This window comes from Hordeum vulgare, chromosome 4H (genome assembly GCF_904849725.1).
Source record: "Hordeum vulgare subsp. vulgare chromosome 4H, MorexV3_pseudomolecules_assembly, whole genome shotgun sequence".
NCBI classification, from domain to species: Eukaryota; Viridiplantae; Streptophyta; class Magnoliopsida; order Poales; family Poaceae; genus Hordeum; species Hordeum vulgare.
In genome coordinates, this window is record NC_058521.1 from 402926609 (window position 1) to 403070787 (window position 144179).

The following is a 144179-nucleotide window of genomic DNA, read 5'->3' on the forward strand; positions in this document are numbered from 1 at the left end:
TGCTAGCGGTGCAACACGCCGACACTAAGGCGGAGCTGGCTATCGTTGAGGATGAGCTGCTGGTGCAGGGCAGCAATGTTGCCTCATTCGCCCCATGGGACGAGTACGTCCTAGAGCGGAAGGCCAATGGCATCCCGGTTCTGGAGGACCGTTACCGGCTGGCTCTTGACGATCCCGACGGCAGCACCGGCAAGGCAACCCTCGGGGATGCCAACTCCATTGGTGAAGCCTACGTCGACTCCACGGCGGAGGGTGATTTGGCCGCGAAGGCCGGCGCGGAAGGTGCCCGAGCGGATGATGGAGCATCCACCTCGACTGCCAAGGGCAATGCCGTAGCCAAGGGTGGAGCTGCCACCGGCTAGACCTTTTCCTCTTTCCTACATTTATAGTTAATTTGCAGTTCCACCCACTGGGGGTGTGGTGTAATGAATGTTGTCCATGAGCCTTTGCCCTTTTGTGTAATATATGCATGCTTTGAATGTTTGATCGAAAAAGTTGTGCTTGCTGGCACATTTTTTATCTTTGTTTCCCTTGGCTTCTGGCTACCCAAAACTTTGCCCCCTCCGGCTTTCTCCCTTCTAGTCTAACAGCCGGGTGCCAGTCTGTAATTGGGACGGGGCTTCTTCCTTTGCGGTATCGGTCGTGGATTTCTGGAAGCTGCGAGAACACTTAGACTTAGGACGAGTCGGCACAGGCCGGCTAAAAAGGAACTGGAGACGGTTAGACTAGCCTGAGCTGGTTACTCCTTCGTAGTCGAACTTTGCGAGCAGTAAGCTTTCCGTCCCACGGACCCACTAGCCACACACCAGGGAGCCGGTGTGTAGCTAGGCGGGGTGGTAACAGTTTTGGCTCGACAGGCACCATGTGTTCAACTACGAATAAAGGAAAGGCTCGGGCTTGCCAGCGAGCCCCCGGGTCCGAGGTGTCGGACTAGGGAGCCTGCTCAGAGAGCGATATTTTGTGGGAAATCGACAATGTATGCCCCAAGTGTCTGCCTGGGGCACCCGCTGCATTCATTTATGCCCAAAATGGTAGGGGATACATACGTACACTTGCTTCTCTCTTTCTCTTAGCAAAAGAACGGGTGAAGGAGTGTCGCGTTCTAGGGACGCTTTGCCTCCTCACCGGAGGCGTCTCTCTTGCACTTCTGCGACTTTTGGGCGTCTATTAGATAGTACGCGTTGTTGTACAACACCTTGCTAACGATAAAGGGTCCCTCCCATGGGGAGGACAGCTTGTGTTGGCCGACTGTTCACTTGATTCTTCTAAGTACCACCCCCTCGCAGAAAGAGAGGGGCCTGATCCTTTTGCTATGGTAGTGCCTCAACTTCTGCTGGTAGATAGCCGTTTGGCTCAGGGCGAGCGTGTGTGCCTCTTCAAGTAGGTCAAAGCCGTCTTCTCTTGCCCCTCTTGCATCCGCCTCCGTATAAAAGGTAACGGGAGGCGACTTGAACTCGACATCCATGGGAATGACCGCCTCGGACCCATACATGAGGAAGAATGGTGCGAAGCCGGTCGACCGGTCGGCATGGTGCGGACGCTCCACAGTACAATTGAGAGCTCTTCGATCTAGCACCCGGCTGACCTGATGAGTGGTGCCACAAGTCTTGGCTTGATGTCGGCCAAGATCATGTCGTTTGCCCTCTCCTCATGGTTGTTTGACTGTGGGTGGGCAAACGATGTGAGGTCGAGTCCGATGCCCTCCTTTGCACAAAAGATCACCATTGCGCCTTTGGCAAAGTTGGCGTCGTTGTCGGTGATGATGTTGTGGGGAACACCGTAGCGGACGGTCACGTCCTTGATGAACCGGACAATTGTAGGGCCGTCTATCTTCTTGATGGGTTTGGCTTCGATCCACTTAGTGAACTTGTCGACGACCACTAGAAGATGTGTCATGCCGCCTTGGACTGTTTTGAATGGCCCTACCATGTCGAGGCCCCAGATGGTGAAAGGCCACGAGAGGGGGATGGTCTTAAGGGTTGTAGCCCGCAGGTGGCTTTATGTGCTGAAACGTTGGCATCCTTCACACTTGTCGACTAAGGCTGTTGCCTCCTCCAGGGCCGTGGGTTAGTAGAATCCGTGGCAGAACGCCTTGGCCACCAGGGCTCTAGAAGTGGCATGATGCCCACACTCACCCTGGTGGATGTCTTTGAGGATTTCCCGTCCCTTCTCTGATTCAACGCAGCATTGGACAACGCCAGTTGTGCTGCACCAAACCACCTCGTGGTTGATGATGGCGTAGGCAGGAGACCAGCGTTGGATCTGTCGGGCCTCAGCCTCGTGGGGCGGGAGCTCGTCGTGAAGGAGGAAAGTGAGGATGGGATGGGCCCATGTTGGAGCCGAGACGGGGGCCGGCTCCATATCGGGTTGGGGGTCAGGGGCATCCGTAGCCCACGGGTTTGTCGTTGGAGTCCCCGAGACCGAGCCGCCAGTCCCCGAGATTAAGGCGGCAGCCGACACGTCGTCAACTTCCATGACGGCTGCGGGCTCGGAGCTAGGCAGGCTGGACGTGGGGTTCGTCACAGCCGGCAATGTTGGTGGAGCCGGTGACGCAGGCAGAGCCGACAAAGCTGGTGGAGTCGGCAGAGTCTCCGGACCCGAGGTTGACGGGTCGGATCGATCCGTGGGTACGTAGGTCGAGTTGAATCCGGAGACGACTTGATTGATGGCTTGTGCAACCGCTCGAGAGAGATGCCGGTCAGGATGGCTTGTCGGGTGGAGCCGATTTTTGCGAGCGTATCCGCCATCTCGTTGTCCGCTCGGGGGACATGGTGGAACTCACAACCCTCGAAAGAGCCGTTGAGTTGCTGGATGAGGAAGCGGTAGCTGGCCACGTGATAACCCACAAGTATATGGGATCAATTGTAGCCTTTCTCGATAAGTAAGAGTGTCGAACCCAACGAGGAGCTAAAGCTAGGACAAATATTCCCTCAAGTTCTATCGACCACCGATACAACTCTACGCACACTTTACGTTCGCTTTACCTAGAACAAGTATGAAACTAGAAGTACTTTGTAGGAGTGATAGGATAGGCTTGCAAGAAAGTAAAGAACACGTAAATAAAACTAGGGGCTGGTTAGATAAAGAAACAACTACGAGTGTCTAACGAGTGTGGAAAAGTGGTGGTAGGAGTTGTGGAATTGTCCCTAAGCAATTGACTATGTTACTAGATCGATAGCAAGTATCATGTGGGAGAGGCCTCTGCTAGCATGTCATCCCTTACTTGGAATTCTATGCACTTATGATTGGAACTATTACCAAGCGTCCGCAACTACTAACGTTCATTAAGGTAAAACCCAACCATAGCAATAAGATATATTGGTCCCCCTTCAATCCCATATGCATCAATTTCTATGCTAGGTTTGAAGCTTGTATCACTCTAGCCTACCAATACATAGTCCTATCAACATACAACTAACCCTATGGTGTGATCCACGCGTGCGATCATATGATGGGCACCAAAGGACAACAACATAACCACAAGGAAATTAAACGAATCATAGAAATTCATCAATCACCGATAGGACAACGATAATCTACTCAGACATCATAGGATAGCAACACATCATTGGATAATAATATGTAGCATAAATCACCATGTTCAAGTAGAGGGTACAGCGGGTTGCGGGAGAGTGAACCTCTGAATATAGATGGGGGAAGATGATGGAGATGTTGGTGAAGATGACGGAGGTGTTGGTGTAGATCGCCGTCACACGATGACGTCCCGGGCGGCGTTCCGGCGCCGCCGGGGGAGAGGGGGAGAGAGCCCCCCTCCTTCTTCTTATTCCTTGACCTCCTCCCTAGATGGGAGAAGGGTTTCCCCTCTGGTCAATGGTCTCCATGGCGGCGGAGGGGCGAGAGCCCCTCTGAGATTGGATCTCTTTCTGCGTGTCCTTCCGTTTCTACGGTCCCAGATTCTGCGTTTCACCGTTTCTTAAATTTTAACACCGATTTTCTCTCGGATATTATCTTTCTTGCGGTGAAAGAAGGGATCCAACCGCCTTAAGGAGTGGCCACAAGCCTGCCTGGCGCAGGCCGACCCCCTGGCCGCGGCAACAAGGCTTGTGGGCACTTCGTGCATTGCCTCGCGTTGATTCTTCTTCCCAAAAATCATAAATATTCCAAAAAAAATCCCCGTAAGTTTTATTACGTTCGGATTTCGTTTCGTATGGATATTCTATGAAACAAAAAACATGCAACAAACAGGAACAGACACTGGGCACTTGATCAATATGTTAGTCCCAAAAATAGTATAAAAAGTTGCCAAAAGTATATGAAAGTTCTAGAATATTGGCATGAATAATCAAAAATGATAGATACGACGGAGACATATCAGCATCCCCAAGCTTAATTCCTGCTCGTCCTCGAGTAGGTAAATGATAAAAAAGATAATTTTTGATGTGGAATGCTACCTAGAATATAATCTAATCATGGCATGAATACTGAAACACGAGTGATTCGAAGCAATAGTCTATCATTTGACATAAAGACGATAATATTTGAAGCATACTAACAAAGAAATCATGTCTTCTCAAAATATCATGGCCAAAGAAAGTTATCCCTACAAAATCATATAGTCTGGCTATGCTCCATCTTCCCCACACAACGTATATAAATCATGCACAACCCCGGTTTTAGCCAAGCAATTGTTTCATACTTTAGTGTTCTCAAACTTTTTCAACTTTCACGCAATACATGAGCGTGAGCCATGGACATAGCACTATAGGTGGAATAGAATATGGTGGTTGTGGAGAAGACAAAAAGGAGGATATAGTCTCATATCAACTAGGTGTATCATAGGGCTCTGGAGATACCCATCAATAGATATCAATGTGAGTAAGTAGGGATTGCCATGCAACGGATGCACTAGAGCTTATAAGTGTATGAAATCTCACAAAAGAAACTAGTGGGTGTGCACCCAACTTGCTTGCTCAGGAAGACCTAGGGAAATTTTGAGGAAGCCCATCATTAGAATATACAAGCCAAGTTATATAATGAAAATTTCCCACTAGTATATGAAAGTGACAACATAGGAGACTCTCTGTCATGAAGATCATAGTGCTATTTGAAGCACAAGTTTGGAAAGAGGATAGTAGCAATTGCCCCTTCTCTCTTTTCTCTCATTTTTTTGTGGGCTCTTTGGCCTCTTTTTTTGGTGGCCAACGTTTGGACTTCGTTTAGTATGAATCTTCTGCGAAACAAAAAACATGCAACAAACAGGAAATGACACTTGGCACTGGATCAATATGTTAGTCCCAAAAATAGTATAAAAAGTTGCCAAAAGTATATGAAAGTTGTAGAATATTGGCATGAAACAATAAAAAAATATAGATATGACGGAGACGTATCAGACCTGCTGCAGCACGAGATCGGAGTCACCGAAGCAAAGGATTCGTCGGATACCTATTTCTCTGGCAAGCGGGAGTCCGTGGGAAAGACCCTCATACTCCAACACGTTGTTTGAGGCGGCGAAGTGGATCTGGAGAGCGTACTTGAGCTGGTCCCCTTTCAGGGACGAGTGGACGATGTCGGCTCCCAAGCCGGTCTGCATCTTGGAGCCATCGAAGTGCATCCGCGAGTGCATGGAGTCGGGGGCGGCAACAAGAACTGGGTCTTGGCCCAGTCGAGAAGGAAGTCGGCCACCACCTGGGACTTGATGGCAGTGCGCTACTCGTATTGGATGTCGTGGTCGGCCATGGCGATGGCCCATTTGGCGATTCGGCCAGTGGCGTCTTGGTTGCTTATGATCTCTGAAAGTGGAGTCGTGCTTACCACCGTGATGGTGTGCTCGTGGAAGTATTGTTCAGCTTCTTGGCGGTGAAGTACATTCCATAGCACTTGTTCGGTTAGTAGGAGTAGTTCTGCTTGGAGGCAGAAAGGATTTCGCTTAGATAGTAGAAAGGGCGCTGAACCGGCATCGCCATAGCTTGCTCCGGTCGCTCCACCACCAGGACAACACTGACCACACACATGGTTGCTGCGATGTACGCAAGCATGGGCTCCTTCTCAGCTGGAGCAGCCAAGACGGGCGCGTTGGAGAGAGCACGCTTGAGGTCGCGGAAGGCCTTGTCGTCTGGTTTTTACACTCGAACTTGGTGGTCTTCTTCATGAGTTGGTAGAGGGGCAGCGCCTTCTCACCCAACCAGCTGATGAACCGGATGAGGGAGGCCAGGCAACCGGCAAACTTTTGGATGTCGTTGAGTCGAGCCGGCTTGTCCATGCGCTCAATGGCACGCGCTAACATGAAGAAAGCGAAGAGCTGGCCAACTGGAACCCCAAAGACGCACTTCTTCGGATTGAGAAAGATCATGTACTCGCGCAGGTTGGAGAAGGTCTACCGCAGATCGTCAAGAAGAATGACATGCTTCTTGGTTTTGACGATGATGTCGTTGACGTAGATGTGTACGTTCCTGCCAATCTGTGGCAGGAGGCATTTTTGCATGCAACACTGGAAGGTCGTGCCTGCATTCTTCAGGCCAAAGGTCATGGTTGTGTAGCAATAGGCTCCAAAGGGGGTGATGAAGGAGGTCTTGAGCTGGTCGGTCGGATCCAGCTTGATTTGATGGTAGCCGGAGTAGGCATTGAAGAAAGACAGCAAATCGCAGCCGGCCATGGAGTCGATCACGTGATCTATCTGTGGCCGGGAAAAAAGGTCCTTTGGACATGCCTTGTTCACGCTTGTGTAGTCATTACACATGCGCCATGTCTTGTTTTTCCTCAGCACCAGGACTGGGTTGTCTAGCCAGTCGGGGTGGTAAACTTCCATGATGAAGCCGGTTGCGAGCAGTCGGGCGATCTCTTCTCCGACGGTGCGCCGCTTCCCCTCAGCGAAGAGGCGCACGGGTTATTTAACATGCTTTAATCCGGCCGCACATGAAGCTTGTACTCGGCGTATTTCCTCGGAATACCCGACATGTCCTTAGGGGACCATCCAAAGATATCCCAATTCTCACGGAGGAAGTCGACGAGCTCGCCTTCCTATTTGGAGCTAAGGTTGGTGTTGATGGTGACGCACTGCTGGGGATTGGCATGGTCGAGTGGCACCTACTTGGTATCCTTGGACGACTCGAATGTGGCCTAACTGGCCGATTGGAACGGGGTAGTCGGCACGGCCGGCTTCTCGATGGCCTAAGCCACGAGTCGGTCGAGCTGCCTTTTCTCCTTTGTGATCGCCAGCGCTTCGGCCACCCAGCTGTCGTCACACGCGCACTCGATGGACTTCTTGTATTCGCCAACAATGGTGATAATGCCCTTGGACCCAGGCATCTTCATCTTGAGGTAGGCGTGATGGGGATCGCCATGAACTTGGCAAGCGCCAGCCTGCCCAACAACGCATGGTAGGGGCTGTCGAGGTCCACCAGCTCGAACCAGATTGGCTCGCGGCGGAAGTGAGCCTTGTCGCCGAAGAGGACGTCCAGCTGGATCTTGCTGATGGGAGAGCAGGACTGGCCAAACATTATACCGTGGAAGACAGTCTGGGTCGGCTGTAGGTCCTTCTCCTTGAGCCCCATCTTGAGCAGTGTATTGCGGTAGAGGATGTTGATGCTGCTACCACTATCGACCAGCACACGCGAGACCCATCGACTAGCACCCGCGAGAACCGGACGGTGGGGTCGAGGACGAGCACGTAGCTGCCGAGGATCGGCATCACCACCGGATGGTCCGCCCGGCTCCAAGTGAATGGCTTTTCGAACTAGTGCATGTATTGGGGAACCGAGGGGACTGTGGCGTTCACCTCGTGTCGGCGTTGGCATTGGCTGTGCTTGTCGTCTCCCTCAATGATGAAGACGACATAGGCCCCGTCCTGGTCGGGAACTGGTCGCGGAGGGAGCCTTCATTGGGGGGAGGCGAAGCCGGAGCCGGAACCGGCACGGGAGCCAGAAGTCGATGTCTCGGAGGTGGGGTAGCCGACAGGCTCTCGACCTGGGCCAGGTGATGACCAACAAGTGTAGGTGATCTATCATAGTCCTTTCAATAAGTAAGAGTGTCGAACCGAACGAGGATCACAAGGAAATGACAAGCGGTTTTGAGTAAGGTATTCTCTGCAAGAACTGAAATTATCGGTATCAGATAGTTTTGTGATAAGGTAATTCATAACGCCAAGCAAGTAACAAATGTAATTATCGTGCAGCAAGGTGGCCCAATCCTTTTTGTGGCAAAGGACAAGCCTGGACAAACTCTTATATAAAGAAAAGCGCTCCCGAGGACACCTGGGAATTTATGTCAAGCTAGTTTTCATCATGCTCGTATGTTCGCGTTCGCTACTTTGATAATTTGATATGTGGGTGGACCGGTGCTTGGGTTCTGCCCTTACTTGGACAAACCTCCCACTTATGATTAACCTCTCTCGCAAGCATCCACAACTATGAAAGAAGATTTAAGATAAATCAAACCATAGCATGAAACATATGGATCCAAATCAGCCCCTTACGAAGCAACACATAAACTAGGGTTTAAGCTTCTGTTACTCTAGGAACCCATCATCTACTTATTACTTCCTAATGCCTTCCTCTAGGCCCAAATAATGGTGATGTGTCATGTAGTCGGCGTTCACATGACACCATTAGAGGAGAGACAACATATATCTTATCAAAATATCGAACGAATACCAAATTCACATGATTACTTATAACAAGACTTATACCATATCCTCAGGAACAAAAGTAGATACTCACAAAGCATATTCATGTTCATAATCAGAGCAGTATTAATAATTATTAAGGATGTGAACATATAATCTTCCACCAAATAAACCAACTAGCATCAACTACAAGGAGTAATCAACACTACTAGCAACCCACACGTACCAATCTGAGGTTTTGAGACAAAGATCAGATACAAGAGATGAACTAGGGTTTGGAGAGTGGACGGTGCTGATGAAGATGTTGATGGACCTTGACCCCCTCTCGATGAGAGGATCATTGGTGACGACGATGGCTTCGATTTCCCCCTATGAGAGGGAAGTTTCCCTGGCGGAATAGGTCCATCGGAGCTCTAGATTGGTTATGTCGAAGTTCCGCCTCGATACGGTGGCTCCTCATCCCCAAAGGCCTGATATAATTTTTTCCAGGTCAAAACCCTTCATATAGTAGAAGATGGGCACCGGAGGCCTGCCAGGGGCACACAAGCCTGCAGGGCGCGACCAGCGGGGTAGGCCGCGCCCCCTGGCATGTGACCTCCTAGTGGGTCCCCTCCGGTATTTCTTTCGCCCATTATTTTTTCTATATTCCAAAAGAATTCTCCGTAACTTTTCATGACTTTTGGAGTTGTGCAGAATAGGTCTCTAAGATTTGCTCCTCTTCGAGTCCAGAATACCAGCTGTCAGCATTCTCCCTCTTCATGTAAATCTTGTAAAATAAGAGAGAAATGGCAATTGTATTGTACCATAATGTGTATTAACAACCCATAATGCAATAAATATTGATATAAAAGCATGATGCAAAATGGACGTATCAACTCCCCCAAGCTTAGACCTTGCTTGTCCTCAAGCGAAAGCCGAGATCAATAAATATGCCCACATGTTAAGAGATAGAGGTGTCGATAAAATAAAATAAAATACGGACATGAAGGCATCATGAATATCTTATGCTAGAGTAACATTTCATTCACGACATAAAATATGAATCAAGAACTCTATTGAGAACTAACAAACTATGATTTCAGTCATAGAAGCAACTCCAATTTATCGCGACATAGGAAAGAGTCAATATAAGAGCTTGTATGGCAAATCCACATACTCATTCATCTTATGGTCTTTCATAATTGCTAACACTCACGCGGTACCTATGACGTCAAAGCTTCAATCGTACACAGAGAATGATAGGGGCTTATAGTTTTGCCTCCCAACTATTTACCTCAAGGGTAATGTCAACAATAATAACTCATGATCACCCACATATGAGTGGATATATCTGTCAAGATCATTCCCCAACACATGAGCTTGCCAAAAGATAAATGCGAAATAAAGGAAATGGTGAAGATCACCACGACTCTTACATAAAGGTAAGTACTAGGAAAGTAAAGGTAACAGATAGGCCCTTTGCAGAGGGAAGCAGAGGTTGTCATGCGCTTTTATAGTTGGATGTGTAATCCCTTAATGCAAAAGAAAGTCACTTTATATTGCCCCTTGTGATAAAGACCTTTATTATGCAGTCCGTCACTTTTATTTCTTCTATATCACAAGTTCGTATGAAGATAATTTTCCTCGCACTAATAAACCACACATATTTAAAGAGCAATTTTTATTGCTTGCAGCGCTGACAACTTACTTGAAGGATCTTACTCAATCCTTAGGTAGGTATGGTGGACTCTCAAGGCAAAACTGGGTTAAAGTTTTTTGGATGCACAAGTAATATCTCTACTTGGTGCAGGATTTTGTGGCTAATATGAGGTGGAAGCAAGCGACACATGTTGAAGGATCTACAACAATATAACTTCTATTCGCAAATAAGAAAACATAACTCGTTATGTTGTCTTCCTTATCCAACATCAACCTTTTAGCATATGATATTTTAATGAGTGCACACAATCACAAAAGATGTCTAAGATGATATATTTATATGTGCACCTCTCTTTCTTTATTACTACCTCATAATTGCAACAATGACCAATAGCTTTGTTTGTCAACTCACAACAAATTTCAGTTGACATACTTTTTATATGTGAAGTCATCAGTCCTCATAAGATCATTAGGCATGTTCTTTTGCTTTTATTCTATACTTATTTCTATTTATTTTTCTTAAGATCATATGTCAAACAAGCAAAGTCCTTGACTCAAAACTACTCTTTATTATATAACTCTCGGACTTGCTTACATAGGGGAACAAAAAGAAAAATCAAAACTAGGTCACACTAAAAATTTATTCTACTAGATCAAGATATAACTAAAAGGATCGAACGAAGAAAAACAAGAAAGTAAAAAGTTGTGATGGTGATACGATATGGGGGAACCTCCCCCAAAGATTGGCACAAGCCAAGGGGAGTGCCCATACCCATGTGTTCAGTTGTCTTTCTTCGGGGGTGGTAATGTTGGAGTTATTGGTGAGGTTGAAAGCTTATCAAGTTTCCTCTTAAGCATGAAATTTTGTTCCCTCAGATCGTCTACTTCCTGCTCGAGCCTCTATATCTTTTGACATAACTCACCCTTGCTCTCCTGTAGAAAACGAGAAGGGATAAATAGCACCTTGGGTTTTCTCCTTGTATTTGGGAGGCTAGACTTCTTGAACTCCACATGCATATCTTCGGGTTGAGTCAAGGGAATCTCCTCTTCATTCGAGCTTTCTTTCGCATACTTGCATGTCTCCCGTTCCTCCTCCGAGCACAATACATAGGGATTTACGTCCCCTTAGAGCTTGGGATTGGCAAGATAGTGTGATACATAGCTCTCCCCATCAGAATCTTGGGACGACATCTTACTCTAAATCTGCTGCAGGAACAACTCAAAAAACGAAAAAGGAGATATTGTCGAGATACGAGGGTCAAAACCTTCGGGAGATTATATAATGAATATTTGCCGCCCCGAAGGAGTATTCCACAAGAAAACGAAGTCCGAAGGGTGCACGGGATGGCCACAAGCCTGCACGGCACGACCAGGGGGTAGGTCGCGCCCCCTAGTTTGTCGCCTCCTCGTGCACGCTTCAGTATACTTCAAATTTTCCTAAATTTATTAAATATTCGAAAACTGGTAAAATTACCATTGAAAACATTTTGGAGTCGGTTTACTTACTATAGCACATACCTATTCCTTTTCGGGGTCCGAGACGTTCTCATAGGTTTCCCTAATGTACTCTTCCGGAGTTATGGTATTGATAATATTAGTTTCAACATTTGTGGGAGTACCTGAGATATAATGTTTGATTCTTTGCCCATTTACCAGCTTCGGATTTGTGCCTTCGGCATTATTGATCTTGATGGCACCGGAACGATATACTTCCTCAATAATGTAAGGACCTTCGCATTTAGAGAGAAGTTTTCCTGCGAAAAAACTTAAACGGGAGTTGTATAGGAAGACTTGATCACCTATATTGAATTCACGCTTTTGTATCCTTCTATCAAGCCATCTCTTAACATTATCTTTAAACAACTTAGCATTCTCATAGGCATGTGTTCTCCATTCATGAACTGAGCTAATTTCAAATAACCTCTTTTCACCCGCAAGTTTGAAATCATAGTTAAGTTCTTTAATTTCCCAATAAGCTTTATGTTCTAGCTCTAGAGGTAAGTGACATGCTTTACCATAGACCATTTTATAAGGATACATACACATAGGGTTTTTGTAAGCGGTTCTATAAGCCCATAATGCATCATCAAGTTTCTTAGACCAATTCTTTCTAGATCTATTAAAGGTATTTTGCAAGATCAACTCAATTTCTCTATTGCTCAATTCTACTTGCCCACTAGACTGAGGATGATAAGGAGATGCAACTCTATGATTAACATCATACCTCGAAAACAATTTACGGAAAGCACAATGAATAAAGTGTGAACCACCATCAGTCATTAAATATCTAGGGAATCCAAATCTAGGGAAAATAACTTCTTTCAGCATTTTAATAGAACTGTTATGATCAACACTACTAGTTGGAATAGCATCGACCAACTTAGTAACATAATCAACAACAACTAGAATATGAGTATACCCGTTGGACTTTGGAAAAGCTCCCATATAACCAAAACCCCAAACATCAAATGGTTCAATAACTAGAGAGTAATTCATAGGCATTTCCAGATCTACTAATATTACCAATTATTTGACATTCATCACAAAACAAGACAAACTTACGAGCATCCTTGAAGAGAGTAGGCCAATAAAAACCACATTGTAATACCTTGTGTGTAGTTCTATCTCCAGCGTGATGTCCTCCGTAGGCCTTGGAGTGAAACTTGTATATGATATGTCCCTATTGATGCTTAGGTATACAACGTCTAATAATACCATCTACTCCTTCTTTATAAAGGTGTGGATCGTCCCAAAAGTAATGTCTTAAATCATAGAAGAACCTTTTCTTTTGTTGGTGTGTGTAACTAGGCGGTATAAATTTAGCAACGATGTAATTAGCATAATCAGCATACCAAGGAGCATTGCATGAAGCATTTATGACAACTAATTGTTCATCGGGAAAGCTATCATCAATAGGTAGTGGGTCATCAAGAACATTCTCTAACCTAGACAAGTTATCTGCTATGGTGTTATTAGCACCCTTTCTATCAATAATATGCAAATCAAATTCTTGTAGCAGAAGAACCCATCGAATAAGTCAAGGTTTAGCATCTTTATTTTCCATAAGGTACTTAATAGGAGTGTGATCAGTGTGAACAGTTACTTTGCAATCAACAATATAAGGTCTAAACTTATCACAAGCAAACACAACTGCTAAAAACTCCTTTTCAATCGTAGCATAGTTTCTTTGAGTACTGTCTAGAGTTTTACTCGCATAATGGATAACATTTAATTTCTCATCAACTATTTGTCCTAGAAGAGCACCAACAACATAATCACTAGCATCACACATAATTTCAAAGGGTAGGTTCCAATCAGGTGGTTGAACAACAGGTGAAGTGATCAAGGCTCTCTTAAGAATTTCAAATGCTTCTACACAATCATCATCAAAAACAAATGGCATCCTTTTGCAAAATATTAGTGAGTCTTAGAAATTTTAGAGAAGTCTTTAATAAATCTCCTATAGAAACCATCATGACCAAGGAAGCTTCTTATACCTTTGTTATCTGTTGGACACGATATTTTTCAGTAGCGTTAACTTTAGCTTTATCAACTTAAATACATCTTTCGGAGATTTTGTGTCCCAAGACAAGGCCTTCATTAACCATAAAGTGGCACTTCTCCCAATTCAAGACAAGATTAGTTTTCTTCACATCTCTGCAAAACTCGATCAAGGTTGCTCAAGCAATCATCAAAAGAAGTTCGGTAAACGGAAAAATCATCCATGAAAACCTCAACAATCTTTTCACAGAAGTCAGATAATATAGCCATCATACATATTTGAAAGGTAGCAGGTGCATTGCATAAACCGAGGCATACGTCTATAAGGAAAGGTACCAAAAGGGAAAGTAAAAGTAGTCTTCTCTTGATGCTCTTTTGATACAGGTATTTGCGTGAAGCCAGAATAACCATCTAGAAAACAAAAAATGTGTATGTTGGATAGTCTTTCTAGCATTTGATCAATGAAAGGCAACGGGTAATGATCTTTCCTAGTAGCCTTATTTAATTTCGTGAAATCAATTACCATTCTTTATCCTGTAACAATTCTTTGCGGGATCGATTCATCTTTATCATTAGGAACAACGGTAATACATCCCTTCTTAGGGACACAATGAACGGGACTAACCCATCTACTATCAGCAATAGGATAAATTATACCTGCCTCCAGAAGTTTTAGTATTTAATTTCTTACCACTTCCTTCATTTTAGAATTTAATCGTTGTTGGTGATCAACAACTGGTTTAGCATCCGGCTCCATATTGATTTTTTGCTGACATAGAGTGGGACTAATGCCCTTAAGATCATCAAGAGTATATCCAATAGCGGCACGAGGCTTCCTCGGAGTTTTCAATAATCTCTTTTCTTCATGCTCTGAAAGGTTAGCACTAATAATAACATGATATATCTCTTTTTCATCAAGATAAGCATACTTCAGTGTACTAGGTAATTATTTAAGCTCAAACACGGGATCACCCTTGGGTGGAGGAGGATCCCCGTGTATTTCAATGGGCACGTTGTGTTTCAAAATAGGCTCTTGATCAAAGAAAATCTTATCTATTTCATTCCTTTCATTCATATGCATATTATTTTCGCGGTCTAGCAAATATTGTTCTAATGGATTGGTAGGAGGCACAGCGATAGAAGCGAGACCAACCATTTCATATTTACTAGGAAATTCTTTATCACGGGGTTGTCTATGAAATTTAGAGAAATTTAACTCATGAGACACATCCCCAAAACTTAGAGTAACCGTTTCTTTCTCACAATCAATCTTAGCATCAATAGTATTCAAGAAGGGTCTGCCGAATATAATGGGACAAAAATCATCTTGTGAGGAACCAAGAACAAGAAAATTAGTAGGATACTTTATTTTCTCACACAAGACTTCAACATCTCTAATAATCCCAATTGGTGAAATAGTATCTCTATTAGCAAGCTTGATGGTGACATCAATTTCCTCTAATTCGGCTGGTGCAATATCATTTATAATTTCTTGGTATAAGGTAAAGGGAATTGCACTCACACTACCACCCACATCACATAAGCCATGATAACAATGATCTACTATTTTAACAGAAACAACAGGCACGCCAACAATAGGTCTATGTGTACCCTTAGTATCAGGTCTAGCAATTCTAGCGGCTTCATCATAGAAGTGAATGACAGGACCATCAATAATATCAACCAAGAGATCTTTGACCATAGCAATATTAGGTTCAACTTTAATTTGTTCAGGAGGTATAGGTGTTCTAGTACAACTCTTACAAACCATAGTTGAAGCTTTAGCATGTTCCTTTACCCTAACAGGAAAGGGTTGCGTCTGAATATAAGCAGTAGGAATAACAAGATCAACATTATAAATAATAGTTTCTTTTTCAACTTTAATAGGTTCTAAGACTTTAACTTAAATGGGAGGATGGTATTTAAACCACTTCTCCTCGGGGAGATTAACATGAGTAGCAAAAGATTCACAAAATGAAGCTACTACCTTAGATTTAAGTCCATATTTAGTGCTAAAATCACGAAAAGCGTCGGTGTATATAAAGGATTTAACACAATCCAACTTAAGGCTTATAGATGACTCATTACCTTCATCGAGTTCCCAATCTTCAGAGTTGCGTTTAATTCTTTCCAATAAGTCCGATTGGAATTCAATATCTTTCTCCATAGAGGAACCAACACAAGAAGTGTCGAGCATGGATTGAACATTACGAGAGAGCCGAGCATAAAAAATCTGAATAATAATTTCTCTGGGGAGCTCATGATTGGGGCATGAATATAACATTTCCTTAAGCCTCCCCCAAGCTTGACAAATTCTTTCTCCTTCACGAGGCTAAAAATTATAGATATAATTCCGATCACGATGAAATATATGCATAGGATAAAACTTGTGATGAAATTCCAATTTCAATCGGTTGTAGTTCCATGATCCAATATCATCACATAGCCTATACCATGTCAATGCCTTTTTCCTTCAAAGATAACAGAAAGACCTTCTTCTTAAAATCATCCTCGGGCAAACCTGCAAGCTTAAATAATCCACAAAATTCATCCACACAGATTAGGAGCAAATCAGGATGTAGTGTTCCATCTCCTGCATAAGGATTACCTAGCAGTTTTCCTATCTTACCCGAAGGAATTTTATAATAAATATTTTCAGTAGGTGCAGCAGGTTGAGGAGCCTCTCTTTGTGATTCCGGTCAGGGTGAAGATACCCCGAACAAGCCCCTCAAAGGATTATTTTCCATAGTGACGAGTGACAATAAATTTCAGCACAGTATATAAATTTTTCCTTACCAAGTTCCACTTACCAAAGGCGCTTCACTCCCCGACAACGGTGCAAGAAAAGAGTCTTGATGATCCACAAGTGCAGGGGATATATCTAGTCCTTCCGATAGGTAAGAGTGTCGAACCCAACAAGGAGCTGAAGGAAATGACAAGCGGTTTTCAATAAGGTATTCTCTGCAAGCACTAAAATTATCGGTAACAGATAGTTTTGTGACAAGGTAGTTCATAACGGGTAGCAAGTAACAAATGTAACAATGGTGTAGAAAGGTGGCCCAATCTTTTTTGTAGCAAAGGACAAGCCTGGACAAACTCTTATATAAACAAAAGCGCTCCCGAGGACACATGGGAATTTATGTCAAGCTAGTTTTCATCAAGCTCATATGATTCGTGTTCGCTACTTTGATAATTTCATATGTGGGTGGAACGGTGCTTAGGTGCTGCCCTTACTTGGACAAACCTCCCACTTATGATTAACCTCTCTTGAAGCATCCGCAACAATGAAAGAAGAATTAAGATAAATCAACCCCTTACGAAGCAACGCATAAACTAGGGTTTAAGCTTCTGTCACTCTAGGAACCCATCATCTACTTATTACTTCCTAATGCCTTCCTCTAGGCACAAATAATGGTGATGTGTCATGTAGTCGACGTTCACATGACACCATTAGAGGAGAGACAAAATATATCTTATCAAAATATCGAACGAATACCAAATTCACATGATTTCTTATAACAAGACGTATACCATATCCTCAGGAACAAACATAACTACTCACAAAGCATATTCATGTTCATAATTAGAGCAATATTAATAATTATTAGGGATCTGAACATATAATCTTCCACCAAATAAACCAACTAGCATCAACTACAAGGAGTAATAAACACTACTAGCAACCCACACATACCAATCTGAGGTTTTGAGACAAAGATCGGATACAAGAGATGAACTAGGGTTTGGAGAGGAGATGGAGCTGATGAAGATGTTGATGGAGCTTGACCCCCTCTCGATGAGAGGATCATTGGTGACGACCATGGCTTCGATTTCCCCCTATGAGAGGGAAGTTTCCTCGGCGGAATAGCTCCATCGGAGCTCTAGATTGGTTATGTCGAAGTTCCGCCTCGATACGGTGGCTCCTCATCCCCAAAGGCCTGATATGATTTTTTTTCCAGGTCAAAACCCTTCATATAGTAGAAGATGGGCACCGGAGGCCTCCCAGGGGCACACAAGCCTACAGGGCGCGGCCAGGGGGGTAGGCCGCGCCCCCTGGCATGTGACCTCCTGGTGCGTCCCCTCCGGTATTTCTTTCACCCATTATTTTTTCTATATTCCAAAACAATTATCCGTAACTTTTCAGGACTTTTGGAGTTGTGCAGAATAGGTCTCTAAGATTTGCGTCTCTTCCAGTCCAGAATTCTAGCTGTCAGCATTCTCCCTCTTCATGTAAATCTTGCAAAATAAGAGAGAAAAGGCATAAGTATTGTACCATAATGTGTATTAACAGCCCATAATGCAATAAATATTCATATAAAAGCATGATGAAAAACGAATGTATCACCAGGCGTTGTGAGAAGCTGCACTGCCGGTGTGTGTGGATAGCCGGCTTTGGCCCGGTGTGCATTTTGCTGGTCTCGTCGAGCATCTATGCGAAAGTGAGCTTGGGCTACCAAGCAGCCTCGCTCGCTCGCCGGCGCTGGCTGTTGGCCTAAGCAGCCGGCTGCTCGTCCTCGACAGTCGCAACTTTCTTGCTCCTATGCCGTGGGTCCAGCTGATTGGACTTCCGCTTGTTGTTCTGTTGGCCACGGCCGTCGCTAGCTGGCCGCATCGTGGCGGGAGGCTGGACAGGCTTATCAGTTGTGTTGACCTTGATCTGCATCGTGGAGTCGGCCGTGGCGTACTTGTCTGCCTTGGCCATGAGCGCCGCCAGTGTGGTGGGCTCGGAGCACATGAGCTTGTCCTTGAGGAAGGTGCCGTCTAGGCAGCCCTCGATGAAGTATTGGATAGCATGCACCTCATCCACTCCCTCGTAGGAGTTGCGCACCTCAGTCCATCACGTGATGTAGTCGTGGAGGGGCTCATCGGGCTTCTGGACACACATGGCCAGCTTGCTGGGGCGGCCAGGGTGCTTGTAGGTGCTGGTAAAGTTGCGAACGAAGGCCTCCTCGAAGTCAACCCTGGTGTTGATCCTGCCGGCCAGCAGGCTATTAAGCCACGTCCGGGCCGGGCCGATCAGCATGAGCGACACAAGCGGACGACTACCCGCTTGTTTCCCCTCGCGATGCCGACTAAGATGGTGTTGTCGATCAGCCAGACCTCCGGCTTGGCGGAGCCACTGTACTTGGGACTGTCGCGGGGAAGTGTGAAGCCGGATGGAAATGGCTCCTCGCGGATCCGGGGGCCGAAGCATGCCAGACCGATTGGACCCTCCTCCTCCAGGAGGGTCGACTTCACCAGCTGGTCGAGGCGAGTGCGTGCGTCGTTCTCACTGCGAAGGACGCGTGATCCGTGTCGGGCCTTGAGTTCGGTCTGAATGGGAGGCACAGGCATGCGTCCTCACTCCTGCCGTGCAGGCAGAGGTATGATGAGGAGTGAGTGTCTGCACTCGTCGGCCGGCTCGTGGAGCTGGCTAGAGACCGCTGGTTGCTCGTTTCGGCACTGGCAGCACCAGCCGTCACTCCCCTCGGCCCTCCGGCTAGAACCGTGCGGGGAGGAAGAGAGCTGGACCCGCTGGCGGCCGTTGGGTGCCCGGTGGCCCTCGTCATCGAAACGAGGGGATTCGAAGAGGTGACCCTGTTGCTCATTGGCGGCAGCGAGGAGGTCATTGATGTATGCTAGAACTAAGTCGGTATTTCCCCAAATAGGAAGGGATGATGTAGTATAGCGACGGTAGGTATTTCCCTCAGTGATGAGTCCAAGGTTATCGAACCAGTAGGAGAACCTTCTCACACCACGTAAACAACACCTGCACACAAATAACAGATACTCACAACCCGATGTGTTAAAGGGGTTGTCAATCCCTTTCGGGTACGACGCCTCAAGATAGGAAAATAACGTGAGTAAAAAGTGGTTGATAGGATAAATAGATCATGGAACAAATAAATTGCAGCAAGGTATTTTTGTATGTTTGGTTTAATAGATCTGAAAATAAAAGTAAAGGAAAATATGATGAAAAGAGACCCGGGGGCCGTAGGTTTCACTAGTGGCTTCTCTTGAGAAAAAAAGCAAACGGAGGGAAAACAATTAATGTTGGGCAATTGATAGAACTTCAAATAATTATGATGATATCGAGGCAATGATCATTATATAGACATCACGTCCAAGATTAGTAGACCGACTCTTGCCTGCATCTACTAAAATTACTCCACGCATCGACCTCTATCCAGCATGCATCTAGTGTATTAAGTTCATGGAAAAACGGAGTAATAAAATAAGAACGATGACATGATGTAGACAAGATCTATTTATGTAGAAATAGACCCATCTTGTTATCCTTAATAGCAATGATGCTTATGTGTCATTTCCCTTTCGGTCACTGGGATCAAGCACTATAAGATCGAACCCATCACAAAGCACCTCTTCCCATTGCAAGATAAATACATCAAGTTGGCCAAACAAAACCCAAATATCGGAGAATAAATACGAGGCTATAATGAATCACGCATATAAGAGATCAAAGAAGACTCAAATAACTTTCATGGATAAAAACATAGATCTATTCATAAACTCAAAGTACATCGGATCCCAACAAACACACCGCAAAAAGACTTACATCATATGGATCTCCAAGAAACCATTGCATTCATAATCAAGAGAGAGAGAGGAAGCCATCTAGTTACTAACTACGAACCCGTAGGTCTACAAAGAACTACTCACGCATCATCGGAGAGGCACCAATGGACATGATGAACCCCTTTGTGGTGGTGTCTAGATTGGATCTGGTGTTTCTGGACTCTGCGGCTGCTAGAATTGATTTTCGTCCCCCTCCTTAGGGTTTCTAGAATACTAGGGTATTTATTGAGCGAAGAGGCGGTGCGGGAGGCCAACGAGAAGGGCACAACCCAACAGGGTGTGTCTGGGCCCCCAGGCGTGCCCTGGGGGGTTGTGCTCCCATCGGAGCTCCCCTCAGGTGTGTTCCTCGCCCACTGGATGTATTCTGGCCCAAAAAAATCCACAAAAAGTTTCGCTGCATTTGGACTCCGTTTGGTATTGATTTCATGCGATCTAAAAAACATGCAGAAAACAACAACTGGCACTTGGCACTATGTCAATAGGTTAGTACCAAAAAATGATATAAAATGATTGTAAAACATCCAAGAATGATAATATAATAGCATGGAACAATAAAAAATTATAGATACGTTGGAGACGTATCAGCATCCCCAAGCTTAATCCTGCTCGTCCTCGAGTAGGTAAATGATAAAAACAGAATTTTTGATGTGGAATGCTGCCTAACATGTTCATCACATTTATTTTCTTTATAGCATGGAAATTTGGACTTTTATATGGTTCAAATCATTTGTCTAGTTTTGACATGAAGACTTTAATACTCAAGCATACCAACAGGCAACCATGTCTTCAAAATATCAACACTAAAGCAAGTTATCCCTAGCCCATTGTGCTCAATCATTGATCCATTCATGAAACACACTCGAATATTAGCTACACCCAATGCCCAACTACGATCATAGTGCCCCTTAGTTTGTGATTTATGAGAGAAGATGGAGACTCAAATTCAAAATAAAAATTGCATAAGTAAAAGAAAGGCCCTTCATAGAGGGAAGTTGGGATTTGTAGAGGTGAAAGAGCTCAAAGCGAAAATTGAGAGATAAAAACATTTTGGGAGGCATACTTTTCCTACCAACGAAAACGACTTAGAGCTCCCAACACTTTACATGGTAGATACATCATAGGCGGTTCCCAAATAAAGAATAAAGTTTATTCCTTTTTCCACCATTACTTTAACTTTCCATGGCTTATACGTATCCATGGGTGCCCTCCATACCAACACTTTCCAAGTAATTTATTATTTGACAACAAAACGTAAATTCATTTTTTGTCATTTCGGGACTGGGCATCCCTAATACCTTTGCCGTACTATCGTGCAATGACAAGTGAATAAACAATCATCGTGAGAATAAAACATCTAGCATGGAAAATATTGGCCACCCCTCACTGCCTCGGGAGTGGTAGAGCACACAAAAGAAAAATTTATTTTAAAAATTAGAGATGGCACATGCAAATTTGCTTAGAACGGCATGGAAGTAATGCATATAGGTAGGTAAAGTGGACTCATATGGCAAAACTGGTTTGAAGGGTTTTGGATGCACAAGTAGTGATCATAGTTAGTGCAAAATGAAGGCTAGCAAAAAGATTGAGAAGCGACCAACCAAGAAACAAAAAATCTCGCGCCCAAGCATTAAGCATAAGTAACACCGAATAATGCACCACAAGTAGGATATAAATTTCATTGCATAACTATTGACTTTCGTTCTTTCATAGGGAATCACAAACCTTAACATCAATATTCTTACTAAAGCACAATTACTCATCCACATGACTCACATATCATATCGTCATATCTTAAAACCATTACTAAGGATCAAGTTTATTTTGTCCAGTGATCTTCATGAAAGTTTTTATTATATCCTCCTTGGATATCTATCACTTTGGGACTATTTTCATATGTTGCTTTCGATAAGCTCAAACAAATTTAAGTGAAGAACATGAGCATAATTTTTATTTCTCTCAAAATAATCTAAGTGAAGCAAGAGAGAGTTTCTTAAAAAAATTACTAACTCCCAAATAAATCTAAGTGAAGCATAGGAGCAAACATAGCATAAGTTTTGGCTCTCTCAAAAAGGTGTGTCCAGCAAGGATTGAAGACTTAATGCATAAAACAAAACAAGAAAAGACTCATATCATACAAGAAGCTCCAAGCAAAACACATAATATGTGATGAATAAAAACATTGTTTCAAGTGAAATACCGATGGTTGTTAGAAGAAAGAGGGGATTCCACTCGGGGGCATCCCCAAGCTTACTTGCTTGCTACTACTTGAATATTATTTTTGGGTGCCTCGGGTATCCCCAAGCTTAGCCTTTTGCTAATCCTTATTTCCTTCATCCATCGTAAGAGCACCCGAAACTTGAAACCTTCGTGAGATCCGTTAGTATAAGAAAGCAAACCACAACTATAAGTATTGTTGCAAACCTATTCATATTTTATTTTTGCATTATATCTGTTGTATTCCAACTTTTATATGCCAAAAACTTATCAAAGAAAATCATAGAATCATCAAAACAAGCACACAACGCAAAGAAAACATAATCTGTCAAAAACAGAACAGTCTGTAGCAATCGCACTAATTCGAATACTTCTGTAACTCCAAAATTCTGAAAAAGTAGGACGACGTGAATAATTTGTTTATTAATCTTATGAAAAAGAATCAACTCAAAATCACACTTCTTTTAAAAATGAAAAGAAAATCGTGAGCGCAAAAGTTTCTGTTTTTCAGCAAGATCAAATCAATTTTCACCCAAATCATCCCAAAGGCTTTGCTTGGAACAAACACTAATTTAAACCACAAAAACACATATAATCAGAGGCACATTTTTGTATTTTTATTTGAAAAACTAAATAAAAATATTGGGTTATATCCCAACAAGTGCTTTTCTTTAAAACCTTTTAGCTAGGCATTGATAATTTCAATGATGCTCTCACGAAAGACAAGAATTGAAGCACAAAGAGAGCATCATATGGCATGTAAAAATCACATTTAAGTCTAACATACTTCCTATGCATAGGAATTTTATAATCAAACAACTTATCAAGGCAAACAAAAACTAGCATATGCAAGGGAGGATAATAAAGATTGACAATCTCAACATAACGAGAGGTAAATTAGTAATATGAAAATTTCTAGGACCATATTTTCCTCTCTCGTAATAATTGCATCTAAGATCATACTCAAATTCACCAATATAGATATCATATAAAATTTTCTCTTCATGATCTACATGCATGCAAAGTTGACACTCTTCCAAAATAGTGGGATTATCATCAAATAAAGTCATGACCTCTCCAAACCCACTTCTATCAAAAATTTCATAAGAATGAACACTCTCCAAATAGTGGGATCAATAATGCCTAAAGTTTACACTCTTCGAAACCCACTTTCAATATCATATTCATCAAGAGTATTAAATAAATTATCAAGATTATAAGAAGCATTATCACCCCAATCATGATCATTGCAATAAGTAGCGGTCATGGAAAACTCATCAAATATAGCATCCCCAAGCTTGTGGGTTTGCATATCATTTGCACAATTGATATTAATAGAACTTATAACAATTTCATTGCAATCATGCTTTTCATTCAAGTAAACATCGTGAATCTAAAGAATCTTTTCATCACAATTTTTAGATTCACGAATCTCAAGCAAAACTTCATAGAGATAATAAAGTACACTCAACTCACTAGCAATTGGTTCATCATAATTGGATCTCTTGAAAAGATTAGCAAGTGGATGAGGTTCCATATCAATAGATTTTTAGCAAGCAAATATGCAAACAAATAGAAGGCAGATGGCAACAAAAGCAAAGATAGAAAACAAGAAAAAGGCAAACGGGAAAGAGGGCGAATAAAACAACATTTTTTTGTGAAGTGGGGGAGAGGAAAACGAGAGGCCAAAGGAAAATAATGTAAATTCTGAGGAGATGAGATTTGTGATTAGGAACCTGGTTGATGTTGAAGATCCTCCCCGACAATGGCGCCAGAAATTGGCACATTGGCGGGAGATTATCTTGACTTTATATTCCCCGGCAACGGCGCCAGAAATTCCTTTTGATGTCTCCTAGAACTACGTAACAATTTCCCCAAAGAGGAAGGGATGATGCAGTATAGCGACGATAGGTATTTTCCTCAGTGATGAGACCAAGGTCATCGATCCAGTAGGAGAACCTCCTCACACCACGTAAACAGCACCTGCACACAAATAACAAATACTCGCAACCCTACGTGTTAAAGGGGTTGTCAATCCCTTTCGGGTACGACACCTCAAGATAGGCAAATAACGTGAGTAAAAAGTGGTAGATAGGATAAATACATCGCGGTACAAATATATTGCAGCAAGATATTTTTTTATTTTTGATTTAGTAGATCTGAAAATAAAAGCAAAGGAAAATAGATTGCAAAGGCAAATATGATGAAAACAGACCCAGGGGGCATAGGTTTCACTAGTGGCTTCTCTCGAGAAAAATAGCAAACGGTGGGAAAACATTTACTATTGGGCAATCGATAGAACTTCAAACAATCATGACGATATCCAGGTAATGATCATTATATAGGCATCACGTCCAAGATTAGTAGACCGGCTCCTGCCTGCATGTAGTACTATTACTCCACACATCAACCGCTATCCGGCATGCATATAGTGTATTAAGTTCATGGAAAAACAGAGTAATACAATAAGAACGATGACATGATGTAGACATGAAAGTGTGTTATATCGACTAGAGGGGGGGGTGAATAAGAGATTTTTAGAATTTCATCACTGAGGAAATTCCTTTTGAGGAAATTCCTCACTGATGACTAACTTGCAGCGGAAACAGCAAAGGATCAGGAGTGCAAAGTATCACTACATCAGTTTTTCAAGGGGAAAAGTATGAAAAGCAGTTTGCACAATATGCAGGCACAAAGAAAACAGGTGAGGATTAACTCGCGTGAAGAATTTGGGGTTGAGGAATTTCAGAGAAAGTCTTCAGCAAATTCTTCAAACAGTGACAATGAAAATCTTCAACATACAATATGAGGAATTGAAAGAGTTGAAGAAATAGAACCCGTTTCACAGTGAAGACTGTGGTTGATGACCCAGTTCCAACTGATGTGACAGTTGTACATCTGGTTTGGAGCGGCTTGGTATTGAAACCAAAAGACACACAGTCCCTACCGTATTATCCTTGAGCTAAGAACACCCAGTCCTCACCCAACACTTGTGGTAAGTCTTCTAGGCAGACTTCCAAACCCTCATAAACTTGGTCACCTCGCGATCCACAATTGACTGCTGGATTGCTCTAGACCATGACGCCTAACCGACTGGAGGATGCACAGTACTCAAAGGTAAAAGGCTTCAGTCCCACACAGGAACAACTTCTTCAGTGATGCTCAATCACTTGGTTTTTGGTTTGTGGTTTGGTGTTTGGGATTTTTCCTCACTAATGAATTACTCACGAAGACTGTGAGGAATTTGGGTTGCTCTTATGACAAGTGTCAGTTTCTAACGGAGCAGCCAACCAGCAAATGGTTGTGGGGGGAGACTATCTATAGCCTGGGAGCATCCCGACATGATTTGACATTAATGCCCTTAAATAATACGACCGTTGGTGTAGATAAGATAAGTGATGTGGCGCGACTTGCGGTAACGGTCGGGACCCTCAACTGTGAGAGTCCTCATGCCTTTCATATTCCTCACATGAGGCTTTTGGTAGGATTAGGCTTGAGTTGAGCATTGATGACCCACAAGTGTAGCGGATCTATCGTAGTCCTTTTGATAAGTAAGAGTGTCGAACCCAATGAAGGAACTGACAAGTGGTTTCCAGCAAGGTATTCTCTGCACGCACTGAAATTATTGGTAACAAATAGTTGTGTGATAAGATAATTCATAGCGAGTAGCAAGTAACAATAGTAACAAAGGTGCAGCAAGATGGCCCAATCCCTTTTGTAGCAAGGGACAAGCCTGGACAAACCCTTATATGAGGTAAAGTGCTCCCGAGGACACATGGGAATTTTTGTCAACCTAGTTTTCATCATGTTCATATGATTCGCGTTCGCTACTTTGATATTTTGATATGTGGGTGGACCGGTGCTTCGGTGCAGTCCTTACTTGGACAAACATCCCACTTATGATCAACCCCTCTCGCAAGAATCCGCAACTACGAAAGAAGAATTAAGACTAAGTCTAACCATAACATTAAACTAGTGGGTCCAAATCAGCCCCTTACGAAGCAACGCATAAACTAGGGTTTAAGCTTCTGTCACTCTAGCAATCCATCATCTACTTATTACTTCCCAATGCCTTCCTCTAGGCCCAAATAATGGTGAAGTGTTATGTAGTCGACGTTGACATAACACCACTAGAGGAAAGACAACATACAACGCATCAAAATATCGAACGAATACCAAATTCACATGACTACTTATAGCAAGACTTATCCCATGTCCTCAGGAACAAAAGTGACTACTCACAAGGCATAATTATGTTCATGACCAGAGAGATATTGAATAGCATTAAGGATCTGAACATATGATCTTCCACCGAGTAATCCAACTAGCATCAAGTACAAAGAGTAATTAACACTACTAGCAACCTTACAAGTTCCAATCAGAGTCGCGAGACGGAGATTGGTTACAAGAGATGAACTAGGGTTTGGAGATGAGACGGTGCTGATGAAGATGTTAATGGAGATGAGTCCCCTCCGATGAGAGGAGTGTTGGTGATGACGATGGCGATGATTTCCCCCTCCGGGAGGGAAGTTTCCCCGGCAGGATGGCCCTGCCGGAGCTCTAGATTGGTTCTGCTCAAGTTCCGCCTCGTGGCGGCGGCGTCTCTTCCCGAACGCCTCCTTATGATTTTTTCTGGGACGAAACCCTCCTTATAGCAGAAGATGGGAGCCGGAGGGGAAACAGGGGGCCCACAAGCCACCCAGGCGCGGCCAGGGGTGTAGGTCGCGCCTGGCAGGCTTGTGGCCTCCTGGTGGCTTCCCTCCGGTACTTCTTCCGCCCAATATTTTTTATAAAATCCAAAATAATTCCTCGTTGATTTTCACGGCTTTTGGAGTTGCGCAGAATAGGTATCTCAAACTTGCTCCTTTTTCAGACCAGAATTCCAGGTGCTGGCATTCTCCCTCTTCATGTAAACCTTATAAAATAAGAGAGAAAAGGCATAAGTATTGTACTGTAAAGTGTAATGATAGCCCATAAAGCGATCAATATCAACATAAAAGCATGATGCAAAATGGACGTATCAACTCCCCCAAGCTTAGACTTCGCTTGTCCTCAAGCGGAAGCCGAGATCAAAAAATATGCCCACATGTTTAGAGATAGAGGTGTCGATAAAACAACATACATACATGCATGCATCATGATCATATTTAGAACAACAATATCGTCATATAATCTCTTATGCTAAAGTGATAATTCCTTCACAAATTAAAGTATGGATCAAGAACCTTATTGAGAATTAACAACCAATAGCCTTTAGTCATTGAAGCAATTGCAATTTATCGTAACATCGGAAAGAGTCAAATAAGAGCTCGTAAAGCAAATCCACATACTCAATCATCCTTTCGTCTTCTACAATTGCTAAAACTCACGTGGTACTCATGAGATCAAAGTTTCAGTTGGACACAAAGAAAGATAGGGGGCTTATAGTTTCGCCTCCTAACTATTTACCTCAAGGGTAATGTCAACAATAATGATTCATGAATACTTACTTCCAAGTTGACATATGAATATAGATCTTTCCCTAGCACATGACGTTAGCCAAGATAATGGCGAAATAAGGAATTGGTGTTGATCACCACGACTCTTTTAAGGATAAAAAGTAAAGGTACAAGATAGGCCCTTCGCAGAGGGAAGAAGAGGTTGTCATGTGCTTTTGAGTTTTGGATGTGTGACCTCTTAGTGTGAAGGAACGTCACTTTATATTGCCTCCTGTGATAAAGAACTTTATTATGCAGTATGTCGCTTTGATGTCTTCCTTATCACTGGTTTGTACAAAGCTTATTTTCCACACACTAATAGATCATACATATTTAGGAAGAAATTTTAATTCCTTGCACCAATGACACTTACTTGAGGGATCTTATTCAATCCATAGGTAGGTTTGGTGGACTCTCATGGAAAAACTGGGTTGAAGGTTTATGGATGCACAAGTAGTATCTCTACTTAGTGCGGAAGTTCTGGCTGACATGAGGTGGAAGCAAGCGCCATATGCTAAGGGATCTCTAGTCATATAACATTGTTCGGAACCAAGCAAACATAATTCATTATGTCTCTTCCTTGTCCAACATCTACTTCTAAGCATGTAATAGGTTAATGAGTGTTCACAATCATAGACGGTGTCAAAGATGATATATTTATATGTGAACCTCTCTTTCTTTATTACTTCCTATTATTGCAACAATGGCCAAGGTCTACGTTTATCCACCCACAACAAGTTTCAATCAACATTTTTTTATATGTGAATCCATCGCTTCCCATAAGATCATTACAAGATCTTTCATGCTTTTTTTCTTTTATTATTCTTTTCTTTAGATCATGGCATGAAGCAAGGCCCTTAACTAAAACACTCTTTATTTTATGACTCACGAACTCGAATACATTGGAGGTAACACAAAGCAAAACTCAAGCCTAGATCACTAAGAACTTTATTCTACTAGAGAAAGATACAACCAAAAAGGATCGAACTAAGAAAAAGGTTAAGGAAAAAGATGTGATGGTGATACGATACCGGGGCAACTCCCCCAAGCTTGGCACAATCCAAGAGGAGTGCCCATGCCCGTGCTTAATTTTCTTCCTTCGAAGGTGATGGTGGTGGAGTTGTCATGTCTTTTGATTCCAAGAGGGCCATCAATCTTCGATTTATACTTTGGAGCTGCGTGATATGTTTCTCCAGCAAAACAACTTCACGGGTGAGATAAGTATTATGAACACGAGTTATTTCACATAACCTCAAGAGTTCGATCAAGGATGGAGGTAAAAGGTGGAGGTAGGGTTGAAGAAAATCCTCTTCCTCGGCTTCTTCCTTGTTGAGCACAGATTGCCCTTCATCCGACGCCGGATTCTCCTCCTTAGTTTTGCCCTTAGTTTCTTCTAGAAGCCCTTCCTTGGCCTCCATTCTTTTTAGATCATCATTTACTTCTTCATAAACTTGAGGGAAATCGTTCTCCCCGACAGATTCCTGAGACGACATCCTTGCCCTAAATCTACGGCAGAAACAAGCTCGAAAAGAAAATAGAGGATATTTGCGTGATACGAGGGTCAGACATTTCGGGAGAATATATAATGAATTTTTCCCGACCAAAAGGAGTATTCCACAAGAAAAAGGAGTCTGGGGGCCACACGAGGTGCTCACAAGCGCTACTGAAATTTAGAAATTTGTCGTCTGCCATGGCGGACGGCAAAGGCTTTGCCGTCGGTCAGCAGACGGCAAACTAGACGGTAAAAAAATCCGGTGAAGAGGTTCTTTGCCGTCTGCTTTTGTAAAGCGGACGGCAAAGAATCTTTGCCATGAGGGGGCAGACGACAAATTAACTGGGACGGCATATACTGCAACGGCCCCGTTAAGTGTTAACGGTAGGCGTCCTCTCTTTGCCGTCTGCCGTCCCCCCCCCCTTTGCCATGTGGGGGCAGACGACAAAGAGGGTAGAGAGGGGGGCTGATTCACCCCTTTGCCGTCTGCCCACCACCCTTTGCCATGTGGGGGCAGACAGCAAAGAGGGGAGAGAGAGGGGGAAAATTCCCCCCTTTGCCGTCTGCCCACCCCCCTTTGCCATGTGGGGGCAGACGACAAAGAGGGGAGAGAGAGGGGGCAGATTCCCCCCTTTGCCGTCTGCCTAAACCCCTTTGCCATGTGGGGGCAGACGACAAAGAGGGGAACCTGCCCCATTTTAATTTATTTTTTATTATATCCAGCATTTTTAACAATAATCAGGATATATATATATATATATATATATATATATATATTTGACATAAATAAATTTCTTTCCGTACTCATAACCATATTAAAATAACTCTCATCCATAGTGCATACATATTATGCAAGTTGCATCCGTACCCAACCATATATTACACCAGTTTCATCCACATGCATACAAAGTTTCATATATATCCATATACTACAATAGTTTCAATACAAGCCATGGTACAAGAAATCATCTTCAAGCATTCCATCAATATAATCCAAGCTTCCCGTGAAGTGAAGGTAATCTGCAAAATGACAAGTAAGAAAGTTAGAAGAATAATACTAGATGAAGAAGTGTATATATAGGCTATTTCGGAGACAAATTAGCTAAGTATAGACCATTTAGGAGCTAACTAAGCTAATTATGTCATTTAGGTGGAACCCTAGCTAACTATAGGTCGTTTCGGAGCTGACTTTGGTAAAATAGGTCATTCCGGAGCAAACTATGCTTATTAAGCCATTTTGGATCTAGCTAGGCTAATTATAGGCCATTTAATACCTAAGTTAGGGGGAATAGGTCATCTTGCAGCTACGTAAGCCTTATTATGTCATTTGGGAGAGAACTTAGCTAACCGCAGGTCATTTCTTATTAAATAGGTCATTTTGGAGCTAACTAAGCTAATTATATCATTTTGTAGGATAATTAGCCAATTTAGCCTTTCTTGGATGAGTCTAAGCTACATAGAAGAAGAGAAAGAGAAGAAGAAGTAAAAGAAGGAGGAGGAGGAGAAGGAGAAGGAAGAGGAGAAGAAGAAGAAAAGAAGAAGGAGAAGGAGAAGGAGGAAGAAGGAGGAAGAGGAAGGAGAAGGAGGAGCTCCTTCTCCTTCTTCTCCTCCTTCTTCTCCTTCTCTTTATCATCCTCCTTCTCCTTCTTCTTCTTCTCTTCTTCTTCTTCTTCTTCTTCCTTTCATTTTTCCTCTTTCTTCTCCTCTTGTCCCCTTCTTCGGGCTAAATTGGCTAAGAATGCCTTTTTGGAGCTAATTATGTCATTTCGATGATAATTAGCTTTGTATAGGTCATGTTTTATCAAATAGACCATTTAGGAGCTAACTAAGCTAATTATGTCATCTAGGTAGAACCCTAGCTAACAATAGGTCGTTTAGGAGCTAACTTGGGTAAAATAGGTCATTCCAGAGCAAACTATGCTTATTAAGCCATTTTGGATCTATCTAGGCTAATTATAGGCTATTTAATACCTAAGTTAGGAGGAATAGGTCATCTTGCAGCTACGTAAGCCTTATTGTGTCATTTAGGAGAGAACTTAGATAATGGTAGGTCATTTTTTATTAAATAGGTCATTTTGGAGCTAACTAAGCTAATTATGTCATTTCGTAGGATAATTAGGCAATTTAGCCTTTCTTGGATGAGTCTAAGCTACGCAGAAGAAGAGAAAGAGAAGAAGTAAAAGAAGGAGGAGGATGAGGAGGAGGAGGAGAAGGAGAAGGAAGAGGAGAAGAAGAAGAAAAGAAGAAGGAGAAGGAGAAGGAGGAGCTCCTTCTCCTTCTTCTCCTCCTTCTTCTCCTTCTCCTTATCCTCCTCCTTCTCCTTCTTCTTCTTCTCTTCTTATTCTTCTTCCTTCTTTCATTTTTCCTCTTCCTTCTCCTCTTGTCCCCTTCTTCGGGCTAAATTGGCTAAGAATGCCTTTTTGGAGCTAATTATGTCATTTCGAGGATAATTAGCTAAGTATACGTCATGTTTTATTAAATAGACCATTTAGGAGCTAACAAAGCTAATTATGTCATCTAGGTGGAACCCTAGATAACTATACGTTGTTTCGGAGCTAACTTGGGTAAAATAGGTCATTCCGGAGCAAACTATGCTTATTAAGCCATTTTGGATCTAGCTAGGCTAATTATAGGCCATTTAATACCTAAGTTAGGGGGAATAGGTCATCTTCCAGCTACGTAAGCCTTACTATGTCATTTAGGAGAGAACTTAGCTAACTCTAGGTCATTTTTTATTAAATAGGTCATTTTGGAGCTAACTAAGTTATTATGTCATTTCGTAGGATAATTAGCCAATTTAGCCTTTCTTGGATGAGTCTAAGCTACGTAGAAGAAGAGAAAGAGAAGAAGAAATAAAAGAAGGAGGAGGAGGAGGAGGAGAAGGAGAAGGAATAGGAGAAGAAGAAGAAAAGAAGAAGGAGAAGGAGAAGGAGGAAGAAGGACGAAGAAGATGGAGAAGGAGGAGCCCCTTCTCCTTCTTCTCCTTCTCCTTATCCTCCTCCTTCTCCTTCTTCTTCTCTTCTTCTTCTTCTTCTTCTTCTTCTTCTTCCTTCCTTTATTTTTTCCTCTTTCTTCTCCTCTTGTCCCCTTCTTCGGGCTAAATTGGCTAAGAATGCCTTTTTGAGCTAATTATGTCATTTCGAGGATAATTAGCTAAGTATAGGTCATGTTTTATTAAATTGACCATTTAGGAGCTAACTAAGCTAATTATGTCATCTAGGTGGAACCCTAGCTAACTATAGGTCGTTTCGGAGCTAACTTGGGTAAAAGAGGTCATTCCGGAGCAAACTATGCTTATTAAGCCATTTTGGATCTAGGCTAGGCTAATTATAGGCCATGTAATACCTAAGTTAGGGGGAATAGGTCATCTTGCAGCTATGTAAGCCTTATTAAGTCATTTAGGAGAAAACTTAGCTAATTGTAGGTCATTTTTTATTAAATAGGTCATTTTGGAGCTAACTAAGCTAATTATGTCATTTCGTAGGATAATTAGCCAATTTAGCCTTTCTTGGATGAGTCTAAGCTACGTAGAAGAAGAGAAAGAGAAGAAGAAGTAAAAGAACGAGGAGGAGGAGAAGGAGAAGGAAGAGGAGAAGAAGAACAAAAGAAGAAGGAGAAGGATAAGGAGCTCCTCCTTCTCCTTCTCCTTCTTCTCCTTCTCCTTCTCCTCCTCCTTCTCCTTCTTCTTCTTCTCCTCTTCTTCTTCTTCCTTCCTTTCATTTTTCCTCTTTATTCTCCTCTTGTCCCCTTCTTCAGGCTAAATTGGCTAAGAATGCCTTTTTGGAGTTAATTATGTCATTTCAAGGATAATTAGCTAAGTATAGGTCATGTTTTTTTAAATAGACCATTTAGGAGCTAACTGAGCTAATTATGTCATCTAGGTGGAACCCTAGCTAACGATACGTCGTTTCAGAGCTAACTTGGGTAAAATAGGTCATTCCGGAGCAAACTATGCTTATTAAGCCATTTTGGATCTAGCTAGGCTAATTATAGGCCATTTAATAACTAAGTTAGGGGGAATAGGTCATCTTGCAGCTACGTAAGCCTTACTATGTCATTTAGGAGAGAACTTAGCTAACTGTAGGTCATTTTTTATTAGATATGTCATTTTGGAGCTAACTAAGCTAATTATGTCATTTCGTAGGATAATTAGACAATTTAGCCTTCCTCGGATGAGTCTAAGCTACATAGAACAAGAGAAAGAGAAGAAGAAGTAAAAGAAGGAGGAGGAGGAGGAGGAGGAGAAGGAGAAGGAAGAGGAGAAGAGGAAGAAAAGAAGAAGGAGAAGCAGAAGGAGGAAGAAGGAGGAAGAAGAAGGAGAAGGAGGAGCTCCTTCTCCTTTTCCTTCTTCTCCTTCTTCTTATCCTCCTCCCTCTCCTTCTTCTTCTTCTCCTCTTCTTCTTCTTCATTCCTTTCATTTTTCCTCTTTCTTCTCCTCTTGTCCCCATCTTCGGGCTAAATTGGCTTAGAATGCGTTTTTGGAGCTAATTATGTCATTTCGAGGATAATTAGCTAAGTATAGGTCATGTTTTATTAAATAGACCATTTAGGAGCTAACTAAGCTAATTATGTCATCTAGGTGGAACCCTAGCTAACTATAGGTCGTTTCGGAGCTAACTTTGGTAAAATAGGTCATTCCGGAGCAAACTATGCTTATTAAGACATTTTGGATCTAGCTAGGCTAATTATAGGCCATTTAATACCTAAGTTACGGGAATAGGTCATCTTGGAGCTACGTAAGCCTTATTATGTCATTTAGGAGAGAACTTAGCTAACTGTAGGTCATTTTTTTATTAAATAGGTCATTTTGGAGCTAACTAAGCTAATTATGTCATTTTGTAGGATAGTTAGCCAATTTAGCCTTTCTTGGATGAGTCTAAGCTATGTAGAAGAAGATAAAGAGAAGAAGAAGTAAAAGAAGGAGGATGAGGAGGAGGATGAGGAGAAGGAGAAGGAGAAGGAAGAGTAGAAGAAGAAGAAGAAAAGAAGAAGGAGAAGGAGAAGGAGGAAGAAGGAGGAAGAAGAAGGAGAAGGAGGAGCTCCTTCTCCTTCTTCTCCTCCTTCTCCTTCTTATCCTCCTCCCTCTCCATCTTCTTCTTCTCCTCTTCATCTTCTTCCTTCCTTTCATTTTTCCTCTTTCTTCTCCTCTTGTCCTCTTCTTCGGGCTAAATTGGCTTAGAATGCCTTTTTGGAGCTAATTATGTCATTTCGAGGACAATTAGCTAAGCATAGGTCATGTTTTATTAAATAGACCATTTAGGAGCTACTTAGCTAATTATGTCATCTAGGTGGAACCCTAGCTAACTATACATCGTTTCGGAGCTAATTTGGGTAAAATAGGTCATTCCGGAGCAAACTATGCTTATTAAGCCATTTTTGATCTAGCTAGGCTAATTATAGGCCATTTAATACGTAAGTTAGGGGGAATAGGTCATCTTGCAGCTACGTAAGCCTTATTATGCCATTTAGGAGAGAACTTAGCTAATTGCAGGTCATTTTTTATTAAATAGGTCATTTTGGAGCTAACTAAACTAATTATGTCATTTCATAGGATAATTAGCCAATTTAGCCTTTCTTGGATGAGTCTAAGCTACGTAGAAGAAGAGAAAGAGAAGAAGAAGTAAAAGAAGGAGGAGGAGGAGGAGGAGGAGGAGAAGGAGAAGGAAGAGGAGAAGAAAAAGAAAAGAAGAAGGAGAAGGAGAAGGAGGAAGAAGGAGGAAGCAGAAGGAGAAGGAGGAGCTCCTTCTCCTTCTTCCCCTTCTTCTTCTCCTTCTTCTTATCCTCCTCCCTCTGCTTCTTCTTCTTCTCCTCTTCTTCTTCTTCCCTCCTTTCATTTTTCCTCTTTCTTCTCCTTATCCCCTTCTTCGGGCTAAATTGGCTTAGAATGCCTTTTTGGAGCTAATTATGTCATTTCAAGGATAATTAGCTAAGTATAGGTCATGTTTTATTAAATAGACCATTTAGGAGCTAACTAAGCTAATTATGTCACCTAGGTGGAACCCTAGCTAACTATACGTTGTTTCGGAGCTAACTTGGGTAGAATAGGTCATTCCGGAGCAAACTATGCTTATTAAGCTATTTTGGATCTAGCTAGGCTTATTATAGGCCATTTAATACCTAAGTTAGGGGGAATAGGTCATCTTGCAGCTACGTAAGCCTTATTATGTCATTTAGGAGAGAACTTAACTAACTATAGGTCATTTTGGAGCTAACTAAGCTAATTATGTCATTTCGTAGGATAATTAGCCAATTTAGCCTTTCTTGGAGCTACCTAAGCTAATTATGTCATTCAGATGGAAGTCTAGCTATTTTTCATTAAAACACTAGAAATAACTAACCATTATCGTCATCACAGCGGTGAAGCATGGTGGCTCTGGCTTGTTTCACCTGGAGAAGGCTGCCCTGGAGAAGGCTCGACTGTAGAAGGGTCGTGCGATGCATTTCGGGAGATATTCTGCACCAAACATCGTTTGCAATGTGTAGTTAGCATGAGGACACCCTTAAGATCACTACACTGAAATGAAACTCACCGTCCGCGCCACGTTAATGACTGGCATCGGCGGAGGGACTTGGCCGTTCTTCTCGCACATAGACTGTACATTTGGTTTCGACAAGTCAAACTTTTTATTTATTAATGAAACGGACATTCAAATGCAAGATTTGAAATAACATGAAGAAGAAACTTACCACGAAGAGCTCGTATATGGCCCTGTTAGACGCATCATTCCGTGCCCTCTCCTCCTCCACCAATGCAGTCGTCCTCTCCTCCAGCTCCCTAATTTCCTTATCCTTCTCCGCCATAGCCGTCTGCATTGCCTCTCTCTCTTTCTGAATAACAGCCTGCAACACAACTCATTGTTAACAATGTAATCATATTGGTTCCAATGCACAACATAATGCGGAAAGATAGTTGAGTCCATTAAACTAACCTCGATGGCGAGCTCGACTGGCCGTGGACGACGTGTTATCTCCGGACAAGAGCTCGTTTGGCGTGCCTTTATCTGCCGGAGAGTGCTAGGACAACGCATAAGGCCGTCTCCGATGGCGATCGAGCCATGGGGCCTTCCGTTGCCAGCTATCATCACAAGCTCTGGATCAATAGGCCCCTCGCTCGGGTTAAAGTCCTCCCCTTTCCTCGCCTTTCCCGTGATCTCTGTACTTCACGAGCTTGTGGTGGGAGGAGATGTTGGTGAAGTTTTCTGGATGCTCGAGGTCATACTCAGAGAATGCCTTGACCTTCTTGTACGAGGCAGTATGGGCCATCTCATACAAGTCGTACATCTGTGGCGCCTCCGTCTTATTGTGACGCGCCTAAAAGAGAGAGAGAGGAAAATTGTATTAGTAAAGGGCTCAAGATAGCATTAAGAATGAATTGCATGAGGCATGAAGCAAACCACATACCCAGTTCTCGCCAAATTGGATTAAGCTGACGCTCCCTTGATGGTGTGGCACGCCAACCATTTTGCCACGCCTCTCCTTGGCGTTGTTGTGGCTGGCCTCCCACGTTTCAGAGCACCACTGATCCACCAAGGCCTCCCAACAATCCATCTTATCCACACACCATCTCGGGGGCACCTAAGTTAATAAAGAGAAATTTGAGCCCGTAAGAACCAAATCAAGGAAATTAACTACAAAGCCTTAATAATATGTAATTACCTTCATGTAATGCTCCTTCTCCATATTAGCATCACGGCACTTCGCCTTGTCAAGCCTAATACGCCGCGTGGCATAGTAGTCTCGAACAGCCTCCACCCGAGCCTCGTGCCGAAAGTTTTGATGTAGGGGGCGACATTCGATTTCTGAAAGGACGTGCATGTCGCCTAGAGGGGGCGTGAGTAGGCTCTTTAAAATAATTAAGGTTTAGGCTTCAACAAATGCGGAATAAAACTAACGTTTAATATGTCAAGCACAAAACCTCAAACAACTAGGATCACCTATGTGCACCTACAACTTATGCTAAGCAAGATAGACAACTAAGTGATAGCAAGATATATGACAATGAACAATATGTCTATCACAAAGTAAAGTGCATAAGTAAAGGGTTTGGGTAAGAGATAACCGAGGCACGGGGAGACGATGATGTATCCCGAAGTTCACACCCTTGCGGATGCTAATCTGCATTGGAGCGGTGTGGAGGCACAATGCTCCCCAAGATGCCACTAAGGCCACCGTAATCTCCTCACACCCTCGCACAATGCAAGATGTCGTGATTCCACTAAGGGACCCTTGAGGGCATTCACCGAACCCATACAAATGGCAAACCTTGGGGGCGGTCACCGAACCCGTACACGTGGCAACCCTTGGGGGCGGTTACCAGTACCCGTACAAATTTCTTGGGGGAATCTCCACAACCTAATTGGAGACCCCAACGCTTGCCTGGAGCTTCACACCACAATGATTGAGCTCCGAGACACCACCAAGCTTCTAGGACGCCAAAGCATCCACGAAGAACAATATCTAGGGTACTAAGTACCAAAGGTAATAAGCTTCTCAAACTACACTTCCATGTATCACCGTGGAGAACTCAAACCTATGCAACCAATGCAATGGCAAGAACACACGAAGTGGTCAAGTCCCTCACACTCAAATCCCTCCACAACAACTAAAGCTATGGAGAAATATGAGAGGAAGAACAGGGAGCTCACAAAGAACTCCAAGATCTAGATCCAAGGGGTTCCCCTCACATAGAGGAGAAAGTGATTTGTGGAGATGTGGATCTAGATCTCCTCTCTCTTTTCCCTTAAGAACAAGCAAGAATCATTGGAGGGATTGAGAGTAAGCAAGCTCTAAGAATGTCAACAATGGAGGTAGAACAAGAGCTTAACGGATAGATCAGACCAAGGGGGAAGAAGACCCCCTTTATATAGTGGGGGAAGGAATCAGACTGTTACCCCCACTTACAGCCCGAGCCCAGCGGTACTACCGCTGACCCTTCGGCGGTACTACCGCTGGCTGCAGCGGTACTACCGCTGAGCCCATGGTAGCGCAAAGAAACTACCGGGCCAACCACCGCCAAGAAAGTCTTCACAAAATGTCCGATGCAGTACAACCGCCAAGATGACGGTACTAAAGTCCTGGAGCGGTACTACCGCTGACCAGGGGCGGTACTACCGCTGGGCCAGCGGTACTACCGCTCGCCACTGAAATAGCCATAACTTTCGCATACGAGCTCCGAATCGAGCAAACCCAAGCTTGTTGGATTCAGGACGACAAGAGCTTGTTGGAAATCTTAAGACCATGCATATATGAAAATTCCAATGATATAGAGATGTGAGTCCTCTATGAATGAAGAACCGGCAAAAACTCCAAACATCAAAAACATCATAGTAGATGCATACGGACTCCGTTTTCGATGAACTCGAGCTTGTCATGAAGATGACCATAAGCTCTAAAACTCACAAGGAGAAACACCAAACAAGAACCAAGAAGTATGATGCAAGGATGCAAATGGTTTGAGATCTCAACAAACGATACGATCAAGCAACTCACTTGAGAGCCCCCTTGATAGTACAACATTCTATCCTAAACAGAAAACCTATCAAGGGCAAACCTATACCTTGCACCTCGTCCTCTTGAGCTAGATGATGATGACCTTGGCTTCCTCAAGATGGACCACCTTTCTTGATTGCGCTGGCTTGATGAACACTAGTTGATTGCTCCCCCATACTCACTATGGGTGAGCCACTCTTCAGCATATCTTCACAAGTCCATTGCCACCACAATGGATGGCAAGCTTCAAGCATGATATCTTCGTGGTGATCCACTTGAACTTGCACACCGCAATCTTGATGATGATCACAACTTGACGTCATACTTCATGGGTTGTATGAGATCTTCCCTTTGACGCAAGCCCATGGAAAGACACCTAACCCCCACATAGAACTCTCAGGAAGACTATGGGTTAGTACACAAACACGTAATGGACAATGCTTACCATACCATGGGATCACTTGATCCCTCTCGGTACATCTTGTACGCTTTGTGTGTTGATCATTTTGATTTACTCTTTGTATGACGATCTCGATCAACCTTGTGTATCTATGACCATTCTTTGGATAATATCTTGAATACCACCTTGGTCATCATATAAACTCCTTGAACCCAACAGATGGACTTCAAGAAGTGCCTATGGAAAAATCCTATAAATGTAACTTAAGGCAACCATTAGTCCATAGGAATTGCCATCAATTACCAAAATCACATATGGAGATATATGCTCTAACAGTTTCGATAACCTTTGCCGCGTCCTCCTCGTATCCGTCCTCACACCTGTAGTAGGTCTGCAAATGAGACAACACCGATTAGTACAATAAATAGCTATGGTTGATTTATAATTGTGTGAAGGAGAAATTACCCAGAACTTTCGGATCACCATGTCCGCCCTCGTGTCGCACAAAACACCGTCGATCGCCACCTCCGGCGGGGCCGGGGCACCCAAGTAGTGCTCCCAGGTCATTCCTACCTCTCGCTCCCGACCGGGCAACGTAACAAACCCTGGGAAGTTTTTATGGCAAAGAACACCAAGGACGCTGTTGGGCTTGCGGACACCCTTGGCAACAATCCAACCCCTACAGTATGACAAACTAAAGCCAAAACAATAGATATTTGAGAAAACGCGAAGGCAAAAGGTTAAATAAGAGTAAATTAACTTACTTGTCCCCATTTGGCCTAATCGACCACCTCTGCTCGGGGGTCGCTGGCACGAGCGGGAGCCCCGAACTACCACGCTGGTAGACGGTAGCCCCCTCACCCAGCTCCTCGTCGCTACCAGCATGGCCACTTGGCTCAGCCCAGGTATCCCACTGGGTCTCTTGGGACGTACCCTCATCCCTGCTTTGCTCCAGAGTCGCCTGGAATGAAGCCTCTGGGACACGAGTCTCGTGGGTCGAAGGCCCTTCGATCTAAGGCTCGTCGACCCCAGGCTCATCAACCGGAGACCGTGTAGCCTCCACCTCAGACGAATCCACCCTATAAGTCCTGTGCTTAGGTGAATCAGCTTGGGGTGGTGGCGGAGACCGTGTAGCCGCCACCTCAGAAGGTGTGGCAGCCACCGCCCTACCTCTCCCGCGGCCACGTGTACCTTTAGTACAACATAAATACCAACATGAGTAATAAAATGTATATAAATACCAATATGCATACAACATGAGTACAACATAAATACCAACATGAATACAACATGTACCTTTAGTGCCTCTCGGCTTCGCAGGGGGTCGACCTCCTCTCACGGGGGGCGCTCCTTGCATAGTAGAGAGCAACACTCTCCGAAGAGGCGAGGCAAGAATGGAAGTACCCATCCCATCACCCGCCGACGAAGAAGGAGCCGCGGAGTGCTTTCGACCCTTTCCCACAATCTTTCAACACATGTCATGACAAAGAGTAAATGAAATTAGTACAATATAAGTACCAACAGGACTAATAAAATGTATATAATTTAAGTGTATCATCGTCATAAATACCAACATGACTAATAAATATTGAATACCTAACATGAACTCAAAATTTATATATAGTATAATAGTTGAATACCTGACATTAACTAATAACAATCGTGCTCGTCTATATATGCTTTGGGGTCAATAAATGCATCATGATCATCACTATCATCAATAAATGCATCATCATCATCACTATCACGAAGAACATGTGGAAGGCCACCATTATGTAATCGTTCAAGAAGTGACAGGTCATCCGCAGCAGTAACCTCTTCTTCTTTCAGCTCTTCCTGTTCGGGCTCAGGGGTTAAGACAGATTCACTGTCGCTGTCTAGTTCAATGTTTTGGGGTGAAGTAGAGCGGTTCTCGAAACGTTTCTTGGACATACGTGTTTCTTGGAATAATTCTCCTTCATATGTGTCTGGGTTAATGTGAGGTTCGTAATCCTCTTCATTGAGGGTAGGTGGTCTAAAATGTGGTGGCACTTCATAAACGACATCCCAACCTTTGAGATTTGGATCAGTTTGGCAGGCCCACGGTCGATAGAAAAGTTGTGTCGCCTATTGAGCCGTAATATAGACATCGGGAACATCTAAGTGGGTGTTTTGGTTGATTTCGACTAGTCCTATATGTTCATGAGTCCTTCTAGTCTCCCTCGGCTCAAACCAATAACATTCGAAGACTACGACGGTCGGTGGGTTTTCACCATAGAATAGAAGTTCATAAATTGCTTCAACTCTTCCATAATACTCGGTGTCTCCGTCGCCGATAGCAGAGACAAAACAATTTGTAGACTTTAGGTCGAGCATAGATAGCTCTTTGCCAAAGGTACGAAAGTGATACCCGTCGATGTTGTATTTGTCAAATGAACGGACCTTATAGTCAAAACCATTAGCGACTTGTCTCAACTCGGCGTCCATAGACTCTGCATCAGCCTACCAGTTTAATACGAAACAATGGATGCATTAGCCGCAAATTAGACCAAGAAATCAAATGGGCCCTTAATGGTAATTAATTACCCTTTGTTTGAACCAAGAAATGAAACCGGCACAGTCGCCTCCATGCTTTGCGAGAAGCTCATACTCTTCGACGGAATCCTTTTCGATGACCGCTCCATCCGAGAATTCGGCGACATATCGACTATATCAAATATCCGAGAATAAGAGTAGTTCAAATCAATTAGAAGTTGCGCAACAATAAATTACCGAGAAATTACTCGATGTACGGCCACACTTCTGTTAGGTTGGTGAAGATATACAATGAAATGGTCCGCCATTCTTCGACATCCAACGATTTCCCTTTCGAAGCACCGGATGGGGCGAGCTTACCTTTGAATAGGCTGAGGTTGGATCGAACTTTTTTTCGATCGCCATCATTGTACCGAGGCTTCGGGTTATGCAAATGATGATTTTTGGCTTCGTAGTGTGCTGTCACGAAGTTTGCCGCCTCCTCAGTAATGAATGCCTCGGCCATCGATGCTTCAATTCTACGTTTATTTTTACACTTAGCTCGAAGCGTCTTCTACATCCTCTCAGTTGAGTAGCACCATCGATTTTGAACGGGCCCCCCCATTCTTGCCTCGGTCGGGAGATGCAAAATCAAATGTTGCATTGGATTAAAGAAGCCCGGTGGAAAGATCTTTTCTAATTTGCAGATCAACTCCGGCGCAAACTCTTCCATTTTATCTAGCACGCCAGGCGATAGTTCTTTCGCACAAAGAGAACGGAAGAAATAGCTCAGCTCTGCCAGTACTAGCCATTCATCCTCAGGGATAAAGCCACGCAACATCACCGACATTACCCGCTTAATCCATATGAGCCAATCATGACTGTTGAGCCCAAATATTTTCAATTTCTCAAGACTCGCTCCCCTCTTTAGATTCGTAGCATACCCATCAGGGAACATGAACCGCATTTTCACCCACAATAGCATTTCCTCATAGCTGGCCTTTCAAGATTGAACCATGCCTTTGGCTTCGCTATGCTTTGCTTTCCTTTCCGTTGTCGCAAGTTTTGCAACGGTCTATCACATAGAACCTCCAGGTCGATTCTAGCCTTAGGATTATCTTTTGACTTCCCCTCTATGCCGAACAATGTACCTAAAATGACCTCCGCAATATTCTTTTCAGTGTGCATCACGTCAATGTGGTGTGGGCAAAGGAGGTCTTTGAAGTAAGGCAGATCCCATAAGCATGACTTGTGAGTCCAGGCGTGTTCCGTATTATACCCTTTGAAGTATCCTGGACGCAAAGGATCAGGCTCGAGAGCGTTTAACTGATCAAGGGTCTGCTGGCCTATCAACGCAGCTCTGTAGTGTTTTTGACAACTCTACCTTTGATGAAATTCTTCTTGTCTTTTCTGAACTTATGGTCACGATCCAGGAATTGTCTATGCATGTCGAAGCAAGAATACTTGCGACCAGCCTTCAGCCAACGTAACTAAAGAACTGCCTTGCATGTGGTGCATGGGAACCTTCCATGCACACACCAGCCAGCGAATAGCGCAAACGCCGGATAATCATGCGTCGAGTACATGTACCACACATGCATTTTGAAATTTGTTCTGGTAGCCGTGTCGTAGGTCTTGATCCCATTATCCCAGGCTTCTTGCAACTCATCCTTAAGCGGCTGCATGTACACATTCATATTCTTCCCCGGATAGTTCGGCCCTGGAATTATCAATGTCAGGAAAATGTTCTTTCTTTTCATAATCTCTCCGGGTGGCAAATTTAGTGGAATGACAAATACAGGCCAACAACTGTATTGTGTTGCCGTCATACCATACACATTGAACCCATCCGTGCTGATGGCAACTCTAGGTTGCCTTGGATCTTCCGATTTATCCTTATGTAATGCATCGAAGTGCCTCCATGCAAAACCATCTGAAGTGTGTCCCAGCATCTTGTTCCCATCCGCATCTTGTTCAGTTCTTTTGCCCAATTTGTGCCATGTCATCTTCCTGGCCGTCTTTTCGACCATGAAAAGACGTTGAAGTCTTGGTACGATTGGCATATACCGAAGAACACTAATGGGGATTTTGGTCTGATTCTTCTCACCCATGCCGTTGTCTACCACAATATACCTGGAAGAATTGCAAATGGGGCAATAGTTCAAGGACGCATACTCAAGCCTAAATAAGGCACATCCATTCTCACAGGTATGTATCTTCTCATAGGGCGTCTTAAGTACACGGAGGATTTTCTCTGACTGGTACAGGTTTGCAGGCAGTACATGGCCTTTGGGTAGAAAGCGTCGAAATATCGTCATCATCGCGTCGTAGCATTCTCTGCCTAGGTTGAATTGAGCCTTCAGAGCCATTACTTGCGCGATGGCATCCAGCTGACAAAGCTCAGTCTGCTCGTGGAGAGGATGTTTTGAAGACTCCAACATTTCATAGAAGGCCTTTGCAAATTCCTCCATCTCATCGTCTGAATCCCGAGCGTCATCAAAGTCTTGCACCATGTCTTCAATCCCGGTACCATGCTCATCGATGCGACGAAGAATCACCTCAGCTCTGGCACGTTGGTCAGACTCACCATGAAAAGTCTACACCGTATAATTAGGGGTAAAACCCCACTTCTGCAGGTGTTTACCCATTTCAAACTCTGTCTGCTTTTTCCAGTTGTCGCAGTTGGGACAGGGGCACCATGTTTTTTGCTGGCCATTTGCAAATGCGGCTCTCACAACCCCCCTGGTTTTTGTTAACCATTCATGGGTCATGTCATTCTAACTAGGGTGACCAGTGTACATCCAAGCACGATCACTCATGTTGCCTAGCTACCTATGGGGGCACAAGAAATAAATATATAATTCATCATCTATATTCATACGCTAATCAAGTTTATCAGTTTTATTACGTCCATGCAACCTACATGCTAATAGGTAAAGATAGGTCCTAATCCCTCCCGAGTATGTGTAGATTGGGTTCGTTTTCCCATGCTCTGCTCCAGATGCGACACAGAATTTCGGCAGCACCTCCCCGTTGTTCTCCTGATACACGTCTCGACAATAAGCAGAGAGGATGTGTACCCGGAGAACAACAGGGGAGGCACTAACGAAATTTCGCATCGGATCTGGAGCACAACATACAGGAAAACAAACCCAATCTACACATACTCGGGCTGTCCATGGATAAAGTTGGACAATTCGAAAGGATGGAGGTTATAAATATGCAAAGAAATGCATATTTATAGATGTCGCCCTTTCGAACGGGAGACGCATACTGGCCACGCGTACTTATGATTGAAGAAACCTATAGCTAGCAAGTTTCATCGGCACGAAGACCGGGACAGAGCAAATTAAGGGGTAGGAGGAGAAGTCATTTGTGCTCACCAACAAACGCAAGGGCGGAGCTTGTCCAACGCACGTGGAGGTCGTCGAACAACTGCACATTGAAATTCACACGATCAACACAAATACGATGTTTTTATAATTAACATAATCGGAAAATATGTGACCTAACTCATAATTTACAAAATTATGACCTCGTGGGCCTCCGGAAGGCTGAAAAGCACCTTCTCGTTCAAAAGAAGGCAGAAGAGGTGTCAGGGGTCGGGGCTTAGTGGCGTCGGGAGTCAGTGCCGTCGAGGGTCGGTGGTGTCGGGGGTCGGGGGGTTAGTGGCGTCGGTTGTGGGGGTCAGTGGCGTCGGGGGACCAGGTGAGTGACGTCGGGTGTCAGTGGCGTTGGGGGTTGGGGGTTGGTGGCGTCGAGCGTCGAGGGTCGGGAGTTGTGGGCCGAGGGTCTGGGTCGGGGGTCAGTGGCGTCGGGGGTCGAGCGTTAGTGGCGTCGGGGGTCAGTGGCGTCGGGGGTCAGTGGCGTCGGGGGTCGATGGTCGGCGGTCAGGGGCGTTGGGCGTCAGGGGTCAGGGGTCGAGGGTCAGTTTCGGTGTGCCGGGGTTCCCTTTTCCTCTTCTTTCTTCTTCCCCTCTCTCCTCTTTTTCTTCTTCTTCTTCTTTTCTTCTTCTTCTTCTTCTTCTTCTTCTTCTTCTTCTTCTTCTTTCTCCTCCTACTCCCCCTCCTCTTTTTCTCCTCCTATTCTTTTTCTTTTTCTTCTTCTTCTTCTTCTTCTTCTTCTTCTTCTTCTTCTTCTTCTTCTTCTTCTTCTTCTTCTTCTTCTTTCTCCTCCTCTTCCTCCTCCTCCTCCTCCTTTTCTTCTTCTTCTTCTTCTTCTTCTTCTTCTTCTTCTTCTTCTTCTTCTTTTTTCTCCTCCTCCCCCACCTCTTCTTCTTCTTCTTCTTATCCTTCTCCTTCTTCTTTTCGTTCTTCTTCTAATTATTTTCTTATTTTCCTTTTTTCTTTTTCATTTTTTTCCTTCTGCTTTTCCTCTTTTTTTCTTCTAACCTAACTAACTAACCTAATTAGCCTAATAAGCTAACCAAATAAACTAACTGAATGACCCTATACATAATAAAAAACTAACCTAATAAACTAACTAAAGTAATTAACTTTTTTAGAAGAAGCAGAACTCATCGCAGTGGACGACGGCAGGGGGCGGCGGCGGGCGGTGCACGACGGCAGGGGGGGCAGGGGGCGCGCGACAGGGGGCGCGTGGCAGGGGGCTCGACGCGGGGAGGGGCTCGCCGCGGGAGTGGGTTGCCGCGGGGGGGGGGGGGGGGGGGGTTGTCGTGGGGAGGGGCTCTCGCGGGGAGGGGCTCGCCGCGGGGAGGGGCTCTCCCGGGGAGGGGGTCGCCGTGGAGAGAGACGTACAGTGAGCGAGTGGCCGGGGGGGAGAGAGACATTAAGGACAAGGGGGTTAACGGCCATTATAGGGCGGCCCCTTTGCCGTCCGCCCCACGACGGCAAAGGGCCCCACGGCAGGCGGCAAAGGCCCGCGGACTGCAAAGGACCCCGGATTTCGGACATGGCAGGCATGGGACCCACCCGTCCTCTTTGCCGTCTGCCCTGGGTCTCTTTGCCGTCCGCTGGCACACGGCAACGAGCCGACACATGGCAAATAGTATTTTTGCCATGTGTCAGGCCTTTGTTGTCTGCCTTGTGTCAACTGATGGCAAAGAGTTTCTTTGCCGTCAGCCATCCGACGACAAAGAACTGGCTGACGGCAAAGAACTGGATTCCAGTAGTGAAGCCACCCAGGCGCGGCTAGGGGGTAGGCCGCGCCTCGCAGGCTTGTCGCCACCTCGTGCGCTTTTTGGACTACTTTAAATTTTTCTATTTTTCTAAAAATTCCAAAACGGAGAAAAATTGCTAGTGGAAAAGTATTGGAGTCGGTTTATTTACCGAATCACATACCTCTTTGTTTTTGGAGTCTGAAACAGGCTGATAAATATCCCTTATGTACTCCTCCGGAGTTATGGTATTAATAATATTGCTTTCAACATTTATGGGAGTACTTGAGATATAATGCTTGATTCTTTGCCCATTTACAACTCTCGGAAAATTACCTTCCGTGTTGTTGATCTTTATGGCACCAGAACGATATACTTCCTCAACAATGTAAGGACCTTCCCATTTAGAGAGAAGCTTTCCTGCAAAAAATCTTAAACGAGAATTGTATAGAATACATAATCACCTACATTGAACTCATGTTTTTGTATCCTTTTATCATGCCACCTCTTAACTATTTCTTTAAACAACTTGGCATTTTCATATGCCTGAGTTCTGCATTCATCAAGTGAGCTAATATCAAATAACCTCTTCTCACCAGCAAGTTTTAAATCAAAGTTGAGCTCTTTGATTGCCCAATAAGCCTTATGCTCTAGCTCTAGAGTCAAATGACATGCTTTACTGTAAACCATTTTGTACGGAGACATGCCCATGGAATTCTTATAGGCAGTTCTATAAGCCCAAAGTGCATTATCATGCTTCTTAGACCAATTCTTTCTAGACCTATTAACAGTCTTTTGCAGAATTAGTTTAATTTCTCTATTACTTAGCTCTAATTGACCACTGGACTATAGATGGTAGGAAGATGCAATTCTATGGTTGACGTCATACTTAGCAAGCGTTTTACGGAAAGCACCATGAAGAAAATGTGAACCACCATCAGTCATTAAATATCTAGGGACTCCAAATCTAGGGAAAATAACTTATTTAAGCATCCTAATAGAGGTGTTATGATCAACACTACTTGTTGAGATAGCTTCTACCCACTTAGTAACGTAATCAACAACAACTAGGATATGAGTATACCCGTTGGACTTTGGAAAAGGTCCCATATAATCAAAACCCCAAACATCAAATGGTTCAATAACAAGTGTATAATTCATAGGCATTTCCTGACGTTTAGTGATATTACCTATTCTTTGACATTCATCACAAGACAAGACAAACTTACGAGCATCCTTGAAGAGAGTAGGCCAATAAAAACCAGATTGCAATACCTTGTGTGCAGTTCTATCTCCAGCATGGTGTCCTCTGTAATCCTCGGAGTGACACTTCTGTAGGATCTGTCACTGTTCATGCTCAGGTACCAAATGTCTAATAACACCATCTACTCCTTCTTTATAAAGGTGAGGATCATCCCAAAAGTAATGTCTCAAATCAAAGAAGAAATTCTTCTTTTGCTGGTATGCGAAACTTGGTGGTATATATTTGGCAACAATATAATTTGCATAATCAGCATACCAAGGTGTACTATGTGAAGCATTGATGACATTCAATTGTTCATCCGAAAAGCTATCATCAATAGGTTGTGGGTCATCAAGAACATTCTCCAACCTAGACAAGTTATCTGCTACGAGGTTCTTAGCACCCTTTGTTGGGGCATAGTTTATGCCTAAGTAATTTTGGTGATTGATGACAGTACCGCAAAGGACTAACCGTGTGTATTAAGATTTCAGATAACACACGTCAACGGCACAAGACGACTCGCCCCCTCTTTCGTGGAACAGAAGCACGGTGTTCTCTACGATTCTCTTTATTTGAGTCATAGGAAAGTCGTACTATTAAGAGGGGAACCGTAGTGGAAAGGTTTGGGTGGAATCAATCTTGCACGCGCACACTTCTCATATTTTCCCCCTTGCCGACAACTTTGGAGTGGCTCCCGCCTTAGTGTTTCCTTCTTCTTTGCAAATGGTCCCCCAGCGGTAGTACCGCTGGGCCTAGCGGTAGTACCGCTGGAGTGCTAGCGGTAGTACCGCTGCAGCCAGCGGTAGTACCGCTAGCTGGCGGTAGTACCGCCCCTGGTCAGCGGTAGTACCGCTCCAGGAGCTTAGTACCGCCTGCCTAGCGGTTGTACGTGGATGGACCTTTTTGCGAAGACTTTCTTGGCGGTGGTAGTGCTTATGCACTACCAGGGGCCCAGCGGTAGTACCGCTGGAGTGCCAGCGGTAGTACCGCTGCAGCCAGCGGCAGTACAGCTGGAGTGCTAGCGGTAGTACCGCTGCATCCAGCGGTAGTACCACTAGGCACGGGCTGTGAGTGGGAAAACGGTTGGATTTTCCCCCCACTATATAAAGGGTTCTTCTAGCTGTGGAACCCTATCTCTCGCCCTCCCAAGCTCCATTGTTGCTCCCTAAGCTCAAAAGTGCGTGATCTCTCTCCCTAGACAATCAAACTTGTTGATTCTTTAGGGATTGGTTGAGAAGGCCTAGATCCACACTTCCACCAAGAGAAAAGTTGATTCCCCCACCAATCCCTTGCGGATCTTGTTACTCTTGGGTGTTTGAGCATCCTAGACAGTTGAGGTCACCTCGAAGCCACATTCCATTGTGGTGAAGCTTCGTGGTCTTGTTGGGAGCCTCCAAGCTTTGTGTGGAGTTTGCCCCAACCTTGTTTGTAAAGGTTCGGTCGCCGCCTTCAAGGGCACCTATAGTGGAATCACGGTACCTTGCATCGTGCGAGGGCGTGAGGAGAATATGGTGGCCTTAGTGGCTTATTGGGGAGCATTGTGCCTCCACACCGCTCCAACGGAGACGTACTTCCTGTCAAAGGGAAGGAACTTCGGTAACACATCCTCGTCTTCATTGGTTCCACTTGTGGTTATCTCTAACCTTTACTTTGTGTATGCTTATGTTGTTGTCTTTCCCTTACTTGTCTTAGTAGCTATCGTTGCCCCATTGTTGTCTTATTTGTGAACCTGTATGGTGTTTACCCTAACTTGCTAAGATTAATTAAAAAGTGGTTGTTGCCTATTCACCCCCCCTCTAGTCAACCATATCGATCCTTTCAATTGGTATCAGAGCCACGCCTCTTTATTAAGGGTTTCACCACCCGAAGAGTATGGAAGGCGAAGAGGGAATTAACCATGGGCAACCCGAGGCCATGGACTTGACTTCGGTCACAAGGGACGACTTGAATACGGCTATGGCCGCCCTCAAGACGTCCTTGACGAACGAAGTCAAGACCATGCTTAAAGAGTTAATTTATGGATTTAAAAGGCCACCTGAACCGGCTTTAGTGGTTAAACCCACCAACACCGATTCGGAGGCCAATTCTTCTAAGGAAGCGGCTAAAGGTATGCGACCTTCCTCATCTCACGAAAAGGATGGGACTGGAACATATGCCTCAGTTCCACCCCCCATGGTCTATGGAGGATCCGTTCCCGCACTGCGTCTTAATCCTGTTGGTCCTCCTCCTAAGCTTGTGAAAGGTGTCTTTGCTAACTGGGTATTTTCTATTAAGTCTCATTTGAATCACAGCTCAACAAACTTGTGGAGAATCATCGAGCAAGGACATTATCCCCATGATCCAAGCAACCTCACTCCAAGAGAAGATGCAGACAATCAATACAATCACTCCGCCTTGTTTATTCTCCAGTCTGCAGTGCCACCTGAAGATGTTCCTCACTTGCGTCCCTTCATTTTGGCCAAAGATTGTTGGGAGCATATTATGGTGTTGTACAAGGGAAGCTCAAGCATTCAACGATCCAACTATGAGGTGATCCATGATAAGGCCGATGAGTTTGTGATGAAGGAAGAAGAGGACCCTCGTGATCTCTATCGGAGGGTGACTGCTATTGCTGTGGCACTCAAGGATCATGGGAGCAAGGATATGGATGATACATGGGTCAAGCGCAAGCTTCTCAAAGCCATCATGCCTTTCAACAAAGCCATGTCATCTGTCATTCATCAGCGGCCAGACTTCCACTCCTTGTCTTCCAGTGAGGTGTTGGATGAATTCATTGCAATGTCAATCATGAACGAAATAGCCGACAACGCACTTGCTCGTGTTCGCTCAAAGACAACTTCGCCCAACCTTACACTAAAAGAAAAAGCAATGTTTGAAGAAGAAGAAGAGGATGAGGAAGAGGAGAGCTGCCCTGAAGAGCCAAAGTATGCCTATCATGAGCAAATGGCTCTTGCGCCAAGGCAATTCTAGGGCAACAAGAGGAACTCAAGACCCACCTTCACCAAGAACAACTCGAGTGGTTTCAAACCCAAGAAACGAGTGAGGACATGTTATAACTATGGTAACGTGAGCCATTTTGTGGCCGAATGTCCCTATGAGAAAAGGGAAGACAACGGGGGCAAGCTCATTCGCAAAGACAAAACCAAATCATTTCCAATCAAGAACAACTTTGTGAAGAAACTCCACCCAAAAGGGATGGTGGCCCTTGAAGAGTACCCTTCCGATGATGATGATGATGGAGTGGCAACGGCAACTGTTGCTATTGCCACTACCTCTCCCTAGAAGGTGTCTTTCTTCAACGCCCCCAATGAGAACCACATCATCAAGTGCCTCATGGCAAAAGGTATCAATCACATAACTCCCATCATTAAGACCAACATCGCTACTGTTCCTTCATTGTTAAATTGTGTTGATGATAGTGATGTTGGGGAACTTAATGACCATGATCTTGACAAGTTTCTGTGCACTATTAAGGGAGAATCCAAGAAGCACTTTGTTGCTCTCTTGGAACAACTGGGTGAGGCCACTGACCTCATTGAGTCTCATGAGGAGACCATCTCTGAGCTTCAGGGACACAGTCGTGACTATGCCGATGAAATTGCTGAATTATCTATTGCTTTAGAAAAGGAGCACACTCTTCGTTTGGCTCTTGAGGAGTCATATAACGATGACTGCGCTAAATTGCGAAAGAAACTTGATCATGATGTCATTCTTACTCGTATGCTTAAGTCTGAAAAGTATGCTCTTGGGGTTGGCCATGACAGACTCAAAGTGGAGTTTGACACACTTGACAAGGCCCACAAGGTCTTGAAAGGTGTTCATTTCTCTCTGAAAGAGTCTCATGATCAACTCCAAGCAAAGCTTACCAAGGAGATCTCTACTTGTCCTCCCTTTGTGTTAATTGATAATGCTTGTGCAACTAATCCCTGTTGTGAGCATGTACATCTTCTGGAGGAAAATGCCAAGTTAAAGGAGAAACTTGAGAAGGGCCTTGTGGCATGCATACAAGGTGAGAAGAGCCTGAACGATCTCTTGAGCACTCAAAAAGGTGTTGTAGGGAAAGAGGGACTTGGACTTACCTCCAAGTCAAAAGGTAAAAGGAGAAACAGGAACAAACGATCTCGTACCCTCATGCACATCTTTGTCAAAGAGGGTGAGGGGACTGAGAAGGTGAACAGGAACAAGATGTACTATGGAAACCACAAGAAGGGCAACACCATTCCTACTAACACAGCCGACAAACTCAATTCTTCTTATGTCTTATGTCGTGCTAGTGATGGGCATGTTTATGCCAGATTTGTTGGTTCCTACGATGAGTACATTGAATGGGCCATCTGGGTTCCTAAGACCCTTGTCTCTAACATGAAAGGACCCATTAAAAAATGGGTACCTAAAGCCAAGCCTTGATCTATTGCAGGAGTTTGCTTCCGGTGGGGTGTCATGGTTGCTTGATAGTGGAGCAACAAATCTTATGACCGGAAGCAAGGAGTTAGTGGTGGATGTGCATCCTTCTCCATCTATGCCCACCCATGTCCAATTCGTCGATGCATCCTTGTCAAAGGTGTTGGGATTTGGTAAGGTGGTCGTCTCTCAAGATTTATCTATTGAGAAGGTCATGCTTGTTGAGTCACTTGCCTACAATTTACTTTCGGTTCGTCAACTTGCAATTATGGGTTTTTCCACATTGTTTAATCTTGATACTGTGGTCCTCTGTGGAGCAAGACTCTTAAAGTAGCCTATGTTGGATATGTCGAAAATGGTCTTTATGTGGTGAACTTTTCAAAGCGACCCACTAAGACCGTGACGTGTTTAATGGCTAAAGTTGATGTGGGCTGGCTTTGGCATCGCCGTTTAGCTCATGTCAATATGAGATCTTTGCAAAGTCTTCTAACAGGGGACCATATTCATGGACTAACAAATGTGAGTTTTGCTAAAGATCGTCTTTGCAGTGCCTGCATTGAAGGAAAGATTCATGAAACTACTCATCGTCCAACGACTCTCATCTACACTAAGAGGCCATTGGAGCTCCTCCATATGGATCTGTTTGGCCCTCCATCATTTGATAGTCTTGGAAGCAGAAAGTACTTCTTGGTGATTGTTGACGACTACTCAAGATACACCTGGGTATATTTCTTCAAAAGGAAGAGTGAAACTCAACAAACTGTCATCAACTTTGCTAATGAAGCTCAACGTCAACATGAAGCAAAGATCTTGATGATTAGAAGTGACAATGGCACCGAGTTCAAGAACCACACCTTGGATGAGTTTCTAGGTGATGAGGGAATAAAACATCAATATTCAGCACCATATACCCCTCAACAAAACGGTGTGGCGGAAAGGAAGAACCGGACCTTGATAGACGCTGCAAGAACAATGATGGCGGAATTCAAATCTCCATATAACTTTTGGGCAGAGGCCATCAACACAGCATGTCATGCGTCCAATCGGCTCTATATCCGCAAAGGCTTGAACAAGACTCCTTATGAGATTCTAACTGGAAACAAATCCAATCTCAAGTACTTCCGGGTATTCGGTTGTAAGTGTTTCATTCTCAAGAAAGGTGCACATTTAGCTAAATTTGATTCTAGAGCTCATGAGGGCATCTTTGTTGGTTATGCTACAAACTCTCATGCTTACCGTGTCCTCAACAAGTCCACTGGACTCATTGAGGAGACGTGTAATGTGGAGTTTGATGAAAATAATGGCTCCCAAGTGGAGCAAAGTGGTCTTTGTGATGTAGGTGATGAAATTCCTCCCCAAGCCTTAAGAAGAATGGTGATTGGTCAAATACTCCCCATTGAGGAACCCCTTGTGGCCGAAGGAGAAGGACAATGCTCTACTCAAGTGGATCCATCACCTCCACAAGCCCCACATGCTTTCGATGAACAAAGAGAAGACTCTCAACAAAATGAACAAGCTCAAGGTCAAGATAAATTGCCCAACAATGATGATGTGTCTCACGATATTCAAGCACTCACCCAAGACTCCGAACCTTCTCATGATCAAGATCAAGTGCAACCACGAGATCCAGACCAAGTAGAAGAACAAGATCAAGTTCAAGAGCAACCACAAATACAAGATCAAACTAGTGAACCTGCCCAAGTCGAAAGTCAAGATGATCAGGATACTGTCTCACAATTCCCTTCTGCAGCACCAACAGCCGGTGCCAAGGGAGGCTCAAGACGCAAGGGCAAGCAAAGTAAAAAAGTCGATGCTCCCCCGCTATCCAATGAAGAACTCTTGGAGCGTCGAGCAGCCAAGATTGCGAACAAGCTGAGAGTCAACTCACATCTTATGAAGAATGTACTTGGCAGTTTAAAAAGGGGAGTATCCACCCGTCAACAGATTTGGAATTATTGTGAGCATCACGCGTTTGTTTCGTATTGTGAACCTCAACAGGTACAGGAAGCGCTCGATGATGAGGATTGGCTTATGGCCATGCATGAAGAACTTAACAACTTCCAGTGCAACCAAGTGTGGGATTTAGTGCCAAGGCCAACGGAGGAACATAATGTCATCGGGACCAAATGGATTTAAGAACAAGCAAGATGCCAATGGGATTGTGATTCAAAACAAGGCAAGATTGGTGGCTCAAGGCTACTCCCAAGTCAAGGGTATCGACTACGGTGAAACCTTTGCCCCTGTTGCTCGTCTAGAATCTATTCGCATGTTGCTTGCATTTGCTTCTCATCATAACTTGAAATTACAACAAATGGATGTGAAAAGTGCCTTTCTTAATGGTCCTTTAAATGAGTTGGTCTATGTCAAACAACCCCCGGGATCCGAACATCCCAAGCTCCCCAATCATGTGTACAAACTTAATAAGGCACTCTATGGCCTTAAACAAGCCCCACGTGCGTGGTATGAGTATCTTACTGAGTTGTTACAAGATCGTGGGTTTGAAATTGGGAAGATAGATCCCACTCTTTTTACTAAGAGGGTTAAAGGGGATTTGTTCATATGCCAACTATATGTGGATGATATTATCTTTGGCTCTCCTAACATTTCCTTCAATGAAGAATTTGCTGCACTAATGACTGAGAAATTTGAGATGTCCATGATGGAAGAGTTGAAGTTCTTCCTCGGGTTCGAGATTAAACAAGCCCTAGAAGGGACCTTCATCAAACAAGCCAAGTACACTCAAGACATGCTCAAACGGTTCGAGCTTGAAGATGTCAAACCGGTCAAGTTCCCCATGCCAACAAGATGCAAGCTTGACAGCGATCCCAATGGTGAAGCAGTGGATCAAAAGATATATCGCTCCATGATTGGATCCCTCCTTTACCTTTGTGCATCTAGACCGGATATTATGTTGAGTGTAGGGATATGTGCGCGGTTTCAATCCGCACCAAAAGAAAGTCATTATATGGCTGTTAAGCGAATCTTTCGATATTTGGCTCATACCCCAAACTTTGGCCTTTGGTATCCCAAAGGAGCAAACTTCAATCTAGTTGGCTATTCTGACTCAGATTGGGCAGGAGATTGTGTGGAGAGGAAGTCAACTTCTGGAGGATGCCAATTCCTTGGTCGCTCACTAGTAAGTTGGTCTTCAAAGAAGCAGAATTTCGTCTCTCTATCATCCACCGAAGCTGACTATGTGGCAGCTGCAAGTTGTTGTGCACAATTGCTATGGATGAGGCTAACGTTAAAGGATTACGGTGTCACTTGTGACAAAGTGCCTCTTCTATCTGACAATCAAAGTGCTATCAAGATTTCCCCTATTAAGGCATGAGCTAAATATCATTGATTCAAGTAATGTGGATTGAAGCTAGGCACGTTACACCTCACTATGCATTCTATCTTGTTCTAGATGTAGGCATGGACATAGGGGGAGTGTTGTTCTCTCAATGAACTTTTCCTCCCCCCATTATGCATAAATCGATCTAGTCTTTCACTTTAGCCATTGTCAAATGGAACTTGTGCTTCAAAGACGAGCATTGGTCATGAACCCAAGGATAATTCTTCGCGGTGTCATACCTTTGTCTCAAACATAGGTGGCCTCGGCCACCGCCCCCCACCTTTCTCTCATATAGAAGAAAGGATATAAAATGACAAGTCAGTATATCTTGCTAGTGCTATCTACTTTTTCACTAACTTGTCATTTGCCCACGTTCTTCTCTTATCCTAGGCCCCGTGGTGACATTTGCAGCGGTACTACCGCCAGGGGTAGCGGTACTACCGCCAGGACCCCAGCGGTACTACCGCTAGGGATAGCGGTACTACCGCCAGGACCCCAATCTACCACGACCTAACTAGGACATTTTTAGGGCTATCTCAGGGGGAGCGGTACTACCACCAGGACCCAGCAGTACTACCGCCAGCGGTACTACCGCCAGGTAGCGGTACTACCGCCAGGACCACAGAGGTACTACCGCTGGCCCGTACCCCTTGGGCTATATAAAGGAGGGGGAGCCCGTTTTTTCTGCCTCTTTCTTCTTCCTCGCGGCTCCTCCCTCCCCAACCTTGAACTCCCCCTATTTCGATCTCTATTCGTGGAGCCCCTTCTCTCCATTGAGTTGGAGGGTTTTCTCCACTTCTCCTTCCTCGTCCAAGTGCCATGGACCCTGGTAAAACTCCTCTCCTTCTTCTCTTGGTTGTTGTTCTTGTTCTAGGGTTAGGAGCATTGGTGGTTTGGATCCATGTCTTTGATATTGTGCCTTGTTCTTGGATGGCATGAAGGAGATGTTCAAGGGGAGTGTAGGTCCTATGAATTTGTGCTTTTATTTTGCCATGCCCTAGGATTTACATGTTTTAGATCAAGCACTTGGACTATGTTTGGATTAGATCTAAAACTTGCACTCTCTTGACTAGGCATGTGGTTATTTAGATGGTACCTGTGATCCTCATGTGATTAGGGCTGTGGTGGAGTTCTTAGTGTTCATACACAACCCTTGGCCCTCGTAAAATCCTTGTAGCCATCTCTATGGGTTCTATTCATATTTCACATCTCAAAATCAAACCCCAACGGTACTACCGCCAGGGATAGCAGTACTACCGCCAGGACCCCAGCGGTACTACCTCCAGGGGTAGCGGTACTACTGCTCTGACCCCAGCGGTACTACCGCCAGGGGTAGCGGTACTACCGCTCTGACCCCAGCGGTACTACCGCCAGGGGTAGCGGTACTACCGCCAGGAGGATTTTCTGTGTATTCTTTTCATTTGCTTGGCAATGTGTGTTTACTTTTCTGCCTTCTCTGGTTCACTGCCTTGACTCCTTTTGTCGCTCTTTTTCGGTGTGTGTTTTGTGTCACAGGTGGTGCTCGCCGCTCGAACCCCCCACAGGACACGCAGTCAAAAAGCATTATCGGAACCCAGAGGCTCCAGAGGGCTCCACCACTTCAGGTCTGCAACCCAAAAAGTAGGCCTTCAAGAAGACCGCTCACAAGGACAAGGGGCTCAACGTTCGCACCATGCCCCCTAAGGATTTTCTGTGGTTCCGCAACCAAAACCACTATCTCCAAGAGCGGGCTATGATCAAGAATGTCGAGCATGTTTGGACAAGGGATCACTGCAGGATCTACCGTAATATCATCAACCATTTCAAGAAGAACTTTGTCCCCGTTCAGTGGATTGACCTCGCTCACCTTCAGCGGAACATGGACTACTTTGGTGATGCTCTCTCTCTGATTGACAAACTGGGCATCAAGGATATCATCTCTTTCAAGACAAACTTTGACCCCAATGTTGTTGCCAAGTTCTATGTCACGGTTCACTTCTCTCCTGATGACGAGCGCTCCATGGTGTGAATGACTGGGTCTCAAAAGATGACCGGTTCTTGGCGTGAATTCATGGCATTCCTCAAGGTTGATTTCCAGGGAGCTGACACTCCACTTGGGTCGCGTCCTCATGCTGCAGCTCTCACTGATAGGGCCTCCGCCAAGGACAGATTGCAGCAACTCTATGTGAAGAAAGGTGTGCTCCCCAGGCATCTGGACATCATGTTGGGGAACGACGCATGGGAAACAAAAAATTTCCTACACGCACGAAGACCTATCATGGTGATGTCCATCTATGAGAGGGGATGTGTGATCTACGTACCCTTGTAGACCGTACAGCAGAAGCGTTAGTGAACGCGGTTGATGTAGTGGAACGTCCTCACGTCCCTCGATCCGCCCCGCGAACCGTCCCGCGATCAGTCCCACGATCTAGTGCCGAACGGACGGCACCTCCGCGTTCAGCACACGTACGGCTCGACGATGATCTCGGCCTTCTTGATCCAGCAAGAGAGACAGAGAGATAGAAGAGTTCTCCGGCAGCGTGACGGCGCTCCGGAGGTTGGTGATGATCTCGTCTCGGCAGGGCTCCGCCCGAGCTCCGCAGAAACGCGAGCTAGAGGTAAAACCGTGGAGATATGTGGCCGGGCTGCCGTGGCAAAGTTGTCTCAAATCAGCCCTAAGACCTCCGTATATATAGGGGGAAGAGGGGGAGCCTTGCCTTGGGGTCCAAGGACCCCCAAGGGGTTCGGCCGAGCCAAGGGGGGCAACCCTCCCCTTCCAAACCGAGTCCAACTAGGTTTGGAAGGAGGAGTCCTTCCCCCTTTTCCCACCTCCTCTTTTTTTTCTTTTCTCTTTGATTTTCTTCCTATGGCGCATAGGGCCTTCTTAGGCTGTCCCACCAGCCCACTAAGGGCTGGTGCGCCACCTCCAAGGCCTATGGGCTTCCCCGGGGTGGGTTCCCCCCCCGGTGAACTCCCGGAACCCATTCGTCATTCCCGGTAACTCCGAAAACCTTCCGGTAATCAAATGAGGTCATCCTATATATCGATCTTCGTTTCCGGACCATTCCGAAAACCCTCGTGACATCTGTGATATCATCCGAGACTCTGAACAACATTCGGTAACCAACCATATAACTCAAATACGCATAAAACAACGTCTAACCTTAAGTGTGCAGACCCTGCGGGTTCGAGAACTATGTAGACATGACCCGAGAGACTCCTAGGTCAATATCCAATAGCGGGACCTGGATGCCCATATTGGATCCTACATATTCTACGAAGATCTTATCATTTGAACCTCAGTGCCAATGATTCATATAATCTCGTATGTCATTCCCTTTGTCCTTCGGTATGTTACTTGCCCGATATTCGATCATCATTATCCGCATACCTATTTCAATCTCGTTTACCGGCAAGTCTCTTTACTCGTTCCGTAATACAAGATCCCGCAACTTACACTAAGTCACATTGCTTGCAAGGCTTGTGTGTGATGTTGTCTTACCGAGTGGGCCCCGAGATACCTCCCCGTCACACGGAGTGACTAATCCCAGTCTCGATCCATACTAACTCAACGAACACCTTCGGAGATACCTGTAGAGAATCTTTATAGTCACCCAGTTACGTTGCGACGTTTGATACACGCAAAGCATTCCTCCGGTGTTAGTGAGTTATATGATCTCATCGTCATAGGAACAAATACTTGACACGCACAAAACAGTAGCAACAAAATGACACGATCAACATGCTACGTCTACTAGTTGTGGGTCTAGTCCATCACATGATTCTCCTAATGATGTGATCCCGTTATCAAGTAACAACACTTGCCTATGTCCAGGATACCTTGACCATCTTTGATCAATGAGCTAGTCAACTAGAGGCTTACGAGGGATACTGTTTTGTCTATGTATCCACACAAGTATTGTGTTTCCAATCAATACAATTATAGCATGGTAATAAACGATTATCATGAACTAAAAAATATAATAATAACTAATTTATTATTGCCTCTAGGGCATATTTCCAACACATCATGCATCGGATCTTCCGCAACACCCTCTTTCCTCGCATTGGCAACTTCGACGAGGTACATGGCTCTCTGGCTGAGATGTTACTGCTGTGTGAGGAGGCTATGACTAAGGAGTCTGCCCCACTCCAGTTGGGTCATTGGTCCAGAGACTACAAGTCTAGCTTCATACTCCATCTGGTAGGGTTGAGGTTTTGGGGATGAGACGGGTAAGAGAGGGAGGGAGATACACACAATACAAACAATATTTTTGAGAATAGGTTTTATTTGTGCCCGTCGGAAAACACACACCAATGACGGCTCACAAATCATCGTATCTAACGTGGGTATATAACAGGGGTTTGGACTTCTAATGGTCATATAAATATTCGAACGCTTCAGGGTCTTTGAATTCTTCGGGTCTTGAGAGTCTTCAATTGGTGCAGTTTCAACTGCATGATGAAATCCTCTTTACTTTGAAGTGGGAGTCGGTTGATCCTTCATGTGGTCAAACGGGTAAGGTGATTTCATAACTATTTGAGGTGAGAGATAACATTTGATGAAATCAGAAGAGATGAGAAGTAAAAGGTGTTCTTGAAAAATAGAAATTTTAAGAGATCCTTTCCTAAGAAATTTCCAGTTTCTAGGGTCACGTCCTACAGTCAACATGTGCTCTGATACCATTTCTGTAGCGACCCGACTCAAGACGAGTCAAGCCTGTGTGTATCTGTGCCATCCCTGGATCAATATGCTGGCACACACATCAACGTATATATCAAAGTGCAATCACATGTAAATAGCGTAAAACTGATATATACCTTAAATATCTCAGTGGAAGCAGTCAAGGGAGTGGAGTCCCAATAAACACCAATGGCAAGTTGAGTGTAGACCGTAACCCTGAATGGTACTCTTACTCGTCGAAGAAAAATATCTGCAACATGAGACGTTGCAGCCGTGTAGGTCAGCATATTGAATATGCCGGCAAGTCACATAAGACAGGGGTGAAAAGTAATCATCTATACTATATGCATATATGGCAGGTGGGGCTATAAGTTTTTAGCAAAAGCAAGTTTTCTCCTACATCAAGAGAGGGCTAAAAGAAAAATGTTACTACATTGTTGGTTGTTAACGAGATAGTTCCGCCAACCAGTTCTCGTACCCGAGTTGTCAATAATTACCCTCATCAAATATATTTAATGGTGTTGAGAAATCCAGATAACTTCAGTTCCTTTGGCTCAAGTTGTCCATGACCGTGGACACGGCTAATCGATTAGGTTTGAGTACTCTGCAGAGTTTTGCACACGTTCCCCACAAGATTTGATCGCCTCCGAGTATGTCCTCGCACTTCAGGGTGTTTGAAGACCGGATGATCAAAACATGGTCTTTCAACGGGTCCCTCTGAATCCCTGTCGGTGCCCATCCATTCCTACCGTTCTTCTACATCTGCTAGCACCGCCTGTCCAGAGTTGCCGCGTTGTCCAACCAAGCCAGATCCCATAATGACTTGTGGCTGTGCAGGTAAGCCTTGGGTCTTGAAAATATCCGTCCGTCTCTTTGAGCTTCGGTGAAGCTTTCCGCAGGATGTCATGGCCTCTCCAGCATCCCGGGTCATCCACTGGGTTCTCCAGGGAGCCGATCAACCGTCCTTCACCCAGGGTTGCATTGCGTCCGAGGTCTTGAAAATCTTGTCTTAACCGGTCTTGATTATTTAATCAACCTTGCATCACTCGTGTTATGCACTCAACCGAAATCCCGTCTACTCAAGCATAGCAATATGAAATTTGTCGTCCCGGGGCCAAGTATCGGGGTTGTTGTGTGCCTACCACATGATACTACAATCTATACTAAAATTTCCAAGTACCTAAGCAGCATGCAATTGGGCATAGGATGGTAGAACTACGATGCATAAAACATAGGTGATAGTATGATCAAAGTGACTTGCGTGGTGATGTTGACGAAGAAGAATTTTCGTTCTCGGGAAATACATGATAGAACTATTCGTCACTCTCCGATGAAATCTATATAATCAAACATAGTATTCACATAAGCACTCACACTAGCAATAATTCTAGCAATCAATTAACAAACAACAATAAAAGTTGATGCAACCAAAATCAATAAGAGAGAGCGGATAAAAATCCAAAGGAAACTTCAAAGAAACTAGGAAGCCTTCTACTACATCAAACACTATATAGTTTTTGTTCTAACTGAAAATAAAACACTAAAGTAGAAAAATAACAGACAACAAAATATAAAATAACTAAGATAACAGAAGTAAAATTTACAAAACAATATTTTTTTAAGTATTTTCAAAATAGGAAATCAAACTAGCAATGCAATCAACTCGCAAGTTAGTATAGAACTAGAATTGATTCCATGCAAACAAATAAGAATAAATAAGATAAAATCTTGTTGTTGTTGAAACATTACTGGTAAGTATCAAAAAACAAAATATAACTTGTCACAATTACAAAAAAAAACAAATTAAGAACAATTAATACAAAAGAAATAGCAAGAAAACAAAAAAGGCTAAAACAGAATCTGTTTTGCTTAAAACCCTATGTAAAAATATTTAAAAAAATTGAAACTTAAACTACTGAATGATATGATCAATAGGAAGCAGCAGCAAAAAAAATCAAATTAAAAGCTATTTTTAAACTCCCGGAATAAGCAAAACAAGCTTTAATTCAAATCTGATCTAACTCAATTTTTATAAATCCAAACATAGAAAACTTATATATCTACAGAAACTGCATAAAAAAGTTTATCCAACGCAAAAAGAATCACCTAATTCAGAGTTATAGACTAATAGATATGAATTCTCTAAGATTGCAATTTTCTGAAAAAACTGCAATACGGGATTTCGTGAATCTCACCATGGGTGACATAGAGGAAGAACTCCGGTGAGGTAGCTGCTCCGACGAGGTGGGGAGGTCGCCGGCGGGGTGGGGAATCGGCGGAGGAGGGGTGGGGCACGCAGCGGTGTGGTGCAGCGAGGGTAGGGGCCATGGGGAGGTCGGCAGGGAGCTCCTGGACTCGACCGGGGCAGGGTTACTCCGGCGAGGTGCCCGGCGGCTAGAGGCAATGAGGGTGGCGTCTCTTTGGGAAAATGGAACGAGGACGCCGGGTGGGTTCTTATAGTGGGCTCGGGAGGAGCTGTGATGGAAGGGAGAGGGAGATCGGGAAGGGAGGATTTCCCTGTCCATGGCTAAGGAAGGTCATGTGCACGTGAGGAAGGAGACAGAGGAATAAGAAGATCCTGTTGGCCAGTTTTTGGAAAGGTATTAATGGGCCACCGTTTATTTCCATTTAAACACGATTTCTTTCCTTTTTCAAAACTAGGAAACTAAAACGATAAAAGGGAAATCAAATCAATTCGGAATATCGAGTTTCTATATACTAAAATTATCAGAAAAATAAAATCTAAATGATGGGCATTTTTCCACGGCCAAAATAAAAACTTAAAAAAAATGTTGTTCCAAAAAATCCCTAAAAGCATTATTTCTTTTTTGCAATTATTTTCTCAAATTAAATTTTGGTTTTTTATTGGCTCAAAATATTTCAATGAATGGCCCTGGTTTTTGGAGGATCATTTTCCTCCGCTCTTTCTTGCGTGCAAGAATTTTGTCGGGGCATTTTCTCGGGGAAGAAAAATATAGAAGCAAGGGCAAATATTTTGAAAGGATTCAAATGAAAACTCCGTTCAAATTATTTATAGTTGAAGAAGTCATGTCATCTTCTCTCTTTTCTTTTAAAAGATTGAATTTGAATTCATCGGAGATGGGGAAAGTCATTTTATTCCCTCTCATTCAAAAGTTTTGAAAAGTTTTCAAATTTCACTCAAGCTTTCAATCACTCAAGCGAACAAACAATCAATCTAATAATTATATTAACATTCCAAAATTTGTAATTTTGGATGTTACAAACTACCACACTTAAAATGAATCTCGTCCTCGAGATTCGAAGAGGCTAGAAAGAAAAGGTTATGGTTTGGGGGGTCTTCTAACAAAGCTAGTCTCCTGCAAAGTGGGGTGCTACCACACTTAAAATGAGTGTTACTCGTCCCTTAAGATGTTAACTATCCTCTGGGGTTTTGGCATCTGACTCCTTACAGTCTTCATATCTTCCTCTATATTCATAATGTTTCCATTAAAACGAGGGTCCTTCTGTTGATATAAGCTTCTTCCTTTACTGGGCCTTCTTAACTGACAGTCTCACGGTCAATTCTAAATAACCTATCGATGGTTCTCATGGTGGTCTACCATTTGTGGTTATCCTGCAGAGAGAGGGGTCTTGGTTTCATTCTCACCGTAAAATTTCCTACGCGTGACAACAGGTGCCATGTACATGGGCTTTTCTTATACCACTCTAAGGCTTAAACAAAAGCTTCAAAGAACGTCATCTCTCTCTATGGGTAAGTCTCTTAGATTTACCATTCCGAATAGCAAGATAAATGATAAGAGTAAGTCGTCATGGTGATCAATCCATTCCGCACCCAAATCATTTCTCTGTATAAGGTTTAGCGAATCTTGCATTCTAACACTTGGGCATCCTCACAAGTGTTGCAGAATTTCTCTTGTCTACGAACGAAGTTCGGATAATCCATTGGTTCTGCAAGCTGAACAAAACATCTATCGTATCTTCACAACTCTCGCGTTTTCGTTTGCTCCTAAGAAACGTTTGCTGATAAAAGTTTCCTTCTCCAAAAATATAATACTTGATCCTTATTAGTCCCGGGGTCTGTGGGTTTCAGGCATACTTGGGGTAGATGTGACACTGAGCTGGGTACTGGGTGGTTCCTTCACAAAGGAAACAAGTCACCTGACTACTTGGGCACTCCTCAGCTTGGTGATTTTCTTCACAATGAGTGCATCCATCCTTGTGTTCTTCCTGGGTGTGTCCTATTTATCCATAGATCTTGCATGCACAAGTCTTCTCCTTTGGATTATCATAGCACTTCTGAATAAGACGGGATCTCAACAAAGTCTTCTTGAATTCGTCCCATGTTTTTGCTCCACTAAATCCTTGTATGGCATGGTGCATTTTCCACCAGATTGCAGCACTTTGGGTAAAGTACTGAAGAGCGTGTTCCACTTCATACTTCCTTGAGATCAAGTTGCTCCCGAAGTGGTTCTCCATGTTCTGAATCCATATTTCAGCTTCTAGTTGGGTCATTGGTCCAGAGACTACAAGTCTAGCTTCATACTCCATCTGGTAGGGTTGAGGTTTTGGGGATGAGACGGGTAAGAGAGGGAGGGAGATACACACAATACAAACAATATTTTTGAGAATAGGTTTTATTTGTGCCCGTCGGAAAACACACACCAATGACGGCTCACAAATCATCGTATCTAACATGGGTATATAACAGGGGTTTGGACTTCTAATGGTCATATAAATATTCGAACGCTTCAGGGTCTTTGAATTCTTCGGGTCTTGAGAGTCTTCAATTGGTGCAGTTTCAACTGCATGATGAAATCCTCTTTACTTTGAAGTGGGAGTCGGTTGATCCTTCATGTGGTCAAACGGGTAAGGGGATTTCATAACTATTTGAGGTGAGAGAGAACATTTTATGAAATCAGAAGAGATGAGAAGTAAAAGGTGTTCTTGAAAAATAGAAATTTCAAGAGATCCTTTCGTAAGAAATTTCCAGTTTCTAGGGTCACGTCCTACAGTCAACATGTGCTCTGATACATTTTCTGTAGCGACCCGACTCAAGACGAGTCAAGCCTCTGTGTATCTGTGCCATCCCTGGATCAGTATGCTGGCACACACAGTACATCAATGTATATATCAAAGTGCCATCACATGTAGATAGCGTAAAACTGATATATACCTTAAATATCTCAGCGAAAGCAATCAAGGGAGTGGAGTCCCAATAAACACCAATGGCAAGTTGAGTGTAGACCGTAACCCTGAATCGTATTCTTACTCGTCGAAGAAAAATATCTGCAACATGAGACGTTGCAGCCGTGTAGGTCAGCATATTGAATATGCCGGCAAGTCACATAAGAGAAGGGTGAAAAGTAATCATCTATACTATATGCATATATGGCAGGTGGGGCTATAAGTTTTTAGCGAGAAGCAAGTTTTCTCCTACACGAAGAGAGGGCTAAAATAAAAATGTTACTACATTGTTGGTTGTTAACGAGATGGTTCCGCCAACCAGTTCTCGTACCCGAGTTGTCAATAATTACCCTCATCAAATATATTTAATGGTGTTGAGAAATCCAGATAACTTTAGTTCCTTTGGCTCAAGTTGTCCATGACCGTGGACACGGCTAATCGATTAGGTTTGAGTACTCTGCATAGTTTTGCACACGTTCCCCACAAGATTTGATCGCCTCCGAGTATGTCCTCGCACTTCAGGGTGTTTGAAGACCGGATGATCAAAACATGGTCTTTCAACGGGTCCCTCTGAATCCCTGTCGGTGCCCATCCATTCCAACCGTTCTTCTACATCTCCTAGCACCGCCTGTTCAGAGTCGCCGCGTTGTCCAACCAAGCCAGAGCCCATAATGACTTGTGGCTGTGCAGGTAAGCCTTGGGTCTTGAAAATATCCATCCGTCTCTTTGAGCCTCGGTGAAGCTTTCCGCACGATGTCATGGCCTCTCCAGCATCCCGGGTCATCCACTGGGTTCTCCAGGGAGCCGATCAACCGTCCTTCACCCAGAGTTGCATTGCGTCCGAGGTCTTGAAAATCTTGTCTTAACCGGTCTTGATTATTTAATCAACCTCGCATCACTCGTGTTATGCACTCAACCGAAATCCCAACTACTCAAGCATAGCAATATGAAATTTGTCGTCCCGGGGCCAAGTATCGGGGTTGTTGTGTGCCTACCACATGATACTACAATCTATACTAAAATTTCCAAGTACCTAAGCAGCATGCAATTGGGCATAGGATGGTAGAACTACGATGCATAAAACATAGGTGATAGTATGATCAAAGTGACTTGCCTGGTGATGTTGACGAAGAAGAATTTTCGTTCTCGGGAAATACGTGATAGAACTATTCGTCACTCTCCGATGAAATCTATATAATCAAACATAGTATTCACATAAGCACTCACACTAGCAATAATTCTAGCAGTCAATTAACAAACAACAATAAAAGTTCATGCAATCAAAAATCAGTAGGAGAGAGCGGATAAAAATCCAAAGGAAACTTCAAAGAAACTAGGAAGCCTTCTACTACATCAAACACTATATAGTTTTTGTTCTAACTGAAAATAAAACACTAAAGTAGAAAAAATAACAGAAAACAAAATATAAAATAACTAAGATAATAGAAGTAAAATTTACAAAACAATATTTTTTTAAGTATTTTCAAAATTGGAAATCAAACTAGCAATGCAAACAATTCGCAGGTTAGTATAGAACTAGAATTGATTCCATGCAAACAAATAAGAATAAATATAATAAAATTTTGTTGTTGTTGAAAATTTACTAGTAAATATCAAAAAACAAAATATAACTTGTCACAATTACAAAAAAACAAATTAAGAACAATTAATACAAAAGAAATAGCAAGAAAACAAAAAAGGCTAAAACAAAATCTGTTTTGCTTAAAACCCTATGTAAAAATATTTAAAAAATTGAAACTTAAACTACTGAATGATATGATCAATAGGAAGAATCAGCAAAAAGAATCAAATTAAAAGCTATTTTTAAACTCCCGGAATAAGCAAAACAAGCTTTAATTCAAATCTGATCTAACTTAATTTTTATAAATCCAAACATAGAAAACTTATAGATCTACAGAATCTTCATAAAACATTTTATCCAACGCAAAAAGAATCACCTAATTCGGAGTTATAGACTAATAGATATGAATTTTCTAAGATTGCAATTTTCTGAAAAAACTGCAATACGGGATTTCGTGAATCTCACCATGGGTGACAGAGAGGAAGAACTCCAGTGAGGTAGCTGCTCCGGAGAGGTGGGGAGGTCGCCGGCGGGGTGGAGAATCGGCGGAGGAGGGGTGGGGCGCGCAGGGGTGTGGTGCAGCGAGGGTAGGGGCCATGGGGAGGTCGGCAGGGAGCTCCTGGACTCGACCGGGGCAGGGTTACTCCGGCGAGGTGGCCGGCGGCTAGAGGCGATGAGGGTGGCGTCTCTTTGGGAAAATGGAACGAGGACGCCGGATGGGTTCTTATAGGGGGCTCGGGAGGAGCTGGGATGGAAGGGAGAGGGAGATCGGGAAGGGAGGATTTCCCTGTCCATGGCTAAGGAAGGTCCTGTGCACGTGAGGAAGGAGATAGAGGAAGAAGAAAATCCTGTTGGGCCAGTTTTTGGGAAGGTATTAATGGGCCACTGTTTATTTCCATTTAAACACGATTTCTTTCCTTCTTCAAAACTAGGAAACTAAAATGATAAAAGGGAAATCAAATCAATCGGAATATAGAGTTTCGATATACTAAAATTATCAGAAAAAATAAAATCTAAATGATGGGCATTTTTCCACGGCCAAAATAAAAACTTAAAAAAAATGGTTTTCCAAAAAATCCCTAAAAGCATTATTTCTTTTTGAAATTATTTTCTCAAATTAAATTTTGGTTTTTTATTGGCTCAAAATATTTCAATGAATGGCCCTGGTTTTTGGAGGATCATTTTCCTCCGCTCTTTCTTGCGTGCAAGAATTTTGTCGGGGCATTTTCTCGGGGAAGAAAAATATAAAAGCTAGGGCAAATATTTTGAAAGGATTCAAATGCAAACTCCGTTCAAATTATTTATAGTTGAAGAAGTCATGTCATCTTCTCTCTTTTCTTTGAAAAGATTGAATTTGAGTTCATCGGAGATGGGGAAAGTCATTTTATTCCCTCTCATTCAAAAGTTTTGAAATGTTTTCAAATTTCACTCAAGCTTTCAATCACTCAAGCGAACAAACAATCAATCTAATAATTATATTAACATTCCAAAATTTATAATTTTGGGATGTTACAAAGGCATAGAAGACGACCTTCGTCTATTCTCTTTATTCTGCTGGGGTCGGGTTTTGAGTCTTACTCAAATTCACACCTCACAACGCAACCAAGAACTCCTTCTTTGCTGATCTATTTTGAACTCCTTCAAAAACTTGTCAAGGCATGCATCTTGTTGAAACTTCTATTAAGTGCTTTCGATCTATCTTCATAGATCTTTGATGCTCAACGTTCAAGTAGCGCAATCCAGGTATTCCTTTGAAAACTCCTTTCAACCAACCTTGTATGCTTTACAGAAATTCTACATTACTTCTGATCCACAATATGCCAACCACATATACTTATTAGAAATTCTATAGTGCTCCCACTCATTTTTTTGGAAATACAAGTTTCTCATAAACCTTGTACAAACCCAAAATCTTTGATCATCTCATCAAAGTGTATATTCGAACTCCGAGATGCTTGCACCAGTCCATTGAAGGATTGCTGGATCTTGCATACTTGCTAGTATCTTTAGGATCGACAAAACCTCCTGGTTGTATCACATACAATGTTTGCTCAAGGAAACTGTCGAGGAAACAATGTTTTGACATCCTATGTGCAATATTTCATAAATAATGCAGCAACTACTAACATAATTCTAACAGACTTTTAGCATCGCTACGAGTAAGAAAGTCTCATCATAGTCAACTGTTTGATCTTGTCGGAAACATCTTTGCTACAAGTCGAGCTTTTCTTAATAGTGACTTATCACCATTATCGTGTGTCTTCCTTGTAAAGATCCATCTTTACTCAATAGTCCTATGACCATCAAGTAGTTCTTCCAAAGTCTACACTTTGTTTTCATACATGGATCCTCTCTCGGATTTCATGGCCTCCAGCCATTTGTCGGAATCCGGGCCCACCATTGCTTTCTCCATAACTCGTAGGTTCATTGTTGCTCAACAACATGACCTCCAAGACAGGGTTACCGTACCACTCTGCAGTAGTACGCGACCTTGTCAACCTACGAGATTTGTAGTAACTTGATTCGATGCTCGATGATTACCATCATCAACTTTCACTTCAATTGGTGTAGGCGCCACAGGAACAACTTCCTGCGCCCTACTACACACTGGTTGAAGTGATGGTTCAATAACCTTATCAAGTTCTGCCACCCTCCCACTCAATTCTTTCGAGAGAAACCTTTCCTCGAGAAAGGATCCATTTCTAGAAACAAACACTTTGCTTTCGGATCTGAGATAGGAGATGTACCAAACTGTTTTGCATATCCTATGAAGATGCATTTATCCGCTTTGGGTTCGAGTTTATCAGACTGAAACTTTCAAGAAACGACTGGTTAGATTTCTCTAAACCTCAGTCTATACTGTGTCATCTCAACGGAAATACGCGGTTCCCTATTTAAAGTGAATGCGGTTGTCTCTAATGCATAACCCATAAACGATAGTGGTAATTCGATAAGAGACATCATAGCATGCACCATACCAAATAGTGCGTGGCTATGACGTTCAGACACATCATCACACTATGATGTTCCAGGTGGCATGAACTGCGAAACAATTCCCACATTGTCTGAACTGCGTACCAAAACTCATAACTCAGATATTCATTTCTATGATCATATCGTAGACAGTTTATCCTCTTGTTACGACGAACTTCACTCCGAAACAGAATTGAACTTTTCAATATTTCAGACTTGTGATTCATTAAGTAAATACTCTTGTATCCACTCAAATCCTCATTGAAGTAAGAACATAATGATATCCACTGCGTGCCTCAGCACCCATTGGACTGCACACATAAAAATGTATCACTTCCAACAAGTTACTATCTTGTTTCATCTCAATGAACACAAGGCCTTGCTCATGTGGTATGATTTGCATGTCACTAGTGATTCAAAATCAGGTGAGTATAAAGATCCATCATCATGGAGCCTCTTCATGCAATTTATACCAACATGACTCAAGCGGTAGTGCCACAAGTAAGTGCTACTATCATCATTACCTTGTATCTTTTGGCACCAATATCATGAACATGTGTAACACTACAATCGAGATTCAATAAACCATTGAAGGTGACTATTCAAGCAAATAGAGTAACCATTATTCTCTTTAAATGAATAATCGTATTGCAACAAACACGATCCAATCATGTTCATGCTCAACGCAAACACCAAATAACAATTATTTGGGTTTCACCACCAACCCCGATGATAGAGGGAGCGTGCGACGTTTGATCACATCAACCTTGGAAACACTTCCAACACGTATCATCACCTCGCCTTTAACTAGTCTCCGTTTATGCCGTAGCTTTCATTTCGTGTTACTAATCACTTAGCAACCGAACCGGTATCCAATACCCTCGTGCTACTAGGAGTACTAGTAAAGTACACATCAACATTATGTATATCAAATATACTTCTTTCGACTTTTACCAGTCTTCTTATCTACCAAGTATCTAGAGTTGGTCCGCCTCAGTGACTCTTCCCCTCATTACAGAAGCACTTAGTCTTGGGTTTGGGTTTAATCTTGGGTCCCTTCATTAGTGCAGCAACTGTTTTGCCGTTTCACGAAGTATCCCTTCTAGCCCTTGCCTTTCTTGAAACTCAGTGGTTTTACTAACCATCAACTATTGATGCTCCTTCTTGATTTCTAATTTCGTAGTGTCAAACATCGCGAATCGCTCAAGGATCATTGTATCTATCTTTGATATGTTATAGTTCATCACGAAGCTCTCACAGCTTGGTGGCAGTGACTTTGGAGAACCATCACTATCTCATCTGGAAGATTAACTCCTACTTGATTCAAGCGATTGTCGTACTCACACAACCTAAGCACACGCTCAACGATTGAGTTTTTCTCCTTTACTTTGTGGACAAAGAATCTTGTCGGAGGTCTCGTACCTCTTAACAAGGGCACAAGCATGAAATCACAATTTCATCTCTTTAGAACATCACTTATGTTCCATGACGTGTCAAAACGTCTTCGGCGCCTTGCTTCTAAGACATTAAGTATTTTGCACTGAACTATCGTGTAGTCATCAGAAACGTGTATGTCGGATGTTCACAGCATCCACAGACGATGCTCGAGGTGCAGCACACCGAGTGGTGCAATAAGGACATAAGCCTTCTGCGCAGCAACGAGGACAATCCTCTGCAAAGTTTGCTACTATCAACTTTCAACTAAATTTTCTCTAGGAACATATAAAAACAGTAGAGCTATAGCGCAAGCTACATCGTAATTCGCAAAGACCATTAGACTATGTTCATGACAATTAGTTCAATTAATCATATTACTTAAGAACTCCCACTCAAAAAGTACATCTCTCTAGTCATTTGAGTGGTACATGATCCAAATCCACTATCTCAAGTCCGATCATCACGTGAGTCGAGAATAGTTTCAGTGGTAAGCATCTCTATGCTAATCATATCAACTATACGATTCATGCTCGACCTTTCGGTCTCATATGTTCCGAGGCCATGTCTGCACATGCTAGGCTCGTCAAGCTTAACCCGAGTGTTCCGCGTGTGCAACTGTTTTGCACCCGTTGTATGTGAACGTTGAGTCTATCACACCCGATCATCACGTGGTGTCTCGAAACGAAGAACTGTTGCAACGGTGCACAGTCGGGGAGAACACAATTTCGTCTTGAAATTTTAGTGAGAGATCACCTCATAATGCTACCGTCGTTCTAAGCAAGATAAGGTGCATAAAGGATTAACATCACATGCAATTCATAAGTGACATGATATGGCCCTCATCATGTGCTTCTTGATGTCCATCACCAAAGCACCAGCACGATCTTCTTGTCACCGGCATCACACCATGATCTCCATCAACGTGTCGCCATCGGGGTTGTCGTGCTACTCATGCTATTACTACTAAAGCTACGTCCTAGCAATATAGTAAACGCATCTACAAGCACAAACGTTAGTTTAAAGACAACCCTATGGCTCCTGCCGGTTGTCGTACCATCGACGTGCAAGTCGATATTAACTATTACAACATGATCATATCATACATCCAATATATCACATCACATCGTTGGCCATATCACATCACAAGCATACCCTGCAAAAACAAGTTAGACGTCCTCTAATTTTGTTGTTGCATGTTTTACGTGGTGACCATGGGTATCTAGTAGGATCGCATCTTACTTACGCAAACACCACAACGGAGATATATGAATTGCTATTTAACCTCATCCAAGGACCTCCTCGGTCAAATCCGATTCAACTAAAGTTGGAGAAACCGACACTTGCCGATCATCTTTGAGCAACGGAGTTACTCGTAGCGATGAAACCAGTCTCTCGTAAGCGTACGAGTAATGTCGGTCCGAGCCGCTTCGATCCAACAATACCGCAGAATCAAGAAAAGACTAAGGAGGGCAGCAAAACGCACATCACCGCCCACAAAAACTTTTGTGTTCTACTCGAGATTACATCTACGCATGAACCTAGCTCATGATGCCACTGTTGGGGAATGTCACATGGGAAACAAAAATTTTCCTACGCGCACGAGACCTATCATGGTGATGTCCATCTATGAGAGGGGATGTGTGATCTACGTACCCTTGTAGACCGTACAGCAGAAGCGTTAGTGAACGCGGTTGATGTAGTGGAACGTCCTCACGTCCCTCGATCCGCCCCGCGAACCGTCCCGCGATCAGTCCCACGATCTAGTGCCGAACGGACGGCACCTCCGCGTTCAGCACACATACAGGTCGACGATGATCTCGGCCTTCTTGATCCAGCAAGAGAGACGGAGAAGTAGAAGAGTTCTCCGGCAGCGTGACGGTGCTCCGGAGGTTGGTGATGATCCCGTCTCGGCAGGGCTCCGCCCGAGCTCCGCAGAAACGCGATCAAGAGGTAAAACCGTGGAGATATGTGGCCGGGCTGCCGTGGCAAAGTTGTCTCAAATCAGCCCTAAAACCTCCGTATATATAGGGGGAAGAGGGGGAGCCTTGCCTTCGGGTCCAAGGACCCCCAAGGGGTTCGGCCGAGCCAAGGGGGGCAACCCTCCCCTTCCAAACCGAGTCCAACTAGGTTTGGAAGGAGGAGTCCTTCCCCCTTTTCCCACCTCCTCTTTTTTTTCTCTTTGATTTTCTTCCTATGGTGCATAGGGCCTTCTTGGGCTGTCGCACCTGCCCACTAAGGGCTGGTGCGCCACCCTCAAGGCCTATGGGCTTCCCCGGGGTGGGTTGCTCCCCCCGGTGAACACCCGGAACCCATTCGTCATTCCCGGTACATTCCCGGTAACTCTGAAAACCTTCCGGTAATCAAATGAGGTCATCCTATATATCAATCTTCGTTTCCGTACCATTCCGGAAACCCTCGTGACGTCCGTGATCTCATCCGGGACTCCGAACAACATTCGGTAACCAACCATATAACTCAAATACGCATAAAACAACGTCTAACCTTAAGTGTGCAGACCCTGCGGGTTCGAGAACTATGTAGACATGACCCGAGAGACTCCTCGGTCAATATCCAATAGCGGGACCTGGATGCCCATATTGGATCCTACATATTCTACGAAGATCTTATCGTTTGAACCTCAGTGCCAATGATTCATATAATCCCGTATGTCATTCCCTTTGTCCTTCGGTATGTTACTTGCCCGATATTCGATCATCAGTATCCGCATACCTATTTCAATCTCGTTTACCGGCAAGTCTCTTTACTCGTTCCGTAATATAAGATCCCGCAACTTACACTAAGTCACATTGCTTGCAAGGCTTGTGTGTGATGTTGTCTTACCGAGTGGGCCCCGAGATACCTCCCCGTCACACGGAGTGACTAATCCCAGTCTCGATCCATACTAACTCAACGAACACCTTCGGAGATACCTGTAGAGCATCTTTATAGTCACCCAGTTACGTTGCGATGTTTGATACACACAAAGCATTCCTCCGGTGTCAGTGAGTGATATGATCTCATGGTCATAGGAACAAATACTTGACACGCAGAAAACAGTAGGAACAAAATGACACGATCAACATGCTACGTCTACTAGTTGTGGGTCTGGTCCATCACATGATTCTCCTAATGATGTGATCCCGTTATCAAGTAACAACACTTGCCTATGGCCAGGATACCTTGACCATCTTTGATCAACGAGCTAGTCAACTAGAGGCTTACGAGGGACACTGTTTTGTCTATGTATCCACACAAGTATTGTGTTTCCAATCAATACAATTATAGCATGGATATTAAACGATTATCATGAACTAAAAAATATAATAATAACTAATTTATTATTGCCTCTAGGGCATATTTCCAACACATCATGCATCGGATCTTCCGCAACACCCTCTTTCCTCGCATTGGCAACTTCGACGAGGTACATGGCTCTCTGGCTGAGATGCTACTGCTGTGTGAGGAGGCTATGACTAAGGAGTCTGCCCCACTTGATATTTCTGATGTGATGTTCACTGAGCTCTGGAACTGCATCATGATGCACAAGGTTCCCATCTACGGGCCCTACTTGTTTGCTTATATCCGTCAGAAGTGGGAAGACACCTATCCGCAGGAGGAGTTATACATTCAGGCTGACTACATTGTGCACGATCCTGTCAAGCTTCGCGTCAAGGACAAATGGGCCAACCCATCAACTTCATCTCAGCACATGGACACTGACACAGAGAGTGCTGCTGACAGAGGAACCGCCTCTCAGTCCCGCTCTTCTGCCATGCCGTCTTGGGCCATGAAACTGCAGGATAAGATGAAGACTCTCTTCTGTATGCAGGCTAAGGGCCAGTATCAGACGCATGTGGCTCAGAAGGAGAACCGTCAGAGGCACAAGCATGTCCTGAGGACACTTGATGTGGACATCTCCAGCGGATCCGAGGATGACATCACTCTAGAGGCTGCTTGGATGCGGGCTCAAGGTTACCAGTGGTCTGGCGCTGAGGAGGACGAGGACAATGAAGAGGAGCAGGACGATCCGGAGGCTACGGACGAGTCTGGCGATGCTGAGGATGAGGAGTAACCACCTGTGGCGTTAGGTGTGCCCCTTTTTGGTGTCTTGTGCCAAAGGGGGAGAGACTCTAGGAGCTGGATTTGCTTTGAGAGTTGAACTTTTCTTAGCTTTGCTTATCTTTCGTGTTTTGCTTCGAACTTGGTTTGCTTCTATTTTGCTATCTTTCGTGAGACATGAACTTGTGTGAGATTTATTTCCATCATATGATGTGAGTCATATGCTCCTTATTTTCATATATCTCTATCTTTTTGTTCTCATATTATGCTTTGTGCAAATCCGGTATTGTCGTCAATCCACCAAAAAGGGGGAGATTGTTGGGTCATAGTTTATGCCTAAGTAATTTTGGTGATTGATGACAGTACCGCAAAGGACTAACCATGTGTATTAAGATTTCAGATAACACACGTCAACGGCACAAGATGACTCGCCCCCTCTTTCGTGGAACAGAAGCACGGTGTTCTCTACGATTCTCTTTATTTGAGTCATAGGAAAGCCGTACTGTTAAGAGGGGAACCGTAGTGGAAAGGTTTGGGTGGAATCAATCTTGCACGCGCACACTTCTCATATTTTCGCCCTTGCCGGCAACTTTGGAGTGGCTCCCGCCTTAGTGTTTCCTTCTTCTTTGCAAATGGTCCCCCAGCGCTAGTACCGCTGGGCCTAGCGGTAGTACCGCTGGCCCTAGCGATAGTACCGCTAGCCCTAGCGGTACTACCGCTAGAGTGCTAGCGGTAGTACCGCTGCAGCCAGCGGTAGTATCGCTAGCTGGCGGTAGTACCGCCCCTGGTCAGCAGTAGTACCGCTCGAGGAGTTTAGTACCGCCTGCCTAGCGGTTGTACATGGACGGACCTTTTTGTGAAGACTTTCTTGGCGGTGGTAGTGCTTATGCACTACCAGGGGCCCAGCGGTAGTACCGCTGCAGCCAGCGGTAGTACCGCTGCATCCAGCGGTAGTACCGCTAGGCACGGGCTGTGAGTGGGAAAACGGTTGGATTTCCCCCCCTACTATATAAAGGGTTCTTCTAGATGTGGAACCCTATCTCTCACCCTCCCAAGCTCCATTGTTGCTCCCTAAGCTCAAAAGTGCCCGATCTCTCTCCCTAGCCAATCAAACTTGTTGATTCTTTAGGGATTGGTTGAGAAGGCCTAGATCCACACTTCCACCAAGAGAAAAGTTGATTCCCCCACCAATCCCTTGCGGATCTTGTTACTCTTGGGTGTTTGAGCATCCTAGACGGTTGAGGTCACCTCGAAGCCACATTCCATTGTGGTGAAGCTTCGTGGTCTTGTTGGGAGCCTCCAAGCTTTGTGTGGAGTTTGCCCCAACCTTGTTTGTAAAGGTTCGGTCGCCACCTTCAAGGGCACCTATAGTGGAATCACGATACCTTGCATCGTGCGAGGGCGTGAGGAGAATACGGTGGCCTTAGTGTCTTATTGGGGAGCATTGTGCCTCCACACCGCTCCAACAGAGACGTACTTCCTGTCAAAGGGAAGGAACTTCGGTAACACATCTTCGTCTTCATTGGTTCCACTTGTGGTTATCTCTAACCTTTACTTTGTGTATGCTTATGTTGTTGTCTTTCCCTTACTTGTCTTAGTAGCTATCGTTGCTAGCTTCATTACGGTTCACCCCATTGTTGTCTTATTTGTGAACCCGTATGGTGTTTACCCTAACTTGCTAAGATTAATTAAAAAGTGGTCGTTGCCTATTCACCCCCCCCCTCTAGTCAACCATATCAATCCTTTCACCCTTCCTATCAACAACATGCAAATCAAATTCTTGTAGCAAGAGAACCCATCTGATAAGTCTAGGTTTAGCATCTTTCTTTTCCACGAGACACTTAATAGATGCATGATCAGTGTGAATAGTAACCTTGCAATCAACAATGTAAGATCTGAACTTTTCACATGCAAACACGACTGCTAAAAATTCCTTTTCAGTAGTAGCATAGTTTCTTTGGGAATTGTCTAGAGTTTTACTAGCATAATGAATAACATTCAATTTCATATCAACTCTTTGTCCTAGAACAGCACCAACAGCATAATCAGTAGCATCACACATAATTTCAAAAGGTAGGTTTTAATCAGGTGGTTGAACAATAGATGCAGTTATCAAGGCCTTCTTAAGTATTTCAAATGCTTCTTCACAATCATCATAAAAAACAAATGGAATATCCTTTTGCAAGAGATTGGTAAGAGGCCTAGAAATCTTAGAGAAGTCTTTAATGAAGCTTCTATAGAAACCAGCATGACCAAGGAAACTTCTTATACCTTTGATGTCTATAGGGCATGGCATTTTTTCGATCACATCAACTTTAGCCTTATCGACTTCAATACCTCTTTCCGAAATTTTATGTCCTAAGACGATGCCTTCATTAACCATAAAGTGGCACTTCTCCCAATTCAAGACAAGGTTGGTATCTTTACATCTCTGCAAAACTCGATCAAGGTTCCTGAGGCAATCATCAAAAGAAGACCCGTAAACGGAGAAGTCATCCATGAAAACCTCAACAATCTATTCACAAAAGTCAGAGAATATAGCCAGCATAAATCTTTGAAAGGTAGCAGGTGCATTACATAAGCCAAAAGGCATATGTCTCTAAGCAAATCTACTGAAAGGGCAGGTAAAAGTGGTTTTCTCCTGATCAGATTGTGCAACAGGTATTTGGGAGAAACCAGAATAACCATCTAGAAAGCAGAAGTGTGTGTGCTTAGACAATCTTTCTAGCATTTGGTCAATAAAAGGCAAAGGGTAATGATCTTTCCTAGTGGCTTTATTCAATTTCCTATTATCAATTACCATCCTATAGCCAGTAATAATTCTTTGTGGGATCAATTCATCTATATCATTAGGGACAACGGTAATACCTCCCTTCTTAGGGACGCAATGCACCGGACTTACCCAATCACTATGAGCAACATGATAGATAATACCTACTTCTAGGATCTTTAGTATTTATTTCTTACTACCACTTTCATCTTAGGATTTAATCTCCGTTGATGATCGGCAACTGGTTTGGAATCAGGATCGGTTTTAATTTTATGTTGGCATAGAGTGGGACTAATGCCCTTAAGATCATCAAGAGTATATCCAATAGCAGCACGGTGCTTCCTCATAGTTTTCAATAATTTCTTTTCTTCATGCTCTGAAAAGCTAACAGGATATATCTCTTTTTCATCAAGATAAGCATACTTAAGAGTATCAGGTAACTGTTTAAGCTCAAACACAGGATCACCCTTTGGTGGGGGTGGATCTCCAAGCAGTTTAACACGCAAATTATTCTTAAGGATAGGATGTTGTTCAAAGATAACTCTGCCAATCTCATTCCTTTCATCCATATGAATATCATTTTCATGATCAAGCAAGTATTGCTCTAAAGGATCAGTAGGAGGCATAGCAATGGAAGCTAAGGCAATAATTTCATCCTTACTAGACAATTCTTCTTCATGAGGTTGTCTACCAAACTTGGAGAAATTGAATTCATATGACACACCTTCAAAGCCAACAGTGACAGTTTCTTCTCACAATCAATATGAGCATTGACAGTATTGAGGAAAGGTATGCCAAATATGATGGGACAAAAGATATTTTGTGTTGTAGCAAGAACGACAGACTTCAACATCTCTAACAATTCCCAAAGGGCAGATAGTGTCTCTATTGGCAAGCTGAATAGTAACATCAATAGGTTCCATCTCAATAGGTGCAATCTCGTCTTTAATTTCATCATATAAAGATTGAGGTATTGCACTAACACTTGCACCCACATCACATAAACCATGATAACAATGATCTCCTATCTTAACAGAAACAACAGGCATGCCAACAATAGGCCTATGTTTGTCTCTAGCATGAGGTTTAGCAATCCTAGGAGCATCTTCACAGAAGTGAATAACATGCCCATCAACATTGTCCGACAGGAGATCTTTGATAATAGCAATGCTAGGTTCCACTCTAATTTGCTCAGGGGGTGTAGGTGTTCTAATGTTGCCCTTACGTATCACAGTTGGAGCTTGAGCATGATCCTTTATTCTAACAGGGAATGGTGGTTTCTCAATGTAAGCACTAGGAACAATAGGATCATTATAAGCAATGACTTTCTCTTCAACTAGATTGGGTTTAACTACATTGACTTATATGGGAGGATTATATTTAAACCACTTCTATTTAGGTAGATTAATATGAGCAGAAAATGATTCACATAATGAAGCTACTATCTCAGAGTCAAGTCCATGTTTAGTGTTAAAATCATAGAAAGTATTTGTTTCAACAAAGGATTTAACGCAATCGAACTTAAGATTCATACCTGACTCCTTACCTTCATAAAACTCCCAATATTCAGAGTTTCATTTAATTCTTTCCAATAAATTCCATTTGAAGTCAATATCTCTCTTCATAAAAGAACTGGTACAAGAAGTGTCAAGCATGGTGCGATTATCATGAGCAAGCTGAGCATAAAAGTTGTGAATAATAATTTCTCTGGAGAGCTCATGGTTGGCGCATGAATATAACATTGACTTAAGCCTCCCCCAAGCTTGAGTGATACTTTCTCTATCACGAGGCTAAAAATATAGATATAATTCCGATCACGATGTACCAAATGCATAGGATAAAACTTTTGATGAAATTCCAATTTCAGTCGATTGTAGTTCCATGATCCAGTATCATCACATAGCCTATACCATGTCAATGCTTTATCCCTCAAAGATAAGGGAAAGACCTTCTTCTTGACCTCATCCTCGGGCAAACCTGCAAGCTTAAATAAACCTCAAACTTCATCTACATAGATTAGATGCAAGTCGGGATGTGATGTTCCATCTCTTGTAAAATGATTAGCCAATAGTTTCTCTAGCATACCCGAAGGAATTTCATAACAAATATTTTCAGTAGGTGCAGTAGGTTGAGGAGCAACTCCTTGTGCTTCCGTTCGAGGTGAAGATACCCCAAACAAGCTCCTCAAAGGATTAATTTCCATAGTGACAAGTGACAATGAATGTCAGCACACTATATAAATGTTTCCTTACCAAATTCCACTTACCAAAGGCGCTTCACTCCCCGGCAACGGCGCCAGAAAAGATTCTTGATAACCCACAAGTGTAGGGGATCTATCGTAGTCCTTTCGATAAGTAAGAGTATCGAACCCAACGAGGAGCAGAAGGAACTGACAAGTGGTTTCCCGCAAGGTATTCTGTGCAGGCACTGAAATTATCGGTAATAGATAGTTGTGTGATAAGATAATTCATAGCGAGTAGAAAGTAACAATAGTAACAAAGGTGCAGCAAGATGGCCCAATCCATTTTGTAGCAAGGGTCAAGCCTGGACGAACTCTTATGTGAGGAAAAGTGCTCCCGAGGACACATGGGAATTTCTGTCAAGCTAGTTTTCATCATGTTCATATGATTCACGTTCGCTACTTTGATATTTTGATATGTGGGTGGACCGGTGCTTGGGTACTGTCCTTACTTGGACAAACATCCCACTTATGATTAACCCATCTCGCAAGCAGCCGCAACTACGAAAGAAGAATTAAGACTAAGTCTAGCCATAGCATTTAACTAGTGGGTCCAAATCAGCCCCTTACGAAGCAACACATAAACTAGGGTTTAAGCTTCTGTCACTCTAGCAACCCATCATCTACTTATTACTTCCCAATGCCTTACTCTAGGCCCAAATAATGGTGAAGTGTTATGTAGTCGACGTTCACATAACACCACTAGAGGAAAGACAACATACAACGCGTCAAAATATCAAACGAATACCAAATTCACATGACTACTCATAGCAAGACTTATCCCATGTCCTCAGGAACAAAAGTGATTACTCACAAGGCATAATTATGTTCATCACCATAGAGGTATTGAATAGCATTAAGGTTCTGAACATATGATCTTCCACCGAGTAATCCAACTAGCATCAACTACAAAGAGTAATTTACACAACTAGCAACCTTACAAGTACCAATCGGAGTTGCGAGACGGAGATTGGTTACAAGAGATGAACTAGGATTTTGAGATGAGATGGCGCTGATGAAGATGTTGATGGAGATGAGTCCCCTCCGATGAGAGGAGTGTTGGTGATGATGATGGCGACGATTTCCCCCTCCGGGAGGGAATTTTCCCCGGTAGGACGGCCCTGCCGGAGCTCTAGATTGGTTCTGCTCAAGTTCCGCCTCGTGGCGGCGACGTCTCTTCCCTAAAGCCTCCTTATGATTTTTTCTGGGACGAAACCCTCCTTATAGCAGAAGATGGGAGCCGGAGGGGCAACAGGGGGCCCACAAGCCTGGCAGGCTTGTGGCCTCCTGGTGGCTCCCCTCTGGTACTTCTTCCGCCCAGTATTTTTTATAAAACCCAAAATAATTCCTCGTTGATTTTCACGATTTTTGGATTTATGCAGAATAGGTATCTCAAACTTGCTCCTTTTGCATACCAGAATTCCAGCTGCCGGCATTCTCCCTCTTCATGTAAAACTTATGAAATAAGAGAGAAAAGGCATAAGTATTGTACCGTAAAGTGTAATAACAGCCCATAAAGCGATAAATATCAACATAAAAGCATGATGCCAAATGGACGTATCAACTCCCCCAAGCTTAGACCTCGCTTGTCCTCAAGCGGAACTCGTGATCAAAAAATATGCCCACATGTTTAGAGATAGAGGTGTCCATAAAACAACATATGGACATGCAGGCATCATGATCATATTTAGAACAACAATATCGTCATATAATATTTTATGCTAAAGTGATAATTCCTTCACAAAGTAAAGTATGGATCAAGAACCTTATTGAGAATTAACAACCAATAGCCTTTAGTCATTGAAGCAATTGCAATTTATCATAACATCGGAAAGAGTCAAATAAGAGCTTGTAAAGCAAATCCACATACTGAATCATCCTTTCGTCTTCTACAATTGCTAAAACTCACGTGGTACTCATTACATAAAACACTTGAGAAGATCCAAGAGTTTGTAACTTAATAAAGTTCATAAGCCCCCAAAATATATCCCGCGTGAAGACTAACTCTCAAATTTCTCCCCCTTTGTCATCAAGTGACAAATAGGGACAAAATTGAGGACTAAGCCTCATGGAGACTTTCACTTCTTGGCAGTTGAGAAAGACGCGTGAGGATTCTTGGGAGCAGGCTTCCTCCTTGGACCAGTGGCAGTGTCTTGTTGTTCTTCATCAGATTCTGCTGTGCGTAATGAAGAAAAAGAACTGTCTTCAAGGTCTGGAACTGGAACTGGCCTGAATTTTTTCTTTGGTGGCCATGACCAGTCGAAGTCCTGTGTAAACTCCAATTCTTCAAGTTCATCTGGAGTCTCCAAATGAGCCAGTGTGGCCTAGGTGCAATCAAAAACCTCACGAAGATAATGATGATTAAGCTTCACTACATTCTGAGTCTCATTGAGGGTTTTCACAATGGAGCCAAACTAGCGTTTGACACACTTGTGATTGCGATCTACCTTTTGATGAAGACTGAGGAGTAGCTCTCTGGTATTCATCACCCTTGGAGCAACAGGACTGGGCGGCTGGGTTTCAGTATCATCCCATGAAGAATATGCATCTGGCTCACGAAACTGGCTATCAAGGGGACGACTGCCTTCATCGATCACAAACTTGCCTTTTCCTTCAACTGGCTCGAAAGTCTTCTTGTTCACCCTGATCGGAGGCATATATCAAATTTGATTATTGAAATCAACATGATAGTTGATGTCTTACCTACGTCTGATGAATCTCATGATCCATGGAGCGTAAATCTTCAAGTCAAAAGGTGACATAGAATTGTTAGCCAGAGTCCTCAAGAAGAATTCGTGAAGATTTATGGGGATGCCATGGATGATGTTGAAGAGGATATTCTTCATGATGCCTAAAACATCTTCTTCTTCATCATGGCCCTTGATTGGCGCAAGAACACTGCAGAGGATTCTGTAAACAGTCTTGGGTTCATACTTCAGTTCATGGACCAGGAAGGTTGTTCTTGGTGGTTGGCCCTTGGCCAAAGGCTTCATGAGGACTTCCATTAGCTTGTTGGGCAGCTCCTGTTCATCATACATCTTCACAGCATTTTCTGAAGGAATAGACACAAGAAGTACTCGCAGCAGCTCATTTGCAGGGGCCATGAAGTTTGTGTGCTGCGTCATCCAATCCAGCACCCAAGTGTTGATATCTGTTGGATCTCCAGAGATATGCAGAGTTGCATAGAATTGAAGAACGATGTTGCTGTTCCAATCGCAGATATCAGAGCAAAGTGGGAGCAGACCTGCTTCATGAAGGACGTTGAGGACTGGGGCGAAGCAAGGAAGTTCTTCAAGCTCAACATGAGGAATATGCCTGTGCTATAAAATTGTTTCTTCCACAAAGCACAGATGCATAATAGCTGAGCTGAGTCCTTGTCCAGAACTTCATGTGCCTGATGCAAGGCTTGTCATAAGGATTCTCTCCGATGAAATACATGCGTTCTTCATAAAACGCTTCCTTCTGAAACTTTGGCCGCTTGGAGAAGGGCTGACGCCGCATGGGTTGAAGGTTTTGTTGCTTCCCTTGAGGACAGACAATCATGGCAGTCTCAGGATTGACAACCACAAGAGTAGTTTCTGTATTTGGCGCGGGGGCATTTTCTTGATCATGTTCCTCGGGATGAGGCATTTCATCAGCATGTGCTTCAGGTTGAGGATTCTGCTCCGGGTGAGGATTTTCTTCTTCTTGAGCAGCTAGTTGCGGATGTTGTTCAGGAGGAGGAATCTCTTCATCCTGAGCCTGAGGTTGAGGATTTTGCTCAGGATTTGGATTTTCTTCAGGCTGAGGATCTTGTCCTTCGTTTTCCTCAGCTTGAGGAGTTTTCTTGGTGGAGGAGCCAAATTCTTCAGCTGGTGCAGCTGATCCTTGAGAAGGTTCTTTAGGAGGAATGAAGGTTTTAGGGCTTTCATCAATTTGAATTTCCTCATCTATGTGTTCCTCAGACTCAGCAGTCTTCATTTCCTCATTAGTCATATGCTCCTTGTCTTCACTCTCGAAGGGAATCATTTAATAGGAAGGATCAATCTTGAGAGGCACAGGATCCAACGGAGCATTTTCATCAAGAGATTTGAGGCGCTTGGCCTCAGTTGATTCTTCTGTTTAGGAAGCTTTCCTTTTCTTAGCTTCCTTTTCTGCAGGCCTGGTTTTCTTCACGTCTGATGCAGACGGAGTCATTTTCTTCACCTTTGAAGATTTTGGTGAAGGCATTTTCTCTTCAAGAGTCGAAGTCGTATCCGTCCTGGCAGTTTCCTCAGCTGAAGCTTGTTCTTCAGCTTGAGCAGATTCATCAGCTCGCTTAGACGCATCACCTGGAGCAGGTTCATCAGCTGGCTTAGAAGCATCAGCTGGAATTTCCTTGGCTATTTCCTCAATAGCCGGTGCATCAGCACGACTTTCTTGAGGCATTTCCTCAGCAGGGGCAGGTTGTTCTTCGTCAATCTCAGGCTGTTGTGGTGTTGCTGGAGGGGCAGCCTTTTTGTTGTAATCATCAACTGCGTTGGTAGAAAACTTGACAAAATTGTTCTTGAGACTTTGACGATCAGATAGCTTGGTATACTTGTCTGTCAAAGTCTTCAATTCTGCCTCGGTTGACACAAGTGCATCAGGCGTCAGGCTGAGGAGATTTTGTGTGAGGAATTTCTCCTTCTTCAGCTTCGCAGCCTTTGCTTGTTTTGCTTGCGTCTCCTTCCACTTGGCCTCGTTGATGAAAGTGGCCACCATGTGGATGATGCCTGGGGGAAGCTTCAAGTCATCAGTAGGTGTGTTGGGGTCATCATACCATACATTGATGTAGTCCAAAAGGACTTATGGGTCCATGGCCAGAGGAATGGCATTGCCTGAAGCTTGTGCAACCCTCTCCTGCTTGTTTCTGATGATTGGCTGCAGAGTCTCATCATCATATTCATCACTGCCTTCTGATGCAAACGGGACTTTGATGACTTTGCCTGGCCTGGGTCCGGTTCCTCTTCCAGCAGACACCTTAGTCTTCATTAGAGTTGGTGAAGACTTTGTCTCTGAGCTTGTTGCAAAAGGAACAGAGGAGCTGGAGACAGTAGGCAGTTTCATCACAATCTGCTTGGTTTCAGGCTTTGAAGCCTTTGGTGTTGCTGAGGGTTTCGGTGCAGATGCAGGTGCAGCCTTCTGAAGCAATTTTTCTTGACGCTTTGAAGCCTTAGATTTCTATGGCACATACTTCACTTGAGGAATGGCCGTGCCAGAAGTTTCAGCGGCAGAGGAGGTGGCTGCTGTAGGTAGCACGAGATTCTTCATTAAATTTCCTCACCGTTGCTTCTGCTTGCTTCTGAAGCTTCGACAAGTGTTTTGTCTTTTCCTCATGATAGTCATCAATCGTCTTGAGGCTTGAAGCATGGGCATCATGATAATCCCCGAGAGGAGGCCGTTTGCCAGGTGGCTTAAGAGCGAATTTCTTCACGTACTTTGGAGTGACGAATCTGTATTCTTTCCAGTCCTTGGCCCACTGGCGTTCTATCTTTTGAAGCCTTATTTTCCTCTTGGGCATTGTTTCTTGCTCATCTGGTGTAGAGTATTCCAAGTATATATCATCAGGGATATCGATGGCAGTGTTCTGTTCGAGCTTCTTGCCACCCTTTTGGTTCCTTTCATCTTCCATTTTCTTCAGCTGAGGCTTTTGCTGAGGAAATTGAACTCTTGACGATTGTGATGACACTTGCAGATTTTCTTCAAGAAATGCTGCAAATGAGTTAAGTTGATGAGAACCTAGAGATTCATCAGCTGACATTTTATACTTGTGAATAGAGTATAGTTGCGAGGAATTTGGAGAGGTCATATGTGTTCTCAGATTTGAAGAAATTGTAAATTTTAAAGTTGAGGAATTTGACCAGTGGGTTGAGGAATTAGTCTAAGCACTCTGATCTTGGGTTCCATAGTTGTACAGATTCAAAAATTTGCACAATTGAGGAATCTCGTGAAGACTTTTAGATGCTTAGTGAAATTCATCAACAGTTGAGGAATAAGCAGTGTTTGAGGAATAGAGACTGATAGACACTTGAGGAAAAACAGATTTCACGAATCTAAGGTAAAATAGTAGATTGAAAGGGACTGTAAAAATAGGGTTTTATTTACCCTATATAGCGCACACAAAGAACAGAGGAAGAAGCAGCAGTAGATGCTCTTCGGTGCGAGTCCACTGCGCCCTAACTTGGCAATAGAGGACAGCTACGGCGGCGGCGGACGAAGATGTTCCGGTTCCAGTGTGATTTCAGCGACGGAGAGGTCGAGGCAGTAAAGCTTTTCCTTGTCGGCGATGAAACTTCTAGCGGTGCCGCTAGGGCTTTGTTGTAGCGGAGAGGAGGTCGAGAGAGAGAACGAAGAGTTTTGACCGGAGGAGGTAAGGACATATTTATAGCCCAGGTGAAAATTGTCCGGTCGATTCTTTCGGACCGAACTACCCCTGCCCTTTCGTATCCGCAGGACACGTGTGGCAACCGTTTAAAGCGGTGGAGATCGTGCTTATCTGATCATGGGAAGTGGGGTTCAGTTACTGTGTAACAATATAAAAATCATTTTTGAGGATTTGGGGATTTTGTTACAAAATCATCAGCTGACAAGGACGCAGTGAGGATTTTGAACAAAGTTTCAAGTAGAACGCATATGAAGAATTGAATAGACTGAGTGAGTATAGCATAGAGGGGAAGTAGGGTCTGATCACATTCACTTAGATGAAATATCAAGTTGAAGAAATAGCTATAAGTGAATGTTGTTGCGGACTTTGAAATCACAGTCTATATATATATATATATATATATATATATATATATATATATATATATATATATATAGATATATATATATAAATCATCAAGTGTTGTTGAAGATTTTAGTAAACTTGAGGATTTTTTGACAAAGCATCATGTTGATGAATTTCATCTTTGAAGAAAACTAATTTTGAAGAACAACTTTGAAGAAATTCAACTTGAGGAATTTCAAGTTGGGTGGTGGCGTGACCCGCCGTATAAGAATTTTGAAGAACAACTTTGAAGAAATTCAACTTGAGGAATTTCAAGTTCGATGAGGATATTACCCTTGAGGACATGGTCCCGAAGAAAATGATGACGAATCTGGATGTGCTTAGTCTTTGAGTGTTGTACTGGGTTGTATGCAATCTTGATTGCACTCTCATTGTCGCAGTAGAGAGGCACATTCTTCATGTTGATGCCGTAGTCCTTGAGGGTTTGCTTCATCCATAGCAATTGAGCATAGCATGAACCAGCAGCAATGTACTCAGCTTCGGGAGTGGAGAGTGAAATGCAGTTCTACTTCTTTGAGGACCAGCAGATTAATGATCTTCCAAGGAAATGACATGTGCCAGAGGTTGACTTGCGGTCCACACGGACACCGGCATAATCAGAATCAGAATATCCCACAGGATGAAGATTTGAGCCCTTGGGGTACCATAATCCTAGTGTTGGTGTGTGAGCTAAGTATCGAAGAATATGCTTCACAGCCTTATGGTGTGATTCCTTTGGTTTTGCTTGAAAACGTGCACACATGCAAACACTAAGCATTATATCTGGCCTAGATGCACACAAATACAGTAAAAAGACAATCATGGAGTGATATACCTGCTGATCGAATTCTTTACCATTTTCGTCAGTGCAGAGGTGGTCGTTGGTAGGCATCGGAGTCTTGGCACCTTTGCATTCATGCATGTCGAATTTCCTCAGAACATCCTTGAGGTATTTCTCCTATGAAATGAAGATCCCATTGCGTTGTTGACGAATTTGAAGACCTAAGAAGAATTTCAGCTCCCCCAACATAGACATCTGATATTCTTCACTCATCATGTAAGCAAATTCATCACTGTATCATTTGTCAGTACAGCCAAATATGATGTCATCGACATATATCTGGCATACAAATAGTTCATTATCATAGGAGTTAGTGAAAAGAGTTGGATCGATTGAACCATGTTTGAAGTCTTTCTTCATGAGGAATTCCTTCAATGTATCGTACCACGCCCGAGGGGCTTGCTTGAGACCATAGAGCGCCTTTTTGAGTCTGAAGACTTTTTCTTGATTCTTTGGATCCTCAAAACCTGGGGGCTGAGCAACATATACTTCTTCCTCAAGCTTACCATTGAGGAATGCACTTTTCACATCCATTTGATATAAGGTAATGTTATGATGATTAGCATAAGCAAGTAGTATTCGAATAGCTTCAAGTCTACCAACAGGTGCAAATGTTTCATCGAAATCAATTCCTTCAACCTGTGTGTAGCCTTGGGCTACAAGTCGTGCCTTATTCCTCACCACTTGACCATCCTCATCTTGCTTGATTCCGAAAATCCACTTGGTGCCGATGATATTGCGCTTGCGAGGATCTGGTCGTTTGACGAGCTCCTTTACGTCATTCAGCTTGAATTGAAGAAATTTGTCTTGCATGGCTTGGATCCACTCCGGTTCCATGAGAGCCTCAGCAACTTTTGAAGGTTCTGTGATAGACACAAAGGAAAAATGCCCACAAAAGTTAACTAAGTGTGAAGCTTTTGAGCGAGTGAGAGGACCTGGCGCCTTGATGTCATCAAGGATTTTGTCAAGTTCTACTTCATTTGCAATCCTCAGATGAGCTGGTTGAGGATTTCGTCTGTGCTGAGGAATTGGTTCTGGAGCAATTTCCTCATGAGCATCTTCTTGATTTTCGTCAGTGCTGGGAATGATTTCTTCATCAATTTCCTAAGTGGGAACAATGTCTTCAGTAGCTTTGAGCTTTATTGCTTCCTCAGGAGACAGCTTATCTGGATCAGGAGGCAATTGCTCTCTTGCGAGCCATTAGTTTCATCGAACCGCACATCTACAGTTTCAACATCCTTGTTGTGATAAGTGTTGAAAACTTTGTAGGTGTGCGAGTCCTTTCCATAACCAAGCATAAAACCCTCATGTTCCTTAGGTGCAAACTTTGAGCTATGGTGAGGATCTCTAATCGAGCATTTTGCACCGAAGACTTTGAAATAACTTACATTGGGTTTCTTGTCAGTGAGGAGTTCATATGATGTTTTCTTGAGGAATTTGTGAAGATATACACTGTTGATGATATGGCATGCAATATTGATTGCTTCAGGCCAGAAACGACGAGGAGTCTCATATTTTTCAAGCATGGTTCTTGCCATCTCAACTAGAGTCCTGTTCTTTCATTCGATGACACCATTCTGTTGAGGAGTATAAGGAGCAGACAATTCGTGAGTAATACCAAGTTCATCAAGATAATTATCAAGACCAGTGTTTTTGAACTCTGTTCCATTATCACTCCTGATGTGTTTGATCTTGATGTCGAAGTTCGTCGAGGCCCTTGAAGAAAATTGTTTGAAGACTTCCTGCACTTCAGTTTTATACAAAATGATATGCACCCAAGTGTATCTGGAATTATCATCAACTATGACAAAGCCATATAAAGATGCTGCATTTGTTAGAGTGGCATAATGAGTAGGTCCAAATATATCCATGTGAAGCAATTCAAATGGACGAGTAGTGGTCATAATGGTCTTCGAGGGGTGCTTGGATCTGGTCATTTTCCCAGACTCACAAGCACCGCAGAGGTGGTCCTTGAGGAATTTGACTGATTCAATGCCGATGACATGCTTCTTCTTCGCGAGCGTGTGCAAATTCCTCATGCCTGCATGACCAAGTCATCGATGCCACAACCACCCTTCTAAGGTTTTTGCTAGTAAGCAAGTGGCTGGTTGAGGACCTGTAGAGAAATCAACAATGTACAAATCCCCTCTTCTCACACCTTCGAAGACTTTGGATCTGTCAGATTCCATGATGACAACACATCTATATCTTCCAAAGATAACAACCATATCAAGATCACAAAGCATTGAGACTGACATGAGGTTAAACCCAAGGGATTCAACAAGCATCACTTTGTCCATGTGCCTGTCCTTGGAAATAGCCACTTTACCAAGTCTCAATACCTTGCTTTTACCTTTGTGAGCATAAGTGATTTGCTTTAGGGGTGATGGAGTTAGTGGCATATTCATCAGCAAGCTTTTGTCACCAGTCATGTGATGTGGGCAGCCACTATCAAGAACCCACTCAGTACTCTTCGGCTTGTCATCCTGCAGATGAATTAGCACATCTTACCATCTCATATGCTTCAGACTTGAAGAATATGATAACAATTTCATCATACAGGAATTTCATCATAAATAGTAATTATAGGGACGTGTGAAATATTTTTGTTTCATCAATATTAGCTTGCGTCCTATCAAGCATTTTCCTCAGGTCTCGAGCAAATTCTTCAGAAGATGATTTTCATCTGGAGACCTGACCTACACATGTGATTAGTTCAATTTCTTCACCACCCACATCTGAAGGGGTGGTAAAGCATTCATCATCCTGCGAGCACCATAGGAGAAAGGGGGCATTGAAGCTAATGCACTTCTCTTAACAGTAGGGGGTTAAAGTATTCAAATGAATATGGAGAGAATTTTGTTGAGGATTTATGAACATAATGATTTGAAGAATAACGCTCATATTCATGTTCCTTGTAATTTCCCTGCATGTTAGAAGCATTAGCACGGGTACGAGCATAGTTTTGACCAGTTGAGGATTTTGATCCTCCTGAAGACTTTGGTCCTCCTGAGGAATTTGATCTGGGGTTCAAATTCTTCATAGGTGATGTCATGAGGACATTCACCTGAAGATTTTCAAGGCAACTTTTGGGAACCCAGATTTTCCTCAGGGGAGGCCCAACATATCGAGCAAATACTTCACCAGATTGATTTTTGAACAGTTTATAGTTGGAGTCAAATGATTCATCTGAGGAATAGGATAATTCACATGAAAACCCTAGTAGATTGGATGGATCAAAAGGAGGCCATTTAGCACCAACCATGAGGTTTTGGGATACTACATAGGTTTCCAGTATGATCCATCAGCATTCAATTTCTTCTCAAAGGCAATTCCTTCTTTCCTCGGGTTCCTGTTCAAGATCTGCTTTTTGAGCACATCACAAAGGGTTTGGTGTCCTTTGAGACTTTTGTATATGCCTGTCACATACAATTATTTTAGCCCTGCTTTTAATCAGTGATATTTGTGGTTTCCTCAAGTGAGGAATTTGACACGACACGAGCAGTTGAAGAATTTGTAGCAATAGAAGCATTTGATGATTCTGGTGAAGAATTAGCAGTTTCATGTTCAATGCATTTAAGACATGGAGGAATGAATTCAATCTGAGCAGCACTGGTCTGTTGAGCTAGTAATGAATCATTTTCCATATGAAGATCATCATGAGAAATCCTCAGCTTCTCAAGATCAAGTTTCCTTTGAAGAAATTCATAGGAAAGTTTCTCATGATCAGCGAGGAGTGTAACATGACGATCTTGAAGATTATCAAATTTGGACTGAAGACTTTTCATATCTTCAGTGAGGATTTGGGTAAGTTTCATTTCATCATTCAACAGATCATCGCTTATGTCTAGCAGTTTCTAAAGCTTTTCTAGGGTAGTTTGTTGTTTAGTGACAATGATAGCAAGACTGTAACTGGGTTTTTTATAATCATCAGGTTCACAGTCACTTGAATTAGAGGAGGAAACATCATTCAGTACCTTTGAACCTTTTGCCATGAAGCAATAGGTTGAAGCGAAGTCAACATCATAGTCATCAGTGTGGATGGTGTTATCATTTTCTTCAAGGTTGAAGATTGACTTTGTGACGAATGTGGTTGCAAGTGCAAGGCTAGCCTGTACAGATTCTAAGTCCTCACTTGTCACACCCCGTTTTCCACCCCAAGTTTTCTGTATTGCAAAAATCAGAGCTTGTTAAAACTTTTCCAAATAATGTTATGAGTGCAATGTCAACCCTTGTTTGAGTTTATGCTTGCTTGTTTGATGACTCAACCCATGAAAAACTTATTATTTTGATCTCATCAAAAACCCTTTTTCCTTTACATCAAGATCACCTTCATCATGTTGGGATACACTACTAGCTCATGAAGCCAAGTGACACTTTCAACTAAAGTTGGTGATCTGATCCTAATATCATTTTCATTCATTAAAAACAATATTTAGTGATTTGAAATATTATTTTTCTATTTTATATCTATGTCTATTTCTAAGGCCATTAATGATATTTCCACAAGGAAAATTACTTTCCTGCCTTAGGAAATTATGAGTAAATTCATGGAAGCTCAGAAGGACATATATTTTCCATACATAAGATTTTCAACCCTATTTTATATTAATATTATTTGAGTAAAACCCTGAAAACCATTTCTGTCTGTTTTAGCTTTTTGAGATGTTTCCAAAGGAAAGTATCTCAGTAAATTCCCATAAAATTACAGGAGCCCTCCCAAACCATATTAGGTGCTCACCTAAAATCTCACCTTGATCCAAGGTGGGTAAGTGCACTTAGAGAGCCCAAAACCCTTTCTGTCCAGAGTAGAATTGGAACAACTCTACATTGCAAAGTTTCTCCAATGGAGCTGAAAGTTTGCACAGGTGTTTAACACCCCAAAGGAGGACTCCACACCAAAAATGGGATTTGTGAGACTCTGTTTGACCACACTTCCTTTGTAAGGGACAATACTGGTCACTTTGAGACATTTCCAAGTTTGCAAAGCCAAAGTTGTTCAATGGAGCTCATATTTGGTGGAACCCCATGTTTTTACCCCAAGACCAAACCTGTTAAGTTTCATTTACAATGGTGGAGTGGAAGCACCCCAAGTCACTGTCGAACACCTACTGACAGGAAGGTCAAAACCTTCCTAGCCACTGTTTTACCCAATGTCAAGGCACCGAACTTGGTGGGTTAGAGCACCAGAACACCCTGAGCACCCAGTCAACCAGCCCCTCCCCAATTCCAAGCACAAGTGACAAGAACTCCAATTTGAGCTGCAGGACAGTACTGGCAACACTAGTGTTCCTTGCTCCCTTCACCAGCTCAAGCTCCCACTAAACCACAATGGCTAGGCACACTCCCAGGAACACTCAGGACATGGAGGACACGTCCCAAGTGCCCCAGAGTGAGCCAGCATGCCGTGGCTTGCCAAAACTGCTCTTTGGGCACGCTGCAGAGAGCCACCCGCAAGGGGCCGATGCTCCGGCCGGTCCTAGCCTCCCCAGTTGTGTCCAAGCACTCCCCCGACAGTCCCTGAGTGCAAAGCTACCCCAGGGACCCTCTCCCCCTCGCGCAAGAGCTCAGGCGACGCGTGCCCGTGCGTGCCCGACGCGGCCTAGCATGCACGGTCGCTGCAGCTCGTCCCCACTCACTTTCCCTCTACGGTCGTTGCATCAGGAGGCCCTAAACCACGTCCCGAACCCATGGTTTCGCGGCCAGCACCTCACTGTGCTTGCACGCGTGCCACGGTGAGTCACCGGCGTGCCCGAGTCAGGTCACCGTCGTTGGCCTATAAATAGACCCCCCCCGGCACTCCAGCACCCTCCAAGCAGCTTCAGCACAACCAGTAGACACTCCCTAGCAGCCCAATCGAGCTCGCAGAGCCCCGGTGCTCGAGATCGACCGAGGCTCCTCCGCCTCGGAGCTCCGGTCGATCTCCGGCTACACGTCGGCTCCTGCGCTGCCCGACCTCTCATTTCACTCCCCTCGACACCAGGAACGTTTCCCCTAACTCTCCAGAGCAAATCCATACCTCTAGCCCCTAGTTCAACTCGAACCCCAAACCCTTCCGCCACGAGCAACTCGTCGCCGGCGACCCAGACCACCTCCGGTGACGTCCCGACCATGAGCACGTAGGCGGAGGCACGAGGAACCCGTTCCTGTTCCTAGCTAGGCCTGAGGACAACGGCAACCTCGCCGGCGTCCATCTCCACCTCTCTAGCGAGAGGTAGGAGAAGGACCCGACAGGTGGAGCCCACCTGTCGGTGTCCTGGGGCAGCCAGCGCGCGCAGCCGCTGACGCTGACCCCAGGGGCCCGCAGGTCAGGTTTGAACCTGGCCCGCGCGCGCCTGGTGGCCAGGCCTGCTGGCTGGGCCGGCTGGATCTGTTTCCCTGGCGTTTTTCTTTTGTTTTAATCCAGCAAACTAAATGATTTTTATAAAAAGATTTAGCCAGTAGAAAAATATAATTCTTCCACCAGTATTTTTCTAAAAATGAGTAGTATTTGATTCTGTAATAGTTGACATTTATCAATAACAGAAACTATTTTGGTATAATAAAATGATATTACAAAGCACTTGTTTGCTTCTGTTTGCTTTTAAATAAATATGCTTAGCTAATAAAACAGTAGGGAACATTTTTCAAAATAATAACCTGAATTTATCCAAGCCTTGCAACATTTTTAAAAGCACTTTGTGAACTGTTTTAGTAAAAGCTAGTATTTATTTATTCCTTTCTTGACGATAGAGTTACCGAGTGACGGAGGATCCGAAGCGGAAGACCTCGAAGACCCCGGATACCTAGCTCACCAAGGCAAGCAGCCCTTTGACCATGACTTGAGCACAAACATTGTTGCATGCTAGTATAGTTGGTATTTTCCCGTTGCATGTGATCACGATGCCGGTTCATCATTGTGGTGACGGCACCGGAGGCTTCTTCAAAGCCCTTGCAGGTTGATGATGTTATTCATGTGGCTCCTCGGAGCACAAACATGATGAGCTTGATCTTACCATCTACGAGGATCATGCTACTGTCATGTTGGCTAGTAGAGTAGAATCACTGCATTGAGCTTGACCCCGTGAGGGTCATGATATTATCATGTTGACAAGTAATAATAGAGCATTTTATCATGAGCATGATGGTGAGTTAAATAAAGAGTTTATGAAAACCCCGTCGGGTGCCACTAATGCCCGAGGGTGATGATGAGTTGGTGATCACTTTTGGTGAAGTGATGCACCGGTGATTTTGGTGTGAGTATGGTTTCCGAAATGGATTAGATTTATGATGTGTCGACCATCCCAACCTTACCCAGTACGACCATGATACCCCTTTATGGGACAGGGCTTTGTTGATTACTCTGGTCGGTGCTAGCAAAGAGCCACATTACTAGTGGCGGGAGTGATCGGTGTCACTCTCGTGATGGGGTCGTGCCAGGTAGGACGACTATGCCATTATTATGAGTTCCAGGCATACCGTTGGTCCCTGCATGGTTGATACAGTCCAGAGTCGGTGCTCGTAAGACGTACAACATGTGGGCTGGGTACCAATCGAGTGGACCTCTTTCTCTAGTATCGTTAGGGGAAAGATGATGAGCGGGTACTTACCTCGGGTATATGTGATATACCGCGAGTCGTGGATGACACGGAAGTTTGCCGTTTCTCGTAGGTCCAGCGTACTACCTCTGCAGAGTGTAAACTATTCGAATAGCCGTGTCCACGGTCAAGGCCAGTTGGGTGGTGCTGCTTAAACTACGTCCTGAGTTTCCGCATAAACCAAGTGTGTGTGTGTGTGGTGTTAAAAAGGTGTTGTTATAATCATGATAATCACAATAAGATGATCAAGTTTGGTGACTTGACATATAGGGTAAACCCGCATGGTTTAGCCCTCATTAATATCTTGAGGATATGACAAGTTCGATGACTTGGCATTTAGGGTGAACCCGGTGTGTTCAACCCTTTACGGATATGTCAATATCTGTAACCTGATATTCACAAGCAATTCTTTAACCTGATGCATATACATGATCATACCACCTCATCGCATTCCACCCAAGATAATTGTAACTGTTATTCCTTACCATTTATGTCATGGGCTGTTTGCGAGTACATTCAAAGTACTCATTGGCTTGCCACTGGTTATGTTATTGACCAGACATGGAAGAACCGGAGTTTGGCGATGAGTACGCCGTCGGAGACGGACCTGCGATCTAGGACGCTTCCGAGTCAGAATGCCTGTCGGTGTAGGCTTGATCACATGGGCACCGCTTAGCCCTTACGAGTTTCCGCTACTCGATGTATCCCTTTATTTGGCTTTAGGCCTTGTTCTTGAACCCGACCTTCTGGTCATTTGATGTAAGAATTTGGTACTTGGATGTAAGACTCTATTATTCAGTATCTGTGTTCAGTGAACATTGATCCTTGGGGTCACTTGGCACGGCGAACTCGACTTGCTAGTCGGGGTCCCCACAGAACTGGTATCAGAGCCACCCTGACTATAGGAAGCCTTAGATAGCATGGACGTTAACCAAGAATGTTAGGACGCCAGCCTTGCACAAGACTCTTGCACATACAACCTCCTGACTTCTCTCCTATGCCTTGTAGATGGCTGTTGTACCTGAGACACTTCTGGAGACCGGCTTTCCACTACTTCTGGTGGATTGTCTCGAGAAGTGCCACGTACGATGCACGCCCATCTTCCTCTACCACGAGCATTGGGTCAACGCTGACACCAAGGAATATCATGTGGACGTGATAGTGAAGGCTAATGACTCCCCGTCTAGTTGGTTCTTTGAAGGACCACATATGGGAGAGCTGATGTTGGCAGTGCAGACGGCTGCACGAGAGGCGCTCGTGCAACTCCGCAGCATCCTCCCTAAGATGGCTAATGAGCCTATCACTCGTCATCTACCTTTCATTAAGGAAGGAGTGGATGGGAGTTGGACACTAACCCCCGCCACGGAGGATGGGATGCCACTGAGGTTTCAGACCTACTTCAGTCTCTCGTCAGACACCCTGACACACTTCCTGGTTAAGGAATCAGTCAAGCTTCGCCAAGAGCTGCACCTAGTCAAAGGCATGCTCCACACTGAGAAGATGCAGAACCGCAAAGTGAAGAAGGCAAGCGCACCTGAAGGGAGGGCAGCTGTTGCCACTAGGGGTGGTGTGTTACCCATCCAGGCAGTCGCTCTTCAGAGTCACCGCCTGACAGCGGAAGACTACACTGAGATCTTCGCCGCCTCGCCCAAGAGACGCCGAGACGTGCGGATTCTTTCTTCCACTCCTATAAAAGAAGAGGATGTTGATGAAGATGAGGATCCTGTTGAGTCCGCCTTTGAGACCGAGCAGTCCGCCGCGTAGGTTTTAGCGTAGGCAATCGGAGTACCCGAGTATAGGGTATCCTTATATCCGTTTTTAAATTGCGTATGTGTGCTTGATGTAAGTCACCTATTGCCTTGGGCAGTGTGTAAGTGACTACGTCACCTAGTTGTCATGAATGCAATTTCCGGTTTGTCAAAAACTTTGGCTTAAAATAAATAAAAACTTGGCACATGCACGTATTGGACCCCCTCTTACTAGGAGCAAATCCTTGTACTCCCAAGCAAGGTGGCATTTTCACCTGTCTGTTTCTATGAGAGGATGGTGAACGCAACCCGCAACAGCACCTTCGACAACCCCGGCGCCGGCTTCTCAGGGACGCCGCAGGGAACCGAAGGAGAAGCTCACGCTGGAGGTCACCACGAGCAGCCTAGAGACCTTCCGCCACCACCTCCTCCTGAGAACTTGACGATGGCTCAGTTCCTTCCAGCTCTTAGAGAGGAGCGTCAAGCCAGCAATGCCGCTATCCAGCAGCTGACCCAAGTCCTGGTGGACAACCTGCCGCGGAATGAGTATGGCGGTGGTCGCTCTACTCTTTCTGAGTTCATGCGGACTACGCCCCCCATATTCACGGAGTCGACTGAACCCCTGGACACCGATGACTGGATTCGCACCATTGAAGACCTCCTTGCGCTGGTCAAGTGCACCGATGATCATGAGAAGGTCCTTTATGCTTCTCACTGTCTCGGAGGCACCGGCAGGGCATGGTGGGATGGATTCCAGATCATGCGGGTAGGGCAAGTCATCACATGGGAGATGTTCAAGGAAGGATTTCGCGCGGCTCACATTCCGCCTGGACTGATGACCATTAAGAAGCGGGAATTCCGAGCCTTAAGGCAGGGCAGTGGAACTGTTAAGGAGTACCTGCAGAAGTTTAATCTCTTGTCAAGATACGCACCTGAAGATGTTAACACTAAGGCCGCTAAGGTGGAACGCTTCATGGAAGGGTTACAGCAGTCCCTGCAATACCAGCTGGTGGTTTGCGACTGCCAAACTTTCAGCGAGTTGGTTAACAAAGCGCTTATGCTGGAAGACAAGCGTCGTGCAATGGACGACACCCACAAGCGCAAGCTGATAGGCACTGGAGGACCCGGTAATGCAAGACTAAGACCGTGGCAGTCAGCACCTTCAAGACCCAACTTTCAGCAGCAACAGTACAAGTACCCGGTGTTCCGCCAGAATTATCAGCCTCAGCAGCAAGTCAAGCCAGTAATCAAACCGCAGAACAACGGTGGAGTCAAGACCAACCCTCCAGGGCAAGTCACCTGCTTTGGGTGTGGTCAGACTGGGCACTATTGCAGGCAGTGCCCCAACAAGAAGCCCGACGCACCGCGTCCCAATGCACCCAACCCCGGTCAAGGTGCACCAGGGAGGAACCAGGCCCCCCGCAACCAACAGTTCAATGGTGGGGGCCGGATCAATCACATCACTGCAGAAGAAGCACGGGAAGACCCGGACTGCATTCTGGGCACGTTCCTCGTCAACTCAACTCCGGCAACAGTGTTGTTTGATTGTGGTGCTTCACATTCTTTTGTTACTCAAGGGTTTGCGGACAAATGCGGTTTAAAACCCACTTTACTCCGCGGACAGATGGCAATTCAAACCCCAGGAGCAGTATTAAGAACCAACCTAGGGTGTAGAAGGGTCGAGATAGTTATCAATGGGACGAGTTTCTTGGCAGACCTCATCGTGCTTAAATCACAAGGTGTGGAAGTAATCCTCGGTATGGATTGGTTGGCCAAGCACCGGAGTCTTTTGGGCTGTGCCAACAGAGCCATCACCATGATAAGCAACCAAGGGGTCAAGGTCAAGTTCGTCTCCGAACCAGTATCGGCTCACGCACCTCGAGTGAACAGGCTCTCCGAGGTAGAGCTTGATCGAGTGCCTATAGTCTGTGAATACCCGGACGTCTTTCCTGACGAGCTACCCGGAATGCCTCCTGACCGAGACATTGAGTTCATCATTGAGCTTATGCCCGGATCGAGGCCTATTTATAAAAAGCCTTATAAGATGGGTTCCGAGGAGTTGGCAGAGCTGAAGAAACAGCTGGATGAGCAACTCAGGAAAGGGTTCATTCGTCCGAGTGCGTCACCTTGGGGATCATCTGTTCTGTTTGTTTCAAAGAAGGATGGTACCATTCGACTCTGCGTCGACTACCGTTCCCTTAATGAAGTAACAATTAAGAACAAGTGCCCGCTCCCCAAGATCGAAGACTTGTTTGACCAGTTAAATGGGGCCAGGGTATTTTCCAAGATCGATCTCCGATCAGGATACTACCAGTTGAAGATCCGACCAGAAGATATACCCAAGACTGCATTCGTGACCCGGTACGGTCTGTATGAATGCACGGTCATGCCCTTCGGTTTGACAAATGCCCCATCCTACTTCATGTACCTCATGAACAGGGTCTTCATGGAATATTTGGACAAGTCTGTCGTCGTGTTCATCGATGACATACTAATCTTCTCCAAGTCCGAAGAAGACCATGAGCAAGACCTGAGGCTAGTTCTGGGAAAGCTTCGAGAGCACCAACTTTACGCCAAATTCAGCAAGTGTCAGTTCTGGCTGAACGAAGTTGGATTTCTGGGTCATACCCTAACGGCACGCGGTTTAGCCGTGGATCAGTCCAAGATTTCTACAGTGACCAACTGGGAATCACCCAAGGACGTGAAGGATGTCAGGAGTTTCCTCGGGCTCGCGAGATACTACCACAAGTTTTTCGAGGGATTCTCCAGCATCGCTCGACCTATGGCTTAGCTCTTGAAGAAAGGCCGGAAGTTCGAGTGGACACCGGCGTGTGAAGCAAGCTTCCAAGAGTTGAAGAAGAGGCTAACTACCGCTCCGGTATTGGCTACCCCACACATCAACAAGGAATTCGTGATATATTGTGATGCCTCGGGAACCGGGCTCGGTGGAGTCCTGATGCAAGATGGCAGGGTCGTGGCGTACTTGTCACGGCAACTGCGACCGCATGAGGAGAACTACGCCACCCATGATCTCAAGCTAGCAGCGGTAGTGCATGCTCTAAAGACGTGGCGACATTACCTTCTGGGAAAGCGATGCGAGATATATACAAACCACAAAAGTCTGAAGTATATCTTCACCCAGAGAGAGCTGAACATGAGACAGCGGAGATGGCTTGAGTTAATCAAGGATTACGACCTCAGCATTCAGTACCATCCCGGCAAGGCGAACGTGGTAGCCGATGCCCTGAGCCGGAAGGCAGGCTCCTTGAACGTCGCGCTCAAGGGAAGGTTACCCGCCTTGTATGAAGAGATGGAGGGCTTAGGACTTGAGATAGTCGAACCAGGGTACCTGGCCAACCTCGAAGTCAAGCCTACTTTGGCAGACGACATCAAGGAAGCCCAGAAGGGGCACAAGAGTATCGAAGGCCTCAACAGGAAGGTGCGAGAAGGCAAAGCCCCAGGATTCTCGATTGATGAGCAAGGAGTATTGTGGTACGGGAAGCGCTTATGCGTACCCAACAAGGCCGAAGTTAAGGACTTGATCCTGCAAGAGGCATATGACACACCGTACTCTATCCATCCAGGTGGTACCTAGATGTACCAAGACATCCGAGAACAATTCTGGTGGCATGGCATGAAGAGGGAAATTGGCTCCTATGTCGCTAAATGCGATGTATGTCAGCGAGTCAAGGCTGAACACCAACGACCCGCTGGATTGCTACAACCTCTTCAAGTGCCAGAATGGAAGTGGGATATAGTCGGCATGGACTTCATCACCGGGTTGCCCCGGTCGAATAAGGGTCATAACTCCATTTGGGTCATAGTTGATCATTTGACCAAGGTGGCCCATTTCATCCCCGTTAACACCACTTACGACGGCAGCCAGCTGGCCAGTCTGTACATTCATCGAGTGGTGAGTCTCCATGGAGTCCCCGAAGAGATTGTGTCCGACTGTGGCACGCAGTTCACCTCAAGATTCTAGAAGAAGTTTCAAGAAGCTCTCGGAACCAAAGTCTCCTTCAGTATGGTTTTCCACCCACAGACGGGCGGATAGACCGAGAGGGTAAATCAGATACTTGAGGACATGCTCCGCGCTTATGTTTTGGCCCATGGTGCCAAGTGGGAAGACTGCCTACCATTTGCTGAGTTCTCTTACAACAACAGCTACCAGTCCAGTCTTCAAATGGCCCCATTCGAAGCATTATATGGGCGGAAATGCCGCACCCCGCTCAATTGGTCCGAAACCGGTGAAGGGCTAGTTTTCGGGCCAGAAGCACTGCACGAAGCAGGGGACAAGGTTCAGCTTGTCCGAGAGAACTTGGAGGCAGCTAAGTCAAGGCAGAAGAGCTATGCGGACCCTCGCCGCAGAAACGTGGAGTTTGTTCCCGGAGACCAAGTGTACTTGCGAGTCACGCCTCTCAAGGGGACCAAGCGTTTCCATGTCAAGGGGAAGCTAGCTCCAAGGTTCATTGGACCCTTCAAGATCACGACAAGGCGCGGGGAAGTAGCTTATCAGTTGGAGCTACCTCCTGAACTTTCAGGAGTGCACAACGTGTTTCACGTGCCACAGCTCAGGAAGTGTTTGCAAGTGCCGAACCGTCCCGGTCTTTACAAGGACATTGATCATCAAGCTATTGACCTTCAACCAGATCTTACCTACCGCGAGAGATCGATCCGCATTTTGGACGAAGCAGAGCGTTGCACCAGAAGCCGCACCATCAAGTTTTTCAAGGTTCAGTGGAGCAACCATACCGAAGCAGAAGCCACATGGGAGCGTGAAGACTATCTCCGATCAGAATTTCCCGAGCTGTTTAACGCTTAGCTTAGGAATCTCGGGGACGAGATTCTTGTAAGGGGGATAGGTCTGTCACACCCTGTTTTCCACCCCAAGTTTTCTGTATTGCAAAAATCAGAGCTTGTTAAAACTTTTCCAAATAATGTTGTGAGTGCAATGTCAACCCTTCTTCGAGTGTATGCTTGCTTGTTTGATGACTCAACCCATGGAAAACTTATTATTTTGCTCTCATTAAAAACCCTTTTTCCTTTACATCAAGATCACCTTCATCATGTTGGGATACACTACTAGCTCATGAAGCCAAGTGGCACTTTCAACTAAAGTTGGTGATCTGATCCTAATATCATTTTCATTCATTAAAAACACTATTTAGTGATTTAAAATATTATTTTTCTATTTTATATCTATGTCTATTTCTAAGGCCAGTAATGATATTTCCACAAGGAAAATTACTTTCCTGCCTTAGGAAATTATGAGTAAATTCATGGAAGCTCAGAAGGACATATATTTTCCATACATAAGATTTTCAACCCTATTTTATATTAATATTATTTGAGTAAAACCCTGAAAACCATTTCTGTCTGTTTTAGCTTTTTGAGATGTTTCCAAAGGAAAGTATCTCAGTAAATTCCCATAAAATTACAAGAGCCCTCGCAAACCATATTAGGTGCTCACCTAAAATCTCACCTTGATCCAAGGTGGGTAAGTGCACTTAGAGAGCCCAAAACCCTCTCCGTCCAGAGTAGAGTTGGAACAACTCTACATTGCAAAGTTTCTCCAATGGAGCTGAAACTTTGCACAGGTGTTTAACACCCCAAATGAGGACTCCACAGCAAAAATGGGATTTGTGAGACTCTGTTTGACCACACTTCCTTTGTAAGGGATAGTACTGGTCACTTTGAGACATTTCCTAGTTTGCAAAGACAAACTTGTCCAATGGAGCTCATATTTGGTGGAACCGCATGTTTTTACCCCAAGACCAAACCTGTTAAGTTTCATTTACAGTGGTGGAGTGGAAGCACCCCAAGTCACTGACGAACACCTACTAACAGGAAGGTAAAACCTTCCTAGCCACTGTTTTACCCAATGTCAAGGCACCAAACTTGGTGGGTTAGAGCACCAGAACACCCTGAGCACCCAGTCAACCAGCCCCTCCCCAATTCCAAGCACAAGTGACAAGAACTCCAATTTGAGCTGCAGGACAGTACTGGCAACACTAGTGTTCCTTGCTCCCTTGACCAGCTCAAGCTCCCACTAAACCACAACGGCTAGGCACACTCCCAGCAACACTCAGGACATGGAGGACACGTCCCAAGTGCCCCAGAGCGAGCCAGCATGCCGTGGCATGCCAAAACTGCACTCTGGGCACGCTGCAGAGAGCCACCCGCAAGGGGCCGACGCTCCGGCCGGTCCCAACCTCCCCAGTTGTGTCCAAGCACTCCCCCGACAGCCCCTCAGTGCAAAGCTACCCCAGGGACCCTCTCCCCCTCGCGCAAGAGCTCAGGCGACGCGTGCCCGTGCGTGCCCGACGCGGCCGAGCATGCACGGTCGCTGCAGCTCGTCCCCACTCACTTTCCCTCTGCGGCCGTTGCATCAGGAGGCCCTGAACCACGCCCCGAACCCGTGGTTTCGCGGCCAGCGCCTCACTGTGCTTGCACGCGTGCCACGGTGATTCACCAGCGTGCCCGAGTCGGGTCACCGTCGTTGCCCTATAAATAGACCCCCCCCGGCACTCCAGCACCCTCAAGCAGCTTCAGCACAACCAGTAGACAATCCCTAGCTGCCCAATCGAGCTCGCAGATCCCCGGTGCTCGTGATTGACCGAGGCCCCTCCGCCTCGGAGCTCCGGTCGATCTCCGGCTACACGTCGGCTCCTGCGCTACCCGACCTCTCATTTCACTCCCCTCGACACCAGGAACGTTTCCCCTAACTCTCATGAGGAAATCCATACCTCTAGCCCCTAGTTCAACTCGAACCCGAAACCCTTCCGCCACGAGCACCTCGTCGCCGGCGACCCAGACCACCTCCGGTGACGTCCCGACCATAAGCTGGTAGGCGGAGGCACGAGGAACCCGTTCCCGTTCCTAGCTAGGCCTGAGGACAACGGCAGCCTCGCCGGCGTCCATCTCCACCTCTCTGGCCAGAGGTAGGAGAAGGACCCGACAGGTCGAGCCCACCTGCCGGTGTCCTGGGGCAGCCAGCGCGCGCAGCCACTGACGCTGACCCCAGGGGCCCGCAGGTCAGGTTTGAACCTGGCCCACGCGCGCCTGGTGGCCAGGCGTGCTGGCTGGGCCGGCTGGATCTGTTTCCCTGGCCTTTTTCTTTTGTTTTCATCCAGCAAACTAAATGATTTTTATAAAAAGATTAAGCCAGTAGCAAAATATAATTCTTCCACCAGTATTTTTCTAAAAATGAGTAGTATTTGATTCTGTAATAGTTGACATTTATCAATAACAAAAACTATTTTGGTATAATAAAATGATAGTAAAAAGCACTAGTTTGCTTCTATTTGCTTTTAAATAAATATGCTTAGCTAATAAAACAGTAGGGAACATTTTTCAAAATAATAACCTGAATTTATCCAAGCCTTGCAACATTTTTAAAAGCACTTTGTGAACTGTTTTAGTAAAAGCTAGTATTTATTTATTCCTTTCTCGACGGTAGAGTTACCGAGTGACGGAGGATCCGGAGCGGAAGACCTCGAAGACCCCGGATACCTAGCTGACCAAGGCAAGCAGCCCTTTGACCATGACTTGAGCACAAACATTGTTGCATGCTAGTATAGTTGGTATTTTCCCGTTGGATGTGATCACGATGCCGGTTCATCATTGTGGTGACGGCACCGGAGGCTTCTTCAAAGCCCTTGCAGGTTGATGATGTTATTCATGTGGCTCCTCGGAGCACAAACATGATGATCTTGATCTTACCATCTACGAGGATCATGCTACTGTCATGTTGGCTAGTAGAGTAGAATCACTGCATTGAGCTTGACCCCGTGAGGGTCATGCTATTATCATGTTGACAAGTAATAATAGGGCATTTTATCATGAGCATGATGATGGGTTAAATAAAGAGTTTATGAAAACCCCGTCGGGTGCCACTAATGCCCGAGGGTGAGGATGAGTTGGTGATCACTTTTGGTGAAGTGATGCACCGGTGATTTTGGTGTGAGTATGGTTTCCGAAATGGATTAGATTTATGATGTGTCGACCATCCCAACCTTACCCAGTACGACCATGATACCCCTTTATGGGACAGGGCTTTGTTGATTACTCTGGTCGGTGCTAGCAAAGAGCCACATTACTAGTGGCGGGAGTGATCGGTGTCACTCTCGTGATGGGGTCGTGCCAGGTAGGACGACTATGCCATTATTATGAGTTCCAGGCACATCGTTGGTCCCTGCATGGTTGATACAGTCCAAAGTCGGTGCTCGTAAGACATACAACATGTGGGCTGGGTACCAATCCAGTGGACCTCTTTGTCTAGTATCGTCAGGGGAAAGATGATGATCGGGTACTTACCTCGGGTATATGTGATATACCGCGAGTTGTGGATGACACGGAAGTTTCCCGTTTCTCATGGGTCCAGCGTACTACCTCTGCAGAGTGTAAACTATTTGAATAGCCGTGTCCACGGTCAAGGACAGTTGGGTGGTGCTGCTTAAACTACGTCCTGAGTTTCCGCATAAACAAAGTGTGTGTGTGTGTGGTGTTAAAAAGGTGTTATTATAATCATGATAATCACAATAAAATGATCAAGTTTGGTGACTTGACATATAGGGTAAACCCGGATGGTTTAGCCCTCTTTAATATCTTGAGGATATGACAAGTTCGGTGACTTGGCATTTAGGGTGAACCCGGTGTGTTCAACCCTTTACGGATATGTGAATATCTGTAACCTGATATTCACAAGCAATTCTTTAACCTGATGCATATACATGATCATACCACCTCATGTTATTCCACCCAAGATAACTGTCACTGTTATTCATTACCATTTATGTCATGGGCTATTTGCGAGTACATTCAAAGTACTCATTAGCTTGCCACTGGTTATGTTATTGACCAGACATGGAAGGACCGGAGTTTGGCGATGAGTACGCCGTCGGAGACGGACCTGCGATCTAGGACGCTTCCGAGTCAGAATGCCTATGAGTCTAGGCTTGATGGCATGGGCACCGCTTAGCCTTTACGAGTTTCCGCTGCTCGATGTATCCCTTTATTTGGCTTTAGGCCTTGTTCTTGAACCCGAGCTTCTGGTCATTTGATATAATAATTTGGTACTTGGATGTAAGACTCTATTATTCAGTATCTGTGTTCAGTGAACATTGATCCTTGGGGTCACTGGGCACGGCGAACTCGACTTGCTAGTCGGGGTCCCCACATCACTAGAACCTTCCTCTTCATCACATTCCTCGGATTCTGCCTCAGAATCCATTTCCTTGCCAATAAGTGCCCGAGCCTTTCTGAAACTAGTCTTCTTGTGCGATGAGGACTTTGAGTATGAGTATTTTGAAGATTTCTTCTTTTTCTTCAAGTCATCAAAACTTTCATCCTTGTATTTCTTCTTCTTTGATTCCTTCCCCCAACGAGGACAATCAGCAATGTAGTGACCTGATTTTTTGCATCTGTGGCAGGTTCTTTTCTTGTAGTCCTCAAATGAAGATTCTGATTTCCTCATATCTCTTCTTGGTGATTTACCAAACTGGCCACGTCTTGTAAACTTCTAGAATTTCCTCACGAGCATTGCAAGCTCCTATCCAAATTCTTCAGGATCACCAATGCTACCATCCGAGTCTTCTTCTTCAGATGATGAAATTGCTTTGGCCTTTAGTGCACGAGGTCTAGAATAGCTTGGTCCATATAGATCTCTCTTTTCTTCTTGTTGGAATTCATGAGTATTGAGTCTTTCGAGTATATCAGCAGGATCAAGCATCTTGTAGTCTGGTCTTTCTTGAATCATCAAAACCAAAGTATCAAATGAAGAATCCAAAGATCTTAGCAGTTTCTTCACAACTTCATGATCAGTAATGTCTCGAGCTCCAAGTGCTTGCAGGTCATTTGATATGTCAGTGAGGCGATCAAAGGTATCTTGGCAGCTTTCATTATCAAGCCTCTTGAAGCGATTGAAGAGATTGCGAAGAACATCAAAACGAGAATCACGCTGGGTTGATACTCCTTCATTAACTTTGGACAGCCTTTCCCAGATAAGTTTAGCTGAGCCCAAAGCACTCACTCTGCCATACTGACCTTTGCTCAGATGGCCACAAATGATATTCTTCGCTTGAGAATCAAGTTGCTTGAATTTCTTCACATCAGCGGTAGAGACAGTAGCAGTGAAGATAGGGACACCATGTTCCACAATATACAAGAGATCATTGTCAATAGCTTGTAGATGCATCTGCATCATGGTCTTCTAGAAGGGAAAATCCTTTCCTTCGAAAGTAGGACATCCTGCAGTAACCTTGATCATGCATGCAGTCGACATAACTAAAACTCCAGGTGGTTAAACCAAAATCACACAGAACAAGGGAGTACCTCGCTCTGATACCAATTGAAAGTGTGTTATATCGACTAGAGGGGGTGAATACAAGATTTTTAGAATTTCATCACTGAGGAAATTCCTTTTGAGGAAATTCCTCACTGATGACTAACTTGTAGCGGAAACAGCAAAGGATCACGAGTGCAAAGTATCACTACAACAGTTTTGAAGGTGAAGAGTATGAAAAGCAGTTTGCATAGTATGAAGGCACAGAGAAAACATGTGAGGATTAACTCGCATGAAGAATTTGGGGTTGAGGAATTTCAGAGAAAGTCTTCAGCAAATTCTTCAAATAGTGACAATGAAAATCTTCAACATACAATATGAGGAATTGAAAGAGTTGAAGAAATAGAACCCGTTTCACAGTGAAGACAGTGGTTGATGACCCAGTTCCAACTACTGTGACAGTTGTACATCTAGTTTGGAGCGGCTTGGTATTGAAACCAAAATACACACAGTCCCTATCGTATTCTCCTTGAGCTAAGAACACCCAGTCCTCGCCCAACACTCCTGGTAAGTCTTAAGGGCAGACTTCCAAACCCTCACAAATTTGGTCACCTGGCGATCCACACTTGATTGCTGGATTGCTCTAGACCATGACGCCTAACCGTCTGGAGGATGCACAGTCCTCAAAGGTAAAAGGCTTCAGTCCCACACAGGAACAACTTCTTCAGTGATGCTCAATCACTTGGTTTTTGGTTTGGGGTTTGGGGTTTGAGGTTTTTCCTCACTGATGAATTACTCTCGAAGACTCTGACAAATTTGGGTTGCTCTTATGACAAGTGTAAGTGTCTAACGGAGCAGCCAACCAGAAAATGGTTGTGGGGGCGACTATTTATAGCCTGGGAGCATCCCGACATGATTTGACATTAATGCCCTAATTAATACGACCGTGGGTGTGGATAAGATCAGTTATGTTGCGCGACTTGCGGTAACAGTCGGGACCCTCAACTGTGAGAGTCCTCATGTCTTTCATATTCCTCACATGAGGCTTTTGGTAGGATTAGGCTTGGATTGAGCATCATGAGGAAATTCATTTCAACGTGTTACTTTGACCCCCTTTAACGGTACGGTGTTCCTATGACTCAAAAGTGAAGAAAATAAAACAGATAGAATAAATCTTCATGCTTCAAAATCTTCATATTGATTTTCTTCAGGACACACCGAATTCCTCATATTCAATTTCTTCATGAGGAATATCACTTTCATCGCAGTTTCTTCGCGATTCAATTCTTCAGCTTCACACCAATTTCTTTAGGTGAAGATATACATTTTTAGGGGTCGATATTCATCGAATATTTCAAACTCCTCAGCGACTTATAGATCTTGTGTACACTCATGAACACATTATATACTTAACCGATAAGTCTTCAAACCACCAAAATCACTAAGGGGCACTAGATGCACTTACAAGACAATATATATTTATGTAGAAATAGACCCCATCTTGTTATCCTTAATAACAACGATACATATATGTCCTTTCCCTTTGTCACTCGGATCAAGCACCGTAAGATCGAACCCGTCACAAAGCACCACTTCCCATTGCAAGATAAATATATCAAGTTGGCCAAACAGAAACCCAAATATTGGAGAAGAAATACGAGGCTATAAGCTATCACACACATAAGAGATCAAAGAAGACTCAAATAACTCTCATGGATAAAAACATAGATCGGATCATAAACTCATAGTTCATCGGATCGCAACAAACACACCGCAAAAAGACTTACATCATACGGATATCCAAGAGACTATTGTGTTGATAATCAAGAGAGAGAGAGAGGAAGCCATCTAGCTACTAACTACGGACCCGTAGGTCTACAAGGAACTACTCACGCATCATCGGAGAGGCACCAATGGACATGATGAACCCCTCTGTGATGGTGTATAGATTGGATCTGGTGTTTCTGGACTCTACGGCGGCTGGAATTGATTTTCGTCCCCCTCCTTAGGGTTTCTGGAATATTGGGGTATTTATAGAGCAAAGTGGCGGTGCGGGAGGCCAACGAGGAGGTCACAACCCACCGGGGAACGCCTGGGTCTCCAGGCGCACCCTAGTGGGTTCTGCTCACACCAGAGCTCCCCTCACGTGCGTTCCTGGCCCACTCGATGTCTTCTCGCCCAAAAAAATCTAGAAATTTTTTCGCTGCGTTTGGACTCCGTTTGGTATTGTTTTCCTACGATGTAAAAAACATGCAGAAAACAGCAACTCGCACTGTGCACTATGTCAATAGGTTAGTAACCAAAAAATGATATAAATGACTATTAAATGATTGTAAAACATCCAAGAATAATAATATAACAGCATGGAAAAATAAAAAATTATAGATACATTGGAGATGTATCAGTCATCGACATGTTTCTCCTACCGCGCACGCTCCTTGCCCTCCATCGTGGCCATCTACTCATGGGCCACCTAGGCGGCCCACATGTTGGCTACAGGGGTGTCGTAGATGGGCAGCTTGCCGCCTAGGATGTCGGTGACCATGCGACTATGGCTACAGACCTCAGGGACGGCTGGGTCCGTTGCAAGTCGGACTGAAGCCGTAGGCGGAGTTGTACTCGCATTGGACGGCCCCCATCTGGCGCTTGGTAGCTGCGAGGATGGCGCGCGTTCACAAATAGCTGTTTGCGGGCTTCCTCCAGATCGGCCGTGGCGGAAGCCAGATTGGTAAACGGTGTGATTGGGGTGCTCAACCCTTCAAGGGTGGCATGAAGACGGTCGGAGGGACCTGGATGAGCCGCGGTAGTGTCTGCCGCGGCCCTCGCGCGGCTCGAGCTAGTGTTGGAGCCGGTGACCATCACCTCCATGAGGACGGAGGAGATAGTGGCGTCATGCGGGGAGCAAGACCCCCCGAACACCAGTGGATCGGTGCAGTCGAGTACCTAACTAGGGTACTCGTTAGGCACAGGCATGTCGTCGAGGCGCAGCTTCCCGAAGAGCGCGCAAAGAGCGTCAATGTCGTTTGTGACACCGAGGCAGCCAGGCTCATCGTCAAGGTACAGCTCGCTGATAAGGGTGCAGAGGCGGACGACGTTGGTGGCGAGATCACCGCACCGCGGCTCGGCGATGAGAATGGTAAAAGAGCCTGTGGGCAGGCAGAGCCAACGGACGGCACCGCGGAAACTTCCGCGGGACCAAGCTCCACAAGCATGTTGATCATTCCGGACGCGAGGCGTCCAGTGGAGTTAGCGAGGGGATCCAACCAAAGCGTAACTCTGACAGGTGTCCCGGACGGCCCCATGGTGGGCGCCAACTGTCGTTTTCTCAGGACAGATGCCATGGGTAGGCTTATCGAGAGTGGTTGGGGCCGAAAGAACACCGGCGGGCTCCGGGAATGGGATTGGTAACTAGCGGTGCGAGACACACGATGTACCCAGGTTCGGGGACCTCCTTGGGAGCTAATACCCCTAGTCATGTCTGAGTGGTTGATGAACCAAGAGAACTACAGTGTGCTCCTTGTCCTGTTCGACGGAGGAGGAAGAAGGAGTTAGCCGGCTCGTGTTCTCCCTCTCCTATATGTGTATTTGTGCGTAAGAAGGGTTGACCCTCTGCATGGAGGAAGGCCAGGGGATTTTATAGGCTAACCCCCCGGCATACAATATGGATATATGGTACTAAGGGGGACCGGACTAGCAGCCTCCCTGGCTAACCAGTGGGCCCCCAGTTGAGAACTCTTGTCGTGTGGGGGGCCCGCCGGCTGTAGGGTCCCATCGGATGCTGGGGCCTGCCGGCTGGTATCTGGGATTGGTGCATGCCCTTCACGCATGGCACGGGTCGCACTGTGGCCATCGTCTTGAGAAATCCAACATCGGTCAATGGTACGGCCGCCTCCACTGTAGCCACGCGTACACCACTCTATAGTATGTGAGCTGACGCTATCTTGCCTTTAGTCGTGTGCACCTATCACATCAGTTGTGTTGATGCGATAGGTGCTCACCATCCGGCGAGTGGCTAGCCATCTGGATGGATGGTGAGTTATGGTGTCCCTAGCGTGCGCGGCCTGCGCATCCGATTAGCAGGAGCCGACACATGGGGAGGCATCCAGGCATAGTGTAACGAAATGTGAAGGAGTAGGCTCGATGAGCCCACCCCGGGGTTATCCCCCCGTCAACAACCCTTGTCGGGGAGAACTCCATGCAAACTCCATCTTCCAAATAAATCCACCAAAGCAGGAGTAGGGTTTTACGCTTCACAGCGACCCGAACATGGGTAAATGCCCCAAGTCTCATCATCCTGATGCTCGTAGTTCCTGCTCTTTGTGCGACGTGACCTCCCCACCGAACCACGAAGGGATCAAAGTTCCCATAGGTGATCTAGTGCACAAATCCCGACCGACATCAATCAAACTAAATTTGTTGATATGACAATCAAATTTTATCAGATAAATACTTCCCCTTCAGCGTGGCTTCGCAATACTTCTCATATGGCTTTCAACCTCCACCGGTCCATGGTCATGGGCACAAGCGTACGACGACCTTCTCCTTCATACAAAGTTTGTTGTAGAGATTAGTGGCGGCGCCAGGAAAATCTGATGAGGAGGTCCGAGTGTTGCCAATACTTGGTAGGGAGGGCCAGCTCTTTAGAATACACTACTTTATCTTAACACAAGAATTTTATGGGGGTTAGCGCCCCTGCTGGCCCCCTTGTCTCCGCGAGTACTAGACATGGGAAGCAAGTGTGTTTTGAAGAATTCTATATTTAAAATGAACCTTATTAGAAAGTATGAACATCTTTTTATATTTTCAAAAACAATTACCAAAAAACTTTAAAATGGCTAAAGTAAACCCGAAATATATATATGAAATAACCGGAATTGATCTTTCTAGAAGGTCCAAAACCGGTATGAGAAGCGCCAAGAACCTCCATTTTTCAGGGAGAAAGCTAATTATTATAACTTGAAAGCCACACAAATTAGGATACAATATGGACTATGAGGGTGGAACCAAACATGAAGTCCCTCATCTAAATAATTTGAAAACTTAGCTAGACTAACTACTTCTATATTTGGTGTTGTTAAATCATATTTCTCCCTGTGTTCTTTTGGTAATTGATAACAATCCCTATGGAGTAATGTTTTCCTTGAGTTATATTTGAAGTATTTGTCCATGGGCACTTCTTGAAGTCCATCTGTTGGTTTCAAGGAGTTTATATGGTGACCAAGGTGGTACTCAAGGTTTTATCCAAAGATTGGTCATGTGAGAGTTGAGCTTATTGCAAGCATGTCTTGAAGAATAAGATTGTGTGAACATTCATGTTTCCCTTCAAGAAATCATCTATATGAAGAGAGAAGATAAGATACAAGGTTGATCAAGACTAAGTCAAAGAGTGAATCAAGTTGAACAACACACAAAGTGTACAAAATGTACCGAGAGGGATCAAGTGATCCCATGGTATGGTAAGCATTATCCATTACACTTTGTGTACTAACCCATGGTCTACCTCAGAGTTCTACGTGGGGTTAGGTATGTTTCCGTGGGCTTGCGTCAAGAGGAATATCTCATACAACCCATGGAGGATAACATCAAGTAGTGATCATATTCAAGATTGCGGTTTGCATGTTCAAGTGGAGCATCACGAAGAGACCATGCTCGAAGCTTTCCGTCCATTGTGGTGACAATGGACTTCTGAAGATGTGCCTAAGAGTGGCTCACCCATAGTGGAGTATGGGGGAGCAATCAACTAGTCTTCATCAGCCAACAATCAAGAAAGTTGGCCCATCTTGAGGAAGTCAAGATTGTCATCATCTAGCTCAAGTGGACTATGTGCAAGGTATAGGTTTGCCCTTGATAGGCTTTTGATATTACCGATCTCATGATGGTAGTTGGGAGACCAGGTTATTGGATCGATCACCGTACTATCAAGGGGGGGCTCTCAAGTGAGTAGCTTGATAATATCGTCGACTAAGAGCTCTCATAACCCACAAGTATAGGGGATCGCGACAGTCTTCACCGGTAGTATTTCACCCTAATTTATTGATTCGACACAAGGGGAGCCAAAGAACATTTATTAGCCATAACAGTTGAGTTGTCAAGTCAACTGCACCTGGTATATCTCTCTCGAGCAAAGATTTGGTAGCACAACAAATGATAGTAGTAACGGTAGCAGTAATAGCAACAATTTTGGTAACAGTAGTAACAATAGAACAGTACCACTTGAGTAGCAGGTGTGACAGTAGCAGCAACAGTGGTAACTTAGAAAGATTCGATGTATGCAAAGCATAGATATGTGGATGAGCGATAGATACTCATTTAGATGACATTGATGTTGTAATAGTTACACACCAGGGCGACACAGAACTAGCTCAAATTCATCAATATAACGTAGGAATGTATTCCTTTTATAGTCATATGTCCTTGCGATTAGAACTTGTATGACATATTTTGTCCTACCTTCCCGCGACAGGAGGGCCCTATTGGAAACTAAGGAATACTAAGCCCTCCTTTTAAAAGAGAACCGGAAGAAAGCACTAACACATGGTAAATACATGAACTCCTCAAACTACGACAGTCACCAAAAATAATCCCAATTATTGTCACCTTGGGGTATGCGGATCAAGACACGTAATATGCAACTACAACTTGGAAGATAGAATCCCAATTATTGTCACCTTGGGGTATGTGGATCAAGACATGTAATATGCAACTACAACTTGCAAGATAGGATCCAAATCACACTCATACGTGCTTCTGTTCGAGGTGAAGATACCCTGAACAAGCCCCTCAAAGGATTAGTATCCACATAGTGACAAGTGACAATAAATTTCATCACACTATATGAATGTTTCCTTACCAAATTCCACTTACTAGAGGCGCTTCACTCGCCGACAACGGCGCCAGAAAAGAGTATTGATGACCCACAAGTATAGGGGATCAATCATAGTACTTTCGATAAGAGTGTCGAACCCAACGAGGAGCAGAAGGATCTGACAAGTCGTTTTCAGCAAGGAAATATCTGCAAGCACTAAAATTGTCGGTAACAAGTGACTGTGTAGTGATATGATTCATAGCAAGCAACAAGTAACAAAATTAGCAACGATGCAGAAAAGTGGCCCAATCCCTTCTGTAGCAAGGTACAATCCTGGACAATGTCTTATAGGAGGAAAAACGCTCCCGAGGACACACATGAATTTCTATCATGCTAGTTTCATCATGTTCATATGATTCGCGTTTGTTACTTTGATAGTTTGATATGTGGGTGGACCGGCGCTTGGGTACTGCCCTTACTTGGACAAGCATCCCACTTATGATTAACCCCTCTCGCAAGCATCCGCAACTACGAAAGAATAATTAAGACAAAGTCTAACCATAGCATTAAACTAGTGGATACAAATCAACCCCTTATGAAGCAACGCATAAACTAGGGTTGAAGCTTCTGTCACTCTAGCAACCCATCATCTACTTATTACTTCCCAATGCCTTCCTCTAGGCCCAAATAATGGTGAAGCGTTGTGTAGTCGACATTCACATAACACCACTAGAGGAAAAACAACATACAACACAAAATACCAAACGAATACCAAATTCACATGACTATTATTATCATGACATATCCCATGTCCTCAGGAACAAAAGTAACTACTCACAAAGCATAATAATATTCATGATCAAAGGTGTAATGAGTAGCATCAAGGATCTGAACATAAACTCTTCCACCAAGTAATCCAACTAGCATCAAGTACAAAGAGTAATCAACACTACTAGCAACCTTACAAGTACCAATCGGAGTTGCGAGACGGAGATTGGTTACAAGAGATGAACTAGGGTTTGGAGATGAAATGGTGCTGCTGAAGATGTTGATGGTGACGATTCCCCTCCGATGAGAGGAGTGTTGGTGATGATGATGGCGACGATTTCCACCTATCGGAGCTCTAGATTGGTTCTGCTCAAGTTCCGCCTCGTGGCGGCGGCGAAACCATGAAAAAGCTCCTCCTTGATTTTTTTTCTAGACGAAACCCTCCATATAGCAAAAGAGGGGGGCCAGTGGGCCAGTGGGCTGCCCACAAGCCCCCATGGCGCGGCCTGGGGGGTGGCCGCGCCGTGCAGCCTTGTGGGCACCCCCTGGTGCTCCTCCGGCACTTCTTCGGCCCAGTATTTTTTATATATTGGGAAAAAAATCCCCGTTGATTTTCACGGCGTTTGGAGTTGCGCAGAATAGGTATCTCAACTTTGCTCCACTTCCAGGCCAGAATTCCAGTTGCCGGTATTCTCCCTCTTCATGTAAACCTTCCAAAATAAGAGAGAAAAGGCATAAGAATTGTAAAGTGAAGTGAAATAACAGCCAAAGAAGCTATAAATATCAAAATGAAAACATGATGCAAACTGGACGTATTAGCTCCCCCAAGCTTAGACCTCGCTTCTCCTCAAGCGAAAGCCTAGCTCCATAAATATGTCCACATGTTTAGGGAGAGAGGTGTCGACAAAACAAGATACGAACATGCATGCATCATGATCAAGCTCAGAACATCAATACCAACATATAATCTCTCATGCTAAAGTGATAATTCCTTCACAAAGTAAAGCATGGATGAAGAACCTTACCGACACGTAACAACCGATAGCCTTTAGTCATTGAAGCAATTGCAATTTATCACAACATCAGAGATAGACAAGTAAGAGCTTGCAAAGGAAATCCACATACTCAACCATTCCTTCGTTCTCTACAATTGCTACAACTCACGTGGTACTCATGAGATCAAAGTTTCAGCTGAACACGGAGAAAGATAGGGGATTATATTTGCCTCCCAACTGCTTACCTCAAGGGTAATGTCAACAATAATAATTCATGAATGCCTACCTCCAAGTTGACATATGAATATAGATCTTTCCCAAGCATATGATGGTAGCCAAGACAAAGGCAAAATAGGGAATTGGTGAAGATCACCATGACTCTTCCAAGGGTAAAAAGTAAAGGTACAAGATAGGCCCTTCGCAGAGGGAAGCAGAGGTTGTCATGCGCTTTTGGTGTTTGTATGCGTGTCCTCTTAGTGCGGAGGAACGTCACTTTATATTGCCTCTTGTGATAAAGAACTTTATTATGCAGTATGTCGCTTTTATGTCTTCCTCATCACAGGTTTGTACAAAGCTTATTTTCCACACACTAATAGATCATACATATTAGAGAGCAATTTTTATTGCTTACACCGATGACAACTTACTTGAGGGATCTTATTCAATCCATAGGTAGGTATGGTGGACTCTCATGGCAAAACTGGGTTGAAGGTTTATGGATGCACAAGTAGTATCTCTACTTGGTGCGGGAGTTTTGGCTAATATGAGGTGGAAGAAATCGTCACATGCTAAGGGATCTCTAATCATATAACATTGTTCGAAACCAAGAAAACACAATTCATTATGTTGTCTTCCTTGTCGAACATCTACTTCTAGGCATGCAATAGTTTGGTGAGTATTCACAATCATAGACGGTGTCAGAGTTGATATATTTATATGTGAACATCTCCTTCTTTATCACTTCCTATTAATTGCAACCATGACCAAGGTTTACGTTTGCCTACCCTCAACAAGTTTCAATCCTCATTCTTTTTATATGTGAAGCCATCACTTCCCATAAGATCATTACATGATCTTTCATGCTTTTGTTCTATTCTCACTCTTTGATCGTGGCAAGAGGCAAAGCCCTTCAACTAAGACACTCTTTATTATATGGCTCACGAGCTCGAATACATCGGGGGTGACGCAAAGCAAAACTCAAGACTAAAACACTAAGACTTTTAATCTACTAGAGAAAGACAAAACTAAAAAGGAAAACTAAAACAAAGGTAAAGGCAACTCCCCCAAGCTTGGCACAAGCGAAGGGGATTGCCCATACCAATGCTCAGTTGTCTTCCTTTGGTGGTGAAGGTGGAGTTGTTGCAACATCAGTTTGATCCTCCGTCTTCCAAGGCATAGGTGCTCCATCATGGAAAGATGAACGAGTCTCCGGAATCCTCAAATCTGCAGCCAACCGTATTGATTTAAATCTATACTCATACTCACAGTTTTGGTTCTGCAGGTCATAGATGTGGGCCTGGAGTTGATCAATCCTGTCATAGAGCCTGGAGAGATGCTTCGCAATGTCATTGGCATCAATCCTGTGCTTGTTGGTGAACTCCGTGGTCATCATGTGGTTGGCGTTGAGTCCACGCTCCACCATCCCTTCGCACTTGAAGACTTGTTGCTCCATTGCTTCGAGCCTCGTCTCCATGCTTCCGGTCTTCTTAGGCCCCTCAACATCACGGATGTGCAACATACCCTCACGCATCTCGATAGATTGAGGGTGTTGCAGCACTCCCGTGAGGTAGGGATTGATGACCTTCTCGAAGATCTTGTCCTTCGGAGCTTTTGGGGAAGTCATAGCGATCTAGATCTGCAACAGAAACAGGCTCGAAACGAAAAACAGAGGGAATCTGCGTGATGTAGGGGTCAGACCAAACAGGAGTATATATAATGATTTTTTTCAGATCAGAAGGAGTACCACACACGAAAACGGAGTCCTGGAAGCGTACGAGGTGGTCACAAGCCCTCACGGCGCGACCAGGGGGTGGGCCCGCGCCTTGCAGGCTTGTCGCCTCCTTGCGCACTTTCCGGACTACTTCCAATTTTTGAATTTTTTCAAATATTCCAAAGCAGAGAAAATTTCCTAGTGGAAAAGTTTTGGACTCTGTTTTCTTACCGAATCACATACCTCTTCATTTTTGGAGTCTGAAACAGGATGATAAATGTCCCTAGGTATTCTTCCGGAGTTATGGTATTGATGATATTGCTTTCAACATTTATGGGAGTACCTGAGATATAATGCTTGATTCTCTGCCCATTTACAACTCTCGGACAATTACCTTCCGAATTGTTGATCTTGATAGCACCGGAACGATATACTTCCTCAACAATATAGGGACCTTCCCATTTAGAGAGAAGCTTGCATGCAAAGAATCTTAAACGAGAGTTATATAGCAAGACAAAATCACCTACATTGAACTCACGCTTTTGTATCCTCTTATCATGCCACCTCTTAACCTTCTCTTTGAACAACTTGGCATTCTCATATGCCTGAGTTCTCCATTCATCAAGCGAGCTAATATCAAATAACCTCTTCTCACTGGCAAGTTTGAAATCAAAGTTGAGCTCTTTGATTGCCCAATAAGCTTTATGCTCTAGCTCAAGAGGTAAATGACATGCTTTACCGTACACCATTTTGTACGGAGACATGCCCATGGGATTCGATAGACACTTCTATAAGCCCACGGTGCATCATCGAGCTTCTTAGACCAATTCTTTCTAGACCTGTTGACAGTCTTTTCCAGAGTCAGTTTAGTCTCTCTATTACTTAGCTCTACTTGACCACTGGACTGATGGTGATAAGGAGACGGAATTCTATGGTTGACATCGTACTTAGCACCATGAATGAAGTGTGAACCACCGTCGTTCATTAGATATCTAGGGACTCCAAATCTAGGGAAGATAACTTCTTTCAGCATCCTGATAGAGGTGTTGTGATCAACACTACTAGTGGGGATAGCTTCTACCCACTTAGTGACGTAATCAACAGCAACTAGGATATGAGTATACCCGTTGGATTTTGGAAAAGGTCCCATATAATCAAAGCCCCAGACATCAAATGGTTCAATGACAAGTGAATAGTTCATAGGCATTTCCTGACGTTTGCTAATATTACCTATTCTTTGACACTTGTCAGAAGACAAGACAAACTTACGGGCATCCTTGAACAGAGTGGGCCAATAGAAACCTGATTGCAATACCTTGTGTGCAGTTCTATCTCCCACATGGTGTCCTCCGTAGGCCTCGGAGTGAAACTTCTGTAAGATCTGTCCCTGTTCATGTTCAGGTACACAACGTCTAATAACACCATCTACTCCTTCCTTAGAAAGGTGAGGATCATCCCAAAAGGAATGTCTCAAGTCAAAGAAGAATTTCTTCTTTTGCTGGTACGTGAAACTAGGTGGTATGTATTTGGCAACGATATAGTTTGCATAATCAGCATACCACGATGCACTCCGTGAAGCATTGATGACATTCAGTTGCTCATCGGGAAAGCTATCATCAATAGGTTGTGGGTCATCAAGAACGTTCTCCAACCTAGACAAGCTATCTGCTATTGGGTTATCAGCACCCTTTCTGTCGACAACGTGCAAATCAAATTCTTGTAGCAAGAGAACCCATCTGATAAGTCTAGGTTTAGCATCTTTCTTCTCCATGAGGTACTTAATAGCAGCATCATCAGTGTGAATAGTGACTTTGGAATCAACTATGTAAGACCTGAACTTTTCACATGCAAACACGACTGCTAAAAATTCCTTCTCCGTAGTAGCATAGTTTCTGTGGGAACTGTCTAGAGTTTTACTAGCGTAGTGAATAACATTCAACTTCTTATCGACTCTTTGCTCTAGAACAGCACCAACAGCATAATCACTAGCGTCACACATGATTTCAAAAGGTAAGTTCCAATTAGGTGGTTGAACAATAGGTGCAGTTATCAAAGCCCTCTTAAGTATTTAAAAGGCTTCCTCACAATCATCGTCAAAGACAAAAGGAATATCCTTTTGCAAGAGATTGGTAAGAGGCCTAGAAATCATAGAGAAGTCTTTAATGAACCTTCCATAGAAACCAGCATGACCAAGGAAACTTCTTATCCCTTTGATATCTGTGGGGTATAGCATTTTCTCGATTGCATCAACCTTAGCCTTATCGACTTCAATACCTCTTTCAGAAATTTGATGTCCTAAGACAATGCCTTCATTAACCATAAAGTGGCACTTCTCCCAATTCAAGACAAGATTGGTGTCTTTACATCTCTGCAAGACTCGATCAAGGTTGCTGAGGCAATCATCAAAGGAAGACCCATAAACAGAGAAGTCGTCCATGAAAACCTCGACAATCTTTTCACAGAAGTCAGAGAATATAGCCATCATACATCTTTGAAAGGTGGCACGTGCATTACACAAGCCAAAAGGCATACGTCTATAAGCAAAGGTACCGAAAGGGCAGGTGAAAGTGGTTTTCTCCTGATGAGATTGTGCAACTGGTATTTGGGAGAAACCAGAATAACCGTCTAGAAAGCAAAAGTGTGTGTGATTAGACAGCCTTTCTAGCATTTGGTTGATAAAAGGCAGAGGGTAATGATCTTTCCTAGTGGCCTTATTCAATTTCCTAAAATCGATCACCATCCTATAGCCAGTAATAATCCTCTGTGGGATCAATTCATCCTTATCATTAGGGACAACGGTAATGCCTCCCTTCTTAGGGACGCAGTGCACCGGACTCACCCAATCGCTATGAGCAACAGGATTGATAATACCCGCTTCCAGGAGCTTTAGTATTTCTTTTCTGACTACTTCTTTCATCTTAGGATTTAATCTCCTTTGATGATCAGCAACTAGTTTAGAATCAGGATCAGTTTTAATCTTGTACTGGCATAGGGTAGGACTAATGCCCTTAAGATCATCAAGAGTATATCCAATAGTAGCACGATGCTTCCTCAGAGTTTTTAGTAACTTCTTTTCTTCATGCTCTGAGACGCTAGTACTAATTATAATAGGATATATCTCTTTTTCATCAAGATAGGCACACTTAAGAGTATCATGCAACTGTTTAAGTTCGAACACAGGATCACCCTTTAGTCGGGGTGGATCCCCAAGCAGTTCAAGAGGCAGATTATTTGGAAGGATAGGATATTGTTCTAAGACAACTCTATCTATCTCATCCCTTTCATCCATATGCATATCATTTTCATGCTCAAGCAAGTATTGCTCTAAGGGATCAGTAGGAGGCACAGCAATAGAAGCTAAGGCAATAGTTTCATCCCTACTAGGCAACTCCTTTTCATGAGGTTGTCTATCAAACTTAGAGAAATTGAACTCATGTGACACACCTTTAAAGCCAACAGTGACAGTTTGCTTCTCACAATCAATATGAGCATTGACAGTATTGAGAAAGGGTCTACCAAATATGATAGGACAAAAGCTATCCTGTGCGGTAGCAAGAACGAGTAAATCAGCAGGATACTTAGTTTTACCACACAAGACTTCAACATGCCTAACAATTCCCACAGGGCAGATAGTATCTCTATTGGCAAGCTGAATAGTGACATCAATAGGCTCTATCTCAACAGGTGCAATCTCATCTTTGATTTCATCATATAAGGATTGAGGTATTGCACTAACACTAGCACCCACATCACATAAGCCATGGTAACAATGATCTCCTATCTTAACAGAAACCACAGGCATGCCAACAACAGGCCTATGTTTGTCTCTAGCGTGAGGTTTAGCAATTCTAGCATCATCTTCACACAAGTGAATATTATGTCCCTCAACATCGTCGGACAGAAGATCTTTGATAATAGCAATGCTAGGTTCAACTCTAATTTGCTCAAGGGGTGTAGCTTCTCTAATATAGCCTCTACATATCACAGTTGAAGCTTTAGAATGATCCTTTATCCTAATAGGGAAAGGTGGTTTCTCAATGTAAGCACTGGGAACAAAAGGATCATTATAGGCAATGACTTTCTCTTCAACTGGAGTGGGTTTAACTACATTGACTTCTAAAGGAGGATGATATTTAAACCACTTCTCTTTGGGGAGATCAATATGAACAGCAAAGGATTCACACAATGAAGCTACTATCTCAGAGTCAAGTCCATACTTAGCGCTAAAGTCACAAAAAGTATTTGTCTCAACAAAGGATTTAACGCAATCAAACGTGAAATTCATACCTGACTCCTTACCTTCTTCAAGCTCCCAATCTTCAGAGTTGCGTTTAATTCTCTCCAATAAATTCCATTTGATGTCAATATCTCTCTTCATAAAAGAAGCGGTACAAGAAGTGTCAAGCATGGTGCGATCATCATGAGAAAGCCGAGCATAGAAGTTCTGAATGATAATTTCTCTTGAGAGCTCATGATTGGGGCATGAATATAACATTGATTTAACCCTCCCCCAACCTTGAGCGATGCTTTCTCTATCACGAGGCCAAAAAATATAAATATAATTCCAATCACGATGTACTAAATGCATAGGATAAAACTTTTGATGAAATTCCAATTTCAACCGATTGTATTCCCATGATCCAGTGTCATCACATAGCCTATATCATGTCAACGCCTTATCCTTAATAGATAAAGGAAAGACCTCCTTCTTGACCTCATCCTCAGGCAAACCTACTAGCTTAAATAAACTACAAACTTCATCTACATAGATTAGATGCAAGTCTGGATGTGATGTTCCATCTCCTCTAAAAGGATTAGCCAACAGCTTCTCAAGCATACCCGAAGGAAATTCAAAGCAAACATTTTCAGTAGGTGCAGCAGGTTGAGGAGCAACTAATTGTGCTTCCGTTCGAGGTGAAGATACTCCGAACAAGCCCCTCAAAGGATTAGTATCCATAGTGACAAGTGACAATAAATTTCAGCACACTATATGAATGTTTCCTTACCAAGTTCCACTTACCAAAGGTGCTTCACTCCCCGGCAACGGCGCCAGAAAAGAGTATTGATGACCAACAAGTATAGGGGATCAATCTTAGTCCTTTTGATAAGTAAGAGTGTCGAACCCAGCGAGGAGCAGAAGGATCTGACAAGTGGTTTTTAGCAAGGTAAAATCTGCAGGCACTGAAATTGTCGGTAACAAGTGATTGTGTGGTGAGATGATTCGTAGCAAGCAACAAGTAACAAAAGTAGCAACGGTGCAGCAAAGTGGCCCAATCCCTTTGTATCAAGGGACAAGCCTGGACAAAGTCTTATAGGAGGAAAAGCACTCCCGAGGACACACGGGAATTTCTGTAATGCTAGTTTCATCATGATCATATGATTCGCGTTCATTGCTTTGATAGTTGGATATGTGGGTGGACCAGCGCTTGGGTACTGCCCTTACTTGGACAAGCATCCCACTTATGATTAACCCCTCCCGCAAGCATCCGCATCTATGAAAGAAGAATTAAGACAAAGTCTAACCATAGCATTAAACTAGTGGATCCAAATCAGCCCCTTACGAAGCAACGCATAAACTAGGGTTTAAGCTCCTATCAGTCTAGCAACCCATCATCTACTTACTACTTCCCAATGCCTTCCTCTAGGCCCAGATAATGGTGAAGTGTTATGTAGTCAACGTTCACATAACACTACTAGAGGAAAAAACAACATATAACACATCAAAATATAAAACGAATACCAAATTCACATGACTACTATTAGCATGACTTATCCCATGTCCTCGAGAACAAAAGTAACTACTCACAAAGCATAATCATATTCACGACCAGAGAGGTAATGAGTAGCATCAAGGATCTGAACATAAAGTCTTCCACCATTTAATACAACCAGCATCAACTACAAAGAGTAATCAACACTACTATCAACCTTACAAGTACCAATCGGAGTCGCAAGACGGAGATTGGTTACAAGAGATGAACTAGGGTTTGGAGATGAGATGGTGCTGATGAAGATGTTGATGGTGACAAGTCCCCTCCGGTGAGAGGAGTGTTGGTGATGACGATGGCAACGATTTCCCCCTCCGGGGAGTAAGTTTCCCCGGCAGGATCTTCCTGCCAGAGCTCTAGATTGGTTCTACTCAAGTTCTGCCTCGTGGCGGCGGCGAATCCACGAAAAAGATCCTCCCTGATTTTTTCCTGGACGAAACCCTTCATATAGAAGAAGAGGGGGGGCAGTGGGCTAGGAGGCTGCCTACAAGCCCTCATGGCGCGGCCTGGGGGGGTGGCCGCGCCATGCAGGCTTGTGGCCACCTGCTGGCGCCCCTCTGGCGCTTCTTCAGCCCAGTACTTTTTATAAATTCGGAAAAAATCCCTCATTGATTTTTACGGACTTTGGAGTTGCACAGAATAGGTATCTCAACTTTGCTCCACTTTCAGGCCAGAATTCCAGTAGCCGACATTCTCCCTCTTAATATAAACCTTGCAAAATAAGAGATAAAAGGCATAAGTATTGTATCGTGAAGTGAAAAAACAGACCAAGAAGCGATAAATATCAACATGAAAACTTGAATGGACGTATCAATGTCCTTCGCATACGGAGACATTTTCAATATATCAGTCAAGCGAGTGCGCAAAAAGACAAGTCTAATCATTTCAGCAAAGCGTTCAAAATCTTCATCGTCTCTACTTTTACAAACTTTTGAGGGAATGACATGGGGTTTTGGACCCATGGCTCTCTTCCCCTTCCATGTTTTCTAGCAACAAAGTCTCTCTTATCATAATGTTTATTTTTAGGAGGTGGGTTATCATGACCCTCAACAGGTTCTACCTGAACATCATTATTAGGTTCCTTATCACTATGTGTTGGATCTTCTACTTGAACATCATTATTATCATTAAGTTCATGTTCACTACCAGATTGTGTCTCAGCATCAGAAATAGAAAAATCATCATGATTCTCACCAGGTTTCTCAATATGAGGTTCACTAGGGGCATGCAAATTCCTATCTTTTTATTTTTATTTTTCTTATTAGTGGGACTTGGAGTATCATCATTAATTTTCATCAAGTGAGGTAAACTTTAATAAGGAATGCGGATTGAAGAAATTTCATTAAGGTATTAGTTTTCTTCAGGTCTCTCAATACTAAACAAGAGATGTATTCTATTCCTCTATCAAGTCCATGTATTTCTTCAATCAGTGGTAATTTCTTGACATCCTCAATTTTAATACCTTTATCTTTCATAGTTATTTTTTCTTCTTGCATATCTCCAAGAATGAGGAATAGGATACATTTCTTGTTTTGAGTAGGCTCCGATGGTGGTTGAGGGAGTGTCCAATCATCGGCATTTTGCATTATATTATTTCGTAACTCTTGTGCTTGTGCAACCGTTCTTTCCCTGAAAACACAGCCAACACAACTATCTAGGAAATCCCTGGAAACATCGGTTAGTCCATTATTAAAAATATCAAGAATCCCATTCTTCTCAAGAGGAGAATTAGGCAAAGCTCTAAGTAACTGGAGAAGCCTCCCCCAAGCTTGAGGGAGATTCTCTTCTTGAATTTTCACAAAGTTAAATATTTCCTGTAAAGTAGCTTGTTTCTTATGAGAAGGAAAATATTTTTCACAGAAGTAATAAAGCATATCCTAGGGACTACGCATACAACCAAGATCAATAGAAAGAAACCATTCCTTGGCCTTCTCTTTCAGGGAGAAAGGAAAAAAGCTGAAGGATATAATAGTAGCGTATATTTTCATCATTGGTGGACAAAGCAGCAATATCATTTAATTTCATAAGGCGTTCGACCATAATTTCATTTTCATAACCATAAAAAGGATCAAACTCTACTATAGGAATTAATACCGGGTCTATAGTATCATAGTCCTTATGAGTGACAAATATAGTAGAAGTAGCAAATTTAGGATCATGTTTCATTTCTCCATCATAGATTTTTCTTTTAGTTTGCATAGTAACTTTTTCAAACCATCTCTACTGTTGCAAGCAAGAAAGTCTCTAGCTACCTCACCATCCATAACATAACCTTCAGGTATGTATGATAATTCATATCTATTAGGAGGACGAGGTGTAACATGTAATTCAAGATCTTCATCAATTTCGGCATTTTCAATTTCTCTAGCTCTAGCAATATGAGCATCAAGTAATTCACTTAGTGGGAAAGTTTCAGTTTCAACATGTGTAGCAATAGTATCATGATTAATTTCAGAAGTGGCAGCATCAACTTCATGTGACATATCAGGACGATCAACATGTGGTGGTGTGACAAGTTAATTCAAAATAGTAGGTGAATCAAAAGCAGAGCTAGATGGCAGTTCCTTACCTCCTCTCATGCGAGAGGGGATGATCTTAGGTCGATTATATTTCATATTCTTCATAGTTAAAATTGGATATCCTCAAGTGAACACAATAAATAAAGCTATGCTCCCCAGAAAAAGCACGAGAAAAGGGTCATGATAACCTACAAGTATAGGGGTCCACGAGAGTATTCACGTGTAGTATTTCACCCTAATTTATTGATTCGACACAAGGGGGGCCAAAGAATATTTATTGGCCGTAACAGTTGAGTTGCCAATTCAACCGCACTTGGGATATCTCTCTGCAGCAAAGATTTAGTAGCACAACAAATGATAGTACTAATAGTAGTAGTGGTAGCACCAATTTTGGTAACAGTAGTAATAGTAGTAACAGTGGCACTTGAGTAGCAAGTGTGACAGTAGCAGCGACAATGGTAACTTAGAAAGATTCGGTATAAGTAAGGCGTAGGCACGTGGATGAGCGACGGATAATGATTTAGATGACATTAATTAGGTAACAGTTACACAATAGGGCGACACAGAACTATCTCCAATTCATCAATATAATGTAGACACAGATTCCGTATATAGTCATACGTGCTTGCATAAGAACTTGTATGACATCTTTTGTCCTACCCTCCTGTGGCAGCGGGACCCTATTGCAAACTAAGGGATATTAAGGCCTCCTTTTAATAGAGAACTCAAACAAAGCATTAAACATGGTGAATACATGAACTCCTCAAACTACGACAATCACTGAAAAGAATACCAATTATTGTCACCTTGGGGTAAGCGGATCAAGACACGTAATAGGTAACCACAACTTGCAAGATATGATCCAAATCACTCTCATATTCCTAAAAACATAATAGGTTCAGATCTGAAATCATGGCACTCGGGGCCAAGTGACAAGCATTAAGCATAGCAAAGTCAAAGTAACATCAATCTCAAAACATAGTGGATATTGGGGATAAAGCTCTATCAAACTTCACTCGATTACATGATCAATCTCATCCAATCCCACCACCGTCTAGCAAGCCTACTAAGGAATTAGTCATTCCCAATAGTGAGCATCATGGTGGTGTTGAAGAAGAAGGGTTGGTGATGACGACGACAACGAACCCCCCTCTCCGAAGCACCAAACACACTCCAGATGAGCCCTCCGAAGGGAAAACGGGAGGTGGTGGCAGCTCCGTCTCATGAAACGCGATGAGAACTTCTCTCTGATTTTTTTCTCCGAATATGTGATTTTGTAGGACTAGAATTAGGGTCGGAGGAGCCACGGAGGACGCGGCGACGGGGCGCGCCCTGTTGGCTTGTGGCCCCTGGAAGCGTTTCTCAGACAGGTCTTCGCTCTAAAAATCCTTATAAATACAAGAAATAATGCACAAAAAGTTTCGTCCGATTTTGAGAACTTTTATTTCTGCACGAAAATAAAACCAAGTTAGTTCTGCTGAAAACAACGTCAGTACGGGTTACTTTCATTCAAATCATGCAAGTTAAAGTTCAAAACCAGAGAAAAAGTGTTTGGAAAAGTAGATACATTGGATTCGTATTAAGCTCAAACCATTTGCATCCTTGCATCATCTTTCTTGGTTCTGGTTTGGCGTTTCTCTCTAGGAGTTTTGGAGCTTATGGTCTTCATCGAGATAAGCTCAAGCTCATCGAAAACAGTTTTCGTATGTATCATATTTGTGTTTTCGGTGTTGGAGATTTTTATGGATAATTCTTGCGAAGGTCATCATCCTCATCCAATTAACATTTATTCTCCATTGCTTGATTGCACTTGTGGTCTTCTATCCAGCAAGCTTGAGTTTGCTCATTTCGGAGTCCATATGTGAAAGTTATGGCGGTTTCGGTTTTGCTTGGGCTGAAGTACTCCTTTAAGCGATAGTAGAGAGCGGTAGTACCCCTCAACCGGTAGTACCTCCCCCCGAGCAGTAGTACCTCTTAGGAAGTACTTCTGTTCCCTTCTACCACAACACTTCCACATATTTTCACCTCTTTGGGTTGCGAGCGGTAGTACCTCTCAAGCGGTACTTGGTACGTCTCCAACATATCAATTATTTATGAAGAATTCATGTCATGTTAGCCTATGTTTACAATACTCTTATATGATTTGGATGCACTTTATATGATTTATTTAGAACTAACCCGGACTGTCGTTGTTTGGAGGAGAATTACCATGGTGTTGTTTTTGTGGAGAAAATGGAAGTTCTCAGAATCGCCCGAAACTTTTTAATATTTTTTCTGGAGGAAATAAGCAATATTGGAGTGAAGAACCACCGTAGGGGAGCCAGTTGTGGGCCACAAGACAATAGGGCGCCCCCTAGGTTGCGCCCTTATGGCTTGTGGGGCCCATGTGGCTCCGTTTGGCGTGATTCCAATGCTGAAAAATCCTATATATATACCAAAAACCCCAGAAATAAAGAGATAACTTCCTCTCCGCCGCTGCAACTCTCTGTATCGATGAAAAACCCATCTTGAGCCTTTCTAGTACCCTCCAGAGAGGGGAAATCACTAATGCGTCTGCAACGTATTTATAATTTTTTATTGTTCCATCTTGATATATTATCATTCTAGAATACTTTTGGGCTATTTATTTACCAAATTATATTATTTTTTAGCATTACCTATTGACCCAATGCCTAGTGCGAGTTGCCATTTTCTACATGTTTTTCACTTTTTAGATTTTCCATACCAAACGAAGTCCGATTGACCTGAAACTTTTTGGAGATATTTTTCTCGACCAAAAGAAGACCAACAATCATCGCAGGAAGGCTCGGGGCTACACGAGGGCCCCACAAGCCAACCCGATGCGACATGGGGCACCCTATTGGCTTGTGGGCCCCTTGAGGCTCTCCCGACTCCGTTCTCTAGCTTATAAATTCTCAGATACCCTAAAAACGTAGAATCAGCCTCGAAACACTTTTTACGCTGTCTCAAGTGTCTGTTCTGATGAGAGGCCATCCGGAGCTCCGTTTCAGCACCCTGTGAGAGGGGGATTGATCACGGAGGGCCTCTTCATCAACCTTGTTTCCCTCACGATGATGTGTGAGTAGTTGATACGTCTCCAACGTATCTATAATTTTTTATGGTTTCATGCTATTATCTTGTCAAACTTTGCATATTTTGCATGCCTTTTATATATTTTTTGGGACTAACTTATTAACTCAGTGCCAAGTGCCAGATCCTGTTTTTTCCATGTTTTTGACCCCTTTCAGAGGAGATTTTGAAACGGAGTCCCAACGGAAGAAAATCCCCGAAAAGATTTTTTCTGGAACGGAAGAAGATCGGGAAGCTTGGGAGCAAAGGCAGGGGAGCCTCAGGGGCCCCACAAGCCCCCACCCTGCGGCCAGGGGGGAGGCCGCGCCATCCAGGATTGTGGGCCCCATGGACGCCCTTTTCCCTAGGTCTTTCGCCTATATATTCCCATAAATTCCAGAAAAAATCAGGAGATCATTGAAAGTACTTTTCCGCCACCGCAAGCTTCTGTCTCCGCAAGATCCACTCTGGGGCACGTTCTGGTGCCCTGCCGGAGGCGGATTCGTACACGGAGGGCTTCCCCATCAACACCATGACCTCTCCGATGATGCGTGAGTAGTTCACCAGAGACCTACGGGTCCATAGTTAGTAACTAGATGGCTTCTTCTCTCTCTTGGATCTTCAATACAAAGTTCTCCATGATCTCCATGGAGATCTATCCGATGTAATCTTATTTTGCGGTGTGTTTGTCGAGATCTGTTGAATTGTGGATTTCTGATCAGATTATCTATGAATCTTATTTGAGTTTCTTCTGATCTCTCTTATGCATGATTTCATATCCTTGTAATTCTCTTCGAGTTGTGGGTTTTGTCTGGCCAACTAGATCTATGATTCTTGCAATGGGAGAAGTGCTTGGTTTTGGGTTCATACCGTGCGGTGACCTCACCAAGTGACAGAAGGGGTAGCGAGGCACACATCGTGTTGTTGCCATCAAGGGTAAAAAGATGGGGTTTTCATCATTGGTTTGAGATTATCCCTCTACATCACGTAATCTTGCTTAAAGCGTTACTCTGTTCGTCATGAACTCAATACACTAGATGCATGTTGGATAGCGGTCGATGTGTGGAGTAATAGTAGTAGATGCAGAAAGTATCGGTCTACTTGTCTCGAACGTGATGCCTATATGTATGATCATTGCCTTAGATATCGTCATGACTTTGCGCGGTTCTATTAATTGCTCGGCAGTAATTTGTTCACCCACCGTAACACTTTCTATTTTGAGAGAAGCCTCTAGTGAACACTATGGCCCCCAGGGTCTACTCCACACCATATTTTCAGTCTTACACTTTTTACTTCATTGCACTTTCCGCCTTCAGATCTCACTTTGCAAACAATCTTGAAGGGATTGACAACCCCTTTGAAGCGTTGGGTGCAAGCTTGTTTGTGTTTGCGTAGGTACTCTGGACTTGACGAGACCCTCCTTCTGGATCGATACCTTGGTTCTCAAACTGAGGGAAATACTTACTGCTCCTGTGCTGCATCACCCTTTCCTCTTCAAGGAAAAAACCAACACAAGCCCAGCCTCTCTCAACGTGTCATTTTCTGGCGCTATTGTCTGTGGGATAGCAGAAGAATTTCTGGCGCCGTTGCCGAGGAGGAAGATCAAGTCAAGAACTCATCCAAGTAGGTGTCGCAAACTCATGTCTTGCATTTACTTTGTTTGCCAGTTGCCTCTCGTTTTCCTCTCCCCTAGTTCACTAATTTGCCTTTTTCGTTCGCCTTTTCGTTCGCCCTTTTTCTCGCCTGCTCTTTGTTTGCTTGTGTGCTTGCTTGCTTGCTGAAGTCACCATGAACGAAAACACCAAACTTTGTGACTTCTTGAATACTAATAATAATGATTTTATTAGTACTCCGATTGCTCCCGCCACTAGTGCGGAATCATACAAAATCAATGCCGCTTTGCTGAATCTTGTTATCAAAGAGCAATTCTCTGGCCTTCCTAGTGAAGATGTTGCATCCCATCTCAATACCTTCATTGAGCTTTGCGATATGCAAAAGAAAAAAGATGTGGATAATTATGTGATTTAATTGAAGCTTTTTTCTTTCTCGTTGCGAGATCGCGCAAAAACTTGGTTTTCTTCTTTGCCCAAAAATAGTATCGATTCTTGGGATAAGTGCAAAGATGCTTATATATCCAAGTATTTTCCACCGGCTAAGATCATCTCTCTCCGTAATGATATCATGAATTTCAAGCAACTTTATCATGAACATGTTTCACAAGCTTGGGAGAGAATGAAATTAATGATTACAAATTGTCCCGCTCATGGCTTGAGCCTTTGGGTGATTATTCGAATCTTTTACGCTGGCTTAAATTTCTCTTCTAGAAATATCTTGCACTCCGCCTCAGGTGGAACATTCATGGAAATCACGTTAGGGGAAGCCACAAAGCTCTTAGACAACATCATGACAAACTACTCTCAATGGCACACTGAAAGGTCACCTACTAGTAAGAAGGTACACGCTATAGAAGAAATTAACTCGTTGAGTGCTAAGATGGATGAGTTAATGAATTTGGTTGCTAGTAGAAGTGCTCCTTTGCATCCTAATGATATTCCTTTCTATTCTTTGATTGAGAGTAGCAACGCTAGCTTGGACGTTAATTTTGTTGGTAGGAATAACTTTGTCAACAACAATGCCTTTAGAGGAAACTATGTTCCTTGGCCTTTTCCTAGTAACTCCTCTAATAACTTTGCAACTCCTACAACAATACTCATGGAAATTACAATAGATTACCCTCTGATCTGGAGAGTAATATCAAAGAGTTTATCAACTCTCAAAAGATTTTCAATGCGTCCATAGACGAAAAACTACTCAAAATTGATGATTTGGCTAAGAGCATGCATAGAATTTCTGGTGATGTTGATGCTTTGAAAGTTAGATGTGCTCCTCCCAAAATCAACATGGATGAAACTTTGAAAGCTATGCGTGTTTCCATGATTGAGAGCCAAGAAAGAACCGCCCAAATTCGTGCTAGACATGAATGGCTCCAAAAGGCGTGTTCTCATGATGAGAATCACGAAGATCTTAAAGTGCTTGGTATGACTCCCATTGAATCTTTGTTTTCTTGTGTCAAATCTAATGATTATGGGGCTGGATATGAATCCACTTTGGTTGAAAAGTGCCCCAATGATTCGGAGTCCATCTATCTTGATGTTAAAAGCATTAAAAGTGGAGTAAAAGACGTTAAAACTTTGAGTAGTAATGAAATTACTACCGTGGATTTCAAGAAATTCAATTATGATAGTTGCTCCTTGATTTAATGCATTTCTTTGATGCAATCCATGTTGAACTCTCCACACGCTTATAGCCAAAACAAAGCCTTTACCGATCATATCGTCGAAGCTATGATAAAATCTCTTGAAGAGAAACTTGAATTGGAAGTCTCTATCCCTAGAAAGCTTCATGATGAGTGGGAACCTACCATCAAAATCAAAATCAAAAACTATGAGTGCAATGCTTTGTGTGATTTGGGTGCTAGTGTTTCTGTGATTCCAAAGTCTTTATGTGATGTTCTGGGTTTTAATGAGATTGAAGAGTGTTCTCTTAATTTGCATCTTGTTGATTCTACTGTCAAGAAACCCATGGGAAGGATTAAATATATTCTTATTATTGCAAATAGGAACTATGTACCCGTGGATTTCATTGTGCTTGACATTGATTGCAATCCTACATGCCCCATTATTCTTGGTAGACCTTTCCTAAGGACTATCGGTGCTATCATCGATATAAAGGAAGGGAATATTAGATTTCTATTTCCTTTAAGGAAGGGCATGGAACACTTTCCTAGAAAGAAAATAAGATTGCCTTATGAATCCATGATGAGGGCCACTTATGGTTTGAGCACCAAAGACGACGATACGTGATTCTATCGCTTCTATGCCTAGCTAAGGGCGTTAAACAATAGCGCTTGTTGGGAGCCAACCCAATGAATTTATTTTTTTATTTCTGTTTTGTTGCGTCCACACTTTCATAATTCTATTGTGATTGTGTGTTTTGTGTTACTTTTTTGTTTGAGCCAAGCAAAGCCTTTATGACTAGTCTTGGTAATGGTTGTTTGATCCTGCTAGAAAAAGATAGAAAGTTTTCGCTCACGAGATGATTTTTAATTTTTATTCAGAAAGAGATTTTGAGTTGATTATTTTTTCTGCTGATTGATATGCTTTTTCCCCAGGCCTTCGTAATTGTTTAGATTTTTTAGGTACAAGAAGTATACGAAGTATACAGATTGCTACAGACTGGTCTGTTTTTGACAGATTATGTTTTTGTTGAGTTGGTTGCTTGTTTTGATGAAACTATGGTTAGTATCGGGGGTACTAGCCATGGAAAAGTGAGAATACAGTAGCTCATCATCAAAATAGATATAATTAAAGTTTGCTACAGTACCAAAAGAAGTGGTAGTTTGTTTTCTTGTACTAATGTTATCACAAGTTTCTGTTTTAGTTTTGTGTTGTGAAGTTTTCAAGTTTTGGGTGATGTTCTCATGGACAAAGAGATAAGGAGTGGAATGAGCTCAAGCTTGGGGATTCCCAAGGTATACCAAGCCAAATTCAAGGACATCAAAAAGCCTAAGCTTGGGGATGCCCCGGGAAGGCATCCCCTCTTTCGTCTTCAATCCATCGGTAACATTACTTGGAGCTATATTTTTATTCACCACATGATATGTGTTTTGCTTGGAGCGTCTCATATCATAGGAGTCTTTTCTTTTTGTTTGGTCACAATCATCCTTGCTGCACACCTTTTTGAGAGAGAGAGACATGCACTCATCGTGATTTTGCTAGAATGCTCATAGTGCTTCACTTATATCTTTTGAGCTAGATACTTTTGCTCTTATGCTTCACTTACATCTTTTGAGCTAGATACTTTTGCTCTTGTGCTTCACTTATATCTTTAGAGGATGATGGTGCGTGATTTGGTAGTTGGCGTATGCTATGAAAGTAGTCCCAAATGTGCTAGGTACCCAAAGAGGATGCAAAAACCTCCATCTTCATGTGCATTGAGTAGAAAGAGAAGTTTCGATTCCTCTCAATTAGTTTTGAGACATGGATTCGGTAATATTGAGAGTTATGTTAGTAGGGTGTTGTAAATCTAGAGATACTTGTGTTGGAGTTAGTGATTCCCGTAGCATGCACGTATGGTGAACCGCTATGTTAGGAAGTTGGAGCATAATTGATCTATTGATTGTCATCCTTTGTGTTGAGGTCGGGATCACACGATGGTTTACACCTACCAACCCTTCCCCTCGGAGTATGCGTTTAGCACTTTGTTTTTATTACTAATAAAAACTTTCGCAATAAGTATGTGAGTTCTTCATGCCTAATGTGAGCCCATGGTATAGATGCACTTTCACCTTCCACCATTGCTAGCCTCTCTAGTGCCGCGCAATTCTCGCCGGTGCACAAACCCACCAAATTGCTTCCTCATAACAGCCACCATATCTACCTACTATGGCATTTTCATAGCCATTCCGAGATATATTGCCATGCAACTCCCATCGTTCCGTCTCATGACTTGTGTCGTCACTCTCATATTGCCATTGCATGATCGTAAGATAGCTAGCGAGATGTTTCAACGTCATACGCCATGCTAGATCGTTGCACATCACGGTACACTGCCGGAGGCATTTCCTATGGAGTCATCATCATTGTGATCTTTGAGCTGTGAGTAAATAAAAGTGTGATGATCATCATTATTAGAGCATTGTCCCATGTGAGGAAATAAAAAAAGGCCAAAGAGCCCAAAAACAAAAAAAGAGAAAATAAAAGAGAAAAAAAAAGAGGCCTAAGAGCCCAAATGAAAAAAAGAGAAAAAGAGAGAAGGTACAATGCTACTATATTTTTCCACACTTGTGCTTCATGTTAGCACCATGTTCTTCATGATTGAGAGCTTCTTGCTTTGTCACTACCATATGCTAGTGGTAATCTTCATTTTATAACTTGGCTTGTATATTCCAATGATGGGCTTCCTCAAAATTTGCCCTAGGTCTTCGTGAGAAAGCAAGTTGGATGCACACCCACTAGTTTTCCTTTTGAGCTTTCACATACTTATAGCTCTAGTGCATCCTTTGTATGGAAATCCCTACTCATTCACATTGATATCTATTAATGGGCATCTCCTTAGCCTATTGATACGCCGAGTCAGTGTGACCATCTCCTCCTTTTTGTCTCACAACCACCACCACACTCTATTCCACCTATAGTGCTATATCCATGGCTCGCGCTCAGGTATTGCGTGATAGTTATAAAAACTTTGAGAAAGTAAGAGTGCAAAAATAATTACTTGGCCAATTTCGGGGTTGTGCATGATTTACATTAGTTGTGTGAGGATGATGGAGCATAGCCAGACTATATGATTTTGTAGGGATAACTTTCTTTGGCCTTGTTATTTTGAAAGTTCATGATTACTTTGCTAGTTTGCTTGAAGTATTACTGTTTTCATGTCAATAGAAAACTATTGTTTTGAATCTTACGGATCGGAACATTCATATCACGTGAAAGAAGTTGCAAAGGACAACTATGCTAGGTAGCATTCCACATCAAAAATTCATTCTTTATCACTTCCCTACTCGAGGACGACCAGGAGTTACGTATCTATTATTTTTGATGGTTTCATGCTATTATCTTGTCAAACTTTGGATGTTTTGCATGCCTTTTATATATTTTTTGGGACTAACTTATTAACTCAGTGCCAAGTGCTAGTTCCTGTTTTTTCCATGTTTTTGACCCCTTTCAGAGGAGATTTTGAAACGGAGTCCAAACGGAAGAAAATCCCCGAAAAGACTTTTTCTGGAACGGAAGAAGATCGGGAAGCTTGTGAGCCAAGGCAGGGGAGCCTCAGGGGCCCCAAAAGCCCCCACCCCGCGGCCAGGGGGAGGACGCGGCATCCAGGCTTGTGGGCCCCCTAGACGCCCTTTGCCCTAGGTCTTTCACCTATATATTCCAATAAATTCGAGAAAAAATCAGGAGATCATCGAAAGTACTTTTCCGCCACCGCAAGCTTCTGTCTTCGCAAGATCCCATCTGGGGCACGTTCTGGTGCCCTGCCGGAGGGGGGATTCGGACACGGAGGGCTTCTCCATTAACACCATGACCTCTCTGATGATGCGTGAGTAGTTCACCATAGACTTGCGGGTCCATAGTTAGTAACTAGATGGCTTCTTCTCTCTCTTGGATCTTCAATACAAAGTTCTCCATGATCTTCATGGAGATCTATCCGAAGTAATCTTCTTTTGCGGTGAGTTTGTCGAGACCCGATGAATTGTGGATTTATGATCAGATTATCTATGAATCTTATTTGAGTTTCTTCTTATCTCTCTTATGCATGATTTCCTATCCTTGTAATTCTCTTTGAGTTGTGGGTTTTGTCTGGCCAACTAGATCTATGATTCTTGCAATGGGAGAAGTGCTTGGTTTTGGGTTCATACCGTGCGGTGACCTCAGTCAGTGATAGAAGGGGTAGCGAGGCACGCATCATGTTGTTGCCATCAAGGGTAAAAAGATGGGGTTTTCATCATTGGTTTGAGATTATCCCTCTACATCATGTCATCTTGCTTAAAGCATTACTCTATTCGTCATGAACCCAATACACTAGATGCATGTTGGATAGCGGTCGATGTGTGGAGTAATAGTAGTAGATGTAGAAAGTATAGGTCTACTTGTCTCGGACGTGATGCCTATATGTATGATCATTGCCTTAGATATCGTCATGACTTTGCGCGGTTCTATCAATTGCTCGGCATTAATTTGTTCACCCACCGTAACACTTGCTATTTTGAGAGAAGCCTCTAGTGAACACTATGGCCCCCAGGGTCTACTCCACACCATATTTTCAGCCTTACACTTTTTACTTCGTTGCACTTTCCGCCCTCAGATCTCACTTTGCAAACAATCTTGAAGGGATTGACAACCCCTTTGAAGCGTTGGATGCAAGCTTGTTTGTGTTTGCGTAGGTACTCTGGACTTGACGAGCCCTCCTTCTGGATCGATACCTTGGTTCTCAAACTGAGGGAATTACTTACTGCTCCTGTGCTGCATCACCCTTTCCTCTTCAAGGGAAAAACCAACGCAAGCCCAGCCTTTGTCAACGTGTCAATTTATGGCGCTGTTGTCTGTGGGAACCTATGGGTCCATCGCTAGTACCTAGATGGCAATCTCTCTCTCTCTCTCCCTCTCTCTGTTGATCTTCAATACAATGATCATCGCATCTTCACTTTGATCCACATGATGTAATTCCTTTTGTGCGGTGCATTTGTTAGGATCTGATGAATAGTGGGTTTACATTCATATTATTCATGATAAACTTTTGAGTCTTCTTTGAATAATTATATGATTCTTATGTGCATGATTATGATAGCTTAGTAATTCTCTCCGATCTATTGAAATAGTTTGGACAACTAGATTGATATTTCTTCGGTGAGAGAAATGCATTGTAGTAGGTTCAACGTGGTGAATTTATATGTCCCAATGATAGAAGGGGAGAATATGCGTCTTTTTGTTTCTGCTACTAAGGATAAAATGATGGAGTTTATTCATATTGCTTGAGTTTACTTTGTCTACATCATGTCATTGTTCTCCATGCCTTACTCTGTTTTACTTAATACTCTAGATGCATGCTGGAAACCGGTTGATGAGTTGAGTAATACTAATAGGTAGAGGCAGGAGTCGGCCTATTCATTTATGGATGTGATGCCTATATGCATATGATCATTGTCGTGAATATCGCGCAACTATCCGGTTTTCTATCAATTGCCCAATAGTAATTTCTTTACCCACTGTATGATATTTTTCATGAGAGATGCCATTAGGGAAAACTATGCCCCCAGGTCTATTCACAACATATTTACAAAACTTTCAATACCTTGTTTCCATTTACTTGTTTTTTATCTTGCTATCTACAATTAACTACACACGTCACTAGCTTGCAAATAACAGGTACATGGGGATTGACAACCCTCTTCCCCATGTTGGCTGCAAGTTGTTTGTTCTTTTGTGTGCAGCTGCTGAAGACGGTTGTGGTTGATATTACTATTATTACAATAAACCTTGGTGTCGTAACTGAGGGAAATACTTACCCACATTATGTTGCAATAATTGTTCCTCTTCACGGAAAATCCAACGCAGATCACTAGTATCACGAAGGATTTCTGGCGCCGTTGCCGGGGAATATCATCACCAACTACCAAGTAACTCCACATAAGTTTTTATTCACTTGTCCCCCTTCTTATTTGTTGGTATATTTAGTTTGTCTCATAAAAAATAAAAATACAAAAATATTTATCTTTTCTTGCTTAGCTTGTTAGTAGATTGCAGCTCCACTCTCTACTTTGCTTGCCTTGCTTGTTATTTCGCTTGCTCGGCCACCATGTCTTAAGATACTATTAATTTGTGTGACTTCTAAAATACTAATAACAATGGTTTTATTTGTACTCCTATACCACCCGCCACTAGTGTGGACGCTTTTGATATTAATGTTGCATTACTAAATCTTGTCATGAAAGAGCAATTTTTGGGAAGTCCTAATGAGGATCCCAGTTGACATCGCAATACCTTTGTTGAACTTTGTGATATGCAAAAGAAAAATGATAAGGATAATGATATTGTGAAATTAAAATTATTCCCTTTTTCACTAAGAGATAAAGGTAAAGCTTGGTTTTCATCTTTACCACGTAATAGCATTGGAACATGGGATAAGTTTAAAGATGCTTTTATTGCCAAGTATATTTATCCTGCTAAGATCATCTCCCTTAGAAATCAAATAATGAATTTTAAACAGCATAATCAAGAATATGTTGCACAAGCATGGGCGAGAATTAAACTGATGATAAGAAATTGTCCCACTCATGGTTTGAACTTGTGGATGATTATCCAAAATTTCCAAGCTGGACTAAACTGTGTGTCTACAAACCTTCTAGATTATGCTGCAGGTGGTACCTTTATGGATGTGACCTTAGGAGAGGCCACAAAACTTCTCGACAACATCATGACCAATTATTCTCAATGGCATACTGCGAGAGCTCCAACCGGTAAGAAGGTAAATTCCATTGAGGAAATCACTACTTTGAGTGAAAAAGTGGATGCTCTTATGAATTTAGTTGCAAATAAAAATACTCTTGTTGATACCAATCATACACCCGTGTCTACCTTTATTGAGCAAAATAATGATGCTATTGATGTGAACTTTGTCTCGCGAAACAATTTGAACAACAATGCTTATAGGGGTAATTTCAATGCTAGGCGATATCCCGGTAATGTTCCTAATGGTTATGGCAATTCTTATGGTAATTCTTCTACAAACTCTAATAGGATACCCTTTTATCTTGAGAACACAATTAAAGAATTCATTCATTCTCAAAAAAAATCAATACTATGGTAGAAGAAAAATTGCATGTTGTTGATACTTTGGCTAAAAAATGGATATAATTTCTCTTGATGTAGAAACTCTTAAAAAGAGTTTTGCCTCCTAAGCATTATTTTAATAAGACTATTAAATCTATTGAAGTTTCTATTAATGAAAGTAAGGAGAGGACCGCTAAGTTGAAAGCTAAGCGGGAATTCCTAGAAAATGCTTTTCCACCCGGTTTTTACTAGAATCATGATGAAGATCTTAAAATGATTGGTACTGCTCCTATTGAATCTTTGGGTAGTAATATGAATATTAATGATAAAGGGACTAGAGGTGAGTCAAATCTAGTTAAGGAGCGTCCCATTTTCTTGGAGGGTGGTGATTTTAATGCTAAAAGTAAAAAAGTGGGTTTGGAGAGGTCAAAACTTTAACAAGTGATGCGCCAACTATTTTAGATTACAATGACTTTAATTATGATAATTGCTCTTTAGTATAATGTTTTACATGCTGCAATCCATTATTAGATCTCCTAATGCTTATGAACAAAACAAAGCTTTTACTCAACAGATAGTAGAATCTATGGTAAAAGCTTATGATGAGAAACTTGAGCTTGAAGTTTCTATTCCTAGAAAGTTGCATGATGATTGGGAACCTACTATCAAAATTAAGATAAATAAATATTAATGCAATGCTTTGTGTGACCTTGGTGCTAGTGGTTCAACTATACCCAAATCTTTATGTCATGTGCTTGGTCTCACTAATATTGAAGAATGTTCCCTAAACTTGCATCTTATGGATTCTACCACTAAGAAACCCTTGGGTAGAATAAATGACGTGCTGATAATTGGAAATAACAATTATGTGCCTATAGATTTCATTGTGCTTGATATTGATTGCAACCCTACTTGTCCAATTATACTTGGAAGACCCTTCCTATGAACTATAGGTGCAATAATTGACATAAGGTTCAAATTCCCATTAAAGAAAGGAATGGGACACTTCCATGGAAACATAATTATACCACCTTATGAATCAATCATGAGAGCCACTTATGCGTGGAGTGTCAAAGATGACAACACTCGAAACTTTGCAACATGCCTAGCTAGGGGCATAAAAAAATAACGCTTGTGGAGAGGCAACCCAATAGTTATCTTTTTTTGTCTTTTACTTTCTATTTTTTGTGATAACATGATTATTGGCTCTGTGATGATTGTGTTTTCTATGTTTTAGTCAGTGTTTGTTCCAAGTAAAGCCTTTGGGTTGATTTGTATGATTAGTAGAATTGATACGGTGTAAAAACAAAAACTTCGACGTAAAATGCATAATTTCTTTGATTTTTCTGGAACGTCTTTTTAAGCTAAAAGTTTTACACAATATTTCTATACAAATTCCTCAGGTCGTCCTAATTTTTTAGAAACTTTGAAGTTACAAATGTATAGGTTCATTATATATTACTACACACTGTTTAGTTTCAGTCAGATTCTGTTTTTGCTTGCATAGTTTGTTTGTTTTGATGATGCTATGGACTGTATAGGAGGGTATAATACATGGAGAAGTTATAATATAGTACCTTATGATGAAATAAAATAATAACCGACTTATAACAGTACCTGAAAGTATTCGATATGTTGCTTATAGTAACGGATCTCACGAAGTTTTGTTGAGTTTTATGTGATTGAAGTTTTCAAGTTTAGGGTATTATCCCGATGGACAAAGGAATGAGGAGAAGCAAAAGCCTAAGATTGAGGATTCCCATGGCACCCCAAGGTAATATTCTTGGAAGACTCAAGCGTCTAAGCTTGGGGATGCCCCGGAAGGCATCCCCTCTTTTCTCTCAGTTCATCGGTATATCACTTGGAGCTACATTTTTATTCATCACATGATATGAGTTTTGCTTGGAGGGTAATTTGCTTTTGTTTTCTTTTACTTTCAATTTGACAGAACCATCATTTGTTGTACACACCTATTCGAGAGAGTTACCACATCATCACAATTTTTTAGAATACTCTATGTGCTTCACTTATATCTTTCGAGCTTAGGAGTTGCTCTAGTACTTCACTTGTATCTTTTTGAACAAGGTTCATGTAGATTTTATATAAATATTATGCTCTAGTTCTTCACTTATATTTGTTTGAGATTTAAATAAATAGTGACAATAATTGCATGGGTCATAAGACTAGATAAAAAATAATGGGTGTTCAATGAGTGATAATTAAAACCATCATGTAGCACATATAGAGAAATTATGGGTTAATGGTATTGATGTGGTGATATGAAAAAGGTGTGAGTGCATTATTATTAATTCAGATAGGTGTTGATGTTAAGAGATCTAAAACTTCTTGTTCATCCAAAAATTAAAAGGTCATGGTGATGATGTGTGAGCATTTCTATTCCTCGTTGAAATCCTAGTACTGTTTTGAGTCGGAGTCGCGCGATGGTTAACTCCTACCAACTCTCTCCCTCGGGCCGGCATGCGAGTAGTAATTTGATCTATGATAAAACTAATAAAAATTTACAATATGTACGTTAATTCTTCATGACTAATGTGACACCATGGACATACGCAATCTCACGTCCTCATATTTGTTATTCTCTTCGGTACTGTGCATCGCCTGTTCACACCTTGAGGATCGATGCAACTTTCACCGGTGCATCCAAACCCCGTGACATGACACGCAGTGTTGCACATAAGCCATTTTATTCCCTTCTCAAAATATCCATCATGCCTACCTATCATGGCATTTCCATAGCCATTCTGAGATATATTGCCACGCAAATGCCATCGTCACTTCACATGACTAGTTCGTTCATCATCATAATGATTTGCATGATCACATAGAGATGACATAGTATTTGTGGCAAAGCACCGTTCATCATATTTTTGATACATGTCACACTAGATCTTTTCACATCCTTGTACACTGTTAGAGGCATTCATACATAGTCATGTCATCCTATCATTTTTCATATTGAGTTGGAAGTAAATAAAAGTGTGATGATCATCATCATTAGAGCATTGTGAGAGATTAAATAAAAATGGGGGAGGCCAAATGATCCCACCATAAAAAAATGAAAAAAAAATGAGAAAATTAAATAAAAAGGACTTTGTTACTATCCTTTACCACACTTGTGCCTCAAAGTGGCACATTGTTCGGTCTATATAGAGTCTCATGTTGTATAAATCATATGCTAGTGGGAATCACTTTTTCATAAACATGGCTTGTATATTCCGAAGACGGGCTTCTTCAAATGCCCAAGGTCTTCATGAGCAAGCAAGTTGGATGCACACCCGAGTTAGCTTCAATGGAGCTTTCATAGACGTATAGCTCTTGTGCATCATTTGCATGGCAATACCTACTCCTTGCATCAATATCTATCGACGGGCATCTCCATATCCCATTGGTACACCTAGTTGATATGAGCCTATCTTCTCCATTTGTTACCCCTTTGAAACCTACCACCATATTCTGTTCCACCTATATGCTATTTCCATTAGTTCACGCTCATGTATTGCCTGAAGAATAAAAAGTTGATGCATACTGAAAAAGTACGATCCAATTGCCTAACTTGGACACCATGGTGCTTGACATTTGTATTAATGTGGTGAAGATGGAGCCATACCTTGCTAATGTAATAAGATGAATGGGCTAAAACAATCTTTGAGGATCATACACTTTGAAAGATTAATGATTTTGCTGCTTATACCTGTAAGTATGGTTGTGTTAATATTTGTTAATTCATCGTTTCTCAATGAGCACACATGCATAAGGTTATATTATGGATAGCATGTCACATCAAAAATTCTGTTTTTACCATTTACCTACTCAAGGACAAGCATTAATTAAGCTTGGGGATGCTTGATATGTCTCCAACGTATCTATAATTTTTGATTGTTCCATGCTGATATGTTATCATTCTAGAAT